Source organism: Balaenoptera physalus (genome assembly GCF_965194825.1).
Source record: "Balaenoptera physalus genome assembly, contig: SUPER_2_unloc_15, whole genome shotgun sequence".
Lineage (NCBI taxonomy): Eukaryota > Metazoa > Chordata > Mammalia > Artiodactyla > Balaenopteridae > Balaenoptera > Balaenoptera physalus.
In genome coordinates this window covers 264031-379204 of record NW_028126559.1, presented here as the reverse complement: position 1 = coordinate 379204, position 115174 = coordinate 264031, and the positions used below count along the sequence as shown (strand labels likewise).

Below are 115174 nucleotides of genomic sequence, written 5' to 3'. Positions count from 1 at the left end.
GTAATACTGTGCAGTGCAGTTTTGCCTGCCTGTGTCTTTCCAGTTCTGTCTTCAGAGGGTATAGGTCCAGGAAGGGGCCTGCTGGATCATATGGTAGCTCAATATTTCCCTTTTAAAGGCACCTCCATTCAGTTCTCATTAGTGGCTCTTTCCAAGTTACGTCCCTCTTAAAGTTGAGCGTATGCATTTCTCCACAACACCTTCAGCATTTATTGTTTATAGTTTTCTTGCTGATGGTTATTCTGACTGGTTTGAGATAATACCTCTTTGTGATTGAATTTGCATGTGTCTCATAATCCGTTGAAATTGAGCTTTAAGGCACGTGCTTTTATTTTTCAATCTGTGATTACAGCTTAGTTCTTCAAAGTGTTTTCTTAAAGTATGTGTCACATTTTGAAATGCTTTGGCCATTTACCTCCCTCTAAACATTTTGAGGGCAGGTTTCATTTACAGCCCTGCCGTACTTGTTCATATGAAGTGAGCATTAGCACAGGTTTCAAAGCTGCTTTTGCAGGTAACGGCCAGAGGACGGCAGCCTCTCTACGTCCCCCACTCTGGTAACTAGGGAAACAACCCTCCCGGCCAGTGGTGTTCCTCGGTTATAAATTAGAGTGGAATGTGCCCGGATAAACCCACAAAAGCGGATGTCTCCTTACTTTTGTTTGTTTTTTAAATTTAATTTATAGTTTTTATTGGAGTAATATTCCATTGTGTACATAGACCACTTCTTCTTGGTGCATTCCTGTATTGATGGATATTTTCGTTGCTTCCAAGTGTTGGCTATGGTAAATATTGCTGGAGTGCAGGATTGCCAGCCTGTGACTTTTTGATTCTCATTTCTCAGGGGTTACGCCCAGCACTGGGTGTGAATGATTGACCTGTAGCTCAATGTTCAAAGCACCTCCATTGTGTTTTCATTAGTGGCTCTTACCACGTCCCCCATAGAAGAGAGGGTAAGCATCTCTCCACAATCACTTCAGCATTTATTGTTTGCAGCATTTTTGCTAATGGCCATTCTGACTGCTGTGAGCTGATCGGTTTTTGTAATTTGGGTTTGCATGTCTTTAAAAATTCCTAAAATTCATCATTTTTCCTCGCCTTTTTGTTTTCTGTTAAAAAAAATGTGAGTACAATATACCTCTTGAAATTGTCATCTTGAAAGGTTGCCCTCTTTTGAAACATTGGTCGATTTTCGACCCCAGGAATTTTTAGAGGGCAGGAGTCATTTAAATAAATGCAAGTTTGGTGAATATTTAGTGACCTTTAGCAATGTGTTTAAGCTGCTGTTGTGGGAAATGGCCACAAGGAGGCCTCATTTCTCCGTTCCCAAATCTGGGTACTAAGGCAGCAGAGCCTTCCAGGAAGTCGTGTTCCTAGGTTTTAAATTAGAATGGAATGTGCCAGGAGAAACCCCCATAAGTTTATGTCTCCTTACTTCTTCTTGGTTTTTTTTTTTACTTTTTTTAATCGGGGTAAAGATTAGACTATTGTTTGTCCTAGGTGTACAGAATCTGGTTCATTTGTACATTGTATATGTCTATTCTTGTACAGATCCTCTTCCCATGTAAAATACTACAGAGTGTTCTGTAGACCTCCCTTGCTATATGGTCGGTCTTTTTGATAAATGTATATAATATGTATTTGTATACGTATAGTAACACTAATCTTAATTTATCCATTCCCCCCACCTTTCCTTTTACATGAGCATAGTTTGTTTTCTAATTCTGTGAGCGTCTTTCTCTGTGGAAATATGTTCATTTGTGTCAGTTTTTAGCTAACCCCTGTAAGTGATATCATAGGATATAGGTCTTTTGCTTTCCGACTTACATCATGTTTGGTGATTATCCCCAGGTTCACCTGTGGTGCCTCAAAGAGCAGTGTTTCATTGTTTTCCATGGCTAATATTCCATTGTGTACATGGACCACTTCTTCTTTATCCATTCACCTGTTGAAGAACATTTTGGTTGCTTCACTGTCCTGGCTATTGTGAATAAGGCTGCAGTGCAGCTTTTGCAGCCTATGCCTTCTCGATTCTGGTCTTCTCAGGTGAGAGGCCCAGTGGCGTGCCTGCTGGATTAAATGGTACCTCAATTTTTACTTTTTAATGCAGCTCCTTTCTGTTCTCATTGTTGGCTCTTACGACTTTACGTCTCACCAGCAGGTAGAGGGTACACAGTTCTCTAAAGCCCCTTTAGCATTTATTGTTTGTAGACTTTTTGCTGATGGTCAGTCGACTGGTGTGCGTTGAAACCTTTTTGTAGATTAGATTGCATGAGTCTAATATTTCCTGAGGTTGAGCTTTTATCCATTTTCCTGTTTTTTTTAAAGAGAGTGAGTAAAACTTCACTCTTCATACTATCTTCTTGAAAAATTGGCCTGTTTTGAATTGTTTTGTCCATTCCTTACCTCAGCACAATTTTTGAGGGCAGCTGTCCTTTATGGCCCCGAGTCCTTGTGAATGTTAATGACCATTAGCTGTGGGTGTAAAGTCGCTCTTGTGGGAAACGGCCACAAGGCGGCAGCATTTCTCCTTTTCAAATCTGGTTACTAATGCAACAGAGCCTTAATTGAAGTGGTGTTCTAGGTTGTAAACTAGAATGGAATGTGCCAGGAAAAAGCCCTTTAAGTTTATGTCTCATTACTTCTTTTTTTGGGGGGGAGGGAGGTTTAAAATTGTTTTATTTGGGAAAAGTGCGTCTTACAAAAGGGCTGCTGAAAAAGACAGAGACCCCTGCAAGAATTACTTGTTTTTGCTTAACGTGAAAGTATGAGTGGTATCCAAGGGATCAAAGCAGTAGATGGACAAATCAGGTTTATCTCCAAGTTACTTTCAGGAAATAGAGCAACAAAACGCAAATTTATATTTTCTGATCAAGGAATTCTTCTAACAATTTAACTTTAGCTTATCTCGTGGATTACCACCCCTCCGTCCCCTTTTAGTGGAAAAACATGACTTACTACTGCAAACCAATTACTCCACTACAGGAAACACCTTAGAACATAGTTTTGAATCACACCTGTCTAGCTGCAAAGCTCAGGGATGGCATGAGGCAAATACCCACACAAACGGACCCAACAACCCGACAACAAAACCCCTCAAATGAGGACAAAGGCTTGTCAAAAAGTGCCTGGACTAGAAAGTCTAGGAGATCATAAATCATTAAATACAACTGTGTAACTGAGACCCAATGTGTGTTAATACATGAGATAACCAGATAGTTGAACCTCTATGGCTAAGCCCATTTCCCTATTTATATAGACAGAGCTAGCCCTGCTCTATTAACAGCTACCAATATACTGCTTTGTTCTTTAAGATCTATTTGCCACACGAGGCTGAAACCAGTAAACTTGAGTTTTTCCACTAAGGCTACAGACACTGCATCTATGCAGGGATGAGAAGCTTGTTGCACACTCACACGTACCAAGTCTATCAGCCCTTGGGAGTCAACTTCCAACTCTGCATTTATTTTATTCCGCTATATCTTTATATGTGTTCTTTCACAATTTTCCTATCAGGCTAAACACAGTAAAAATCTCAACACAGTCGCACCTGGTTCTGGTTACCCAGCAGTAGTACTTGTGTGCAATTAAACAAGAGACGAAAACCACAGAACGAGTGCACAGGGTGGGGATTCCAGGGCAGGGAACAGATATAAAAACACAGATGTGCAGAATTCACCAGAAACCTCAAGCATCCGCCGAAGTCTATAGCAGAAGGCTACATGCCACAGTTCAGATCCTTCACCTATCACCCCAATTCTTGGACCCAAAAGCAGGGCCAATGCTGTTACTTTTGAACCTGGGGTCCTCAAAAATGAGTACTGGAAATCCGGAAATGCTACCCTTGAACTGTGTGAATCTGGCTGAAAACAGATGACGCAGCAAACCTACACTCTGTCTGACCGTTAAATTCATGTTACAAGAAAACTAAATTTAAGATTCATTGTGGAACTTTTTTAAACAGAGAAAACAACATACTCCTTGGGGAAAGGTGAGGGATTGAGAAGACAGGCCCTGGGTAAAAATTATTACGACAGCACCTGGACTTGAGAGGCCTGCCTAGAAGAGAACCACGGGCACTGCTGCCACCAGCGGGGAGGGCTGCCGTCTGAGGCTCAGCAGACCAGTTCACACGCCCAGCAAAGCTGCTATAGATCCAAGTCATAAAAATCTTCCAGCTCATCGTGAAACAAGTCCCACTCGTCTTCAGAGTCTGTCAGGTCGTCGTCCCCACCTGCAGCCAAAAGCACAAGCAACATCTCGCCCAGCTCAAAGGTGACAACCTCTTCTTCGTCGTTGTCAAAGGGGTTGCCGTTCTCTCTTTCCTCAATGAGCTCCCAGAAGTGGTTCCTTCGTTGGGCCCGCTATGTGCTTGATGTTCCCACTTTCTGCCTCTGTGGCTCCTCTCTACGGCATCAGGGTACGCATGCTTGTAAACGCAGTTCCCTCCAAATGGGCAGCTCCCACGTCCTTCTTCAAAATACCTGCACGCCTTGTTGCTCATTGCCTCCTTGTATTTCTGAATGAGTTTCTGCTTCTTTTCTTTCTCCTCCACCCAGTCCTCACTTGGAATGACAATGTTAGATGTGATCCAGCATTCTGGGCAGTACTTTATGATCTTGCTCTCAAATTGCTTAGCACTCCTCCACTTGCGAATACACTTGAGACAGTAGGTGTGGCTGCAGTTGGAGAGGATTCCGAAGCGGCGCTCGCGGGGGTTGGCTTTCTCATAGACCACCTCCATGCAGATCCCACACACCATGTCCTTGCTGTGCTGCACAGCAAACGAGAGCTCCATGTCCTTCTCATGGGCCTCGATGCAAGATTTTATATGTTGTGATCTTTGGGCAGCATCCACTGGATGGAAGACCTGCAGCCCACACATATCACACGCGTCTCCATGGAGATACACACAGTTCTCCCCATATCGGCACTCTCCCACTGCAGCATAGGGGCAGATCTGCTTCTTTGTTTCCACTGCAATTTGCTCCTTCTCTGATTCTTCCTTGGTCACTGAGCCCTGCAGGGGTGCTTCAGTGGAGGAAGGGGCAGTACGGCCACAGTAGGGCTGCCCAGGAACAAACTCAATGGCGTTCACCCAGTCTTCTGAACGCGCTCCTACAGTTGAAAAGTTTGAATTTCTTGACTCAGCTTCGCCCATATGCATTTCACCAATCTGTCCAACTACTGATGAGAGACTTGAGGAAGCAGCAAGGGGTGACTTTGCAGTTAGATCTGTAGCAGTTGCAATGGCTTGCTGTGTTCATATTTGCAGCGGTCTCCGTACCCTCGCTGAAAATACTTGTACACTACACCATATGGACTGTCAGAGAGGTCACGTGAGTATCGACAGTTATCTCCTTCCTTACAAACCCCATGCATGAAATACCTGCAGGTGACCTGTTTGGTCCCGCCGCCGCCACTGCCGTCGCTGTCAAATCCCGTGCCCCCAGGGACGGGGAGGTGACTGTGGGGATAGGGGTGGGGGAGGCCGCTGCCACCGCCGCCCCTGCCGCTCCTGCTCCTGATGTTGTGGCTGTTGTTCCCGGAGCTGCAGCCTCCGCCATTACTGTTTATCCCACACAGCACTGGCGCCGGAACTTCCGGGATCACATAATTCCGGTCCGGCTGAGGGGGGAGAAGGCGGCGAGGCGAGGGGTGGGAAGGGGAGGGACACTGAGGCGCCCGCTCACTCCCCTCTGGCCCGCGTCGCGTCTCTGAGCACTCTCGCCGCTCGAACTGCGGGCCGGAGCCCGAGCACCCCCTTCTCATTACTTCTTGTTCGTATTTTTAAGTAAATTTTTATTTTTTATCACAGCAAATTTGATTACAATATTTTGTTTGCTCTAGGTGTGCAAGATGTGGTTCTTTCACACATATACATATATCTATTCTTCTTCGTATCCTTTTCCCATGTAGGTTATGACACAATGTTGAGTAGTCTTCTCTTGGTATTCTGTAGGTCTTTGGTGATTCTGTATTTCACATGTGTTTGTATATCTCTGTTAACCCCAATACCGTAATGTATCCAATCCTCACACACCTTTCCATTTGGTGAACCATAAGTTTGTTTAATGAATCTGTGATTGCCTTTCTCTGTGGAAATATCTTCATTGGTATCAATTTTTTGGTAACACCTACAAGTGATAGGATAGGATATGTGTCTTTCGCTTTCTCACTTACTACAAGTTGCGTGATTACTTCTAGACTCATCTATGGTGCTGCAAATGGCCTTGTTTCATTTTTTCGCTAGCTAATATTCCATCTCTACATGTAGCAGTTCTTCTTTGTCCCCCCATCTGTTGGTGGACTTTTTGGTTACTTCCATATCTTGGCTATTGTAATACTGTGCAGTGCAGTTTTGCCTGCCTGTGTCTTTCCAGTTCTGTCTTCAGAGGGTATAGGTCCAGGAAGGGGCCTGCTGGATCATATGGTAGCTCAATATTTCCCTTTTAAAGGCACCTCCATTCAGTTCTCATTAGTGGCTCTTTCCAAGTTACGTCCCTCTTAAAGTTGAGCGTATGCATTTCTCCACAACACCTTCAGCATTTATTGTTTATAGTTTTCTTGCTGATGGTTATTCTGACTGGTTTGAGATAATACCTCTTTGTGGTTGAATTTGCATGTGTCTCATAATCCGTTGAAATTGAGCTTTAAGGCACGTGCTTTTATTTTTCAATCTGTGATTACAGCTTAGTTCTTCAAAGTGTTTTCTTAAAGTATGTGTCACATTTTGAAATGCTTTGGCCATTTACCTCCCTCTAAACATTTTGAGGGCAGGTTTCATTTACAGCCCTGCCGTACTTGTTCATATGAAGTGAGCATTAGCACAGGTTTCAAAGCTGCTTTTGCAGGTAACGGCCAGAGGACGGCAGCCTCTCTACGTCCCCCACTCTGGTAACTAGGGAAACAACCCTCCCGGCCAGTGGTGTTCCTCGGTTATAAATTAGAGTGGAATGTGCCCGGATAAACCCACAAAAGCGGATGTCTCCTTACTTTTGTTTGTTTTTTAAATTTAATTTATAGTTTTTATTGGAGTAATATTCCATTGTGTACATAGACCACTTCTTCTTGGTGCATTCCTGTATTGATGGATATTTTCGTTGCTTCCAAGTGTTGGCTATGGTAAATATTGCTGGAGTGCAGGATTGCCAGCCTGTGACTTTTTGATTCTCATTTCTCAGGGGTTACGCCCAGCACTGGGTGTGAATGATTGACCTGTAGCTCAATGTTCAAAGCACCTCCATTGTGTTTTCATTAGTGGCTCTTACCACGTCCCCCATAGAAGAGAGGGTAAGCATCTCTCCACAATCACTTCAGCATTTATTGTTTGCAGCATTTTTGCTAATGGCCATTCTGACTGCTGTGAGCTGATCGGTTTTTGTAATTTGGGTTTGCATGTCTTTAAAAATTCCTAAAATTCATCATTTTTCCTCGCCTTTTTGTTTTCTGTTAAAAAAAATGTGAGTACAATATACCTCTTGAAATTGTCATCTTGAAAGGTTGCCCTCTTTTGAAACATTGGTCGATTTTCGACCCCAGGAATTTTTAGAGGGCAGGAGTCATTTAAATAAATGCAAGTTTGGTGAATATTTAGTGACCTTTAGCAATGTGTTTAAGCTGCTGTTGTGGGAAATGGCCACAAGGAGGCCTCATTTCTCCGTTCCCAAATCTGGGTACTAAGGCAGCAGAGCCTTCCAGGAAGTCCTGTTCCTAGGTTTTAAATTAGAATGGAATGTGCCAGGAGAAACCCCCATAAGTTTATGTCTCCTTACTTCTTCTTGGTTTTTTTTTTTACTTTTTTTAATCGGGGTAAAGATTAGACTATTGTTTGTCCTAGGTGTACAGAATCTGGTTCATTTGTACATTGTATATGTCTATTCTTGTACAGATCCTCTTCCCATGTAAAATACTACAGAGTGTTCTGTAGACCTCCCTTGCTATATGGTCGGTCTTTTTGATAAATGTATATAATATGTATTTGTATACGTATAGTAACACTAATCTTAATTTATCCATTCCCCCCACCTTTCCTTTTACATGAGCATAGTTTGTTTTCTAATTCTGTGAGCGTCTTTCTCTGTGGAAATATGTTCATTTGTGTCAGTTTTTAGCTAACCCCTGTAAGTGATATCATAGGATATAGGTCTTTTGCTTTCCGACTTACATCATGTTTGGTGATTATCCCCAGGTTCACCTGTGGTGCCTCAAAGAGCAGTGTTTCATTGTTTTCCATGGCTAATATTCCATTGTGTACATGGACCACTTCTTCTTTATCCATTCACCTGTTGAAGAACATTTTGGTTGCTTCACTGTCTTGGCTATTGTGAATAAGGCTGCAGTGCAGCTTTTGCAGCCTATGTCTTCTCGATTCTGGTCTTCTCAGGTGAGAGGCCCAGTGGCGTGCCTGCTGGATTAAATGGTACCTCAATTTTTACTTTTTAATGCAGCTCCTTTCTGTTCTCATTGTTGGCTCTTACGACTTTACGTCTCACCAGCAGGTAGAGGGTACACAGTTCTCTAAAGCCCCTTTAGCATTTATTGTTTGTAGACTTTTTGCTGATGGTCAGTCGACTGGTGTGCGTTGAAACCTTTTTGTAGATTAGATTGCATGAGTCTAATACTTCCTGAGGTTGAGCTTTTATCCATTTTCCTGTTTTTTTTAAAGAGAGTGAGTAAAACTTCACTCTTCATGCTATCTTCTTGAAAAATTGGCCTGTTTTGAATTGTTTTGTCCATTCCTTACCTCAGCACAATTTTTGAGGGCAGCTGTCCTTTATGGCCCCGAGTCCTTCTGAATGTTAATGACCATTAGCTGTGGGTGTAAAGTCGCTCTTGTGGGAAACGGCCACAAGGCGGCAGCATTTCTCCTTTTCAAATCTGGTTACTAATGCAACAGAGCCTTAATTGAAGTGGTGTTCTAGGTTGTAAACTAGAATGGAATGTGCCAGGAAAAAGCCCTTTAAGTTTATGTCTCATTACTTCTTTTTTGGGGGGGGAGGGAGGTTTAAAATTGTTTTATTTGGGAAAAGTGCGTCTTACAAAAGGGCTGCTGAAAAAGACAGAGACCCCTGCAAGAATTACTTGTTTTTGCTTAACGTGAAAGTATGAGTGGTATCCAAGGGATCAAAGCAGTAGATGGACAAATCAGGTTTATCTCCAAGTTACTTTCAGGAAATAGAGCAACAAAACGCAAATTTATATTTTCTGATCAAGGAATTCTTCTAACAATTTAACTTTAGCTTATCTCGTGGATTACCACCCCTCCGTCCCCTTTTAGTGGAAAAACATGACTTACTACTGCAAACCAATTACTCCACTACAGGAAACACCTTAGAACATAGTTTTGAATCACACCTGTCTAGCTGCAAAGCTCAGGGATGGCATGAGGCAAATACCCACACAAACGGACCCAACAACCCGACAACAAAACCCCTCAAATGAGGACAAAGGCTTGTCAAAAAGTGCCTGGACTAGAAAGTCTAGGAGATCATAAATCATTAAATACAACTGTGTAACTGAGACCCAATGTGTGTTAATACATGAGATAACCAGATAGTTGAACCTCTATGGCTAAGCCCATTTCCCTATTTATATAGACAGAGCTAGCCCTGCTCTATTAACAGCTACCAATATACTGCTTTGTTCTTTAAGATCTATTTGCCACACGAGGCTGAAACCAGTAAACTTGAGTTTTTCCACTAAGGCTACAGACACTGCATCTATGCAGGGATGAGAAGCTTGTTGCACACTCACACGTACCAAGTCTATCAGCCCTTGGGAGTCAACTTCCAACTCTGCATTTATTTTATTCCGCTATATCTTTATATGTGTTCTTTCACAATTTTCCTATCAGGCTAAACACAGTAAAAATCTCAACACAGTCGCACCTGGTTCTGGTTACCCAGCAGTAGTACTTGTGTGCAATTAAACAAGAGACGAAAACCACAGAACGAGTGCACAGGGTGGGGATTCCAGGGCAGGGAACAGATATAAAAACACAGATGTGCAGAATTCACCAGAAACCTCAAGCATCCGCCGAAGTCTATAGCAGAAGGCTACATGCCACAGTTCAGATCCTTCACCTATCACCCCAATTCTTGGACCCAAAAGCAGGGCCAATGCTGTTACTTTTGAACCTGGGGTCCTCAAAAATGAGTACTGGAAATCCGGAAATGCTACCCTTGAACTGTGTGAATCTGGCTGAAAACAGATGACGCAGCAAACCTACACTCTGTCTGACCGTTAAATTCATGTTACAAGAAAACTAACTTTAAGATTCATTGTGGAACTTTTTTAAACAGAGAAAACAACATACTCCTTGGGGAAAGGTGAGGGATTGAGAAGACAGGCCCTGGGTAAAAATTATTACGACAGCACCTGGACTTGAGAGGCCTGCCTAGAAGAGAACCACGGGCACTGCTGCCACCAGCGGGGAGGGCTGCCGTCTGAGGCTCAGCAGACCAGTTCACACGCCCAGCAAAGCTGCTATAGATCCAAGTCATAAAAATCTTCCAGCTCATCGTGAAACAAGTCCCACTCGTCTTCAGAGTCTGTCAGGTCGTCGTCCCCACCTGCAGCCAAAAGCACAAGCAACATCTCGCCCAGCTCAAAGGTGACAACCTCTTCTTCGTCGTTGTCAAAGGGGTTGCCGTTCTCTCTTTCCTCAATGAGCTCCCAGAAGTGGTTCCTTCGTTGGGCCCGCTATGTGCTTGATGTTCCCACTTTCTGTCTCTGTGGCTCCTCTCTACGGCATCAGGGTACGCATGCTTGTAAACGCAGTTCCCTCCAAATGGGCAGCTCCCACGTCCTTCTTCAAAATACCTGCACGCCTTGTTGCTCATTGCCTCCTTGTATTTCTGAATGAGTTTCTGCTTCTTTTCTTTCTCCTCCACCCAGTCCTCACTTGGAATGACAATGTTAGATGTGATCCAGCATTCTGGGCAGTACTTTATGATCTTGCTCTCAAATTGCTTAGCACTCCTCCACTTGCGAATACACTTGAGACAGTAGGTGTGGCTGCAGTTGGAGAGGATTCCGAAGCGGCGCTCGCGGGGGTTGGCTTTCTCATAGACCACCTCCATGCAGATCCCACACACCATGTCCTTGCTGTGCTGCACAGCAAACGAGAGCTCCATGTCCTTCTCATGGGCCTCGATGCAAGATTTTATATGTTGTGATCTTTGGGCAGCATCCACTGGATGGAAGACCTGCAGCCCACACATATCACACGCGTCTCCATGGAGATACACACAGTTCTCCCCATATCGGCACTCTCCCACTGCAGCATAGGGGCAGATCTGCTTCTTTGTTTCCACTGCAATTTGCTCCTTCTCTGATTCTTCCTTGGTCACTGAGCCCTGCAGGGGTGCTTCAGTGGAGGAAGGGGCAGTACGGCCAGAGTAGGGCTGCCCAGGAACAAACTCAATGGCGTTCACCCAGTCTTCTGAACGCGCTCCTACAGTTGAAAAGTTTGAATTTCTTGACTCAGCTTCGCCCATATGCATTTCACCAATCTGTCCAACTACTGATGAGAGACTTGAGGAAGCAGCAAGGGGTGACTTTGCAGTTAGATCTGTAGCAGTTGCAATGGCTTGCTGTGTTCATATTTGCAGCGGTCTCCGTACCCTCGCTGAAAATACTTGTACACTACACCATATGGACTGTCAGAGAGGTCACGTGAGTATCGACAGTTATCTCCTTCCTTACAAACCCCATGCATGAAATACCTGCAGGTGACCTGTTTGGTCCCGCCGCCGCCGCTGCCGTCGCTGTCAAATCCCGTGCCCCCAGGGACGGGGAGGTGACTGTGGGGATAGGGGTGGGGGAGGCCGCTGCCACCGCCGCCCCTGCCGCTCCTGCTCCTGATGTTGTGGCTGTTGTTCCCGGAGCTGCAGCCTCCGCCATTACTGTTTATCCCACACAGCAGTGGCGCCGGAACTTCCGGGATCACATAATTCCGGTCCGGCTGAGGGGGGAGAAGGCGGCGAGGCGAGGGGTGGGAAGGGGAGGGACACTGAGGCGCCCGCTCACTCCCCTCTGGCCCGCGTCGCGTCTCTGAGCACTCTCGCCGCTCGAACTGCGGGCCGGAGCCCGAGCACCCCCTTCTCATTACTTCTTGTTCGTATTTTTAAGTAAATTTTTATTTTTTATCACAGCAAATTTGATTACAATATTTTGTTTGCTCTAGGTGTGCAAGATGTGGTTCTTTCACACATATACATATATCTATTCTTCTTCGTATCCTTTTCCCATGTAGGTTATGACACAATGTTGAGTAGTCTTCTCTTGGTATTCTGTAGGTCTTTGGTGATTCTGTATTTCACATGTGTTTGTATATCTCTGTTAACCCCAATACCGTAATGTATCCAATCCTCACACACCTTTCCATTTGGTGAACCATAAGTTTGTTTAATGAATCTGTGATTGCCTTTCTCTGTGGAAATATCTTCATTGGTATCAATTTTTTGGTAACACCTACAAGTGATAGGATAGGATATGTGTCTTTCGCTTTCTCACTTACTACAAGTTGCGTGATTACTTCTAGACTCATCTATGGTGCTGCAAATGGCCTTGTTTCATTTTTTCGCTAGCTAATATTCCATCTCTACATGTAGCAGTTCTTCTTTGTCCCCCCATCTGTTGGTGGACTTTTTGGTTACTTCCATATCTTGGCTATTGTAATACTGTGCAGTGCAGTTTTGCCTGCCTGTGTCTTTCCAGTTCTGTCTTCAGAGGGTATAGGTCCAGGAAGGGGCCTGCTGGATCATATGGTAGCTCAATATTTCCCTTTTAAAGGCACCTCCATTCAGTTCTCATTAGTGGCTCTTTCCAAGTTACGTCCCTCTTAAAGTTGAGCGTATGCATTTCTCCACAACACCTTCAGCATTTATTGTTTATAGTTTTCTTGCTGATGGTTATTCTGACTGGTTTGAGATAATACCTCTTTGTGGTTGAATTTGCATGTGTCTCATAATCCGTTGAAATTGAGCTTTAAGGCACGTGCTTTTATTTTTCAATCTGTGATTACAGCTTAGTTCTTCAAAGTGTTTTCTTAAAGTATGTGTCACATTTTGAAATGCTTTGGCCATTTACCTCCCTCTAAACATTTTGAGGGCAGGTTTCATTTACAGCCCTGCCGTACTTGTTCATATGAAGTGAGCATTAGCACAGGTTTCAAAGCTGCTTTTGCAGGTAACGGCCAGAGGACGGCAGCCTCTCTACGTCCCCCACTCTGGTAACTAGGGAAACAACCCTCCCGGCCAGTGGTGTTCCTCGGTTATAAATTAGAGTGGAATGTGCCCGGATAAACCCACAAAAGCGGATGTCTCCTTACTTTTGTTTGTTTTTTAAATTTAATTTATAGTTTTTATTGGAGTAATATTCCATTGTGTACATAGACCACTTCTTCTTGGTGCATTCCTGTATTGATGGATATTTTCGTTGCTTCCAAGTGTTGGCTATGGTAAATATTGCTGGAGTGCAGGATTGCCAGCCTGTGACTTTTTGATTCTCATTTCTCAGGGGTTACGCCCAGCACTGGGTGTGAATGATTGACCTGTAGCTCAATGTTCAAAGCACCTCCATTGTGTTTTCATTAGTGGCTCTTACCACGTCCCCCATAGAAGAGAGGGTAAGCATCTCTCCACAATCACTTCAGCATTTATTGTTTGCAGCATTTTTGCTAATGGCCATTGTGACTGCTGTGAGCTGATCGGTTTTTGTAATTTGGGTTTGCATGTCTTTAAAAATTCCTAAAATTCATCATTTTTCCTCGCCTTTTTGTTTTCTGTTAAAAAAAATGTGAGTACAATATACCTCTTGAAATTGTCATCTTGAAAGGTTGCCCTCTTTTGAAACATTGGTCGATTTTCGACCCCAGGAATTTTTAGAGGGCAGGAGTCATTTAAATAAATGCAAGTTTGGTGAATATTTAGTGACCTTTAGCAATGTGTTTAAGCTGCTGTTGTGGGAAATGGCCACAAGGAGGCCTCATTTCTCCGTTCCCAAATCTGGGTACTAAGGCAGCAGAGCCTTCCAGGAAGTCCTGTTCCTAGGTTTTAAATTAGAATGGAATGTGCCAGGAGAAACCCCCATAAGTTTATGTCTCCTTACTTCTTCTTGGTTTTTTTTTTTACTTTTTTTAATCGGGGTAAAGATTAGACTATTGTTTGTCCTAGGTGTACAGAATCTGGTTCATTTGTACATTGTATATGTCTATTCTTGTACAGATCCTCTTCCCATGTAAAATACTACAGAGTGTTCTGTAGACCTCCCTTGCTATATGGTCGGTCTTTTTGATAAATGTATATAATATGTATTTGTATACGTATAGTAACACTAATCTTAATTTATCCATTCCCCCCACCTTTCCTTTTACATGAGCATAGTTTGTTTTCTAATTCTGTGAGCGTCTTTCTCTGTGGAAATATGTTCATTTGTGTCAGTTTTTAGCTAACCCCTGTAAGTGATATCATAGGATATAGGTCTTTTGCTTTCCGACTTACATCATGTTTGGTGATTATCCCCAGGTTCACCTGTGGTGCCTCAAAGAGCAGTGTTTCATTGTTTTCCATGGCTAATATTCCATTGTGTACATGGACCACTTCTTCTTTATCCATTCACCTGTTGAAGAACATTTTGGTTGCTTCACTGTCTTGGCTATTGTGAATAAGGCTGCAGTGCAGCTTTTGCAGCCTATGTCTTCTCGATTCTGGTCTTCTCAGGTGAGAGGCCCAGTGGCGTGCCTGCTGGATTAAATGGTACCTCAATTTTTACTTTTTAATGCAGCTCCTTTCTGTTCTCATTGTTGGCTCTTACGACTTTACGTCTCACCAGCAGGTAGAGGGTACACAGTTCTCTAAAGCCCCTTTAGCATTTATTGTTTGTAGACTTTTTGCTGATGGTCAGTCGACTGGTGTGCGTTGAAACCTTTTTGTAGATTAGATTGCATGAGTCTAATACTTCCTGAGGTTGAGCTTTTATCCATTTTCCTGTTTTTTTTAAAGAGAGTGAGTAAAACTTCACTCTTCATGCTATCTTCTTGAAAAATTGGCCTGTTTTGAATTGTTTTGTCCATTCCTTACCTCAGCACAATTTTTGAGGGCAGCTGTCCTTTATGGCCCCGAGTCCTTCTGAATGTTAATGACCATTAGCTGTGGGTGTAAAGTCGCTCTTGTGGGAAACGGCCACAAGGCGGCAGCATTTCTCCTTTTCAAATCTGGTTACTAATGCAACAGAGCCTTAATTGAAGTGGTGTTCTAGGTTGTAAACTAGAATGGAATGTGCCAGGAAAAAGCCCTTTAAGTTTATGTCTCATTACTTCTTTTTTTGGGGGGGAGGGAGGTTTAAAATTGTTTTATTTGGGAAAAGTGCGTCTTACAAAAGGGCTGCTGAAAAAGACAGAGACCCCTGCAAGAATTACTTGTTTTTGCTTAACGTGAAAGTATGAGTGGTATCCAAGGGATCAAAGCAGTAGATGGACAAATCAGGTTTATCTCCAAGTTACTTTCAGGAAATAGAGCAACAAAACGCAAATTTATATTTTCTGATCAAGGAATTCTTCTAACAATTTAACTTTAGCTTATCTCGTGGATTACCACCCCTCCGTCCCCTTTTAGTGGAAAAACATGACTTACTACTGCAAACCAATTACTCCACTACAGGAAACACCTTAGAACATAGTTTTGAATCACACCTGTCTAGCTGCAAAGCTCAGGGATGGCATGAGGCAAATACCCACACAAACGGACCCAACAACCCGACAACAAAACCCCTCAAATGAGGACAAAGGCTTGTCAAAAAGTGCCTGGACTAGAAAGTCTAGGAGATCATAAATCATTAAATACAACTGTGTAACTGAGACCCAATGTGTGTTAATACATGAGATAACCAGATAGTTGAACCTCTATGGCTAAGCCCATTTCCCTATTTATATAGACAGAGCTAGCCCTGCTCTATTAACAGCTACCAATATACTGCTTTGTTCTTTAAGATCTATTTGCCACACGAGGCTGAAACCAGTAAACTTGAGTTTTTCCACTAAGGCTACAGACACTGCATCTATGCAGGGATGAGAAGCTTGTTGCACACTCACACGTACCAAGTCTATCAGCCCTTGGGAGTCAACTTCCAACTCTGCATTTATTTTATTCCGCTATATCTTTATATGTGTTCTTTCACAATTTTCCTATCAGGCTAAACACAGTAAAAATCTCAACACAGTCGCACCTGGTTCTGGTTACCCAGCAGTAGTACTTGTGTGCAATTAAACAAGAGACGAAAACCACAGAACGAGTGCACAGGGTGGGGATTCCAGGGCAGGGAACAGATATAAAAACACAGATGTGCAGAATTCACCAGAAACCTCAAGCATCCGCCGAAGTCTATAGCAGAAGGCTACATGCCACAGTTCAGATCCTTCACCTATCACCCCAATTCTTGGACCCAAAAGCAGGGCCAATGCTGTTACTTTTGAACCTGGGGTCCTCAAAAATGAGTACTGGAAATCCGGAAATGCTACCCTTGAACTGTGTGAATCTGGCTGAAAACAGATGACGCAGCAAACCTACACTCTGTCTGACCGTTAAATTCATGTTACAAGAAAACTAACTTTAAGATTCATTGTGGAACTTTTTTAAACAGAGAAAACAACATACTCCTTGGGGAAAGGTGAGGGATTGAGAAGACAGGCCCTGGGTAAAAATTATTACGACAGCACCTGGACTTGAGAGGCCTGCCTAGAAGAGAACCACGGGCACTGCTGCCACCAGCGGGGAGGGCTGCCGTCTGAGGCTCAGCAGACCAGTTCACACGCCCAGCAAAGCTGCTATAGATCCAAGTCATAAAAATCTTCCAGCTCATCGTGAAACAAGTCCCACTCGTCTTCAGAGTCTGTCAGGTCGTCGTCCCCACCTGCAGCCAAAAGCACAAGCAACATCTCGCCCAGCTCAAAGGTGACAACCTCTTCTTCGTCGTTGTCAAAGGGGTTGCCGTTCTCTCTTTCCTCAATGAGCTCCCAGGAGTGGTTCCTTCGTTGGGCCCGCTATGTGCTTGATGTTCCCACTTTCTGTCTCTGTGGCTCCTCTCTACGGCATCAGGGTACGCATGCTTGTAAACGCAGTTCCCTCCAAATGGGCAGCTCCCACGTCCTTCTTCAAAATACCTGCACGCCTTGTTGCTCATTGCCTCCTTGTATTTCTGAATGAGTTTCTGCTTCTTTTCTTTCTCCTCCACCCAGTCCTCACTTGGAATGACAATGTTAGATGTGATCCAGCATTCTGGGCAGTACTTTATGATCTTGCTCTCAAATTGCTTAGCACTCCTCCACTTGCGAATACACTTGAGACAGTAGGTGTGGCTGCAGTTGGAGAGGATTCCGAAGCGGCGCTCGCGGGGGTTGGCTTTCTCATAGACCACCTCCATGCAGATCCCACACACCATGTCCTTGCTGTGCTGCACAGCAAACGAGAGCTCCATGTCCTTCTCATGGGCCTCGATGCAAGATTTTATATGTTGTGATCTTTGGGCAGCATCCACTGGATGGAAGACCTGCAGCCCACACATATCACACGCGTCTCCATGGAGATACACACAGTTCTCCCCATATCGGCACTCTCCCACTGCAGCATAGGGGCAGATCTGCTTCTTTGTTTCCACTGCAATTTGCTCCTTCTCTGATTCTTCCTTGGTCACTGAGCCCTGCAGGGGTGCTTCAGTGGAGGAAGGGGCAGTACGGCCAGAGTAGGGCTGCCCAGGAACAAACTCAATGGCGTTCACCCAGTCTTCTGAACGCGCTCCTACAGTTGAAAAGTTTGAATTTCTTGACTCAGCTTCGCCCATATGCATTTCACCAATCTGTCCAACTACTGATGAGAGACTTGAGGAAGCAGCAATGGGTGACTTTGCAGTTAGATCTGTAGCAGTTGCAATGGCTTGCTGTGTTCATATTTGCAGCGGTCTCCGTACCCTCGCTGAAAATACTTGTACACTACACCATATGGACTGTCAGAGAGGTCACGTGAGTATCGACAGTTATCTCCTTCCTTACAAACCCCATGCATGAAATACCTGCAGGTGACCTGTTTGGTCCCGCCGCCGCCGCTGCCGTCGCTGTCAAATCCCGTGCCCCCAGGGACGGGGAGGTGACTGTGGGGATAGGGGTGGGGGAGGCCGCTGCCACCGCCGCCCCTGCCGCTCCTGCTCCTGATGTTGTGGCTGTTGTTCCCGGAGCTGCAGCCTCCGCCATTACTGTTTATCCCACACAGCAGTGGCGCCGGAACTTCCGGGATCACATAATTCCGGTCCGGCTGAGGGGGGAGAAGGCGGCGAGGCGAGGGGTGGGAAGGGGAGGGACACTGAGGCGCCCGCTCACTCCCCTCTGGCCCGCGTCGCGTCTCTGAGCACTCTCGCCGCTCGAACTGCGGGCCGGAGCCCGAGCACCCCCTTCTCATTACTTCTTGTTCGTATTTTTAAGTAAATTTTTATTTTTTATCACAGCAAATTTGATTACAATATTTTGTTTGCTCTAGGTGTGCAAGATGTGGTTCTTTCACACATATACATATATCTATTCTTCTTCGTATCCTTTTCCCATGTAGGTTATGACACAATGTTGAGTAGTCTTCTCTTGGTATTCTGTAGGTCTTTGGTGATTCTGTATTTCACATGTGTTTGTATATCTCTGTTAACCCCAATACCGTAATGTATCCAATCCTCACACACCTTTCCATTTGGTGAACCATAAGTTTGTTTAATGAATCTGTGATTGCCTTTCTCTGTGGAAATATCTTCATTGGTATCAATTTTTTGGTAACACCTACAAGTGATAGGATAGGATATGTGTCTTTCGCTTTCTCACTTACTACAAGTTGCGTGATTACTTCTAGACTCATCTATGGTGCTGCAAATGGCCTTGTTTCATTTTTTTGCTAGCTAATATTCCATCTCTACATGTAGCAGTTCTTCTTTGTCCCCCCATCTGTTGGTGGACTTTTTGGTTACTTCCATATCTTGGCTATTGTAATACTGTGCAGTGCAGTTTTGCCTGCCTGTGTCTTTCCAGTTCTGTCTTCAGAGGGTATAGGTCCAGGAAGGGGCCTGCTGGATCATATGGTAGCTCAATATTTCCCTTTTAAAGGCACCTCCATTCAGTTCTCATTAGTGGCTCTTTCCAAGTTACGTCCCTCTTAAAGTTGAGCGTATGCATTTCTCCACAACACCTTCAGCATTTATTGTTTATAGTTTTCTTGCTGATGGTTATTCTGACTGGTTTGAGATAATACCTCTTTGTGGTTGAATTTGCATGTGTCTCATAATCCGTTGAAATTGAGCTTTAAGGCACGTGCTTTTATTTTTCAATCTGTGATTACAGCTTAGTTCTTCAAAGTGTTTTCTTAAAGTATGTGTCACATTTTGAAATGCTTTGGCCATTTACCTCCCTCTAAACATTTTGAGGGCAGGTTTCATTTACAGCCCTGCCGTACTTGTTCATATGAAGTGAGCATTAGCACAGGTTTCAAAGCTGCTTTTGCAGGTAACGGCCAGAGGACGGCAGCCTCTCTACGTCCCCCACTCTGGTAACTAGGGAAACAACCCTCCCGGCCAGTGGTGTTCCTCGGTTATAAATTAGAGTGGAATGTGCCCGGATAAACCCACAAAAGCGGATGTCTCCTTACTTTTGTTTGTTTTTTAAATTTAATTTATAGTTTTTATTGGAGTAATATTCCATTGTGTACATAGACCACTTCTTCTTGGTGCATTCCTGTATTGATGGATATTTTCGTTGCTTCCAAGTGTTGGCTATGGTAAATATTGCTGGAGTGCAGGATTGCCAGCCTGTGACTTTTTGATTCTCATTTCTCAGGGGTTACGCCCAGCACTGGGTGTGAATGATTGACCTGTAGCTCAATGTTCAAAGCACCTCCATTGTGTTTTCATTAGTGGCTCTTACCACGTCCCCCATAGAAGAGAGGGTAAGCATCTCTCCACAATCACTTCAGCATTTATTGTTTGCAGCATTTTTGCTAATGGCCATTCTGACTGCTGTGAGCTGATCGGTTTTTGTAATTTGGGTTTGCATGTCTTTAAAAATTCCTAAAATTCATCATTTTTCCTCGCCTTTTTGTTTTCTGTTAAAAAAAATGTGAGTACAATATACCTCTTGAAATTGTCATCTTGAAAGGTTGCCCTCTTTTGAAACATTGGTCGATTTTCGACCCCAGGAATTTTTAGAGGGCAGGAGTCATTTAAATAAATGCAAGTTTGGTGAATATTTAGTGACCTTTAGCAATGTGTTTAAGCTGCTGTTGTGGGAAATGGCCACAAGGAGGCCTCATTTCTCCGTTCCCAAATCTGGGTACTAAGGCAGCAGAGCCTTCCAGGAAGTCCTGTTCCTAGGTTTTAAATTAGAATGGAATGTGCCAGGAGAAACCCCCATAAGTTTATGTCTCCTTACTTCTTCTTGGTTTTTTTTTTTACTTTTTTTAATCGGGGTAAAGATTAGACTATTGTTTGTCCTAGGTGTACAGAATCTGGTTCATTTGTACATTGTATATGTCTATTCTTGTACAGATCCTCTTCCCATGTAAAATACTACAGAGTGTTCTGTAGACCTCCCTTGCTATATGGTCGGTCTTTTTGATAAATGTATATAATATGTATTTGTATACGTATAGTAACACTAATCTTAATTTATCCATTCCCCCCACCTTTCCTTTTACATGAGCATAGTTTGTTTTCTAATTCTGTGAGCGTCTTTCTCTGTGGAAATATGTTCATTTGTGTCAGTTTTTAGCTAACCCCTGTAAGTGATATCATAGGATATAGGTCTTTTGCTTTCCGACTTACATCATGTTTGGTGATTATCCCCAGGTTCACCTGTGGTGCCTCAAAGAGCAGTGTTTCATTGTTTTCCATGGCTAATATTCCATTGTGTACATGGACCACTTCTTCTTTATCCATTCACCTGTTGAAGAACATTTTGGTTGCTTCACTGTCTTGGCTATTGTGAATAAGGCTGCAGTGCAGCTTTTGCAGCCTATGTCTTCTCGATTCTGGTCTTCTCAGGTGAGAGGCCCAGTGGCGTGCCTGCTGGATTAAATGGTACCTCAATTTTTACTTTTTAATGCAGCTCCTTTCTGTTCTCATTGTTGGCTCTTACGACTTTACGTCTCACCAGCAGGTAGAGGGTACACAGTTCTCTAAAGCCCCTTTAGCATTTATTGTTTGTAGACTTTTTGCTGATGGTCAGTCGACTGGTGTGCGTTGAAACCTTTTTGTAGATTAGATTGCATGAGTCTAATACTTCCTGAGGTTGAGCTTTTATCCATTTTCCTGTTTTTTTTAAAGAGAGTGAGTAAAACTTCACTCTTCATGCTATCTTCTTGAAAAATTGGCCTGTTTTGAATTGTTTTGTCCATTCCTTACCTCAGCACAATTTTTGAGGGCAGCTGTCCTTTATGGCCCCGAGTCCTTCTGAATGTTAATGACCATTAGCTGTGGGTGTAAAGTCGCTCTTGTGGGAAACGGCCACAAGGCGGCAGCATTTCTCCTTTTCAAATCTGGTTACTAATGCAACAGAGCCTTAATTGAAGTGGTGTTCTAGGTTGTAAACTAGAATGGAATGTGCCAGGAAAAAGCCCTTTAAGTTTATGTCTCATTACTTCTTTTTTTGGGGGGGAGGGAGGTTTAAAATTGTTTTATTTGGGAAAAGTGCGTCTTACAAAAGGGCTGCTGAAAAAGACAGAGACCCCTGCAAGAATTACTTGTTTTTGCTTAACGTGAAAGTATGAGTGGTATCCAAGGGATCAAAGCAGTAGATGGACAAATCAGGTTTATCTCCAAGTTACTTTCAGGAAATAGAGCAACAAAACGCAAATTTATATTTTCTGATCAAGGAATTCTTCTAACAATTTAACTTTAGCTTATCTCGTGGATTACCACCCCTCCGTCCCCTTTTAGTGGAAAAACATGACTTACTACTGCAAACCAATTACTCCACTACAGGAAACACCTTAGAACATAGTTTTGAATCACACCTGTCTAGCTGCAAAGCTCAGGGATGGCATGAGGCAAATACCCACACAAACGGACCCAACAACCCGACAACAAAACCCCTCAAATGAGGACAAAGGCTTGTCAAAAAGTGCCTGGACTAGAAAGTCTAGGAGATCATAAATCATTAAATACAACTGTGTAACTGAGACCCAATGTGTGTTAATACATGAGATAACCAGATAGTTGAACCTCTATGGCTAAGCCCATTTCCCTATTTATATAGACAGAGCTAGCCCTGCTCTATTAACAGCTACCAATATACTGCTTTGTTCTTTAAGATCTATTTGCCACACGAGGCTGAAACCAGTAAACTTGAGTTTTTCCACTAAGGCTACAGACACTGCATCTATGCAGGGATGAGAAGCTTGTTGCACACTCACACGTACCAAGTCTATCAGCCCTTGGGAGTCAACTTCCAACTCTGCATTTATTTTATTCCGCTATATCTTTATATGTGTTCTTTCACAATTTTCCTATCAGGCTAAACACAGTAAAAATCTCAACACAGTCGCACCTGGTTCTGGTTACCCAGCAGTAGTACTTGTGTGCAATTAAACAAGAGACGAAAACCACAGAACGAGTGCACAGGGTGGGGATTCCAGGGCAGGGAACAGATATAAAAACACAGATGTGCAGAATTCACCAGAAACCTCAAGCATCCGCCTAAGTCTATAGCAGAAGGCTACATGCCACAGTTCAGATCCTTCACCTATCACCCCAATTCTTGGACCCAAAAGCAGGGCCAATGCTGTTACTTTTGAACCTGGGGTCCTCAAAAATGAGTACTGGAAATCCGGAAATGCTACCCTTGAACTGTGTGAATCTGGCTGAAAACAGATGACGCAGCAAACCTACACTCTGTCTGACCGTTAAATTCATGTTACAAGAAAACTAACTTTAAGATTCATTGTGGAACTTTTTTAAACAGAGAAAACAACATACTCCTTGGGGAAAGGTGAGGGATTGAGAAGACAGGCCCTGGGTAAAAATTATTACGACAGCACCTGGACTTGAGAGGCCTGCCTAGAAGAGAACCACGGGCACTGCTGCCACCAGCGGGGAGGGCTGCCGTCTGAGGCTCAGCAGACCAGTTCACACGCCCAGCAAAGCTGCTATAGATCCAAGTCATAAAAATCTTCCAGCTCATCGTGAAACAAGTCCCACTCGTCTTCAGAGTCTGTCAGGTCGTCGTCCCCACCTGCAGCCAAAAGCACAAGCAACATCTCGCCCAGCTCAAAGGTGACAACCTCTTCTTCGTCGTTGTCAAAGGGGTTGCCGTTCTCTCTTTCCTCAATGAGCTCCCAGGAGTGGTTCCTTCGTTGGGCCCGCTATGTGCTTGATGTTCCCACTTTCTGTCTCTGTGGCTCCTCTCTACGGCATCAGGGTACGCATGCTTGTAAACGCAGTTCCCTCCAAATGGGCAGCTCCCACGTCCTTCTTCAAAATACCTGCACGCCTTGTTGCTCATTGCCTCCTTGTATTTCTGAATGAGTTTCTGCTTCTTTTCTTTCTCCTCCACCCAGTCCTCACTTGGAATGACAATGTTAGATGTGATCCAGCATTCTGGGCAGTACTTTATGATCTTGCTCTCAAATTGCTTAGCACTCCTCCACTTGCGAATACACTTGAGACAGTAGGTGTGGCTGCAGTTGGAGAGGATTCCGAAGCGGCGCTCGCGGGGGTTGGCTTTCTCATAGACCACCTCCATGCAGATCCCACACACCATGTCCTTGCTGTGCTGCACAGCAAACGAGAGCTCCATGTCCTTCTCATGGGCCTCGATGCAAGATTTTATATGTTGTGATCTTTGGGCAGCATCCACTGGATGGAAGACCTGCAGCCCACACATATCACACGCGTCTCCATGGAGATACACACAGTTCTCCCCATATCGGCACTCTCCCACTGCAGCATAGGGGCAGATCTGCTTCTTTGTTTCCACTGCAATTTGCTCCTTCTCTGATTCTTCCTTGGTCACTGAGCCCTGCAGGGGTGCTTCAGTGGAGGAAGGGGCAGTACGGCCAGAGTAGGGCTGCCCAGGAACAAACTCAATGGCGTTCACCCAGTCTTCTGAACGCGCTCCTACAGTTGAAAAGTTTGAATTTCTTGACTCAGCTTCGCCCATATGCATTTCACCAATCTGTCCAACTACTGATGAGAGACTTGAGGAAGCAGCAAGGGGTGACTTTGCAGTTAGATCTGTAGCAGTTGCAATGGCTTGCTGTGTTCATATTTGCAGCGGTCTCCGTACCCTCGCTGAAAATACTTGTACACTACACCATATGGACTGTCAGAGAGGTCACGTGAGTATCGACAGTTATCTCCTTCCTTACAAACCCCATGCATGAAATACCTGCAGGTGACCTGTTTGGTCCCGCCGCCGCCGCTGCCGTCGCTGTCAAATCCCGTGCCCCCAGGGACGGGGAGGTGACTGTGGGGATAGGGGTGGGGGAGGCCGCTGCCACCGCCGCCCCTGCCGCTCCTGCTCCTGATGTTGTGGCTGTTGTTCCCGGAGCTGCAGCCTCCGCCATTACTGTTTATCCCACACAGCAGTGGCGCCGGAACTTCCGGGATCACATAATTCCGGTCCGGCTGAGGGGGGAGAAGGCGGCGAGGCGAGGGGTGGGAAGGGGAGGGACACTGAGGCGCCCGCTCACTCCCCTCTGGCCCGCGTCGCGTCTCTGAGCACTCTCGCCGCTCGAACTGCGGGCCGGAGCCCGAGCACCCCCTTCTCATTACTTCTTGTTCGTATTTTTAAGTAAATTTTTATTTTTTATCACAGCAAATTTGATTACAATATTTTGTTTGCTCTAGGTGTGCAAGATGTGGTTCTTTCACACATATACATATATCTATTCTTCTTCGTATCCTTTTCCCATGTAGGTTATGACACAATGTTGAGTAGTCTTCTCTTGGTATTCTGTAGGTCTTTGGTGATTCTGTATTTCACATGTGTTTGTATATCTCTGTTAACCCCAATACCGTAATGTATCCAATCCTCACACACCTTTCCATTTGGTGAACCATAAGTTTGTTTAATGAATCTGTGATTGCCTTTCTCTGTGGAAATATCTTCATTGGTATCAATTTTTTGGTAACACCTACAAGTGATAGGATAGGATATGTGTCTTTCGCTTTCTCACTTACTACAAGTTGCGTGATTACTTCTAGACTCATCTATGGTGCTGCAAATGGCCTTGTTTCATTTTTTCGCTAGCTAATATTCCATCTCTACATGTAGCAGTTCTTCTTTGTCCCCCCATCTGTTGGTGGACTTTTTGGTTACTTCCATATCTTGGCTATTGTAATACTGTGCAGTGCAGTTTTGCCTGCCTGTGTCTTTCCAGTTCTGTCTTCAGAGGGTATAGGTCCAGGAAGGGGCCTGCTGGATCATATGGTAGCTCAATATTTCCCTTTTAAAGGCACCTCCATTCAGTTCTCATTAGTGGCTCTTTCCAAGTTACGTCCCTCTTAAAGTTGAGCGTATGCATTTCTCCACAACACCTTCAGCATTTATTGTTTATAGTTTTCTTGCTGATGGTTATTCTGACTGGTTTGAGATAATACCTCTTTGTGGTTGAATTTGCATGTGTCTCATAATCCGTTGAAATTGAGCTTTAAGGCACGTGCTTTTATTTTTCAATCTGTGATTACAGCTTAGTTCTTCAAAGTGTTTTCTTAAAGTATGTGTCACATTTTGAAATGCTTTGGCCATTTACCTCCCTCTAAACATTTTGAGGGCAGGTTTCATTTACAGCCCTGCCGTACTTGTTCATATGAAGTGAGCATTAGCACAGGTTTCAAAGCTGCTTTTGCAGGTAACGGCCAGAGGACGGCAGCCTCTCTACGTCCCCCACTCTGGTAACTAGGGAAACAACCCTCCCGGCCAGTGGTGTTCCTCGGTTATAAATTAGAGTGGAATGTGCCCGGATAAACCCACAAAAGCGGATGTCTCCTTACTTTTGTTTGTTTTTTAAATTTAATTTATAGTTTTTATTGGAGTAATATTCCATTGTGTACATAGACCACTTCTTCTTGGTGCATTCCTGTATTGATGGATATTTTCGTTGCTTCCAAGTGTTGGCTATGGTAAATATTGCTGGAGTGCAGGATTGCCAGCCTGTGACTTTTTGATTCTCATTTCTCAGGGGTTACGCCCAGCACTGGGTGTGAATGATTGACCTGTAGCTCAATGTTCAAAGCACCTCCATTGTGTTTTCATTAGTGGCTCTTACCACGTCCCCCATAGAAGAGAGGGTAAGCATCTCTCCACAATCACTTCAGCATTTATTGTTTGCAGCATTTTTGCTAATGGCCATTCTGACTGCTGTGAGCTGATCGGTTTTTGTAATTTGGGTTTGCATGTCTTTAAAAATTCCTAAAATTCATCATTTTTCCTCGCCTTTTTGTTTTCTGTTAAAAAAAATGTGAGTACAATATACCTCTTGAAATTGTCATCTTGAAAGGTTGCCCTCTTTTGAAACATTGGTCGATTTTCGACCCCAGGAATTTTTAGAGGGCAGGAGTCATTTAAATAAATGCAAGTTTGGTGAATATTTAGTGACCTTTAGCAATGTGTTTAAGCTGCTGTTGTGGGAAATGGCCACAAGGAGGCCTCATTTCTCCGTTCCCAAATCTGGGTACTAAGGCAGCAGAGCCTTCCAGGAAGTCCTGTTCCTAGGTTTTAAATTAGAATGGAATGTGCCAGGAGAAACCCCCATAAGTTTATGTCTCCTTACTTCTTCTTGGTTTTTTTTTTTACTTTTTTTAATCGGGGTAAAGATTAGACTATTGTTTGTCCTAGGTGTACAGAATCTGGTTCATTTGTACATTGTATATGTCTATTCTTGTACAGATCCTCTTCCCATGTAAAATACTACAGAGTGTTCTGTAGACCTCCCTTGCTATATGGTCGGTCTTTTTGATAAATGTATATAATATGTATTTGTATACGTATAGTAACACTAATCTTAATTTATCCATTCCCCCCACCTTTCCTTTTACATGAGCATAGTTTGTTTTCTAATTCTGTGAGCGTCTTTCTCTGTGGAAATATGTTCATTTGTGTCAGTTTTTAGCTAACCCCTGTAAGTGATATCATAGGATATAGGTCTTTTGCTTTCCGACTTACATCATGTTTGGTGATTATCCCCAGGTTCACCTGTGGTGCCTCAAAGAGCAGTGTTTCATTGTTTTCCATGGCTAATATTCCATTGTGTACATGGACCACTTCTTCTTTATCCATTCACCTGTTGAAGAACATTTTGGTTGCTTCACTGTCTTGGCTATTGTGAATAAGGCTGCAGTGCAGCTTTTGCAGCCTATGTCTTCTCGATTCTGGTCTTCTCAGGTGAGAGGCCCAGTGGCGTGCCTGCTGGATTAAATGGTACCTCAATTTTTACTTTTTAATGCAGCTCCTTTCTGTTCTCATTGTTGGCTCTTACGACTTTACGTCTCACCAGCAGGTAGAGGGTACACAGTTCTCTAAAGCCCCTTTAGCATTTATTGTTTGTAGACTTTTTGCTGATGGTCAGTCGACTGGTGTGCGTTGAAACCTTTTTGTAGATTAGATTGCATGAGTCTAATACTTCCTGAGGTTGAGCTTTTATCCATTTTCCTGTTTTTTTTAAAGAGAGTGAGTAAAACTTCACTCTTCATGCTATCTTCTTGAAAAATTGGCCTGTTTTGAATTGTTTTGTCCATTCCTTACCTCAGCACAATTTTTGAGGGCAGCTGTCCTTTATGGCCCCGAGTCCTTCTGAATGTTAATGACCATTAGCTGTGGGTGTAAAGTCGCTCTTGTGGGAAACGGCCACAAGGCGGCAGCATTTCTCCTTTTCAAATCTGGTTACTAATGCAACAGAGCCTTAATTGAAGTGGTGTTCTAGGTTGTAAACTAGAATGGAATGTGCCAGGAAAAAGCCCTTTAAGTTTATGTCTCATTACTTCTTTTTTTGGGGGGGAGGGAGGTTTAAAATTGTTTTATTTGGGAAAAGTGCGTCTTACAAAAGGGCTGCTGAAAAAGACAGAGACCCCTGCAAGAATTACTTGTTTTTGCTTAACGTGAAAGTATGAGTGGTATCCAAGGGATCAAAGCAGTAGATGGACAAATCAGGTTTATCTCCAAGTTACTTTCAGGAAATAGAGCAACAAAACGCAAATTTATATTTTCTGATCAAGGAATTCTTCTAACAATTTAACTTTAGCTTATCTCGTGGATTACCACCCCTCCGTCCCCTTTTAGTGGAAAAACATGACTTACTACTGCAAACCAATTACTCCACTACAGGAAACACCTTAGAACATAGTTTTGAATCACACCTGTCTAGCTGCAAAGCTCAGGGATGGCATGAGGCAAATACCCACACAAACGGACCCAACAACCCGACAACAAAACCCCTCAAATGAGGACAAAGGCTTGTCAAAAAGTGCCTGGACTAGAAAGTCTAGGAGATCATAAATCATTAAATACAACTGTGTAACTGAGACCCAATGTGTGTTAATACATGAGATAACCAGATAGTTGAACCTCTATGGCTAAGCCCATTTCCCTATTTATATAGACAGAGCTAGCCCTGCTCTATTAACAGCTACCAATATACTGCTTTGTTCTTTAAGATCTATTTGCCACACGAGGCTGAAACCAGTAAACTTGAGTTTTTCCACTAAGGCTACAGACACTGCATCTATGCAGGGATGAGAAGCTTGTTGCACACTCACACGTACCAAGTCTATCAGCCCTTGGGAGTCAACTTCCAACTCTGCATTTATTTTATTCCGCTATATCTTTATATGTGTTCTTTCACAATTTTCCTATCAGGCTAAACACAGTAAAAATCTCAACACAGTCGCACCTGGTTCTGGTTACCCAGCAGTAGTACTTGTGTGCAATTAAACAAGAGACGAAAACCACAGAACGAGTGCACAGGGTGGGGATTCCAGGGCAGGGAACAGATATAAAAACACAGATGTGCAGAATTCACCAGAAACCTCAAGCATCCGCCTAAGTCTATAGCAGAAGGCTACATGCCACAGTTCAGATCCTTCACCTATCACCCCAATTCTTGGACCCAAAAGCAGGGCCAATGCTGTTACTTTTGAACCTGGGGTCCTCAAAAATGAGTACTGGAAATCCGGAAATGCTACCCTTGAACTGTGTGAATCTGGCTGAAAACAGATGACGCAGCAAACCTACACTCTGTCTGACCGTTAAATTCATGTTACAAGAAAACTAACTTTAAGATTCATTGTGGAACTTTTTTAAACAGAGAAAACAACATACTCCTTGGGGAAAGGTGAGGGATTGAGAAGACAGGCCCTGGGTAAAAATTATTACGACAGCACCTGGACTTGAGAGGCCTGCCTAGAAGAGAACCACGGGCACTGCTGCCACCAGCGGGGAGGGCTGCCGTCTGAGGCTCAGCAGACCAGTTCACACGCCCAGCAAAGCTGCTATAGATCCAAGTCATAAAAATCTTCCAGCTCATCGTGAAACAAGTCCCACTCGTCTTCAGAGTCTGTCAGGTCGTCGTCCCCACCTGCAGCCAAAAGCACAAGCAACATCTCGCCCAGCTCAAAGGTGACAACCTCTTCTTCGTCGTTGTCAAAGGGGTTGCCGTTCTCTCTTTCCTCAATGAGCTCCCAGGAGTGGTTCCTTCGTTGGGCCCGCTATGTGCTTGATGTTCCCACTTTCTGTCTCTGTGGCTCCTCTCTACGGCATCAGGGTACGCATGCTTGTAAACGCAGTTCCCTCCAAATGGGCAGCTCCCACGTCCTTCTTCAAAATACCTGCACGCCTTGTTGCTCATTGCCTCCTTGTATTTCTGAATGAGTTTCTGCTTCTTTTCTTTCTCCTCCACCCAGTCCTCACTTGGAATGACAATGTTAGATGTGATCCAGCATTCTGGGCAGTACTTTATGATCTTGCTCTCAAATTGCTTAGCACTCCTCCACTTGCGAATACACTTGAGACAGTAGGTGTGGCTGCAGTTGGAGAGGATTCCGAAGCGGCGCTCGCGGGGGTTGGCTTTCTCATAGACCACCTCCATGCAGATCCCACACACCATGTCCTTGCTGTGCTGCACAGCAAACGAGAGCTCCATGTCCTTCTCATGGGCCTCGATGCAAGATTTTATATGTTGTGATCTTTGGGCAGCATCCACTGGATGGAAGACCTGCAGCCCACACATATCACACGCGTCTCCATGGAGATACACACAGTTCTCCCCATATCGGCACTCTCCCACTGCAGCATAGGGGCAGATCTGCTTCTTTGTTTCCACTGCAATTTGCTCCTTCTCTGATTCTTCCTTGGTCACTGAGCCCTGCAGGGGTGCTTCAGTGGAGGAAGGGGCAGTACGGCCAGAGTAGGGCTGCCCAGGAACAAACTCAATGGCGTTCACCCAGTCTTCTGAACGCGCTCCTACAGTTGAAAAGTTTGAATTTCTTGACTCAGCTTCGCCCATATGCATTTCACCAATCTGTCCAACTACTGATGAGAGACTTGAGGAAGCAGCAAGGGGTGACTTTGCAGTTAGATCTGTAGCAGTTGCAATGGCTTGCTGTGTTCATATTTGCAGCGGTCTCCGTACCCTCGCTGAAAATACTTGTACACTACACCATATGGACTGTCAGAGAGGTCACGTGAGTATCGACAGTTATCTGCTTCCTTACAAACCCCATGCATGAAATACCTGCAGGTGACCTGTTTGGTCCCGCCGCCGCCGCTGCCGTCGCTGTCAAATCCCGTGCCCCCAGGGACGGGGAGGTGACTGTGGGGATAGGGGTGGGGGAGGCCGCTGCCACCGCCGCCCCTGCCGCTCCTGCTCCTGATGTTGTGGCTGTTGTTCCCGGAGCTGCAGCCTCCGCCATTACTGTTTATCCCACACAGCAGTGGCGCCGGAACTTCCGGGATCACATAATTCCGGTCCGGCTGAGGGGGGAGAAGGCGGCGAGGCGAGGGGTGGGAAGGGGAGGGACACTGAGGCGCCCGCTCACTCCCCTCTGGCCCGCGTCGCGTCTCTGAGCACTCTCGCCGCTCGAACTGCGGGCCGGAGCCCGAGCACCCCCTTCTCATTACTTCTTGTTCGTATTTTTAAGTAAATTTTTATTTTTTATCACAGCAAATTTGATTACAATATTTTGTTTGCTCTAGGTGTGCAAGATGTGGTTCTTTCACACATATACATATATCTATTCTTCTTCGTATCCTTTTCCCATGTAGGTTATGACACAATGTTGAGTAGTCTTCTCTTGGTATTCTGTAGGTCTTTGGTGATTCTGTATTTCACATGTGTTTGTATATCTCTGTTAACCCCAATACCGTAATGTATCCAATCCTCACACACCTTTCCATTTGGTGAACCATAAGTTTGTTTAATGAATCTGTGATTGCCTTTCTCTGTGGAAATATCTTCATTGGTATCAATTTTTTGGTAACACCTACAAGTGATAGGATAGGATATGTGTCTTTCGCTTTCTCACTTACTACAAGTTGCGTGATTACTTCTAGACTCATCTATGGTGCTGCAAATGGCCTTGTTTCATTTTTTCGCTAGCTAATATTCCATCTCTACATGTAGCAGTTCTTCTTTGTCCCCCCATCTGTTGGTGGACTTTTTGGTTACTTCCATATCTTGGCTATTGTAATACTGTGCAGTGCAGTTTTGCCTGCCTGTGTCTTTCCAGTTCTGTCTTCAGAGGGTATAGGTCCAGGAAGGGGCCTGCTGGATCATATGGTAGCTCAATATTTCCCTTTTAAAGGCACCTCCATTCAGTTCTCATTAGTGGCTCTTTCCAAGTTACGTCCCTCTTAAAGTTGAGCGTATGCATTTCTCCACAACACCTTCAGCATTTATTGTTTATAGTTTTCTTGCTGATGGTTATTCTGACTGGTTTGAGATAATACCTCTTTGTGGTTGAATTTGCATGTGTCTCATAATCCGTTGAAATTGAGCTTTAAGGCACGTGCTTTTATTTTTCAATCTGTGATTACAGCTTAGTTCTTCAAAGTGTTTTCTTAAAGTATGTGTCACATTTTGAAATGCTTTGGCCATTTACCTCCCTCTAAACATTTTGAGGGCAGGTTTCATTTACAGCCCTGCCGTACTTGTTCATATGAAGTGAGCATTAGCACAGGTTTCAAAGCTGCTTTTGCAGGTAACGGCCAGAGGACGGCAGCCTCTCTACGTCCCCCACTCTGGTAACTAGGGAAACAACCCTCCCGGCCAGTGGTGTTCCTCGGTTATAAATTAGAGTGGAATGTGCCCGGATAAACCCACAAAAGCGGATGTCTCCTTACTTTTGTTTGTTTTTTAAATTTAATTTATAGTTTTTATTGGAGTAATATTCCATTGTGTACATAGACCACTTCTTCTTGGTGCATTCCTGTATTGATGGATATTTTCGTTGCTTCCAAGTGTTGGCTATGGTAAATATTGCTGGAGTGCAGGATTGCCAGCCTGTGACTTTTTGATTCTCATTTCTCAGGGGTTACGCCCAGCACTGGGTGTGAATGATTGACCTGTAGCTCAATGTTCAAAGCACCTCCATTGTGTTTTCATTAGTGGCTCTTACCACGTCCCCCATAGAAGAGAGGGTAAGCATCTCTCCACAATCACTTCAGCATTTATTGTTTGCAGCATTTTTGCTAATGGCCATTGTGACTGCTGTGAGCTGATCGGTTTTTGTAATTTGGGTTTGCATGTCTTTAAAAATTCCTAAAATTCATCATTTTTCCTCGCCTTTTTGTTTTCTGTTAAAAAAAATGTGAGTACAATATACCTCTTGAAATTGTCATCTTGAAAGGTTGCCCTCTTTTGAAACATTGGTCGATTTTCGACCCCAGGAATTTTTAGAGGGCAGGAGTCATTTAAATAAATGCAAGTTTGGTGAATATTTAGTGACCTTTAGCAATGTGTTTAAGCTGCTGTTGTGGGAAATGGCCACAAGGAGGCCTCATTTCTCCGTTCCCAAATCTGGGTACTAAGGCAGCAGAGCCTTCCAGGAAGTCCTGTTCCTAGGTTTTAAATTAGAATGGAATGTGCCAGGAGAAACCCCCATAAGTTTATGTCTCCTTACTTCTTCTTGGTTTTTTTTTTTACTTTTTTTAATCGGGGTAAAGATTAGACTATTGTTTGTCCTAGGTGTACAGAATCTGGTTCATTTGTACATTGTATATGTCTATTCTTGTACAGATCCTCTTCCCATGTAAAATACTACAGAGTGTTCTGTAGACCTCCCTTGCTATATGGTCGGTCTTTTTGATAAATGTATATAATATGTATTTGTATACGTATAGTAACACTAATCTTAATTTATCCATTCCCCCCACCTTTCCTTTTACATGAGCATAGTTTGTTTTCTAATTCTGTGAGCGTCTTTCTCTGTGGAAATATGTTCATTTGTGTCAGTTTTTAGCTAACCCCTGTAAGTGATATCATAGGATATAGGTCTTTTGCTTTCCGACTTACATCATGTTTGGTGATTATCCCCAGGTTCACCTGTGGTGCCTCAAAGAGCAGTGTTTCATTGTTTTCCATGGCTAATATTCCATTGTGTACATGGACCACTTCTTCTTTATCCATTCACCTGTTGAAGAACATTTTGGTTGCTTCACTGTCTTGGCTATTGTGAATAAGGCTGCAGTGCAGCTTTTGCAGCCTATGTCTTCTCGATTCTGGTCTTCTCAGGTGAGAGGCCCAGTGGCGTGCCTGCTGGATTAAATGGTACCTCAATTTTTACTTTTTAATGCAGCTCCTTTCTGTTCTCATTGTTGGCTCTTACGACTTTACGTCTCACCAGCAGGTAGAGGGTACACAGTTCTCTAAAGCCCCTTTAGCATTTATTGTTTGTAGACTTTTTGCTGATGGTCAGTCGACTGGTGTGCGTTGAAACCTTTTTGTAGATTAGATTGCATGAGTCTAATACTTCCTGAGGTTGAGCTTTTATCCATTTTCCTGTTTTTTTTAAAGAGAGTGAGTAAAACTTCACTCTTCATGCTATCTTCTTGAAAAATTGGCCTGTTTTGAATTGTTTTGTCCATTCCTTACCTCAGCACAATTTTTGAGGGCAGCTGTCCTTTATGGCCCCGAGTCCTTCTGAATGTTAATGACCATTAGCTGTGGGTGTAAAGTCGCTCTTGTGGGAAACGGCCACAAGGCGGCAGCATTTCTCCTTTTCAAATCTGGTTACTAATGCAACAGAGCCTTAATTGAAGTGGTGTTCTAGGTTGTAAACTAGAATGGAATGTGCCAGGAAAAAGCCCTTTAAGTTTATGTCTCATTACTTCTTTTTTTGGGGGGGAGGGAGGTTTAAAATTGTTTTATTTGGGAAAAGTGCGTCTTACAAAAGGGCTGCTGAAAAAGACAGAGACCCCTGCAAGAATTACTTGTTTTTGCTTAACGTGAAAGTATGAGTGGTATCCAAGGGATCAAAGCAGTAGATGGACAAATCAGGTTTATCTCCAAGTTACTTTCAGGAAATAGAGCAACAAAACGCAAATTTATATTTTCTGATCAAGGAATTCTTCTAACAATTTAACTTTAGCTTATCTCGTGGATTACCACCCCTCCGTCCCCTTTTAGTGGAAAAACATGACTTACTACTGCAAACCAATTACTCCACTACAGGAAACACCTTAGAACATAGTTTTGAATCACACCTGTCTAGCTGCAAAGCTCAGGGATGGCATGAGGCAAATACCCACACAAACGGACCCAACAACCCGACAACAAAACCCCTCAAATGAGGACAAAGGCTTGTCAAAAAGTGCCTGGACTAGAAAGTCTAGGAGATCATAAATCATTAAATACAACTGTGTAACTGAGACCCAATGTGTGTTAATACATGAGATAACCAGATAGTTGAACCTCTATGGCTAAGCCCATTTCCCTATTTATATAGACAGAGCTAGCCCTGCTCTATTAACAGCTACCAATATACTGCTTTGTTCTTTAAGATCTATTTGCCACACGAGGCTGAAACCAGTAAACTTGAGTTTTTCCACTAAGGCTACAGACACTGCATCTATGCAGGGATGAGAAGCTTGTTGCACACTCACACGTACCAAGTCTATCAGCCCTTGGGAGTCAACTTCCAACTCTGCATTTATTTTATTCCGCTATATCTTTATATGTGTTCTTTCACAATTTTCCTATCAGGCTAAACACAGTAAAAATCTCAACACAGTCGCACCTGGTTCTGGTTACCCAGCAGTAGTACTTGTGTGCAATTAAACAAGAGACGAAAACCACAGAACGAGTGCACAGGGTGGGGATTCCAGGGCAGGGAACAGATATAAAAACACAGATGTGCAGAATTCACCAGAAACCTGAAGCATCCGCCTAAGTCTATAGCAGAAGGCTACATGCCACAGTTCAGATCCTTCACCTATCACCCCAATTCTTGGACCCAAAAGCAGGGCCAATGCTGTTACTTTTGAACCTGGGGTCCTCAAAAATGAGTACTGGAAATCCGGAAATGCTACCCTTGAACTGTGTGAATCTGGCTGAAAACAGATGACGCAGCAAACCTACACTCTGTCTGACCGTTAAATTCATGTTACAAGAAAACTAACTTTAAGATTCATTGTGGAACTTTTTTAAACAGAGAAAACAACATACTCCTTGGGGAAAGGTGAGGGATTGAGAAGACAGGCCCTGGGTAAAAATTATTACGACAGCACCTGGACTTGAGAGGCCTGCCTAGAAGAGAACCACGGGCACTGCTGCCACCAGCGGGGAGGGCTGCCGTCTGAGGCTCAGCAGACCAGTTCACACGCCCAGCAAAGCTGCTATAGATCCAAGTCATAAAAATCTTCCAGCTCATCGTGAAACAAGTCCCACTCGTCTTCAGAGTCTGTCAGGTCGTCGTCCCCACCTGCAGCCAAAAGCACAAGCAACATCTCGCCCAGCTCAAAGGTGACAACCTCTTCTTCGTCGTTGTCAAAGGGGTTGCCGTTCTCTCTTTCCTCAATGAGCTCCCAGGAGTGGTTCCTTCGTTGGGCCCGCTATGTGCTTGATGTTCCCACTTTCTGTCTCTGTGGCTCCTCTCTACGGCATCAGGGTACGCATGCTTGTAAACGCAGTTCCCTCCAAATGGGCAGCTCCCACGTCCTTCTTCAAAATACCTGCACGCCTTGTTGCTCATTGCCTCCTTGTATTTCTGAATGAGTTTCTGCTTCTTTTCTTTCTCCTCCACCCAGTCCTCACTTGGAATGACAATGTTAGATGTGATCCAGCATTCTGGGCAGTACTTTATGATCTTGCTCTCAAATTGCTTAGCACTCCTCCACTTGCGAATACACTTGAGACAGTAGGTGTGGCTGCAGTTGGAGAGGATTCCGAAGCGGCGCTCGCGGGGGTTGGCTTTCTCATAGACCACCTCCATGCAGATCCCACACACCATGTCCTTGCTGTGCTGCACAGCAAACGAGAGCTCCATGTCCTTCTCATGGGCCTCGATGCAAGATTTTATATGTTGTGATCTTTGGGCAGCATCCACTGGATGGAAGACCTGCAGCCCACACATATCACACGCGTCTCCATGGAGATACACACAGTTCTCCCCATATCGGCACTCTCCCACTGCAGCATAGGGGCAGATCTGCTTCTTTGTTTCCACTGCAATTTGCTCCTTCTCTGATTCTTCCTTGGTCACTGAGCCCTGCAGGGGTGCTTCAGTGGAGGAAGGGGCAGTACGGCCAGAGTAGGGCTGCCCAGGAACAAACTCAATGGCGTTCACCCAGTCTTCTGAACGCGCTCCTACAGTTGAAAAGTTTGAATTTCTTGACTCAGCTTCGCCCATATGCATTTCACCAATCTGTCCAACTACTGATGAGAGACTTGAGGAAGCAGCAAGGGGTGACTTTGCAGTTAGATCTGTAGCAGTTGCAATGGCTTGCTGTGTTCATATTTGCAGCGGTCTCCGTACCCTCGCTGAAAATACTTGTACACTACACCATATGGACTGTCAGAGAGGTCACGTGAGTATCGACAGTTATCTCCTTCCTTACAAACCCCATGCATGAAATACCTGCAGGTGACCTGTTTGGTCCCGCCGCCGCCGCTGCCGTCGCTGTCAAATCCCGTGCCCCCAGGGACGGGGAGGTGACTGTGGGGATAGGGGTGGGGGAGGCCGCTGCCACCGCCGCCCCTGCCGCTCCTGCTCCTGATGTTGTGGCTGTTGTTCCCGGAGCTGCAGCCTCCGCCATTACTGTTTATCCCACACAGCAGTGGCGCCGGAACTTCCGGGATCACATAATTCCGGTCCGGCTGAGGGGGGAGAAGGCGGCGAGGCGAGGGGTGGGAAGGGGAGGGACACTGAGGCGCCCGCTCACTCCCCTCTGGCCCGCGTCGCGTCTCTGAGCACTCTCGCCGCTCGAACTGCGGGCCGGAGCCCGAGCACCCCCTTCTCATTACTTCTTGTTCGTATTTTTAAGTAAATTTTTATTTTTTATCACAGCAAATTTGATTACAATATTTTGTTTGCTCTAGGTGTGCAAGATGTGGTTCTTTCACACATATACATATATCTATTCTTCTTCGTATCCTTTTCCCATGTAGGTTATGACACAATGTTGAGTAGTCTTCTCTTGGTATTCTGTAGGTCTTTGGTGATTCTGTATTTCACATGTGTTTGTATATCTCTGTTAACCCCAATACCGTAATGTATCCAATCCTCACACACCTTTCCATTTGGTGAACCATAAGTTTGTTTAATGAATCTGTGATTGCCTTTCTCTGTGGAAATATCTTCATTGGTATCAATTTTTTGGTAACACCTACAAGTGATAGGATAGGATATGTGTCTTTCGCTTTCTCACTTACTACAAGTTGCGTGATTACTTCTAGACTCATCTATGGTGCTGCAAATGGCCTTGTTTCATTTTTTCGCTAGCTAATATTCCATCTCTACATGTAGCAGTTCTTCTTTGTCCCCCCATCTGTTGGTGGACTTTTTGGTTACTTCCATATCTTGGCTATTGTAATACTGTGCAGTGCAGTTTTGCCTGCCTGTGTCTTTCCAGTTCTGTCTTCAGAGGGTATAGGTCCAGGAAGGGGCCTGCTGGATCATATGGTAGCTCAATATTTCCCTTTTAAAGGCACCTCCATTCAGTTCTCATTAGTGGCTCTTTCCAAGTTACGTCCCTCTTAAAGTTGAGCGTATGCATTTCTCCACAACACCTTCAGCATTTATTGTTTATAGTTTTCTTGCTGATGGTTATTCTGACTGGTTTGAGATAATACCTCTTTGTGGTTGAATTTGCATGTGTCTCATAATCCGTTGAAATTGAGCTTTAAGGCACGTGCTTTTATTTTTCAATCTGTGATTACAGCTTAGTTCTTCAAAGTGTTTTCTTAAAGTATGTGTCACATTTTGAAATGCTTTGGCCATTTACCTCCCTCTAAACATTTTGAGGGCAGGTTTCATTTACAGCCCTGCCGTACTTGTTCATATGAAGTGAGCATTAGCACAGGTTTCAAAGCTGCTTTTGCAGGTAACGGCCAGAGGACGGCAGCCTCTCTACGTCCCCCACTCTGGTAACTAGGGAAACAACCCTCCCGGCCAGTGGTGTTCCTCGGTTATAAATTAGAGTGGAATGTGCCCGGATAAACCCACAAAAGCGGATGTCTCCTTACTTTTGTTTGTTTTTTAAATTTAATTTATAGTTTTTATTGGAGTAATATTCCATTGTGTACATAGACCACTTCTTCTTGGTGCATTCCTGTATTGATGGATATTTTCATTGCTTCCAAGTGTTGGCTATGGTAAATATTGCTGGAGTGCAGGATTGCCAGCCTGTGACTTTTTGATTCTCATTTCTCAGGGGTTACGCCCAGCACTGGGTGTGAATGATTGACCTGTAGCTCAATGTTCAAAGCACCTCCATTGTGTTTTCATTAGTGGCTCTTACCACGTCCCCCATAGAAGAGAGGGTAAGCATCTCTCCACAATCACTTCAGCATTTATTGTTTGCAGCATTTTTGCTAATGGCCATTCTGACTGCTGTGAGCTGATCGGTTTTTGTAATTTGGGTTTGCATGTCTTTAAAAATTCCTAAAATTCATCATTTTTCCTCGCCTTTTTGTTTTCTGTTAAAAAAAATGTGAGTACAATATACCTCTTGAAATTGTCATCTTGAAAGGTTGCCCTCTTTTGAAACATTGGTCGATTTTCGACCCCAGGAATTTTTAGAGGGCAGGAGTCATTTAAATAAATGCAAGTTTGGTGAATATTTAGTGACCTTTAGCAATGTGTTTAAGCTGCTGTTGTGGGAAATGGCCACAAGGAGGCCTCATTTCTCCGTTCCCAAATCTGGGTACTAAGGCAGCAGAGCCTTCCAGGAAGTCCTGTTCCTAGGTTTTAAATTAGAATGGAATGTGCCAGGAGAAACCCCCATAAGTTTATGTCTCCTTACTTCTTCTTGGTTTTTTTTTTTACTTTTTTTAATCGGGGTAAAGATTAGACTATTGTTTGTCCTAGGTGTACAGAATCTGGTTCATTTGTACATTGTATATGTCTATTCTTGTACAGATCCTCTTCCCATGTAAAATACTACAGAGTGTTCTGTAGACCTCCCTTGCTATATGGTCGGTCTTTTTGATAAATGTATATAATATGTATTTGTATACGTATAGTAACACTAATCTTAATTTATCCATTCCCCCCACCTTTCCTTTTACATGAGCATAGTTTGTTTTCTAATTCTGTGAGCGTCTTTCTCTGTGGAAATATGTTCATTTGTGTCAGTTTTTAGCTAACCCCTGTAAGTGATATCATAGGATATAGGTCTTTTGCTTTCCGACTTACATCATGTTTGGTGATTATCCCCAGGTTCACCTGTGGTGCCTCAAAGAGCAGTGTTTCATTGTTTTCCATGGCTAATATTCCATTGTGTACATGGACCACTTCTTCTTTATCCATTCACCTGTTGAAGAACATTTTGGTTGCTTCACTGTCTTGGCTATTGTGAATAAGGCTGCAGTGCAGCTTTTGCAGCCTATGTCTTCTCGATTCTGGTCTTCTCAGGTGAGAGGCCCAGTGGCGTGCCTGCTGGATTAAATGGTACCTCAATTTTTACTTTTTAATGCAGCTCCTTTCTGTTCTCATTGTTGGCTCTTACGACTTTACGTCTCACCAGCAGGTAGAGGGTACACAGTTCTCTAAAGCCCCTTTAGCATTTATTGTTTGTAGACTTTTTGCTGATGGTCAGTCGACTGGTGTGCGTTGAAACCTTTTTGTAGATTAGATTGCATGAGTCTAATACTTCCTGAGGTTGAGCTTTTATCCATTTTCCTGTTTTTTTTAAAGAGAGTGAGTAAAACTTCACTCTTCATGCTATCTTCTTGAAAAATTGGCCTGTTTTGAATTGTTTTGTCCATTCCTTACCTCAGCACAATTTTTGAGGGCAGCTGTCCTTTATGGCCCCGAGTCCTTCTGAATGTTAATGACCATTAGCTGTGGGTGTAAAGTCGCTCTTGTGGGAAACGGCCACAAGGCGGCAGCATTTCTCCTTTTCAAATCTGGTTACTAATGCAACAGAGCCTTAATTGAAGTGGTGTTCTAGGTTGTAAACTAGAATGGAATGTGCCAGGAAAAAGCCCTTTAAGTTTATGTCTCATTACTTCTTTTTTTGGGGGGGAGGGAGGTTTAAAATTGTTTTATTTGGGAAAAGTGCGTCTTACAAAAGGGCTGCTGAAAAAGACAGAGACCCCTGCAAGAATTACTTGTTTTTGCTTAACGTGAAAGTATGAGTGGTATCCAAGGGATCAAAGCAGTAGATGGACAAATCAGGTTTATCTCCAAGTTACTTTCAGGAAATAGAGCAACAAAACGCAAATTTATATTTTCTGATCAAGGAATTCTTCTAACAATTTAACTTTAGCTTATCTCGTGGATTACCACCCCTCCGTCCCCTTTTAGTGGAAAAACATGACTTACTACTGCAAACCAATTACTCCACTACAGGAAACACCTTAGAACATAGTTTTGAATCACACCTGTCTAGCTGCAAAGCTCAGGGATGGCATGAGGCAAATACCCACACAAACGGACCCAACAATCCGACAACAAAACCCCTCAAATGAGGACAAAGGCTTGTCAAAAAGTGCCTGGACTAGAAAGTCTAGGAGATCATAAATCATTAAATACAACTGTGTAACTGAGACCCAATGTGTGTTAATACATGAGATAACCAGATAGTTGAACCTCTATGGCTAAGCCCATTTCCCTATTTATATAGACAGAGCTAGCCCTGCTCTATTAACAGCTACCAATATACTGCTTTGTTCTTTAAGATCTATTTGCCACACGAGGCTGAAACCAGTAAACTTGAGTTTTTCCACTAAGGCTACAGACACTGCATCTATGCAGGGATGAGAAGCTTGTTGCACACTCACACGTACCAAGTCTATCAGCCCTTGGGAGTCAACTTCCAACTCTGCATTTATTTTATTCCGCTATATCTTTATATGTGTTCTTTCACAATTTTCCTATCAGGCTAAACACAGTAAAAATCTCAACACAGTCGCACCTGGTTCTGGTTACCCAGCAGTAGTACTTGTGTGCAATTAAACAAGAGACGAAAACCACAGAACGAGTGCACAGGGTGGGGATTCCAGGGCAGGGAACAGATATAAAAACACAGATGTGCAGAATTCACCAGAAACCTCAAGCATCCGCCGAAGTCTATAGCAGAAGGCTACATGCCACAGTTCAGATCCTTCACCTATCACCCCAATTCTTGGACCCAAAAGCAGGGCCAATGCTGTTACTTTTGAACCTGGGGTCCTCAAAAATGAGTACTGGAAATCCGGAAATGCTACCCTTGAACTGTGTGAATCTGGCTGAAAACAGATGACGCAGCAAACCTACACTCTGTCTGACCGTTAAATTCATGTTACAAGAAAACTAACTTTAAGATTCATTGTGGAACTTTTTTAAACAGAGAAAACAACATACTCCTTGGGGAAAGGTGAGGGATTGAGAAGACAGGCCCTGGGTAAAAATTATTACGACAGCACCTGGACTTGAGAGGCCTGCCTAGAAGAGAACCACGGGCACTGCTGCCACCAGCGGGGAGGGCTGCCGTCTGAGGCTCAGCAGACCAGTTCACACGCCCAGCAAAGCTGCTATAGATCCAAGTCATAAAAATCTTCCAGCTCATCGTGAAACAAGTCCCACTCGTCTTCAGAGTCTGTCAGGTCGTCGTCCCCACCTGCAGCCAAAAGCACAAGCAACATCTCGCCCAGCTCAAAGGTGACAACCTCTTCTTCGTCGTTGTCAAAGGGGTTGCCGTTCTCTCTTTCCTCAATGAGCTCCCAGGAGTGGTTCCTTCGTTGGGCCCGCTATGTGCTTGATGTTCCCACTTTCTGTCTCTGTGGCTCCTCTCTACGGCATCAGGGTACGCATGCTTGTAAACGCAGTTCCCTCCAAATGGGCAGCTCCCACGTCCTTCTTCAAAATACCTGCACGCCTTGTTGCTCATTGCCTCCTTGTATTTCTGAATGAGTTTCTGCTTCTTTTCTTTCTCCTCCACCCAGTCCTCACTTGGAATGACAATGTTAGATGTGATCCAGCATTCTGGGCAGTACTTTATGATCTTGCTCTCAAATTGCTTAGCACTCCTCCACTTGCGAATACACTTGAGACAGTAGGTGTGGCTGCAGTTGGAGAGGATTCCGAAGCGGCGCTCGCGGGGGTTGGCTTTCTCATAGACCACCTCCATGCAGATCCCACACACCATGTCCTTGCTGTGCTGCACAGCAAACGAGAGCTCCATGTCCTTCTCATGGGCCTCGATGCAAGATTTTATATGTTGTGATCTTTGGGCAGCATCCACTGGATGGAAGACCTGCAGCCCACACATATCACACGCGTCTCCATGGAGATACACACAGTTCTCCCCATATCGGCACTCTCCCACTGCAGCATAGGGGCAGATCTGCTTCTTTGTTTCCACTGCAATTTGCTCCTTCTCTGATTCTTCCTTGGTCACTGAGCCCTGCAGGGGTGCTTCAGTGGAGGAAGGGGCAGTACGGCCACAGTAGGGCTGCCCAGGAACAAACTCAATGGCGTTCACCCAGTCTTCTGAACGCGCTCCTACAGTTGAAAAGTTTGAATTTCTTGACTCAGCTTCGCCCATATGCATTTCACCAATCTGTCCAACTACTGATGAGAGACTTGAGGAAGCAGCAAGGGGTGACTTTGCAGTTAGATCTGTAGCAGTTGCAATGGCTTGCTGTGTTCATATTTGCAGCGGTCTCCGTACCCTCGCTGAAAATACTTGTACACTACACCATATGGACTGTCAGAGAGGTCACGTGAGTATCGACAGTTATCTCCTTCCTTACAAACCCCATGCATGAAATACCTGCAGGTGACCTGTTTGGTCCCGCCGCCGCCGCTGCCGTCGCTGTCAAATCCCGTGCCCCCAGGGACGGGGAGGTGACTGTGGGGATAGGGGTGGGGGAGGCCGCTGCCACCGCCGCCCCTGCCGCTCCTGCTCCTGATGTTGTGGCTGTTGTTCCCGGAGCTGCAGCCTCCGCCATTACTGTTTATCCCACACAGCAGTGGCGCCGGAACTTCCGGGATCACATAATTCCGGTCCGGCTGAGGGGGGAGAAGGCGGCGAGGCGAGGGGTGGGAAGGGGAGGGACACTGAGGCGCCCGCTCACTCCCCTCTGGCCCGCGTCGCGTCTCTGAGCACTCTCGCCGCTCGAACTGCGGGCCGGAGCCCGAGCACCCCCTTCTCATTACTTCTTGTTCGTATTTTTAAGTAAATTTTTATTTTTTATCACAGCAAATTTGATTACAATATTTTGTTTGCTCTAGGTGTGCAAGATGTGGTTCTTTCACACATATACATATATCTATTCTTCTTCGTATCCTTTTCCCATGTAGGTTATGACACAATGTTGAGTAGTCTTCTCTTGGTATTCTGTAGGTCTTTGGTGATTCTGTATTTCACATGTGTTTGTATATCTCTGTTAACCCCAATACCGTAATGTATCCAATCCTCACACACCTTTCCATTTGGTGAACCATAAGTTTGTTTAATGAATCTGTGATTGCCTTTCTCTGTGGAAATATCTTCATTGGTATCAATTTTTTGGTAACACCTACAAGTGATAGGATAGGATATGTGTCTTTCGCTTTCTCACTTACTACAAGTTGCGTGATTACTTCTAGACTCATCTATGGTGCTGCAAATGGCCTTGTTTCATTTTTTCGCTAGCTAATATTCCATCTCTACATGTAGCAGTTCTTCTTTGTCCCCCCATCTGTTGGTGGACTTTTTGGTTACTTCCATATCTTGGCTATTGTAATACTGTGCAGTGCAGTTTTGCCTGCCTGTGTCTTTCCAGTTCTGTCTTCAGAGGGTATAGGTCCAGGAAGGGGCCTGCTGGATCATATGGTAGCTCAATATTTCCCTTTTAAAGGCACCTCCATTCAGTTCTCATTAGTGGCTCTTTCCAAGTTACGTCCCTCTTAAAGTTGAGCGTATGCATTTCTCCACAACACCTTCAGCATTTATTGTTTATAGTTTTCTTGCTGATGGTTATTCTGACTGGTTTGAGATAATACCTCTTTGTGGTTGAATTTGCATGTGTTTCATAATCCGTTGAAATTGAGCTTTAAGGCACGTGCTTTTATTTTTCAATCTGTGATTACAGCTTAGTTCTTCAAAGTGTTTTCTTAAAGTATGTGTCACATTTTGAAATGCTTTGGCCATTTACCTCCCTCTAAACATTTTGAGGGCAGGTTTCATTTACAGCCCTGCCGTACTTGTTCATATGAAGTGAGCATTAGCACAGGTTTCAAAGCTGCTTTTGCAGGTAACGGCCAGAGGACGGCAGCCTCTCTACGTCCCCCACTCTGATAACTAGGGAAACAGCCCTCACGGCCAGTGGTGTTCCTCGGTTATAAATTAGAGTGGAATGTGCCCGGATAAACCCACAAAAGCGGATGTCTCCTTACTTTTGTTTGTTTTTTAAATTTAATTTATAGTTTTTATTGGAGTAATATTCCATTGTGTACATAGACCACTTCTTCTTGGTGCATTCCTGTATTGATGGATATTTTCGTTGCTTCCAAGTGTTGGCTATGGTAAATATTGCTGGAGTGCAGGATTGCCAGCCTGTGACTTTTTGATTCTCATTTCTCAGGGGTTACGCCCAGCACTGGGTGTGAATGATTCACCTGTAGCTCACTGTTCAAACACACGTCCATTGTGTTTTCATTAGTGGCTCTTACCACGTCCCCCATAGAAGAGAGGGTAAGCATCTCTCCACAATCACTTCAGCATTTATTGTTTGCAGCATTTTTGCTAATGGCCATTCTGACTGCTGTGAGCTGATCGGTTTTTGTAATTTGGGTTTGCATGTCTTTAAAAATTCCTAAAATTCATCATTTTTCCTCGCCTTTTTGTTTTCTGTTAAAAAAATGTGAGTACAATATACCTCTTGAAATTGTCATCTTGAAAGGTTGCCCTCTTTTGAAACATTGGTCGATTTTCGACCCCAGGAATTTTTGGAGGGCAGGAGTCATTTAAATAAATGCAAGTTTGGTGAATATTTAGTGACCTTTAGCAATGTGTTTAAGCTGCTGTTGTGGGAAATGGCCACAAGGAGGCCTCATTTCTCCGTTCCCAAATCTGGGTACTAAGGCAGCAGAGCCTTCCAGGAAGTCGTGTTCCTAGGTTTTAAATTAGAATGGAATGTGCCAGGAGAAACCCCCATAAGTTTAGGTCTCCTTATTTCTTCTTGGTTTTTTTTTTTTACTTTTTTTAATCGGGGTAAAGATTAGACTATTGTTTGTCCTAGGTGTACAGAATCTGGTTCATTTGTACATTGTATATGTCTATTCTTGTACAGATCCTCTTCCCATGTAAAATACTAAAGAGTGTTCTGTAGACCTCCCTTGCTATATGGTCGGTCTTTTTGATAAATGTATATAATATGTATTTGTATACGTATAGTAACACTAATCTTAATTTATCCATTCCCCCCACCTTTCCTTTTACATGAGCATAGTTTGTTTTCTAATTCTGTGAGCGTCTTTCTCTGTGGAAATATGTTCATTTGTGTCAGTTTTTAGCTAACCCCTGTAAGTGATATCATAGGATATAGGTCTTTTGCTTTCCGACTTACATCATGTTTGGTGATTATCCCCAGGTTCACCTGTGGTGCCTCAAAGAGCAGTGTTTCATTGTTTTCCATGGCTAATATTCCATTGTGTACATGGACCACTTCTTCTTTATCCATTCACCTGTTGAAGAACATTTTGGTTGCTTCACTGTCTTGGCTATTGTGAATAAGGCTGCAGTGCAGCTTTTGCAGCCTATGTCTTCTCGATTCTGGTCTTCTCAGGTGAGAGGCCCAGTGGCGTGCCTGCTGGATTAAATGGTACCTCAATTTTTACTTTTTAATGCAGCTCCTTTCTGTTCTCATTGTTGGCTCTTACGACTTTACGTCTCACCAGCACGTAGAGGGTACACAGTTCTCTAAAGCCCCTTTAGCATTTATTGTTTGTAGACTTTTTGCTGATGGTCAGTCGACTGGTGTGCGTTGAAACCTTTTTGTAGATTAGATTGCATGAGTCTAATACTTCCTGAGGTTGAGCTTTTATCCATTTTCCTGTTTTTTTTAAAGAGAGTGAGTAAAACTTCACTCTTCATACTATCTTCTTGAAAAATTGGCCTGTTTTGAATTGTTTTGTCCATTCCTTACCTCAGCACAATTTTTGAGGGCAGCTGTCCTTTATGGCCCCGAGTCCTTCTGAATGTTAATGACCATTAGCTGTGGGTGTAAAGTCGCTCTTGTGGGAAACGGCCACAAGGCGGCAGCATTTCTCCTTTTCAAATCTGGTTACTAATGCAACAGAGCCTTAATTGAAGTGGTGTTCTAGGTTGTAAACTAGAATGGAATGTGCCAGGAAAAAGCCCTTTAAGTTTATGTCTCATTACTTCTTTTTTTTGGGGGGAGGGAGGTTTAAAATTGTTTTATTTGGGAAAAGTGCGTCTTACAAAAGGGCTGCTGAAAAAGACAGAGACCCCTGCAAGAATTACTTGTTTTTGCTTAACGTGAAAGTATGAGTGGTATCCAAGGGATCAAAGCAGTAGATGGACAAATCAGGTTTATCTCCAAGTTACTTTCAGGAAATAGAGCAACAAAACGCAAATTTATATTTTCTGATCAAGGAATTCTTCTAACAATTTAACTTTAGCTTATCTCGTGGATTACCACCCCTCCGTCCCCTTTTAGTGGAAAAACATGACTTACTACTGCAAACCAATTACTCCACTACAGGAAACACCTTAGAACATAGTTTTGAATCACACCTGTCTAGCTGCAAAGCTCAGGGATGGCATGAGGCAAATACCCACACAAAGGGACCCAACAACCCGACAACAAAACCCCTCAAATGAGGACAAAGGCTTGTCAAAAAGTGCCTGGACTAGAAAGTCTAGGAGATCATAAAACATTAAATACAACTGTGTAACTGAGACCCAATGTGTGTTAATACATGAGATAACCAGATAGTTGAACCTCTATGGCTAAGCCCATTTCCCTATTTATATAGACAGAGCTAGCCCTGCTCTATTAACAGCTACCAATATACTGCTTTGTCCTTTAAGATCTATTTGCCACACGAGGCTGAAACCAGTAAACTTGAGTTTTTCCTCTAAGGCTACAGACACTGCATCTATGCAGGGATGAGATGCTTGTTGCACACTCACACGTACCAAGTCTATCAGCCCTTGGGAGTCAACTTCCAACTCTGCATTTATTTTATTCCGCTATATCTTTATATGTGTTCTTTCACAATTTTCCTATCAGGCTAAACACAGTAAAAATCTCAACACAGTCGCACCTGGTTCTGGTTACCCAGCAGTAGTATTGTGTGCAATTAAACAAGAGACGAAAACCACAGAACGAGTGCACAGGGTGGGGATTCCAGGGCAGGGAACAGATATAAAAACACAGATGTGCAGAATTCACCAGAAACCTCAAGCATCCGCCGAAGTCTATAGCAGAAGGCTACATGCCACAGTTCAGATCCTTCACCTATCACCCCAATTCTTGGACCCAAAAGCAGGGCCAATGCTGTTACTTTTGAACCTGGGGTCCTCAAAAATGAGTACTGGAAATCCGGAAATGCTACCCTTGAACTGTGTGAATCTGGCTGAAAACAGATGACGCAGCAAACCTACACTCTGTCTGACCGTTAAATTCATGTTACAAGAAAACTAACTTTAAGATTCATTGTGGAACTTTTTTAAACAGAGAAAACAACATACTCCTTGGGGAAAGGTGAGGGATTGAGAAGACAGGCCCTGGGTAAAAATTATTACGACAGCACCTGGACTTGAGAGGCCTGCCTAGAAGAGAACCACGGGCACTGCTGCCACCAGCGGGGAGGGCTGCCGTCTGAGGCTCAGCAGACCAGTTCACACGCCCAGCAAAGCTGCTATAGATCCAAGTCATAAAAATCTTCCAGCTCATCGTGAAACAAGTCCCACTCGTCTTCAGAGTCTGTCAGGTCGTCGTCCCCACCTGCAGCCAAAAGCACAAGCAACATCTCGCCCAGCTCAAAGGTGACAACCTCTTCTTCGTCGTTGTCAAAGGGGTTGCCGTTCTCTCTTTCCTCAATGAGCTCCCAGAAGTGGTTCCTTCGTTGGGCCCGCTATGTGCTTGATGTTCCCACTTTCTGTCTCTGTGGCTCCTCTCTACGGCATCAGGGTACGCATGCTTGTAAACGCAGTTCCCTCCAAATGGGCAGCTCCCACGTCCTTCTTCAAAATACCTGCACGCCTTGTTGCTCATTGCCTCCTTGTATTTCTGAATGAGTTTCTGCTTCTTTTCTTTCTCCTCCACCCAGTCCTCACTTGGAATGGCAATGTTAGATGTGATCCGGAATTCTGGGCAGTACTTTATGATCTTGCTCTCAAATTGCTTAGCACTCCTCCACTTGCGAATACACTTGAGACAGTAGGTGTGGTTGCAGTTGGAGAGGATTCCGAAGCGGCGCTCGCGGGGGTTGGCTTTCTCATAGACCACCTCCATGCAGATCCCACACACCATGTCCTTGCTGTGCTGCACAGCAAACGAGAGCTCCATGTCCTTCTCATGGGCCTCGATGCAAGATTTTATATGTTGTGATCTTTGGGCAGCATCCACTGGATGGAAGACCTGCAGCCCACACATATCACACGCGTCTCCATGGAGATACACACAGTTCTCCCCATATCGGCACTCTCCCACTGCAGCATAGGGGCAGATCTGCTTCTTTGTTTCCACTGCAATTTGCTCCTTCTCTGATTCTTCCTTGGTCACTGAGCCCTGCAGGGGTGCTTCAGTGGAGGAAGGGGCAGTACGGCCAGAGTAGGGCTGCCCAGGAACAAACTCAATGGCGTTCACCCAGTCTTCTGAACGCGCTCCTACAGTTGAAAAGTTTGAATTTCTTGACTCAGCTTCGCCCATATGCATTTCACCAATCTGTCCAACTACTGATGAGAGACTTGAGGAAGCAGCAAGGGGTGACTTTGCAGTTAGATCTGTAGCAGTTGCAATGGCTTGCTGTGTTCATATTTGCAGCGGTCTCCGTACCCTCGCTGAAAATACTTGTACACTACACCATATGGACTGTCAGAGAGGTCACGTGAGTATCGACAGTTATCTCCTTCCTTACAAACCCCATGCATGAAATACCTGCAGGTGACCTGTTTGGTCCCGCCGCCGCCGCTGCCGTCGCTGTCACATCCCGTGTCCCCAGGGACGGGGAGGTGACTGTGGGGATAGGGGTGGGGGAGGCCGCTGCCACCGCCGCCCCTGCCGCTCCTGCTCCTGATGTTGTGGCTGTTGTTCCCGGAGCTGCAGCCTCCGCCATTACTGTTTATCCCACACAGCAGTGGCGCCGGAACTTCCGGGATCACATAATTCCGGTCCGGCTGAGGGGGGAGAAGGCGGCGAGGCGAGGGGTGGGAAGGGGAGGGACACTGAGGCGCCCGCTCACTCCCCTCTGGCCCGCGTCGCGTCTCTGAGCACTCTCGCCGCTCGAACTGCGGGCCGGAGCCCGAGCACCCCCTTCTCATTACTTCTTGTTCGTATTTTTAAGTAAATTTTTATTTTTTATCACAGCAAATTTGATTACAATATTTTGTTTGCTCTAGGTGTGCAAGATGTGGTTCTTTCACACATATACATATATCTATTCTTCTTCGTATCCTTTTCCCATGTAGGCTATGATACAATGTTGAGTAGTCTTCTCTTGGTATTCTGTAGGTCTTTGGTGATTCTGTATTTCACATGTGTTTGTATATCTCTGTTAACCCCAATACCGTAATGTATCCAATCCTCACACACCTTTCCATTTGGTGAACCATAAGTTTGTTTAATGAATCTGTGATTGCCTTTCTCTGTGGAAATATCTTCATTGGTATCAATTTTTTGGTAACACCTACAAGTGATAGGATAGGATATGTGTCTTTCGCTTTCTCACTTACTACAAGTTGCGTGATTACTTCTAGACTCATCTATGGTGCTGCAAATGGCCTTGTTTCATTTTTTCGCTAGCTAATATTCCATCTCTACATGTAGCAGTTCTTCTTTGTCCCCCCATCTGTTGGTGGACTTTTTGGTTACTTCCATATCTTGGCTATTGTAATACTGTGCAGTGCAGTTTTGCCTGCCTGTGTCTTTCCAGTTCTGTCTTCAGAGGGTATAGGTCCAGGAAGGGGCCTGCTGGATCATATGGTAGCTCAATATTTCCCTTTTAAAGGCACCTCCATTCAGTTCTCATTAGTGGCTCTTTCCAAGTTACGTCCCTCTTAAAGTTGAGCGTATGCATTTCTCCACAACACCTTCAGCATTTATTGTTTATAGTTTTCTTGCTGATGGTTATTCTGACTGGTTTGAGATAATACCTCTTTGTGGTTGAATTTGCATGTGTCTCATAATCCGTTGAAATTGAGCTTTAAGGCACGTGCTTTTATTTTTCAATCTGTGATTACAGCTTAGTTCTTCAAAGTGTTTTCTTAAAGTATGTGTCACATTTTGAAATGCTTTGGCCATTTACCTCCCTCTAAACATTTTGAGGGCAGGTTTCATTTACAGCCCTGCCGTACTTGTTCATATGAAGTGAGCATTAGCACAGGTTTCAAAGCTGCTTTTGCAGGTAACGGCCAGAGGACGGCAGCCTCTCTACGTCCCCCACTCTGGTAACTAGGGAAACAGCCCTCCCGGCCAGTGGTGTTCCTCGGTTATAAATTAGAGTGGAATGTGCCCGGATAAACCCACAAAAGCGGATGTCTCCTTACTTTTGTTTGTTTTTTAAATTTAATTTATAGTTTTTATTGGAGTAATATTCCATTGTGTACATAGACCACTTCTTCTTGGTGCATTCCTGTATTGATGGATATTTTCGTTGCTTCCAAGTGTTGGCTATGGTAAATATTGCTGGAGTGCAGGATTGCCAGCCTGTGACTTTTTGATTCTCATTTCTCAGGGGTTACGCCCAGCACTGGGTGTGAATGATTCACCTGTAGCTCACTGTTCAAACACACGTCCATTGTGTTTTCATTAGTGGCTCTTACCACGTCCCCCATAGAAGAGAGGGTAAGCATCTCTCCACAATCACTTCAGCATTTATTGTTTGCAGCATTTTTGCTAATGGCCATTCTGACTGCTGTGAGCTGATCGGTTTTTGTAATTTGGGTTTGCATGTCTTTAAAAATTCCTAAAATTCATCATTTTTCCTCGCCTTTTTGTTTTCTGTTAAAAAAATGTGAGTACAATATACCTCTTGAAATTGTCATCTTGAAAGGTTGCCCTCTTTTGAAACATTGGTCGATTTTCGACCCCAGGAATTTTTGGAGGGCAGGAGTCATTTAAATAAATGCAAGTTTGGTGAATATTTAGTGACCTTTAGCAATGTGTTTAAGCTGCTGTTGTGGGAAATGGCCACAAGGAGGCCTCATTTCTCCGTTCCCAAATCTGGGTACTAAGGCAGCAGAGCCTTCCAGGAAGTCGTGTTCCTAGGTTTTAAATTAGAATGGAATGTGCCAGGAGAAACCCCCATAAGTTTAGGTCTTCTTATTTCTTCTTGGTTTTTTTTTTTTACTTTTTTTAATCGGGGTAAAGATTAGACTATTGTTTGTCCTAGGTGTACAGAATCTGGTTCATTTGTACATTGTATATGTCTATTCTTGTACAGATCCTCTTCCCATGTAAAATACTACAGAGTGTTCTGTAGACCTCCCTTGCTATATGGTCGGTCTTTTTGATAAATGTATATAATATGTATTTGTATACGTATAGTAACACTAATCTTAATTTATCCATTCCCCCCACCTTTCCTTTTACATGAGCATAGTTTGTTTTCTAATTCTGTGAGCGTCTTTCTCTGTGTAAATATGTTCATTTGTGTCAGTTTTTAGCTAACCCCTGTAAGTGATATCATAGGATATAGGTCTTTTGCTTTCCGACTTACATCATGTTTGGTGATTATCCCCAGGTTCACCTGTGGTGCCTCAAAGAGCAGTGTTTCATTGTTTTCCATGGCTAATATTCCATTGTGTACATGGACCACTTCTTCTTTACCCATTCACCTGTTGAAGAACATTTTGGTTGCTTCACTGTCTTGGCTATTGTGAATAAGGCTGCAGTGCAGCTTTTGCAGCCTATGTCTTCTCGATTCTGGTCTTCTCAGGTGAGAGGCCCAGTGGCGTGCCTGCTGGATTAAATGGTACCTCAATTTTTACTTTTTAATGCAGCTCCTTTCTGTTCTCATTGTTGGCTCTTACGACTTTACGTCTCACCAGCAGGTAGAGGGTACACAGTTCTCTAAAGCCCCTTTAGCATTTATTGTTTGTAGACTTTTTGCTGATGGTCAGTCGACTGGTGTGCGTTGAAACCTTTTTGTAGATTAGATTGCATGAGTCTAATACTTCCTGAGGTTGAGCTTTTATCCATTTTCCTGTTTTTTTTAAAGAGAGTGAGTAAAACTTCACTCTTCATACTATCTTCTTGAAAAATTGGCCTGTTTTGAATTGTTTTGTCCATTCCTTACCTCAGCACAATTTTTGAGGGCAGCTGTCCTTTATGGCCCCGAGTCCTTCTGAATGTTAATGACCATTAGCTGTGGGTGTAAAGCCGCTCTTGTGGGAAACGGCCACAAGGCGGCAGCATTTCTCCTTTTCAAATCTGGTTACTAATGCAACAGAGCCTTAATTGAAGTGGTGTTCTAGGTTGTAAACTAGAATGGAATGTGCCAGGAAAAAGCCCTTTAAGTTTATGTCTCATTACTTCTTTTTTTTGGGGGGAGGGAGGTTTAAAATTGTTTTATTTGGGAAAAGTGCGTCTTACAAAAGGGCTGCTGAAAAACACAGAGACCCCTGCAAGAATTACTTGTTTTTGCTTAACGTGAAAGTATGAGTGGTATCCAAGGGATCAAAGCAGTAGATGGACAAATCAGGTTTATCTCCAAGTTACTTTCAGGAAATAGAGCAACAAAACGCAAATTTATATTTTCTGATCAAGGAATTCTTCTAACAATTTAACTTTAGCTTATCTCGTGGATTACCACCCCTCCGTCCCCTTTTAGTGGAAAAACATGACTTACTACTGCAAACCAATTACTCCACTACAGGAAACACCTTAGAACATAGTTTTGAATCACACCTGTCTAGCTGCAAAGCTCAGGGATGGCATGAGGCAAATACCCACACAAAGGGACCCAACAACCCGACAACAAAACCCCTCAAATGAGGACAAAGACTTGTCAAAAAGTGCCTGGACTAGAAAGTCTAGGAGATCATAAAACATTAAATACAACTGTGTAACTGAGACCCAATGTGTGTTAATACATGAGATAACCAGATAGTTGAACCTCTATGGCTAAGCCCATTTCCCTATTTATATAGACAGAGCTAGCCCTGCTCTATTAACAGCTACCAATATACTGCTTTGTCCTTTAAGATCTATTTGCCACACGAGGCTGAAACCAGTAAACTTGAGTTTTTCCTCTAAGGCTACAGACACTGCATCTATGCAGGGATGAGATGCTTGTTGCACACTCACACGTACCAAGTCTATCAGCCCTTGGGAGTCAACTTCCAACTCTGCATTTATTTTATTCCGCTATATCTTTATATGTGTTCTTTCACAATTTTCCTATCAGGCTAAACACAGTAAAAATCTCAACACAGTCGCACCTGGTTCTGGTTACCCAGCAGTAGTATTGTGTGCAATTAAACAAGAGACGAAAACCACAGAACGAGTGCACAGGGTGGGGATTCCAGGGCAGGGAACAGATATAAAAACACAGATGTGCAGAATTCACCAGAAACCTCAAGCATCCGCCGAAGTCTATAGCAGAAGGCTACATGCCACAGTTCAGATCCTTCACCTATCACCCCAATTCTTGGACCCAAAAGCAGGGCCAATGCTGTTACTTTTGAACCTGGGGTCCTCAAAAATGAGTACTGGAAATCCGGAAATGCTACCCTTGAACTGTGTGAATCTGGCTGAAAACAGATGACGCAGCAAACCTACACTCTGTCTGACCGTTAAATTCATGTTACAAGAAAACTAACTTTAAGATTCATTGTGGAACTTTTTTAAACAGAGAAAACAACATACTCCTTGGGGAAAGGTGAGGGATTGAGAAGACAGGCCCTGGGTAAAAATTATTACGACAGCACCTGGACTTGAGAGGCCTGCCTAGAAGAGAACCACGGGCACTGCTGCCACCAGCGGGGAGGGCTGCCGTCTGAGGCTCAGCAGACCAGTTCACACGCCCAGCAAAGCTGCTATAGATCCAAGTCATAAAAATCTTCCAGCTCATCGTGAAACAAGTCCCACTCGTCTTCAGAGTCTGTCAGGTCGTCGTCCCCACCTGCAGCCAAAAGCACAAGCAACATCTCGCCCAGCTCAAAGGTGACAACCTCTTCTTCGTCGTTGTCAAAGGGGTTGCCGTTCTCTCTTTCCTCAATGAGCTCCCAGAAGTGGTTCCTTCGTTGGGCCCGCTATGTGCTTGATGTTCCCACTTTCTGTCTCTGTGGCTCCTCTCTACGGCATCAGGGTACGCATGCTTGTAAACGCAGTTCCCTCCAAATGGGCAGCTCCCACGTCCTTCTTCAAAATACCTGCACGCCTTGTTGCTCATTGCCTCCTTGTATTTCTGAATGAGTTTCTGCTTCTTTTCTTTCTCCTCCACCCAGTCCTCACTTGGAATGGCAATGTTAGATGTGATCCGGCATTCTGGGCAGTACTTTATGATCTTGCTCTCAAATTGCTTAGCACTCCTCCACTTGCGAATACACTTGAGACAGTAGGTGTGGTTGCAGTTGGAGAGGATTCCGAAGCGGCGCTCGCGGGGGTTGGCTTTCTCATAGACCACCTCCATGCAGATCCCACACACCATGTCCTTGCTGTGCTGCACAGCAAACGAGAGCTCCATGTCCTTCTCATGGGCCTCGATGCAAGATTTTATATGTTGTGATCTTTGGGCAGCATCCACTGGATGGAAGACCTGCAGCCCACACATATCACACGCGTCTCCATGGAGATACACACAGTTCTCCCCATATCGGCACTCTCCCACTGCAGCATAGGGGCAGATCTGCTTCTTTGTTTCCACTGCAATTTGCTCCTTCTCTGATTCTTCCTTGGTCACTGAGCCCTGCAGGGGTGCTTCAGTGGAGGAAGGGGCAGTACGGCCACAGTAGGGCTGCCCAGGAACAAACTCAATGGCGTTCACCCAGTCTTCTGAACGCGCTCCTACAGTTGAAAAGTTTGAATTTCTTGACTCAGCTTCGCCCATATGCATTTCACCAATCTGTCCAACTACTGATGAGAGACTTGAGGAAGCAGCAAGGGGTGACTTTGCAGTTAGATCTGTAGCAGTTGCAATGGCTTGCTGTGTTCATATTTGCAGCGGTCTCCGTACCCTCGCTGAAAATACTTGTACACTACACCATATGGACTGTCAGAGAGGTCACGTGAGTATCGACAGTTATCTCCTTCCTTACAAACCCCATGCATGAAATACCTGCAGGTGACCTGTTTGGTCCCGCCGCTGCCGCTGCCGTCGCTGTCACATCCCGTGCCCCCAGGGACGGGGAGGTGACTGTGGGGATAGGGGTGGGGGAGGCCGCTGCCACCGCCGCCCCTGCCGCTCCTGCTCCTGATGTTGTGGCTGTTGTTCCCGGAGCTGCAGCCTCCGCCATTACTGTTTATCCCACACAGCAGTGGCGCCGGAACTTCCGGGATCACATAATTCCGGTCCGGCTGAGGGGGGAGAAGGCGGCGAGGCGAGGGGTGGGAAGGGGAGGGACACTGAGGCGCCCGCTCACTCCCCTCTGTCCCGCGTCGCGTCTCTGAGCACTCTCGCCGCTCGAACTGCGGGCCGGAGCCCGAGCACCCCCTTCTCATTACTTCTTGTTCGTATTTTTAAGTAAATTTTTATTTTTTATCACAGCAAATTTGATTACAATATTTTGTTTGCTCTAGGTGTGCAAGATGTGGTTCTTTCACACATATACATATATCTATTCTTCTTCGTATCCTTTTCCCATGTAGGCTATGACACAATGTTGAGTAGTCTTCTCTTGGTATTCTGTAGGTCTTTGGTGATTCTGTATTTCACATGTGTTTGTATATCTCTGTTAACCCCAATACCGTAATGTATCCAATCCTCACACACCTTTCCATTTGGTGAACCATAAGTTTGTTTAATGAATCTGTGATTGCCTTTCTCTGTGGAAATATCTTCATTGGTATCAATTTTTTGGTAACACCTACAAGTGATAGGATAGGATATGTGTCTTTCGCTTTCTCACTTACTACAAGTTGCGTGATTACTTCTAGACTCATCTATGGTGCTGCAAATGGCCTTGTTTCATTTTTTCGCTAGCTAATATTCCATCTCTACATGTAGCAGTTCTTCTTTGTCCCCCCATCTGTTGGTGGACTTTTTGGTTACTTCCATATCTTGGCTATTGTAATACTGTGCAGTGCAGTTTTGCCTGCCTGTGTCTTTCCAGTTCTGTCTTCAGAGGGTATAGGTCCAGGAAGGGGCCTGCTGGATCATATGGTAGCTCAATATTTCCCTTTTAAAGGCACCTCCATTCAGTTCTCATTAGTGGCTCTTTCCAAGTTACGTCCCTCTTAAAGTTGAGCGTATGCATTTCTCCACAACACCTTCAGCATTTATTGTTTATAGTTTTCTTGCTGATGGTTATTCTGACTGGTTTGAGATAATACCTCTTTGTGGTTGAATTTGCATGTGTCTCATAATCCGTTGAAATTGAGCTTTAAGGCACGTGCTTTTATTTTTCAATCTGTGATTACAGCTTAGTTCTTCAAAGTGTTTTCTTAAAGTATGTGTCACATTTTGAAATGCTTTGGCCATTTACCTCCCTCTAAACATTTTGAGGGCAGGTTTCATTTACAGCCCTGCCGTACTTGTTCATATGAAGTGAGCATTAGCACAGGTTTCAAAGCTGCTTTTGCAGGTAACGGCCAGAGGACGGCAGCCTCTCTACGTCCCCCACTCTGGTAACTAGGGAAACAGCCCTCCCGGCCAGTGGTGTTCCTCGGTTATAAATTAGAGTGGAATGTGCCCGGATAAACCCACAAAAGCGGATGTCTCCTTACTTTTGTTTGTTTTTTAAATTTAATTTATAGTTTTTATTGGAGTAATATTCCATTGTGTACATAGACCACTTCTTCTTGGTGCATTCCTGTATTGATGGATATTTTCGTTGCTTCCAAGTGTTGGCTATGGTAAATATTGCTGGAGTGCAGGATTGCCAGCCTGTGACTTTTTGATTCTCATTTCTCAGGGGTTACGCCCAGCACTGGGTGTGAATGATTCACCTGTAGCTCACTGTTCAAACACACCTCCATTGTGTTTTCATTAGTGGCTCTTACCACGTCCCCCATAGAAGAGAGGGTAAGCATCTCTCCACAATCACTTCAGCATTTATTGTTTGCAGCATTTTTGCTAATGGCCATTCTGACTGCTGTGAGCTGATCGGTTTTTGTAATTTGGGTTTGCATGTCTTTAAAAATTCCTAAAATTCATCATTTTTCCTCGCCTTTTTGTTTTCTGTGAAAAAAATGTGAGTACAATATACCTCTTGAAATTGTCATCTTGAAAGGTTGCCCTCTTTTGAAACATTGGTCGATTTTCGACCCCAGGAATTTTTGGAGGGCAGGAGTCATTTAAATAAATGCAAGTTTGGTGAATATTTAGTGACCTTTAGCAATGTGTTTAAGCGGCTGTTGTGGGAAATGGCCACAAGGAGGCCTCATTTCTCCGTTCCCAAATCTGGGTACTAAGGCAGCAGAGCCTTTCAGGAAGTCGTGTTCCTAGGTTTTAAATTAGAATGGAATGTGCTAGGAGAACCCCCATAAGTTTAGGTCTCCTTATTTCTTCTTGGTTTTTTTTTTTTTACTTTTTTTAATCGGGGTAAAGATTAGACTATTGTTTGTCCTAGGTGTACAGAATCTGGTTCATTTGTACATTGTATATGTCTATTCTTGTACAGATCCTCTTCCCATGTAAAATACTACAGAGTGTTCTGTAGACCTCCCTTGCTATATGGTCGGTCTTTTTGATAAATGTATATAATATGTATTTGTATACGTATAGTAACACTAATCTTAATTTATCCATTCCCCCCACCTTTCCTTTTACATGAGCATAGTTTGTTTTCTAATTCTGTGAGCGTCTTTCTCTGTGGAAATATGTTCATTTGTGTCAGTTTTTAGCTAACCCCTGTAAGTGATATCATAGGATATAGGTCTTTTGCTTTCCGACTTACATCATGTTTGGTGATTATCCCCAGGTTCACCTGTGGTGCCTCAAAGAGCAGTGTTTCATTGTTTTCCATGGCTAATATTCCATTGTGTACATGGACCACTTCTTCTTTACCCATTCACCTGTTGAAGAACATTTTGGTTGCTTCACTGTCTTGGCTATTGTGAATAAGGCTGCAGTGCAGCTTTTGCAGCCTATGTCTTCTCGATTCTGGTCTTCTCAGGTGAGAGGCCCAGTGGCGTGCCTGCTGGATTAAATGGTACCTCAATTTTTACTTTTTAATGCAGCTCCTTTCTGTTCTCATTGTTGGCTCTTACGACTTTACGTCTCACCAGCAGGTAGAGGGTACACAGTTCTCTAAAGCCCCTTTAGCATTTATTGTTTGTAGACTTTTTGCTGATGGTCAGTCGACTGGTGTGCGTTGAAACCTTTTTGTAGATTAGATTGCATGAGTCTAATACTTCCTGAGGTTGAGCTTTTATCCATTTTCCTGTTTTTTTTAAAGAGAGTGAGTAAAACTTCACTCTTCATACTATCTTCTTGAAAAATTGGCCTGTTTTGAATTGTTTTGTCCATTCCTTACCTCAGCACAATTTTTGAGGGCAGCTGTCCTTTATGGCCCCGAGTCCTTCTGAATGTTAATGACCATTAGCTGTGGGTGTAAAGCCGCTCTTGTGGGAAACGGCCACAAGGCGGCAGCATTTCTCCTTTTCAAATCTGGTTACTAATGCAACAGAGCCTTAATTGAAGTGGTGTTCTAGGTTGTAAACTAGAATGGAATGTGCCAGGAAAAAGCCCTTTAAGTTTATGTCTCATTACTTCTTTTTTTTGGGGGGAGGGAGGTTTAAAATTGTTTTATTTGGGAAAAGTGCGTCTTACAAAAGGGCTGCTGAAAAAGACAGAGACCCCTGCAAGAATTACTTGTTTTTGCTTAACGTGAAAGTATGAGTGGTATCCAAGGGATCAAAGCAGTAGATGGACAAATCAGGTTTATCTCCAAGTTACTTTCAGGAAATAGAGCAACAAAACGCAAATTTATATTTTCTGATCAAGGAATTCTTCTAACAATTTAACTTTAGCTTATCTCGTGGATTACCACCCCTCCGTCCCCTTTTAGTGGAAAAACATGACTTACTACTGCAAACCAATTACTCCACTACAGGAAACACCTTAGAACATAGTTTTGAATCACACCTGTCTAGCTGCAAAGCTCAGGGATGGCATGAGGCAAATACCCACACAAAGGGACCCAACAACCCGACAACAAAACCCCTCAAATGAGGACAAAGGCTTGTCAAAAAGTGCCTGGACTAGAAAGTCTAGGAGATCATAAAACATTAAATACAACTGTGTAACTGAGACCCAATGTGTGTTAATACATGAGATAACCAGATAGTTGAACCTCTATGGCTAAGCCCATTTCCCTATTTATATAGACAGAGCTAGCCCTGCTCTATTAACAGCTACCAATATACTGCTTTGTCCTTTAAGATCTATTTGCCACACGAGGCTGAAACCAGTAAACTTGAGTTTTTCCTCTAAGGCTACAGACACTGCATCTATGCAGGGATGAGATGCTTGTTGCACACTCACACGTACCAAGTCTATCAGCCCTTGGGAGTCAACTTCCAACTCTGCATTTATTTTATTCCGCTATATCTTTATATGTGTTCTTTCACAATTTTCCTATCAGGCTAAACACAGTAAAAATCTCAACACAGTCGCACCTGGTTCTGGTTACCCAGCAGTAGTATTGTGTGCAATTAAACAAGAGACGAAAACCACAGAACGAGTGCACAGGGTGGGGATTCCAGGGCAGGGAACAGATATAAAAACACAGATGTGCAGAATTCACCAGAAACCTCAAGCATCCGCCGAAGTCTATAGCAGAAGGCTACATGCCACAGTTCAGATCCTTCACCTATCACCCCAATTCTTGGACCCAAAAGCAGGGCCAATGCTGTTACTTTTGAACCTGGGGTCCTCAAAAATGAGTACTGGAAATCCGGAAATGCTACCCTTGAACTGTGTGAATCTGGCTGAAAACAGATGACGCAGCAAACCTACACTCTGTCTGACCGTTAAATTCATGTTACAAGAAAACTAACTTTAAGATTCATTGTGGAACTTTTTTAAACAGAGAAAACAACATACTCCTTGGGGAAAGGTGAGGGATTGAGAAGACAGGCCCTGGGTAAAAATTATTACGACAGCACCTGGACTTGAGAGGCCTGCCTAGAAGAGAACCACGGGCACTGCTGCCACCAGCGGGGAGGGCTGCCGTCTGAGGCTCAGCAGACCAGTTCACACGCCCAGCAAAGCTGCTATAGATCCAAGTCATAAAAATCTTCCAGCTCATCGTGAAACAAGTCCCACTCGTCTTCAGAGTCTGTCAGGTCGTCGTCCCCACCTGCAGCCAAAAGCACAAGCAACATCTCGCCCAGCTCAAAGGTGACAACCTCTTCTTCGTCGTTGTCAAAGGGGTTGCCGTTCTCTCTTTCCTCAATGAGCTCCCAGAAGTGGTTCCTTCGTTGGGCCCGCTATGTGCTTGATGTTCCCACTTTCTGTCTCTGTGGCTCCTCTCTACGGCATCAGGGTACGCATGCTTGTAAACGCAGTTCCCTCCAAATGGGCAGCTCCCACGTCCTTCTTCAAAATACCTGCACGCCTTGTTGCTCATTGCCTCCTTGTATTTCTGAATGAGTTTCTGCTTCTTTTCTTTCTCCTCCACCCAGTCCTCACTTGGAATGGCAATGTTAGATGTGATCCGGCATTCTGGGCAGTACTTTATGATCTTGCTCTCAAATTGCTTAGCACTCCTCCACTTGCGAATACACTTGAGACAGTAGGTGTGGTTGCAGTTGGAGAGGATTCCGAAGCGGCGCTCGCGGGGGTTGGCTTTCTCATAGACCACCTCCATGCAGATCCCACACACCATGTCCTTGCTGTGCTGCACAGCAAACGAGAGCTCCATGTCCTTCTCATGGGCCTCGATGCAAGATTTTATATGTTGTGATCTTTGGGCAGCATCCACTGGATGGAAGACCTGCAGCCCACACATATCACACGCGTCTCCATGGAGATACACACAGTTCTCCCCATATCGGCACTCTCCCACTGCAGCATAGGGGCAGATCTGCTTCTTTGTTTCCACTGCAATTTGCTCCTTCTCTGATTCTTCCTTGGTCACTGAGCCCTGCAGGGGTGCTTCAGTGGAGGAAGGGGCAGTACGGCCACAGTAGGGCTGCCCAGGAACAAACTCAATGGCGTTCACCCAGTCTTCTGAACGCGCTCCTACAGTTGAAAAGTTTGAATTTCTTGACTCAGCTTCGCCCATATGCATTTCACCAATCTGTCCAACTACTGATGAGAGACTTGAGGAAGCAGCAAGGGGTGACTTTGCAGTTAGATCTGTAGCAGTTGCAATGGCTTGCTGTGTTCATATTTGCAGCAGTCTCCGTACCCTCGCTGAAAATACTTGTACACTACACCATATGGACTGTCAGAGAGGTCACGTGAGTATCGACAGTTATCTCCTTCCTTACAAACCCCATGCATGAAATACCTGCAGGTGACCTGTTTGGTCCCGCCGCCACCGCTGCCGTCGCTGTCACATCCCGTGCCCCCAGGGACGGGGAGGTGACTGTGGGGATAGGGGTGGGGGAGGCCGCTGCCACCGCCGCCCCTGCCGCTCCTGCTCCTGATGTTGTGGCTGTTGTTCCCGGAGCTGCAGCCTCCGCCATTACTGTTTATCCCACACAGCAGTGGCGCCGGAACTTCCGGGATCACATAATTCCGGTCCGGCTGAGGGGGGAGAAGGCGGCGAGGCGAGGGGTGGGAAGGGGAGGGACACTGAGGCGCCCGCTCACTCCCCTCTGGCCCGCATCGCATCTCTGAGCACTCTCGCCGCTCGAACTGCGGGCCGGAGCCCGAGCACCCCCTTCTCATTACTTCTTGTTCGTATTTTTAAGTAAATTTTTATTTTTTATCACAGCAAATTTGATTACAATATTTTGTTTGCTCTAGGTGTGCAAGATGTGGTTCTTTCACACATATACATATATCTATTCTTCTTCGTATCCTTTTCCCATGTAGGCTATGACACAATGTTGAGTAGTCTTCTCTTGGTATTCTGTAGGTCTTTGGTGATTCTGTATTTCACATGTGTTTGTATATCTCTGTTAACCCCAATACCGTAATGTATCCAATCCTCACACACCTTTCCATTTGGTGAACCATAAGTTTGTTTAATGAATCTGTGATTGCCTTTCTCTGTGGAAATATCTTCATTGGTATCAATTTTTTGGTAACACCTACAAGTGATAGGATAGGATATGTGTCTTTCGCTTTCTCACTTACTACAAGTTGCGTGATTACTTCTAGACTCATCTATGGTGCTGCAAATGGCCTTGTTTCATTTTTTCGCTAGCTAATATTCCATCTCTACATGTAGCAGTTCTTCTTTGTCCCCCCATCTGTTGGTGGACTTTTTGGTTACTTCCATATCTTGGCTATTGTAATACTGTGCAGTGCAGTTTTGCCTGCCTGTGTCTTTCCAGTTCTGTCTTCAGAGGGTATAGGTCCAGGAAGGGGCCTGCTGGATCATATGGTAGCTCAATATTTCCCTTTTAAAGGCACCTCCATTCAGTTCTCATTAGTGGCTCTTTCCAAGTTACGTCCCTCTTAAAGTTGAGCGTATGCATTTCTCCACAACACCTTCAGCATTTATTGTTTATAGTTTTCTTGCTGATGGTTATTCTGACTGGTTTGAGATAATACCTCTTTGTGGTTGAATTTGCATGTGTCTCATAATCCGTTGAAATTGAGCTTTAAGGCACGTGCTTTTATTTTTCAATCTGTGATTACAGCTTAGTTCTTCAAAGTGTTTTCTTAAAGTATGTGTCACATTTTGAAATGCTTTGGCCATTTACCTCCCTCTAAACATTTTGAGGGCAGGTTTCATTTACAGCCCTGCCGTACTTGTTCATATGAAGTGAGCATTAGCACAGGTTTCAAAGCTGCTTTTGCAGGTAACGGCCAGAGGACGGCAGCCTCTCTACGTCCCCCACTCTGGTAACTAGGGAAACAGCCCTCCCGGCCAGTGGTGTTCCTCGGTTATAAATTAGAGTGGAATGTGCCCGGATAAACCCACAAAAGCGGATGTCTCCTTACTTTTGTTTGTTTTTTAAATTTAATTTATAGTTTTTATTGGAGTAATATTCCATTGTGTACATAGACCACTTCTTCTTGGTGCATTCCTGTATTGATGGATATTTTCGTTGCTTCCAAGTGTTGGCTATGGTAAATATTGCTGGAGTGCAGGATTGCCAGCCTGTGACTTTTTGATTCTCATTTCTCAGGGGTTACGCCCAGCACTGGGTGTGAATGATTCACCTGTAGCTCACTGTTCAAACACACCTCCATTGTGTTTTCATTAGTGGCTCTTACCACGTCCCCCATAGAAGAGAGGGTAAGCATCTCTCCACAATCACTTCAGCATTTATTGTTTGCAGCATTTTTGCTAATGGCCATTCTGACTGCTGTGAGCTGATCGGTTTTTGTAATTTGGGTTTGCATGTCTTTAAAAATTCCTAAAATTCATCATTTTTCCTCGCCTTTTTGTTTTCTGTGAAAAAAATGTGAGTACAATATACCTCTTGAAATTGTCATCTTGAAAGGTTGCCCTCTTTTGAAACATTGGTCGATTTTCGACCCCAGGAATTTTTGGAGGGCAGGAGTCATTTAAATAAATGCAAGTTTGGTGAATATTTAGTGACCTTTAGCAATGTGTTTAAGCGGCTGTTGTGGGAAATGGCCACAAGGAGGCCTCATTTCTCCGTTCCCAAATCTGGGTACTAAGGCAGCAGAGCCTTTCAGGAAGTCGTGTTCCTAGGTTTTAAATTAGAATGGAATGTGCTAGGAGAACCCCCATAAGTTTAGGTCTCCTTATTTCTTCTTGGTTTTTTTTTTTTTACTTTTTTTAATCGGGGTAAAGATTAGACTATTGTTTGTCCTAGGTGTACAGAATCTGGTTCATTTGTACATTGTATATGTCTATTCTTGTACAGATCCTCTTCCCATGTAAAATACTACAGAGTGTTCTGTAGACCTCCCTTGCTATATGGTCGGTCTTTTTGATAAATGTATATAATATGTATTTGTATACGTATAGTAACACTAATCTTAATTTATCCATTCCCCCCACCTTTCCTTTTACATGAGCATAGTTTGTTTTCTAATTCTGTGAGCGTCTTTCTCTGTGGAAATATGTTCATTTGTGTCAGTTTTTAGCTAACCCCTGTAAGTGATATCATAGGATATAGGTCTTTTGCTTTCCGACTTACATCATGTTTGGTGATTATCCCCAGGTTCACCTGTGGTGCCTCAAAGAGCAGTGTTTCATTGTTTTCCATGGCTAATATTCCATTGTGTACATGGACCACTTCTTCTTTACCCATTCACCTGTTGAAGAACATTTTGGTTGCTTCACTGTCTTGGCTATTGTGAATAAGGCTGCAGTGCAGCTTTTGCAGCCTATGTCTTCTCGATTCTGGTCTTCTCAGGTGAGAGGCCCAGTGGCGTGCCTGCTGGATTAAATGGTACCTCAATTTTTACTTTTTAATGCAGCTCCTTTCTGTTCTCATTGTTGGCTCTTACGACTTTACGTCTCACCAGCAGGTAGAGGGTACACAGTTCTCTAAAGCCCCTTTAGCATTTATTGTTTGTAGACTTTTTGCTGATGGTCAGTCGACTGGTGTGCGTTGAAACCTTTTTGTAGATTAGATTGCATGAGTCTAATACTTCCTGAGGTTGAGCTTTTATCCATTTTCCTGTTTTTTTTAAAGAGAGTGAGTAAAACTTCACTCTTCATACTATCTTCTTGAAAAATTGGCCTGTTTTGAATTGTTTTGTCCATTCCTTACCTCAGCACAATTTTTGAGGGCAGCTGTCCTTTATGGCCCCGAGTCCTTCTGAATGTTAATGACCATTAGCTGTGGGTGTAAAGTCGCTCTTGTGGGAAACGGCCACAAGGCGGCAGCATTTCTCCTTTTCAAATCTGGTTACTAATGCAACAGAGCCTTAATTGAAGTGGTGTTCTAGGTTGTAAACTAGAATGGAATGTGCCAGGAAAAAGCCCTTTAAGTTTATGTCTCATTACTTCTTTTTTTTGGGGGGAGGGAGGTTTAAAATTGTTTTATTTGGGAAAAGTGCGTCTTACAAAAGGGCTGCTGAAAAAGACAGAGACCCCTGCAAGAATTACTTGTTTTTGCTTAACGTGAAAGTATGAGTGGTATCCAAGGGATCAAAGCAGTAGATGGACAAATCAGGTTTATCTCCAAGTTACTTTCAGGAAATAGAGCAACAAAACGCAAATTTATATTTTCTGATCAAGGAATTCTTCTAACAATTTAACTTTAGCTTATCTCGTGGATTACCACCCCTCCGTCCCCTTTTAGTGGAAAAACATGACTTACTACTGCAAACCAATTACTCCACTACAGGAAACACCTTAGAACATAGTTTTGAATCACACCTGTCTAGCTGCAAAGCTCAGGGATGGCATGAGGCAAATACCCACACAAAGGGACCCAACAACCCGACAACAAAACCCCTCAAATGAGGACAAAGGCTTGTCAAAAAGTGCCTGGACTAGAAAGTCTGGGAGATCATAAAACATTAAATACAACTGTGTAACTGAGACCCAATGTGTGTTAATACATGAGATAACCAGATAGTTGAACCTCTATGGCTAAGCCCATTTCCCTATTTATATAGACAGAGCTAGCCCTGCTCTATTAACAGCTACCAATATACTGCTTTGTCCTTTAAGATCTATTTGCCACACGAGGCTGAAACCAGTAAACTTGAGTTTTTCCTCTAAGGCTACAGACACTGCATCTATGCAGGGATGAGATGCTTGTTGCACACTCACACGTACCAAGTCTATCAGCCCTTGGGAGTCAACTTCCAACTCTGCATTTATTTTATTCCGCTATATCTTTATATGTGTTCTTTCACAATTTTCCTATCAGGCTAAACACAGTAAAAATCTCAACACAGTCGCACCTGGTTCTGGTTACCCAGCAGTAGTATTGTGTGCAATTAAACAAGAGACGAAAACCACAGAACGAGTGCACAGGGTGGGGATTCCAGGGCAGGGAACAGATATAAAAACACAGATGTGCAGAATTCACCAGAAACCTCAAGCATCCGCCGAAGTCTATAGCAGAAGGCTACATGCCACAGTTCAGATCCTTCACCTATCACCCCAATTCTTGGACCCAAAAGCAGGGCCAATGCTGTTACTTTTGAACCTGGGGTCCTCAAAAATGAGTACTGGAAATCCGGAAATGCTACCCTTGAACTGTGTGAATCTGGCTGAAAACAGATGACGCAGCAAACCTACACTCTGTCTGACCGTTAAATTCATGTTACAAGAAAACTAACTTTAAGATTCATTGTGGAACTTTTTTAAACAGAGAAAACAACATACTCCTTGGGGAAAGGTGAGGGATTGAGAAGACAGGCCCTGGGTAAAAATTATTACGACAGCACCTGGACTTGAGAGGCCTGCCTAGAAGAGAACCACGGGCACTGCTGCCACCAGCGGGGAGGGCTGCCGTCTGAGGCTCAGCAGACCAGTTCACACGCCCAGCAAAGCTGCTATAGATCCAAGTCATAAAAATCTTCCAGCTCATCGTGAAACAAGTCCCACTCGTCTTCAGAGTCTGTCAGGTCGTCGTCCCCACCTGCAGCCAAAAGCACAAGCAACATCTCGCCCAGCTCAAAGGTGACAACCTCTTCTTCGTCGTTGTCAAAGGGGTTGCCGTTCTCTCTTTCCTCAATGAGCTCCCAGAAGTGGTTCCTTCGTTGGGCCCGCTATGTGCTTGATGTTCCCACTTTCTGTCTCTGTGGCTCCTCTCTACGGCATCAGGGTACGCATGCTTGTAAACGCAGTTCCCTCCAAATGGGCAGCTCCCACGTCCTTCTTCAAAATACCTGCACGCCTTGTTGCTCATTGCCTCCTTGTATTTCTGAATGAGTTTCTGCTTCTTTTCTTTCTCCTCCACCCAGTCCTCACTTGGAATGGCAATGTTAGATGTGATCCGGCATTCTGGGCAGTACTTTATGATCTTGCTCTCAAATTGCTTAGCACTCCTCCACTTGCGAATACACTTGAGACAGTAGGTGTGGTTGCAGTTGGAGAGGATTCCGAAGCGGCGCTCGCGGGGGTTGGCTTTCTCATAGACCACCTCCATGCAGATCCCACACACCATGTCCTTGCTGTGCTGCACAGCAAACGAGAGCTCCATGTCCTTCTCATGGGCCTCGATGCAAGATTTTATATGTTGTGATCTTTGGGCAGCATCCACTGGATGGAAGACCTGCAGCCCACACATATCACACGCGTCTCCATGGAGATACACACAGTTCTCCCCATATCGGCACTCTCCCACTGCAGCATAGGGGCAGATCTGCTTCTTTGTTTCCACTGCAATTTGCTCCTTCTCTGATTCTTCCTTGGTCACTGAGCCCTGCAGGGGTGCTTCAGTGGAGGAAGGGGCAGTACGGCCACAGTAGGGCTGCCCAGGAACAAACTCAATGGCGTTCACCCAGTCTTCTGAACGCGCTCCTACAGTTGAAAAGTTTGAATTTCTTGACTCAGCTTCGCCCATATGCATTTCACCAATCTGTCCAACTACTGATGAGAGACTTGAGGAAGCAGCAAGGGGTGACTTTGCAGTTAGATCTGTAGCAGTTGCAATGGCTTGCTGTGTTCATATTTGCAGCAGTCTCCGTACCCTCGCTGAAAATACTTGTACACTACACCATATGGACTGTCAGAGAGGTCACGTGAGTATCGACAGTTATCTCCTTCCTTACAAACCCCATGCATGAAATACCTGCAGGTGACCTGTTTGGTCCCGCCGCCACCGCTGCCGTCGCTGTCACATCCCGTGCCCCCAGGGACGGGGAGGTGACTGTGGGGATAGGGGTGGGGGAGGCCGCTGCCACCGCCGCCCCTGCCGCTCCTGCTCCTGATGTTGTGGCTGTTGTTCCCGGAGCTGCAGCCTCCGCCATTACTGTTTATCCCACACAGCAGTGGCGCCGGAACTTCCGGGATCACATAATTCCGGTCCGGCTGAGGGGGGAGAAGGCGGCGAGGCGAGGGGTGGGAAGGGGAGGGACACTGAGGCGCCCGCTCACTCCCCTCTGGCCCGCATCGCGTCTCTGAGCACTCTCGCCGCTCGAACTGCGGGCCGGAGCCCGAGCACCCCCTTCTCATTACTTCTTGTTCGTATTTTTAAGTAAATTTTTATTTTTTATCACAGCAAATTTGATTACAATATTTTGTTTGCTCTAGGTGTGCAAGATGTGGTTCTTTCACACATATACATATATCTATTCTTCTTCGTATCCTTTTCCCATGTAGGCTATGACACAATGTTGAGTAGTCTTCTCTTGGTATTCTGTAGGTCTTTGGTGATTCTGTATTTCACATGTGTTTGTATATCTCTGTTAACCCCAATACCGTAATGTATCCAATCCTCACACACCTTTCCATTTGGTGAACCATAAGTTTGTTTAATGAATCTGTGATTGCCTTTCTCTGTGGAAATATCTTCATTGGTATCAATTTTTTGGTAACACCTACAAGTGATAGGATAGGATATGTGTCTTTCGCTTTCTCACTTACTACAAGTTGCGTGATTACTTCTAGACTCATCTATGGTGCTGCAAATGGCCTTGTTTCATTTTTTCGCTAGCTAATATTCCATCTCTACATGTAGCAGTTCTTCTTTGTCCCCCCATCTGTTGGTGGACTTTTTGGTTACTTCCATATCTTGGCTATTGTAATACTGTGCAGTGCAGTTTTGCCTGCCTGTGTCTTTCCAGTTCTGTCTTCAGAGGGTATAGGTCCAGGAAGGGGCCTGCTGGATCATATGGTAGCTCAATATTTCCCTTTTAAAGGCACCTCCATTCTGTTCTCATTACTGGCTCTTTCCAAGTTACGTCCCTCTTAAAGTTGAGCGTATGCATTTCTCCACAACACCTTCAGCATTTATTGTTTATAGTTTTCTTGCTGATGGTTATTCTGACTGGTTTGAGATAATACCTCTTTGTGGTTGAATTTGCATGTGTCTCATAATCCGTTGAAATTGAGCTTTAAGGCACGTGCTTTTATTTTTCAATCTGTGATTACAGCTTAGTTCTTCAAAGTGTTTTCTTAAAGTATGTGTCACATTTTGAAATGCTTTGGCCATTTACCTCCCTCTAAACATTTTGAGGGCATGTTTCATTTACAGCCCTGCCGTACTTGTTCATATGAAGTGAGCATTAGCACAGGTTTCAAAGCTGCTTTTGCAGGTAACGGCCAGAGGACGGCAGCCTCTCTACGTCCCCCACTCTGGTAACTAGGGAAACAGCCCTCCCGGCCAGTGGTGTTCCTCGGTTATAAATTAGAGTGGAATGTGCCCGGATAAACCCACAAAAGCGGATGTCTCCTTACTTTTGTTTGTTTTTTAAATTTAATTTATAGTTTTTATTGGAGTAATATTCCATTGTGTACATAGACCACTTCTTCTTGGTGCATTCCTGTATTGATGGATATTTTCGTTGCTTCCAAGTGTTGGCTATGGTAAATATTGCTGGAGTGCAGGATTGCCAGCCTGTGACTTTTTGATTCTCATTTCTCAGGGGTTACGCCCAGCACTGGGTGTGAATGATTCACCTGTAGCTCACTGTTCAAACACACGTCCATTGTGTTTTCATTAGTGGCTCTTACCACGTCCCCCATAGAAGAGAGGGTAAGCATCTCTCCACAATCACTTCAGCATTTATTGTTTGCAGCATTTTTGCTAATGGCCATTCTGACTGCTGTGAGCTGATCGGTTTTTGTAATTTGGGTTTGCATGTCTTTAAAAATTCCTAAAATTCATCATTTTTCCTCGCCTTTTTGTTTTCTGTGAAAAAAATGTGAGTACAATATACCTCTTGAAATTGTCATCTTGAAAGGTTGCCCTCTTTTGAAACATTGGTCGATTTTCGACCCCAGGAATTTTTGGAGGGCAGGAGTCATTTAAATAAATGCAAGTTTGGTGAATATTTAGTGACCTTTAGCAATGTGTTTAAGCGGCTGTTGTGGGAAATGGCCACAAGGAGGCCTCATTTCTCCGTTCCCAAATCTGGGTACTAAGGCAGCAGAGCCTTTCAGGAAGTCGTGTTCCTAGGTTTTAAATTAGAATGGAATGTGCTAGGAGAACCCCCATAAGTTTAGGTCTCCTTATTTCTTCTTGGTTTTTTTTTTTTTACTTTTTTTAATCGGGGTAAAGATTAGACTATTGTTTGTCCTAGGTGTACAGAATCTGGTTCATTTGTACATTGTATATGTCTATTCTTGTACAGATCCTCTTCCCATGTAAAATACTACAGAGTGTTCTGTAGACCTCCCTTGCTATATGGTCGGTCTTTTTGATAAATGTATATAATATGTATTTGTATACGTATAGTAACACTAATCTTAATTTATCCATTCCCCCCACCTTTCCTTTTACATGAGCATAGTTTGTTTTCTAATTCTGTGAGCGTCTTTCTCTGTGGAAATATGTTCATTTGTGTCAGTTTTTAGCTAACCCCTGTAAGTGATATCATAGGATATAGGTCTTTTGCTTTCCGACTTACATCATGTTTGGTGATTATCCCCAGGTTCACCTGTGGTGCCTCAAAGAGCAGTGTTTCATTGTTTTCCATGGCTAATATTCCATTGTGTACATGGACCACTTCTTCTTTACCCATTCACCTGTTGAAGAACATTTTGGTTGCTTCACTGTCTTGGCTATTGTGAATAAGGCTGCAGTGCAGCTTTTGCAGCCTATGTCTTCTCGATTCTGGTCTTCTCAGGTGAGAGGCCCAGTGGCGTGCCTGCTGGATTAAATGGTACCTCAATTTTTACTTTTTAATGCAGCTCCTTTCTGTTCTCATTGTTGGCTCTTACGACTTTACGTCTCACCAGCAGGTAGAGGGTACACAGTTCTCTAAAGCCCCTTTAGCATTTATTGTTTGTAGACTTTTTGCTGATGGTCAGTCGACTGGTGTGCGTTGAAACCTTTTTGTAGATTAGATTGCATGAGTCTAATACTTCCTGAGGTTGAGCTTTTATCCATTTTCCTGTTTTTTTTAAAGAGAGTGAGTAAAACTTCACTCTTCATACTATCTTCTTGAAAAATTGGCCTGTTTTGAATTGTTTTGTCCATTCCTTACCTCAGCACAATTTTTGAGGGCAGCTGTCCTTTATGGCCCCGAGTCCTTCTGAATGTTAATGACCATTAGCTGTGGGTGTAAAGTCGCTCTTGTGGGAAACGGCCACAAGGCGGCAGCATTTCTCCTTTTCAAATCTGGTTACTAATGCAACAGAGCCTTAATTGAAGTGGTGTTCTAGGTTGTAAACTAGAATGGAATGTGCCAGGAAAAAGCCCTTTAAGTTTATGTCTCATTACTTCTTTTTTTTGGGGGGAGGGAGGTTTAAAATTGTTTTATTTGGGAAAAGTGCGTCTTACAAAAGGGCTGCTGAAAAAGACAGAGACCCCTGCAAGAATTACTTGTTTTTGCTTAACGTGAAAGTATGAGTGGTATCCAAGGGATCAAAGCAGTAGATGGACAAATCAGGTTTATCTCCAAGTTACTTTCAGGAAATAGAGCAACAAAACGCAAATTTATATTTTCTGATCAAGGAATTCTTCTAACAATTTAACTTTAGCTTATCTCGTGGATTACCACCCCTCCGTCCCCTTTTAGTGGAAAAACATGACTTACTACTGCAAACCAATTACTCCACTACAGGAAACACCTTAGAACATAGTTTTGAATCACACCTGTCTAGCTGCAAAGCTCAGGGATGGCATGAGGCAAATACCCACACAAAGGGACCCAACAACCCGACAACAAAACCCCTCAAATGAGGACAAAGGCTTGTCAAAAAGTGCCTGGACTAGAAAGTCTAGGAGATCATAAAACATTAAATACAACTGTGTAACTGAGACCCAATGTGTGTTAATACATGAGATAACCAGATAGTTGAACCTCTATGGCTAAGCCCATTTCCCTATTTATATAGACAGAGCTAGCCCTGCTCTATTAACAGCTACCAATATACTGCTTTGTCCTTTAAGATCTATTTGCCACACGAGGCTGAAACCAGTAAACTTGAGTTTTTCCTCTAAGGCTACAGACACTGCATCTATGCAGGGATGAGATGCTTGTTGCACACTCACACGTACCAAGTCTATCAGCCCTTGGGAGTCAACTTCCAACTCTGCATTTATTTTATTCCGCTATATCTTTATATGTGTTCTTTCACAATTTTCCTATCAGGCTAAACACAGTAAAAATCTCAACACAGTCGCACCTGGTTCTGGTTACCCAGCAGTAGTATTGTGTGCAATTAAACAAGAGACGAAAACCACAGAACGAGTGCACAGGGTGGGGATTCCAGGGCAGGGAACAGATATAAAAACACAGATGTGCAGAATTCACCAGAAACCTCAAGCATCCGCCGAAGTCTATAGCAGAAGGCTACATGCCACAGTTCAGATCCTTCACCTATCACCCCAATTCTTGGACCCAAAAGCAGGGCCAATGCTGTTACTTTTGAACCTGGGGTCCTCAAAAATGAGTACTGGAAATCCGGAAATGCTACCCTTGAACTGTGTGAATCTGGCTGAAAACAGATGACGCAGCAAACCTACACTCTGTCTGACCGTTAAATTCATGTTACAAGAAAACTAACTTTAAGATTCATTGTGGAACTTTTTTAAACAGAGAAAACAACATACTCCTTGGGGAAAGGTGAGGGATTGAGAAGACAGGCCCTGGGTAAAAATTATTACGACAGCACCTGGACTTGAGAGGCCTGCCTAGAAGAGAACCACGGGCACTGCTGCCACCAGCGGGGAGGGCTGCCGTCTGAGGCTCAGCAGACCAGTTCACACGCCCAGCAAAGCTGCTATAGATCCAAGTCATAAAAATCTTCCAGCTCATCGTGAAACAAGTCCCACTCGTCTTCAGAGTCTGTCAGGTCGTCGTCCCCACCTGCAGCCAAAAGCACAAGCAACATCTCGCCCAGCTCAAAGGTGACAACCTCTTCTTCGTCGTTGTCAAAGGGGTTGCCGTTCTCTCTTTCCTCAATGAGCTCCCAGAAGTGGTTCCTTCGTTGGGCCCGCTATGTGCTTGATGTTCCCACTTTCTGTCTCTGTGGCTCCTCTCTACGGCATCAGGGTACGCATGCTTGTAAACGCAGTTCCCTCCAAATGGGCAGCTCCCACGTCCTTCTTCAAAATACCTGCACGCCTTGTTGCTCATTGCCTCCTTGTATTTCTGAATGAGTTTCTGCTTCTTTTCTTTCTCCTCCACCCAGTCCTCACTTGGAATGGCAATGTTAGATGTGATCCGGCATTCTGGGCAGTACTTTATGATCTTGCTCTCAAATTGCTTAGCACTCCTCCACTTGCGAATACACTTGAGACAGTAGGTGTGGTTGCAGTTGGAGAGGATTCCGAAGCGGCGCTCGCGGGGGTTGGCTTTCTCATAGACCACCTCCATGCAGATCCCACACACCATGTCCTTGCTGTGCTGCACAGCAAACGAGAGCTCCATGTCCTTCTCATGGGCCTCGATGCAAGATTTTATATGTTGTGATCTTTGGGCAGCATCCACTGGATGGAAGACCTGCAGCCCACACATATCACACGCGTCTCCATGGAGATACACACAGTTCTCCCCATATCGGCACTCTCCCACTGCAGCATAGGGGCAGATCTGCTTCTTTGTTTCCACTGCAATTTGCTCCTTCTCTGATTCTTCCTTGGTCACTGAGCCCTGCAGGGGTGCTTCAGTGGAGGAAGGGGCAGTACGGCCACAGTAGGGCTGCCCAGGAACAAACTCAATGGTGTTCACCCAGTCTTCTGAACGCGCTCCTACAGTTGAAAAGTTTGAATTTCTTGACTCAGCTTCGCCCATATGCATTTCACCAATCTGTCCAACTACTGATGAGAGACTTGAGGAAGCAGCAAGGGGTGACTTTGCAGTTAGATCTGTAGCAGTTGCAATGGCTTGCTGTGTTCATATTTGCAGCGGTCTCCGTACCCTCGCTGAAAATACTTGTACACTACACCATATGGACTGTCAGAGAGGTCACGTGAGTATCGACAGTTATCTCCTTCCTTACAAACCCCATGCATGAAATACCTGCAGGTGACCTGTTTGGTCCCGCCGCCGCCGCTGCCGTCGCTGTCACATCCCGTGTCCCCAGGGACGGGGAGGTGACTGTGGGGATAGGGGTGGGGGAGGCCGCTGCCACCGCCGCCCCTGCCGCTCCTGCTCCTGATGTTGTGGCTGTTGTTCCCGGAGCTGCAGCCTCCGCCATTACTGTTTATCCCACACAGCAGTGGCGCCGGAACTTCCGGGATCACATAATTCCGGTCCGGCTGAGGGGGGAGAAGGCGGCGAGGCGAGGGGTGGGAAGGGGAGGGACACTGAGGCGCCCGCTCACTCCCCTCTGGCCCGCGTCGCGTCTCTGAGCACTCTCGCCGCTCGAACTGCGGGCCGGAGCCCGAGCACCCCCTTCTCATTACTTCTTGTTCGTATTTTTAAGTAAATTTTTATTTTTTATCACAGCAAATTTGATTACAATATTTTGTTTGCTCTAGGTGTGCAAGATGTGGTTCTTTCACACATATACATATATCTATTCTTCTTCGTATCCTTTTCCCATGTAGGCTATGACACAATGTTGAGTAGTCTTCTCTTGGTATTCTGTAGGTCTTTGGTGATTCTGTATTTCACATGTGTTTGTATATCTCTGTTAACCCCAATACCGTAATGTATCCAATCCTCACACACCTTTCCATTTGGTGAACCATAAGTTTGTTTAATGAATCTGTGATTGCCTTTCTCTGTGGAAATATCTTCATTGGTATCAATTTTTTGGTAACACCTACAAGTGATAGGATAGGATATGTGTCTTTCGCTTTCTCACTTACTACAAGTTGCGTGATTACTTCTAGACTCATCTATGGTGCTGCAAATGGCCTTGTTTCATTTTTTCGCTAGCTAATATTCCATCTCTACATGTAGCAGTTCTTCTTTGTCCCCCCATCTGTTGGTGGACTTTTTGGTTACTTCCATATCTTGGCTATTGTAATACTGTGCAGTGCAGTTTTGCCTGCCTGTGTCTTTCCAGTTCTGTCTTCAGACGGTATAGGTCCAGGAAGGGGCCTGCTGGATCATATGGTAGCTCAATATTTCCCTTTTAAAGACACCTCCATTCAGTTCTCATTAGTGGCTCTTTCCAAGTTACGTCCCTCTTAAAGTTGAGCGTATGCATTTCTCCACAACACCTTCAGCATTTATTGTTTATAGTTTTCTTGCTGATGGTTATTCTGACTGGTTTGAGATAATACCTCTTTGTGGTTGAATTTGCATGTGTCTCATAATCCGTTGAAATTGAGCTTTAAGGCACGTGCTTTTATTTTTCAATCTGTGATTACAGCTTAGTTCTTCAAAGTGTTTTCTTAAAGTATGTGTCACATTTTGAAATGCTTTGGCCATTTACCTCCCTCTAAACATTTTGAGGGCATGTTTCATTTACAGCCCTGCCGTACTTGTTCATATGAAGTGAGCATTAGCACAGGTTTCAAAGCTGCTTTTGCAGGTAACAGCCAGAGGACGGCAGCCTCTCTACGTCCCCCACTCTGGTAACTAGGGAAACAGCCCTCCCGGCCAGTGGTGTTCCTCGGTTATAAATTAGAGTGGAATGTGCCCGGATAAACCCACAAAAGCGGATGTCTCCTTACTTTTGTTTGTTTTTTAAATTTAATTTATAGTTTTTATTGGAGTAATATTCCATTGTGTACATAGACCACTTCTTCTTGGTGCATTCCTGTATTGATGGATATTTTCGTTGCTTCCAAGTGTTGGCTATGGTAAATATTGCTGGAGTGCAGGATTGCCAGCCTGTGACTTTTTGATTCTCATTTCTCAGGGGTTACGCCCAGCACTGGGTGTGAATGATTCACCTGTAGCTCACTGTTCAAACACACCTCCATTGTGTTTTCATTAGTGGCTCTTACCACGTCCCCCATAGAAGAGAGGGTAAGCATCTCTCCACAATCACTTCAGCATTTATTGTTTGCAGCATTTTTGCTAATGGCCATTCTGACTGCTGTGAGCTGATCGGTTTTTGTAATTTGGGTTTGCATGTCTTTAAAAATTCCTAAAATTCATCATTTTTCCTCGCCTTTTTGTTTTCTGTGAAAAAAATGTGAGTACAATATACCTCTTGAAATTGTCATCTTGAAAGGTTGCCCTCTTTTGAAACATTGGTCGATTTTCGACCCCAGGAATTTTTGGAGGGCAGGAGTCATTTAAATAAATGCAAGTTTGGTGAATATTTAGTGACCTTTAGCAATGTGTTTAAGCGGCTGTTGTGGGAAATGGCCACAAGGAGGCCTCATTTCTCCGTTCCCAAATCTGGGTACTAAGGCAGCAGAGCCTTTCAGGAAGTCGTGTTCCTAGGTTTTAAATTAGAATGGAATGTGCTAGGAGAACCCCCATAAGTTTAGGTCTCCTTATTTCTTCTTGGTTTTTTTTTTTTTACTTTTTTTAATCGGGGTAAAGATTAGACTATTGTTTGTCCTAGGTGTACAGAATCTGGTTCATTTGTACATTGTATATGTCTATTCTTGTACAGATCCTCTTCCCATGTAAAATACTACAGAGTGTTCTGTAGACCTCCCTTGCTATATGGTCGGTCTTTTTGATAAATGTATATAATATGTATTTGTATACGTATAGTAACACTAATCTTAATTTATCCATTCCCCCCACCTTTCCTTTTACATGAGCATAGTTTGTTTTCTAATTCTGTGAGCGTCTTTCTCTGTGGAAATATGTTCATTTGTGTCAGTTTTTAGCTAACCCCTGTAAGTGATATCATAGGATATAGGTCTTTTGCTTTCCGACTTACATCATGTTTGGTGATTATCCCCAGGTTCACCTGTGGTGCCTCAAAGAGCAGTGTTTCATTGTTTTCCATGGCTAATATTCCATTGTGTACATGGACCACTTCTTCTTTATCCATTCACCTGTTGAAGAACATTTTGGTTGCTTCACTGTCTTGGCTATTGTGAATAAGGCTGCAGTGCAGCTTTTGCAGCCTATGTCTTCTCGATTCTGGTCTTCTCAGGTGAGAGGCCCAGTGGCGTGCCTGCTGGATTAAATGGTACCTCAATTTTTACTTTTTAATGCAGCTCCTTTCTGTTCTCATTGTTGGCTCTTACGACTTTACGTCTCACCAGCAGGTAGAGGGTACACAGTTCTCTAAAGCCCCTTTAGCATTTATTGTTTGTAGACTTTTTGCTGATGGTCAGTCGACTGGTGTGCGTTGAAACCTTTTTGTAGATTAGATTGCATGAGTCTAATACTTCCTGAGGTTGAGCTTTTATCCATTTTCCTGTTTTTTTTAAAGAGAGTGAGTAAAACTTCACTCTTCATACTATCTTCTTGAAAAATTGGCCTGTTTTGAATTGTTTTGTCCATTCCTTACCTCAGCACAATTTTTGAGGGCAGCTGTCCTTTATGGCCCCGAGTCCTTCTGAATGTTAATGACCATTAGCTGTGGGTGTAAAGTCGCTCTTGTGGGAAACGGCCACAAGGCGGCAGCATTTCTCCTTTTCAAATCTGGTTACTAATGCAACAGAGCCTTAATTGAAGTGGTGTTCTAGGTTGTAAACTAGAATGGAATGTGCCAGGAAAAAGCCCTTTAAGTTTATGTCTCATTACTTCTTTTTTTTGGGGGGAGGGAGGTTTAAAATTGTTTTATTTGGGAAAAGTGCGTCTTACAAAAGGGCTGCTGAAAAAGACAGAGACCCCTGCAAGAATTACTTGTTTTTGCTTAACGTGAAAGTATGAGTGGTATCCAAGGGATCAAAGCAGTAGATGGACAAATCAGGTTTATCTCCAAGTTACTTTCAGGAAATAGAGCAACAAAACGCAAATTTATATTTTCTGATCAAGGAATTCTTCTAACAATTTAACTTTAGCTTATCTCGTGGATTACCACCCCTCCGTCCCCTTTTAGTGGAAAAACATGACTTACTACTGCAAACCAATTACTCCACTACAGGAAACACCTTAGAACATAGTTTTGAATCACACCTGTCTAGCTGCAAAGCTCAGGGATGGCATGAGGCAAATACCCACACAAAGGGACCCAACAACCCGACAACAAAACCCCTCAAATGAGGACAAAGGCTTGTCAAAAAGTGCCTGGACTAGAAAGTCTAGGAGATCATAAAACATTAAATACAACTGTGTAACTGAGACCCAATGTGTGTTAATACATGAGATAACCAGATAGTTGAACCTCTATGGCTAAGCCCATTTCCCTATTTATATAGACAGAGCTAGCCCTGCTCTATTAACAGCTACCAATATACTGCTTTGTCCTTTAAGATCTATTTGCCACACGAGGCTGAAACCAGTAAACTTGAGTTTTTCCTCTAAGGCTACAGACACTGCATCTATGCAGGGATGAGATGCTTGTTGCACACTCACACGTACCAAGTCTATCAGCCCTTGGGAGTCAACTTCCAACTCTGCATTTATTTTATTCCGCTATATCTTTATATGTGTTCTTTCACAATTTTCCTATCAGGCTAAACACAGTAAAAATCTCAACACAGTCGCACCTGGTTCTGGTTACCCAGCAGTAGTATTGTGTGCAATTAAACAAGAGACGAAAACCACAGAACGAGTGCACAGGGTGGGGATTCCAGGGCAGGGAACAGATATAAAAACACAGATGTGCAGAATTCACCAGAAACCTCAAGCATCCGCCGAAGTCTATAGCAGAAGGCTACATGCCACAGTTCAGATCCTTCACCTATCACCCCAATTCTTGGACCCAAAAGCAGGGCCAATGCTGTTACTTTTGAACCTGGGGTCCTCAAAAATGAGTACTGGAAATCCGGAAATGCTACCCTTGAACTGTGTGAATCTGGCTGAAAACAGATGACGCAGCAAACCTACACTCTGTCTGACCGTTAAATTCATGTTACAAGAAAACTAACTTTAAGATTCATTGTGGAACTTTTTTAAACAGAGAAAACAACATACTCCTTGGGGAAAGGTGAGGGATTGAGAAGACAGGCCCTGGGTAAAAATTATTACGACAGCACCTGGACTTGAGAGGCCTGCCTAGAAGAGAACCACGGGCACTGCTGCCACCAGCGGGGAGGGCTGCCGTCTGAGGCTCAGCAGACCAGTTCACACGCCCAGCAAAGCTGCTATAGATCCAAGTCATAAAAATCTTCCAGCTCATCGTGAAACAAGTCCCACTCGTCTTCAGAGTCTGTCAGGTCGTCGTCCCCACCTGCAGCCAAAAGCACAAGCAACATCTCGCCCAGCTCAAAGGTGACAACCTCTTCTTCGTCGTTGTCAAAGGGGTTGCCGTTCTCTCTTTCCTCAATGAGCTCCCAGAAGTGGTTCCTTCGTTGGGCCCGCTATGTGCTTGATGTTCCCACTTTCTGTCTCTGTGGCTCCTCTCTACGGCATCAGGGTACGCATGCTTGTAAACGCAGTTCCCTCCAAATGGGCAGCTCCCACGTCCTTCTTCAAAATACCTGCACGCCTTGTTGCTCATTGCCTCCTTGTATTTCTGAATGAGTTTCTGCTTCTTTTCTTTCTCCTCCACCCAGTCCTCACTTGGAATGGCAATGTTAGATGTGATCCGGCATTCTGGGCAGTACTTTATGATCTTGCTCTCAAATTGCTTAGCACTCCTCCACTTGCGAATACACTTGAGACAGTAGGTGTGGTTGCAGTTGGAGAGGATTCCGAAGCGGCGCTCGCGGGGGTTGGCTTTCTCATAGACCACCTCCATGCAGATCCCACACACCATGTCCTTGCTGTGCTGCACAGCAAACGAGAGCTCCATGTCCTTCTCATGGGCCTCGATGCAAGATTTTATATGTTGTGATCTTTGGGCAGCATCCACTGGATGGAAGACCTGCAGCCCACACATATCACACGCGTCTCCATGGAGATACACACAGTTCTCCCCATATCGGCACTCTCCCACTGCAGCATAGGGGCAGATCTGCTTCTTTGTTTCCACTGCAATTTGCTCCTTCTCTGATTCTTCCTTGGTCACTGAGCCCTGCAGGGGTGCTTCAGTGGAGGAAGGGGCAGTACGGCCACAGTAGGGCTGCCCAGGAACAAACTCAATGGTGTTCACCCAGTCTTCTGAACGCGCTCCTACAGTTGAAAAGTTTGAATTTCTTGACTCAGCTTCGCCCATATGCATTTCACCAATCTGTCCAACTACTGATGAGAGACTTGAGGAAGCAGCAAGGGGTGACTTTGCAGTTAGATCTGTAGCAGTTGCAATGGCTTGCTGTGTTCATATTTGCAGCGGTCTCCGTACCCTCGCTGAAAATACTTGTACACTACACCATATGGACTGTCAGAGAGGTCACGTGAGTATCGACAGTTATCTCCTTCCTTACAAACCCCATGCATGAAATACCTGCAGGTGACCTGTTTGGTCCCGCCGCCGCCGCTGCCGTCGCTGTCACATCCCGTGTCCCCAGGGACGGGGAGGTGACTGTGGGGATAGGGGTGGGGGAGGCCGCTGCCACCGCCGCCCCTGCCGCTCCTGCTCCTGATGTTGTGGCTGTTGTTCCCGGAGCTGCAGCCTCCGCCATTACTGTTTATCCCACACAGCAGTGGCGCCGGAACTTCCGGGATCACATAATTCCGGTCCGGCTGAGGGGGGAGAAGGCGGCGAGGCGAGGGGTGGGAAGGGGAGGGACACTGAGGCGCCCGCTCACTCCCCTCTGGCCCGCGTCGCGTCTCTGAGCACTCTCGCCGCTCGAACTGCGGGCCGGAGCCCGAGCACCCCCTTCTCATTACTTCTTGTTCGTATTTTTAAGTAAATTTTTATTTTTTATCACAGCAAATTTGATTACAATATTTTGTTTGCTCTAGGTGTGCAAGATGTGGTTCTTTCACACATATACATATATCTATTCTTCTTCGTATCCTTTTCCCATGTAGGCTATGACACAATGTTGAGTAGTCTTCTCTTGGTATTCTGTAGGTCTTTGGTGATTCTGTATTTCACATGTGTTTGTATATCTCTGTTAACCCCAATACCGTAATGTATCCAATCCTCACACACCTTTCCATTTGGTGAACCATAAGTTTGTTTAATGAATCTGTGATTGCCTTTCTCTGTGGAAATATCTTCATTGGTATCAATTTTTTGGTAACACCTACAAGTGATAGGATAGGATATGTGTCTTTCGCTTTCTCACTTACTACAAGTTGCGTGATTACTTCTAGACTCATCTATGGTGCTGCAAATGGCCTTGTTTCATTTTTTCGCTAGCTAATATTCCATCTCTACATGTAGCAGTTCTTCTTTGTCCCCCCATCTGTTGGTGGACTTTTTGGTTACTTCCATATCTTGGCTATTGTAATACTGTGCAGTGCAGTTTTGCCTGCCTGTGTCTTTCCAGTTCTGTCTTCAGACGGTATAGGTCCAGGAAGGGGCCTGCTGGATCATATGGTAGCTCAATATTTCCCTTTTAAAGACACCTCCATTCAGTTCTCATTAGTGGCTCTTTCCAAGTTACGTCCCTCTTAAAGTTGAGCGTATGCATTTCTCCACAACACCTTCAGCATTTATTGTTTATAGTTTTCTTGCTGATGGTTATTCTGACTGGTTTGAGATAATACCTCTTTGTGGTTGAATTTGCATGTGTCTCATAATCCGTTGAAATTGAGCTTTAAGGCACGTGCTTTTATTTTTCAATCTGTGATTACAGCTTAGTTCTTCAAAGTGTTTTCTTAAAGTATGTGTCACATTTTGAAATGCTTTGGCCATTTACCTCCCTCTAAACATTTTGAGGGCAGGTATCATTTACAGCCCTGCCGTACTTGTTCATATGAAGTGAGCATTAGCACAGGTTTCAAAGCTGCTTTTGCAGGTAACGGCCAGAGGACGGCAGCCTCTCTACGTCCCCCACTCTGGTAACTAGGGAAACAGCCCTCCCGGCCAGTGGTGTTCCTCGGTTATAAATTAGAGTGGAATGTGCCCGGATAAACCCACAAAAGCGGATGTCTCCTTACTTTTGTTTGTTTTTTAAATTTAATTTATAGTTTTTATTGGAGTAATATTCCATTGTGTACATAGACCACTTCTTCTTGGTGCATTCCTGTATTGATGGATATTTTCGTTGCTTCCAAGTGTTGGCTATGGTAAATATTGCTGGAGTGCAGGATTGCCAGCCTGTGACTTTTTGATTCTCATTTCTCAGGGGTTATGCCCAGCACTGGGTGTGAATGATTGACCTGTAGCTCACTGTTCAAACACACCTCCATTGTGTTTTCATTAGTGGCTCTTACCACGTCCCCCATAGAAGAGAGGGTAAGCATCTCTCCACAATCACTTCAGCATTTATTGTTTGCAGCATTTTTGCTAATGGCCATTCTGACTGCTGTGAGCTGATCGGTTTTTGTAATTTGGGTTTGCATGTCTTTAAAAATTCCTAAAATTCATCATTTTTCCTCGCCTTTTTGTTTTCTGTTAAAAAAATGTGAGTACAATATACCTCTTGAAATTGTCATCTTGAAAGGTTGCCCTCTTTTGAAACATTGGTCGATTTTCGACCCCAGGAATTTTTGGAGGGCAGGAGTCATTTAAATAAATGCAAGTTTGGTGAATATTTAGTGACCTTTAGCAATGTGTTTAAGCGGCTGTTGTGGGAAATGGCCACAAGGAGGCCTCATTTCTCCGTTCCCAAATCTGGGTACTAAGGCAGCAGAGCCTTCCAGGAAGTCGTGTTCCTAGGTTTTAAATTAGAATGGAATGTGCCAGGAGAAACCCCCATAAGTTTAGGTCTCCTTATTTCTTCTTGGTTTTTTTTTTACTTTTATTAATCGGGGTAAAGATTAGACTATTGTTTTTCCTAGGTGTACAGAATCTGGTTCATTTGTACATTGTATATGTCTATTCTTGTACAGATCCTCTTCCAATGTAAAATACTACAGAGTGTTCTGTAGACCTCCCTTGCTATATGGTCGGTCTTTTTGATAAATGTATATAATATGTATTTGTATACGTATAGTAACACTAATCTTAATTTATCCATTCCCCCCACCTTTCCTTTTACATGAGCATAGTTTGTTTTCTAATTCTGTGAGCGTCTTTCTCTGTGGAAATATGTTCATTTGTGTCAGTTTTTAGCTAACCCCTGTAAGTGATATCATAGGATATAGGTCTTTTGCTTTCCGACTTACATCATGTTTGGTGATTATCCCCAAGTTCACCTGTGGTGCCTCAAAGAGCAGTGTTTCATTGTTTTCCATGGCTAATATTCCATTGTGTACATGGACCACTTCTTCTTTATCCATTCACCTGTTGAAGAACATTTTGGTTGCTTCACTGTCTTGGCTATTGTGAATAAGGCTGCAGTGCAGCTTTTGCAGCCTATGTCTTCTCGATTCTGGTCTTCTCAGGTGAGAGGCCCAGTGGCGTGCCTGCTGGATTAAATGGTACCTCAATTTTTACTTTTTAATGCAGCTCCTTTCTGTTCTCATTGTTGGCTCTTACGAATTTACGTCTCACCAGCAGGTAGAGGGTACACAGTTCTCTAAAGCCCCTTTAGCATTTATTGTTTGTAGACTTTTTGCTGATGGTCAGTCGACTGGTGTGCGTTGAAACCTTTTTGTAGATTAGATTGCATGAGTCTAATACTTCCTGAGGTTGAGCTTTTATCCATTTTCCTGTTTTTTTTAAAGAGAGTGAGTAAAACTTCACTCTTCATACTATCTTCTTGAAAAATTGGCCTGTTTTGAATTGTTTTGTCCATTCCTTACCTCAGCACAATTTTGAGGGCAGGTGTCCTTTATGGCCACGAGTCCTTCTGAATGTTAATGACCATTAGCTGTGGGTGTAAAGTCGCTCTTGTGGGAAACGGCCACAAGGCGGCAGCATTTCTCCTTTTCAAATCTGGTTACTAATGCAACAGAGCCTTAATTGAAGTGGTGTTCTAGGTTTTAAACTAGAATGGAATGTGCCAGGAAAAGCTCTTTAAGTTTATGTCTCATTACTTCTTTTTTGGGGGGGGAGGGAGGTTTAAAATTGTTTTATTTGGGAAAAGTGCATCTTACAAAAGGGCTGCTGAAAAAGACAGAGACCCCTGCAAGAATTACTTGTTTTTGCTTAACGTGAAAGTATGAGTGGTATCCAAGGGATCAAAGCAGTAGATGGACAAATCAGGTTTATCTCCAAGTTACTTTCAGGAAATAGAGCAACAAAACGCAAATTTATATTTTCTGATCAAGGAATTCTTCTAACAATTTAACTTTAGCTTATCTCGTGGATTACCACCCCTCCGTCCCCTTTTAGTGGAAAAACATGACTTACTACTGCAAACCAATTACTCCACTACAGGAAACACCTTAGAACATAGTTTTGAATCACACCTGTCTAGCTGCAAAGCTCAGGGATGGCATGAGGCAAATACCCACACAAACGGACCCAACAACCCGACAACAAAACCCCTCAAATGAGGACAAAGGCTTGTCAAAAAGTGCCTGGACTAGAAAGTCTAGGAGATCATAAAACATTAAATACAACTGTGTAACTGAGACCCAATGTGTGTTAATACATGAGATAACCAGATAGTTGAACCTCTATGGCTAAGCCCATTTCCCTATTTATATAGACAGAGCTAGCCCTGCTCTATTAACAGCTACCAATATACTGCTTTGTCCTTTAAGATCTATCTGCCACACGAGGCTAAAACCAGTAAACTTGAGTTTTTCCACTAAGGCTACAGACACTGCATCTATGCAGGGATGAGAAGCTTGTTGCACACTCACACGTACCAAGTCTATCAGCCCTTGGGAGTCAACTTCCAACTCTGCATTTATTTTATTCCGCTATATCTTTATATGTGTTCTTTCACAATTTTCCTATCAGGCTAAACACAGTAAAAATCTCAACACAGTCGCACCTGGTTCTGGTTACCCAGCAGTAGTACTTGTGTGCAATTAAACAAGAGACGAAAACCACAGAACGAGTGCACAGGGTGGGGATTCCAGGGCAGGGAACAGATATAAAAACACAGATGTGCAGAATTCACCAGAAACCTCAAGCATCCGCCTAAGTCTATAGCAGAAGGCTACATGCCACAGTTCAGATCCTTCACCTATCACCCCAATTCTTGGACCCAAAAGCAGGGCCAATGCTGTTACTTTTGAACCTGGGGTCCTCTAAAATGAGTACTGGAAATCCGGAAATGCTACCCTTGAACTGTGTGAATCTGGCTGAAAATAGATGACGCAGCAAACCTACACTCTGTCTGACCGTTAAATTCATGTTACAAGAAAACTAACTTTAAGATTCATTGTGGAACTTTTTTAAACAGAGAAAACAACATACTCCTTGGGGAAAGGTGAGGGATTGAGAAGACAGGCCCTGGGTAAAAATTATTACGACAGCACCTGGACTTGAGAGGCCTGCCTAGAAAAGATCCACGGGCACTGCTGCCACCAGCGGGGAGGGCTGCCGTCTGAGGCTCAGCAGACCAGTTCACACGCCCAGCAAAGCTGCTATAGATCCAAGTCATAAAAATCTTCCAGCTCATCGTGAAACAAGTCCCACTCGTCTTCAGAGTCTGTCAGGTCGTCGTCCCCACCTGCAGCCAAAAGCACAAGCAACATCTCGCCCAGCTCAAAGGTGACAACCTCTTCTTCGTCGTTGTCAAAGGGGTTGCCGTTCTCTCTTTCCTCAATGAGCTCCCAGAAGTGGTTCCTTCGTTGGGCCCACTATGTGCTTGATGTTCCCACTTTCTGTCTCTGTGGCTCCTCTCTACGGCATCAGGGTACGCATGCTTGTAAACGCAGTTCCCTCCAAATGGGCAGCTCCCACGTCCTTCTTCAAAATACCTGCACGCCTTGTTGCTCATTGCCTCCTTGTATTTCTGAATGAGTTTCTGCTTCTTTTCTTTCTCCTCCACCCAGTCCTCACTTGGAATGACAATGTTAGATGTGATCCGGCATTCTGGGCAGTACTTTATGATCTTGCTCTCAAATTGCTTAGCACTCCTCCACTTGCGAATACACTTGAGACAGTAGGTGTGGTTGCAGTTGGAGAGGATTCCGAAGCGGCGCTCGCGGGGGTTGGCTTTCTCATAGACCACCTCCATGCAGATCCCACACACCATGTCCTTGCTGTGCTGCACAGCAAACGAGAGCTCCATGTCCTTCTCATGGGCCTCGATGCAAGATTTTATATGTTGTAATCTTTGGGCAGCATCCACTGGATGGAAGACCTGCAGCCCACACATATCACACGCGTCTCCATGGAGATACACACAGTTCTCCCCATATCGGCACTCTCCCACTGCAGCATAGGGGCAGATCTGCTTCTTTGTTTCCACTGCAATTTGCTCCTTCTCTGATTCTTCCTTGGTCACTGAGCCCTGCAGGGGTGCTTCAGTGGAGGAAGGGGCAGTACGGCCACAGTAGGGCTGCCCAGGAACAAACTCAATGGCGTTCACCCAGTCTTCTGAACGCGCTCCTACAGTTGAAAAGTTTGAATTTCTTGACTCAGCTTCGCCCATATGCATTTCACCAATCTGTCCAACTACTGATGAGAGACTTGAGGAAGCAGCAAGGGGTGACTTTGCAGTTAGATCTGTAGCAGTTGCAATGGCTTGCTGTGTTCATATTTGCAGCGGTCTCCGTACCCTCGCTGAAAATACTTGTACACTACACCATATGGACTGTCAGAGAGGTCACGTGAGTATCGACAGTTATCTCCTTCCTTACAAACCCCATGCATGAAATACCTGCAGGTGACCTGTTTGGTCCCGCCGCCGCCGCTGCCGTCGCTGTCAAATCCCGTGCCCCCAGGGACGGGGAGGTGACTGTGGGGATAGGGGTGGGGGAGGCCGCTGCCACCGCCGCCCCTGCCGCTCCTGCTCCTGATGTTGTGGCTGTTGTTCCCGGAGCTGCAGCCTCCGCCATTACTGTTTATCCCACACAGCAGTGGCGCCGGAACTTCCGGGATCACATAATTCCGGTCCGGCTGAGGGGGGAGAAGGCGGCGAGGCGAGGGGTGGGAAGGGGAGGGACACTGAGGCGCCCACTCACTCCCCTCTGGCCCGCGTCGCGTCTCTGAGCACTCTCGCCGCTCGAACTGCGGGCCGGAGCCCAAGCACCCCCTTCTCATTACTTCTTGTTCGTATTTTTAAGTAAATTTTTATTTTTTATCACAGCAAATTTGATTACAATATTTTGTTTGCTCTAGGTGTGCAAGATGTGGTTCTTTCACACATATACATATATCTATTCTTCTTCGTATCCTTTTCCCATGTAGGCTATGACACAATGTTGAGTAGTCTTCTCTTGGTATTCTGTAGGTCTTTGGTGATTCTGTATTTCACATGTGTTTGTATATCTCTGTTAACCCCAATACCGTAATGTATCCAATCCTCACACACCTTTCCATTTGGTGAACCATAAGTTTGTTTAATGAATCTGTGATTGCCTTTCTCTGTGGAAATATCTTCATTGGTATCAATTTTTTGGTAACACCTACAAGTGATAGGATAGGATATGTGTCTTTCGCTTTCTCACTTACTACAAGTTGCGTGATTACTTCTAGACTCATCTATGGTGCTGCAAATGGCCTTGTTTCATTTTTTCGCTAGCTAATATTCCATCTCTACATGTAGCAGTTCTTCTTTGTCCCCCCATCTGTTGGTGGACTTTTTGGTTACTTCCATATCTTGGCTATTGTAATACTGTGCAGTGCAGTTTTGCCTGCCTGTGTCTTTCCAGTTCTGTCTTCAGAGGGTATAGGTCCAGGAAGGGGCCTGCTGGATCATATGGTAGCTCAATATTTCCCTTTTAAAGGCACCTCCATTCTGTTCTCATTACTGGCTCTTTCCAAGTTACGTCCCTCTTAAAGTTGAGCGTATGCATTTCTCCACAACACCTTCAGCATTTATTGTTTATAGTTTTCTTGCTGATGGTTATTCTGACTGGTTTGAGATAATACCTCTTTGTGGTTGAATTTGCATGTGTCTCATAATCCGTTGAAATTGAGCTTTAAGGCACGTGCTTTTATTTTTCAATCTGTGATTACAGCTTAGTTCTTCAAAGTGTTTTCTTAAAGTATGTGTCACATTTTGAAATGCTTTGGCCATTTACCTCCCTCTAAACATTTTGAGGGCATGTTTCATTTACAGCCCTGCCGTACTTGTTCATATGAAGTGAGCATTAGCACAGGTTTCAAAGCTGCTTTTGCAGGTAACGGCCAGAGGACGGCAGCCTCTCTACGTCCCCCACTCTGGTAACTAGGGAAACAGCCCTCCCGGCCAGTGGTGTTCCTCGGTTATAAATTAGAGTGGAATGTGCCCGGATAAACCCACAAAAGCGGATGTCTCCTTACTTTTGTTTGTTTTTTAAATTTAATTTATAGTTTTTATTGGAGTAATATTCCATTGTGTACATAGACCACTTCTTCTTGGTGCATTCCTGTATTGATGGATATTTTCGTTGCTTCCAAGTGTTGGCTATGGTAAATATTGCTGGAGTGCAGGATTGCCAGCCTGTGACTTTTTGATTCTCATTTCTCAGGGGTTACGCCCAGCACTGGGTGTGAATGATTCACCTGTAGCTCACTGTTCAAACACACCTCCATTGTGTTTTCATTAGTGGCTCTTACCACGTCCCCCATAGAAGAGAGGGTAAGCATCTCTCCACAATCACTTCAGCATTTATTGTTTGCAGCATTTTTGCTAATGGCCATTCTGACTGCTGTGAGCTGATCGGTTTTTGTAATTTGGGTTTGCATGTCTTTAAAAATTCCTAAAATTCATCATTTTTCCTCGCCTTTTTGTTTTCTGTGAAAAAAATGTGAGTACAATATACCTCTTGAAATTGTCATCTTGAAAGGTTGCCCTCTTTTGAAACATTGGTCGATTTTCGACCCCAGGAATTTTTGGAGGGCAGGAGTCATTTAAATAAATGCAAGTTTGGTGAATATTTAGTGACCTTTAGCAATGTGTTTAAGCGGCTGTTGTGGGAAATGGCCACAAGGAGGCCTCATTTCTCCGTTCCCAAATCTGGGTACTAAGGCAGCAGAGCCTTTCAGGAAGTCGTGTTCCTAGGTTTTAAATTAGAATGGAATGTGCTAGGAGAACCCCCATAAGTTTAGGTCTCCTTATTTCTTCTTGGTTTTTTTTTTTTTACTTTTTTTAATCGGGGTAAAGATTAGACTATTGTTTGTCCTAGGTGTACAGAATCTGGTTCATTTGTACATTGTATATGTCTATTCTTGTACAGATCCTCTTCCCATGTAAAATACTACAGAGTGTTCTGTAGACCTCCCTTGCTATATGGTCGGTCTTTTTGATAAATGTATATAATATGTATTTGTATACGTATAGTAACACTAATCTTAATTTATCCATTCCCCCCACCTTTCCTTTTACATGAGCATAGTTTGTTTTCTAATTCTGTGAGCGTCTTTCTCTGTGGAAATATGTTCATTTGTGTCAGTTTTTAGCTAACCCCTGTAAGTGATATCATAGGATATAGGTCTTTTGCTTTCCGACTTACATCATGTTTGGTGATTATCCCCAGGTTCACCTGTGGTGCCTCAAAGAGCAGTGTTTCATTGTTTTCCATGGCTAATATTCCATTGTGTACATGGACCACTTCTTCTTTACCCATTCACCTGTTGAAGAACATTTTGGTTGCTTCACTGTCTTGGCTATTGTGAATAAGGCTGCAGTGCAGCTTTTGCAGCCTATGTCTTCTCGATTCTGGTCTTCTCAGGTGAGAGGCCCAGTGGCGTGCCTGCTGGATTAAATGGTACCTCAATTTTTACTTTTTAATGCAGCTCCTTTCTGTTCTCATTGTTGGCTCTTACGACTTTACGTCTCACCAGCAGGTAGAGGGTACACAGTTCTCTAAAGCCCCTTTAGCATTTATTGTTTGTAGACTTTTTGCTGATGGTCAGTCGACTGGTGTGCGTTGAAACCTTTTTGTAGATTAGATTGCATGAGTCTAATATTTCCTGAGGTTGAGCTTTTATCCATTTTCCTGTTTTTTTTAAAGAGAGTGAGTAAAACTTCACTCTTCATACTATCTTCTTGAAAAATTGGCCTGTTTTGAATTGTTTTGTCCATTCCTTACCTCAGCACAATTTTTGAGGGCAGCTGTCCTTTATGGCCCCGAGTCCTTCTGAATGTTAATGACCATTAGCTGTGGGTGTAAAGCCGCTCTTGTGGGAAACGGCCACAAGGCGGCAGCATTTCTCCTTTTCAAATCTGGTTACTAATGCAACAGAGCCTTAATTGAAGTGGTGTTCTAGGTTGTAAACTAGAATGGAATGTGCCAGGAAAAAGCCCTTTAAGTTTATGTCTCATTACTTCTTTTTTTTGGGGGGAGGGAGGTTTAAAATTGTTTTATTTGGGAAAAGTGCGTCTTACAAAAGGGCTGCTGAAAAAGACAGAGACCCCTGCAAGAATTACTTGTTTTTGCTTAACGTGAAAGTATGAGTGGTATCCAAGGGATCAAAGCAGTAGATGGACAAATCAGGTTTATCTCCAAGTTACTTTCAGGAAATAGAGCAACAAAACGCAAATTTATATTTTCTGATCAAGGAATTCTTCTAACAATTTAACTTTAGCTTATCTCGTGGATTACCACCCCTCCGTCCCCTTTTAGTGGAAAAACATGACTTACTACTGCAAACCAATTACTCCACTACAGGAAACACCTTAGAACATAGTTTTGAATCACACCTGTCTAGCTGCAAAGCTCAGGGATGGCATGAGGCAAATACCCACACAAAGGGAGCCAACAACCCGACAACAAAACCCCTCAAATGAGGACAAAGGCTTGTCAAAAAGTGCCTGGACTAGAAAGTCTAGGAGATCATAAAACATTAAATACAACTGTGTAACTGAGACCCAATGTGTGTTAATACATGAGATAACCAGATAGTTGAACCTCTATGGCTAAGCCCATTTCCCTATTTATATAGACAGAGCTAGCCCTGCTCTATTAACAGCTACCAATATACTGCTTTGTCCTTTAAGATCTATTTGCCACACGAGGCTGAAACCAGTAAACTTGAGTTTTTCCTCTAAGGCTACAGACACTGCATCTATGCAGGGATGAGATGCTTGTTGCACACTCACACGTACCAAGTCTATCAGCCCTTGGGAGTCAACTTCCAACTCTGCATTTATTTTATTCCGCTATATCTTTATATGTGTTCTTTCACAATTTTCCTATCAGGCTAAACACAGTAAAAATCTCAACACAGTCGCACCTGGTTCTGGTTACCCAGCAGTAGTATTGTGTGCAATTAAACAAGAGACGAAAACCACAGAACGAGTGCACAGGGTGGGGATTCCAGGGCAGGGAACAGATATAAAAACACAGATGTGCAGAATTCACCAGAAACCTCAAGCATCCGCCGAAGTCTATAGCAGAAGGCTACATGCCACAGTTCAGATCCTTCACCTATCACCCCAATTCTTGGACCCAAAAGCAGGGCCAATGCTGTTACTTTTGAACCTGGGGTCCTCAAAAATGAGTACTGGAAATCCGGAAATGCTACCCTTGAACTGTGTGAATCTGGCTGAAAACAGATGACGCAGCAAACCTACACTCTGTCTGACCGTTAAATTCATGTTACAAGAAAACTAACTTTAAGATTCATTGTGGAACTTTTTTAAACAGAGAAAACAACATACTCCTTGGGGAAAGGTGAGGGATTGAGAAGACAGGCCCTGGGTAAAAATTATTACGACAGCACCTGGACTTGAGAGGCCTGCCTAGAAGAGAACCACGGGCACTGCTGCCACCAGCGGGGAGGGCTGCCGTCTGAGGCTCAGCAGACCAGTTCACACGCCCAGCAAAGCTGCTATAGATCCAAGTCATAAAAATCTTCCAGCTCATCGTGAAACAAGTCCCACTCGTCTTCAGAGTCTGTCAGGTCGTCGTCCCCACCTGCAGCCAAAAGCACAAGCAACATCTCGCCCAGCTCAAAGGTGACAACCTCTTCTTCGTCGTTGTCAAAGGGGTTGCCGTTCTCTCTTTCCTCAATGAGCTCCCAGAAGTGGTTCCTTCGTTGGGCCCGCTATGTGCTTGATGTTCCCACTTTCTGTCTCTGTGGCTCCTCTCTACGGCATCAGGGTACGCATGCTTGTAAACGCAGTTCCCTCCAAATGGGCAGCTCCCACGTCCTTCTTCAAAATACCTGCACGCCTTGTTGCTCATTGCCTCCTTGTATTTCTGAATGAGTTTCTGCTTCTTTTCTTTCTCCTCCACCCAGTCCTCACTTGGAATGGCAATGTTAGATGTGATCCGGCATTCTGGGCAGTACTTTATGATCTTGCTCTCAAATTGCTTAGCACTCCTCCACTTGCGAATACACTTGAGACAGTAGGTGTGGTTGCAGTTGGAGAGGATTCCGAAGCGGCGCTCGCGGGGGTTGGCTTTCTCATAGACCACCTCCATGCAGATCCCACACACCATGTCCTTGCTGTGCTGCACAGCAAACGAGAGCTCCATGTCCTTCTCATGGGCCTCGATGCAAGATTTTATATGTTGTGATCTTTGGGCAGCATCCACTGGATGGAAGACCTGCAGCCCACACATATCACACGCGTCTCCATGGAGATACACACAGTTCTCCCCATATCGGCACTCTCCCACTGCAGCATAGGGGCAGATCTGCTTCTTTGTTTCCACTGCAATTTGCTCCTTCTCTGATTCTTCCTTGGTCACTGAGCCCTGCAGGGGTGCTTCAGTGGAGGAAGGGGCAGTACGGCCACAGTAGGGCTGCCCAGGAACAACCTCAATGGTGTTCACCCAGTCTTCTGAACGCGCTCCTACAGTTGAAAAGTTTGAATTTCTTGACTCAGCTTCGCCCATATGCATTTCACCAATCTGTCCAACTACTGATGAGAGACTTGAGGAAGCAGCAAGGGGTGACTTTGCAGTTAGATCTGTAGCAGTTGCAATGGCTTGCTGTGTTCATATTTGCAGCGGTCTCCGTACCCTCGCTGAAAATACTTGTACACTACACCATATGGACTGTCAGAGAGGTCACGTGAGTATCGACAGTTATCTCCTTCCTTACAAACCCCATGCATGAAATACCTGCAGGTGACCTGTTTGGTCCCGCCGCCACCGCTGCCGTCGCTGTCACATCCCGTGTCCCCAGGGACGGGGAGGTGACTGTGGGGATAGGGGTGGGGGAGGCCGCTGCCACCGCCGCCCCTGCCGCTCCTGCTCCTGATGTTGTGGCTGTTGTTCCCGGAGCTGCAGCCTCCGCCATTACTGTTTATCCCACACAGCAGTGGCGCCGGAACTTCCGGGATCACATAATTCCGGTCCGGCTGAGGGGGGAGAAGGCGGCGAGGCGAGGGGTGGGAAGGGGAGGGACACTGAGGCGCCCGCTCACTCCCCTCTGGCCCGCGTCGCGTCTCTGAGCACTCTCGCCGCTCGAACTGCGGGCCGGAGCCCGAGCACCCCCTTCTCATTACTTCTTGTTCGTATTTTTAAGTAAATTTTTATTTTTTATCACAGCAAATTTGATTACAATATTTTGTTTGCTCTAGGTGTGCAAGATGTGGTTCTTTCACACATATACATATATCTATTCTTCTTCGTATCCTTTTCCCATGTAGGCTATGACACAATGTTGAGTAGTCTTCTCTTGGTATTCTGTAGGTCTTTGGTGATTCTGTATTTCACATGTGTTTGTATATCTCTGTTAACCCCAATACCGTAATGTATCCAATCCTCACACACCTTTCCATTTGGTGAACCATAAGTTTGTTTAATGAATCTGTGATTGCCTTTCTCTGTGGAAATATCTTCATTGGTATCAATTTTTTGGTAACACCTACAAGTGATAGGATAGGATATGTGTCTTTCGCTTTCTCACTTACTACAAGTTGCGTGATTACTTCTAGACTCATCTATGGTGCTGCAAATGGCCTTGTTTCATTTTTTCGCTAGCTAATATTCCATCTCTACATGTAGCAGTTCTTCTTTGTCCCCCCATCTGTTGGTGGACTTTTTGGTTACTTCCATATCTTGGCTATTGTAATACTGTGCAGTGCAGTTTTGCCTGCCTGTGTCTTTCCAGTTCTGTCTTCAGACGGTATAGGTCCAGGAAGGGGCCTGCTGGATCATATGGTAGCTCAATATTTCCCTTTTAAAGACACCTCCATTCAGTTCTCATTAGTGGCTCTTTCCAAGTTACGTCCCTCTTAAAGTTGAGCGTATGCATTTCTCCACAACACCTTCAGCATTTATTGTTTATAGTTTTCTTGCTGATGGTTATTCTGACTGGTTTGAGATAATACCTCTTTGTGGTTGAATTTGCATGTGTCTCATAATCCGTTGAAATTGAGCTTTAAGGCACGTGCTTTTATTTTTCAATCTGTGATTACAGCTTAGTTCTTCAAAGTGTTTTCTTAAAGTATGTGTCACATTTTGAAATGCTTTGGCCATTTACCTCCCTCTAAACATTTTGAGGGCAGGTATCATTTACAGCCCTGCCGTACTTGTTCATATGAAGTGAGCATTAGCACAGGTTTCAAAGCTGCTTTTGCAGGTAACGGCCAGAGGACGGCAGCCTCTCTACGTCCCCCACTCTGGTAACTAGGGAAACAGCCCTCCCGGCCAGTGGTGTTCCTCGGTTATAAATTAGAGTGGAATGTGCCCGGATAAACCCACAAAAGCGGATGTCTCCTTACTTTTGTTTGTTTTTTAAATTTAATTTATAGTTTTTATTGGAGTAATATTCCATTGTGTACATAGACCACTTCTTCTTGGTGCATTCCTGTATTGATGGATATTTACGTTGCTTCCAAGTGTTGGCTATGGTAAATATTGCTGGAGTACAGGATTGCCAGCCTGTGACTTTTTGATTCTCATTTCTCAGGGGTTATGCCCAGCACTGGGTGTGAATGATTGACCTGTAGCTCACTGTTCAAACACACCTCCATTGTGTTTTCATTAGTGGCTCTTACCACGTCCCCCATAGAAGAGAGGGTAAGCATCTCTCCACAATCACTTCAGCATTTATTGTTTGCAGCATTTTTGCTAATGGCCATTCTGACTGCTGTGAGCTGATCGGTTTTTGTAATTTGGGTTTGCATGTCTTTAAAAATTCCTAAAATTCATCATTTTTCCTCGCCTTTTTGTTTTCTGTTAAAAAAATGTGAGTACAATATACCTCTTGAAATTGTCATCTTGAAAGGTTGCCCTCTTTTGAAACATTGGTCGATTTTCGACCCCAGGAATTTTTGGAGGGCAGGAGTCATTTAAATAAATGCAAGTTTGGTGAATATTTAGTGACCTTTAGCAATGTGTTTAAGCGGCTGTTGTGGGAAATGGCCACAAGGAGGCCTCATTTCTCCGTTCCCAAATCTGGGTACTAAGGCAGCAGAGCCTTCCAGGAAGTCGTGTTCCTAGGTTTTAAATTAGAATGGAATGTGCCAGGAGAAACCCCCATAAGTTTAGGTCTCCTTATTTCTTCTTGGTTTTTTTTTTTACTTTTATTAATCGGGGTAAAGATTAGACTATTGTTTGTCCTAGGTGTACAGAATCTGGTTCATTTGTACATTGTATATGTCTATTCTTGTACAGATCCTCTTCCCATGTAAAATACTACAGAGTGTTCTGTAGACCTCCCTTGCTATATGGTCGGTCTTTTTGATAAATGTATATAATATGTATTTGTATACGTATAGTAACACTAATCTTAATTTATCCATTCCCCCCACCTTTCCTTTTACATGAGCATAGTTTGTTTTCTAATTCTGTGAGCGTCTTTCTCTGTGGAAATATGTTCATTTGTGTCAGTTTTTAGCTAACCCCTGTAAGTGATATCATAGGATATAGGTCTTTTGCTTTCCGACTTACATCATGTTTGGTGATTATCCCCAGGTTCACCTGTGGTGCCTCAAAGAGCAGTGTTTCATTGTTTTCCATGGCTAATATTCCATTGTGTACATGGACCACTTCTTCTTTATCCATTCACCTGTTGAAGAACATTTTGGTTGCTTCACTGTCTTGGCTATTGTGAATAAGGCTGCAGTGCAGCTTTTGCAGCCTATGTCTTCTCGATTCTGGTCTTCTCAGGTGAGAGGCCCAGTGGCGTGCCTGCTGGATTAAATGGTACCTCAATTTTTACTTTTTAATGCAGCTCCTTTCTGTTCTCATTGTTGGCTCTTACGAATTTACGTCTCACCAGCAGGTAGAGGGTACACAGTTCTCTAAAGCCCCTTTAGCATTTATTGTTTGTAGACTTTTTGCTGATGGTCAGTCGACTGGTGTGCGTTGAAACCTTTTTGTAGATTAGATTGCATGAGTCTAATACTTCCTGAGGTTGAGCTTTTATCCATTTTCCTGTTTTTTTTAAAGAGAGTGAGTAAAACTTCACTCTTCATACTATCTTCTTGAAAAATTGGCCTGTTTTGAATTGTTTTGTCCATTCCTTACCTCAGCACAATTTTGAGGGCAGGTGTCCTTTATGGCCACGAGTCCTTCTGAATGTTAATGACCATTAGCTGTGGGTGTAAAGTCGCTCTTGTGGGAAACGGCCACAAGGCGGCAGCATTTCTCCTTTTCAAATCTGGTTACTAATGCAACAGAGCCTTAATTGAAGTGGTGTTCTAGGTTTTAAACTAGAATGGAATGTGCCAGGAAAAGCTCTTTAAGTTTATGTCTCATTACTTCTTTTTTGGGGGGGGAGGGAGGTTTAAAATTGTTTTATTTGGGAAAAGTGCATCTTACAAAAGGGCTGCTGAAAAAGACAGAGACCCCTGCAAGAATTACTTGTTTTTGCTTAACGTGAAAGTATGAGTGGTATCCAAGGGATCAAAGCAGTAGATGGACAAATCAGGTTTATCTCCAAGTTACTTTCAGGAAATAGAGCAACAAAACGCAAATTTATATTTTCTGATCAAGGAATTCTTCTAACAATTTAACTTTAGCTTATCTCGTGGATTACCACCCCTCCGTCCCCTTTTAGTGGAAAAACATGACTTACTACTGCAAACCAATTACTCCACTACAGGAAACACCTTAGAACATAGTTTTGAATCACACCTGTCTAGCTGCAAAGCTCAGGGATGGCATGAGGCAAATACCCACACAAACGGACCCAACAACCCGACAACAAAACCCCTCAAATGAGGACAAAGGCTTGTCAAAAAGTGCCTGGACTAGAAAGTCTAGGAGATCATAAAACATTAAATACAACTGTGTAACTGAGACCCAATGTGTGTTAATACATGAGATAACCAGATAGTTGAACCTCTATGGCTAAGCCCATTTCCCTATTTATATAGACAGAGCTAGCCCTGCTCTATTAACAGCTACCAATATACTGCTTTGTCCTTTAAGATCTATCTGCCACACGAGGCTAAAACCAGTAAACTTGAGTTTTTCCACTAAGGCTACAGACACTGCATCTATGCAGGGATGAGAAGCTTGTTGCACACTCACACGTACCAAGTCTATCAGCCCTTGGGAGTCAACTTCCAACTCTGCATTTATTTTATTCCGCTATATCTTTATATGTGTTCTTTCACAATTTTCCTATCAGGCTAAACACAGTAAAAATCTCAACACAGTCGCACCTGGTTCTGGTTACCCAGCAGTAGTACTTGTGTGCAATTAAACAAGAGACGAAAACCACAGAACGAGTGCACAGGGTGGGGATTCCAGGGCAGGGAACAGATATAAAAACACAGATGTGCAGAATTCACCAGAAACCTCAAGCATCCGCCTAAGTCTATAGCAGAAGGCTACATGCCACAGTTCAGATCCTTCACCTATCACCCCAATTCTTGGACCCAAAAGCAGGGCCAATGCTGTTACTTTTGAACCTGGGGTCCTCTAAAATGAGTACTGGAAATCCGGAAATGCTACCCTTGAACTGTGTGAATCTGGCTGAAAATAGATGACGCAGCAAACCTACACTCTGTCTGACCGTTAAATTCATGTTACAAGAAAACTAACTTTAAGATTCATTGTGGAACTTTTTTAAACAGAGAAAACAACATACTCCTTGGGGAAAGGTGAGGGATTGAGAAGACAGGCCCTGGGTAAAAATTATTACGACAGCACCTGGACTTGAGAGGCCTGCCTAGAAAAGATCCACGGGCACTGCTGCCACCAGCGGGGAGGGCTGCCGTCTGAGGCTCAGCAGACCAGTTCACACGCCCAGCAAAGCTGCTATAGATCCAAGTCATAAAAATCTTCCAGCTCATCGTGAAACAAGTCCCACTCGTCTTCAGAGTCTGTCAGGTCGTCGTCCCCACCTGCAGCCAAAAGCACAAGCAACATCTCGCCCAGCTCAAAGGTGACAACCTCTTCTTCGTCGTTGTCAAAGGGGTTGCCGTTCTCTCTTTCCTCAATGAGCTCCCAGAAGTGGTTCCTTCGTTGGGCCCACTATGTGCTTGATGTTCCCACTTTCTGTCTCTGTGGCTCCTCTCTACGGCATCAGGGTACGCATGCTTGTAAACGCAGTTCCCTCCAAATGGGCAGCTCCCACGTCCTTCTTCAAAATACCTGCACGCCTTGTTGCTCATTGCCTCCTTGTATTTCTGAATGAGTTTCTGCTTCTTTTCTTTCTCCTCCACCCAGTCCTCACTTGGAATGACAATGTTAGATGTGATCCGGCATTCTGGGCAGTACTTTATGATCTTGCTCTCAAATTGCTTAGCACTCCTCCACTTGCGAATACACTTGAGACAGTAGGTGTGGTTGCAGTTGGAGAGGATTCCGAAGCGGCGCTCGCGGGGGTTGGCTTTCTCATAGACCACCTCCATGCAGATCCCACACACCATGTCCTTGCTGTGCTGCACAGCAAACGAGAGCTCCATGTCCTTCTCATGGGCCTCGATGCAAGATTTTATATGTTGTGATCTTTGGGCAACATCCACTGGATGGAAGACCTGCAGCCCACACATATCACACGCGTCTCCATGGAGATACACACAGTTCTCCCCATATCGGCACTCTCCCACTGCAGCATAGGGGCAGATCTGCTTCTTTGTTTCCACTGCAATTTGCTCCTTCTCTGATTCTTCCTTGGTCACTGAGCCCTGCAGGGGTGCTTCAGTGGAGGAAGGGGCAGTACGGCCACAGTAGGGCTGCCCAGGAACAAACTCAATGGCGTTCACCCAGTCTTCTGAACGCGCTCCTACAGTTGAAAAGTTTGAATTTCTTGACTCAGCTTCGCCCATATGCATTTCACCAATCTGTCCAACTACTGATGAGAGACTTGAGGAAGCAGCAAGGGGTGACTTTGCAGTTAGATCTGTAGCAGTTGCAATGGCTTGCTGTGTTCATATTTGCAGCGGTCTCCGTACCCTCGCTGAAAATACTTGTACACTACACCATATGGACTGTCAGAGAGGTCACGTGAGTATCGACAGTTATCTCCTTCCTTACAAACCCCATGCATGAAATACCTGCAGGTGACCTGTTTGGTCCCGCCGCCGCCGCTGCCGTCGCTGTCAAATCCCGTGCCCCCAGGGACGGGGAGGTGACTGTGGGGATAGGGGTGGGGGAGGCCGCTGCCACCGCCGCCCCTGCCGCTCCTGCTCCTGATGTTGTGGCTGTTGTTCCCGGAGCTGCAGCCTCCGCCATTACTGTTTATCCCACACAGCAGTGGCGCCGGAACTTCCGGGATCACATAATTCCGGTCCGGCTGAGGGGGGAGAAGGCGGCGAGGCGAGGGGTGGGAAGGGGAGGGACACTGAGGCGCCCACTCACTCCCCTCTGGCCCGCGTCGCGTCTCTGAGCACTCTCGCCGCTCGAACTGCGGGCCGGAGCCCAAGCACCCCCTTCTCATTACTTCTTGTTCGTATTTTTAAGTAAATTTTTATTTTTTATCACAGCAAATTTGATTACAATATTTTGTTTGCTCTAGGTGTGCAAGATGTGGTTCTTTCACACATATACATATATCTATTCTTCTTCGTATCCTTTTCCCATGTAGGCTATGACACAATGTTGAGTAGTCTTCTCTTGGTATTCTGTAGGTCTTTGGTGATTCTGTATTTCACATGTGTTTGTATATCTCTGTTAACCCCAATACCGTAATGTATCCAATCCTCACACACCTTTCCATTTGGTGAACCATAAGTTTGTTTAATGAATCTGTGATTGCCTTTCTCTGTGGAAATATCTTCATTGGTATCAATTTTTTGGTAACACCTACAAGTGATAGGATAGGATATGTGTCTTTCGCTTTCTCACTTACTACAAGTTGCGTGATTACTTCTAGACTCATCTATGGTGCTGCAAATGGCCTTGTTTCATTTTTTCACTAGCTAATATTCCATCTCTACATGTAGCAGTTCTTCTTTGTCCCCCCATCTGTTGGTGGACTTTTTGGTTACTTCCATATCTTGGCTATTGTAATACTGTGCAGTGCAGTTTTGCCTGCCTGTGTCTTTCCAGTTCTGTCTTCAGAGGGTATAGGTCCAGGAAGGGTCCTGCTGGATCATATGGTAGCTCAATATTTCCCTTTTAAAGGCACCTCCATTCAGTTCTCATTAGTGGCTCTTTCCAAGTTACGTCCCTCTTAAAGTTGAGCGTATGCATTTCTCCACAACACCTTCAGCATTTATTGTTTATAGTTTTCTTGCTGATGGTTATTCTGACTGGTTTGAGATAATACCTCTTTGTGGTTGAATTTGCATGTGTCTCATAATCCGTTGAAATTGAGCTTTAAGGCACGTGCTTTTATTTTTCAATCTGTGATTACAGCTTAGTTCTTCAAAGTGTTTTCTTAAAGTATGTGTCACATTTTGAAATGCTTTGGCCATTTACCTCCCTCTAAACATTTTGAGGGCATGTTTCATTTACAGCCCTGCCGTACTTGTTCATATGAAGTGAGCATTAGCACAGGTTTCAAAGCTGCTTTTGCAGGTAACGGCCAGAGGACGGCAGCCTCTCTACGTCCCCCACTCTGGTAACTAGGGAAACAGCCCTCCTGGCCAGTGGTGTTCCTCGGTTATAAATTAGAGTGGAATGTGCCCGGATAAACCCACAAAAGCGGATGTCTCCTTACTTTTGTTTGTTTTTTAAATTTAATTTATAGTTTTTATTAGAGTAATATTCCATTGTGTACATAGACCACTTCTTCTTGGTACATTCCTGTATTGATGGATATTTTCGTTGCTTCCAAGTGTTGGCTATGGTAAATATTGCTGGAGTGCAGGATTGCCAGCCTGTGACTTTTTGATTCTCATTTCTCAGGGGTTACGCCCAGCACTGGGTGTGAATGATTGACCTGTAGCTCACTGTTCAAAGCACCTCCATTGTGTTTTCATTAGTGGCTCTTACCACGTCCCCCATAGAAGAGAGGGTAAGCATCTCTCCACAATCACTTCAGCATTTATTGTTTGCAGCATTTTTGCTAATGGCCATTCTGACTGCTGTGAGCTGATCGGTTTTTGTAATTTGGGTTTGCATGTCTTTAAAAATTCCTAAAATTCATCATTTTTCCTCTCCTTTTTGTTTTCTGTTAAAAAATTGTGAGTACAATATACCTCTTGAAATTGTCATCTTGAAAGTTTGACCTCTGTTGAAACGTTGGTCAATTTTCGACCCCAGGAATTTTTGGAGGGCAGGAGTCATATAAATAAATGCAAGTTTGGTGAATATTTAGTGACCTTTAGCAATGTGTTTAAAGCTGCTGTTGTGGAAAATGGCCACAAGGAGTCCTCATTTCTCCGTTCCCAAATCTGGGTACTAAGGCAGCAGAGATTCCAGGAAGTTGTGTTCCTAGGTTTTAAATTAGAATGGAATGTGCCAGGAGAAACCCCCATAAGTTTATGTCTCCTTACTTCTTCTTGGTTTTTTTTTACTTTTTTTAATCGGGGTAAAGATTAGACTATTGTTTGTCCTAGGGGAACAGAATCTGCTTCATTTGTACATTATATATGTCTATTCTTGTACAGATCCTCTTCCCATGTAAAATACTACAGAGTGTTCTGTAGACCTCCCTTGCTATATGGTCGGTCTTTTTGATAAATGTATATAATATTTATTTGTATACGTATAGTAACACTAATCTTAATTTATCCATTCCCCCCACCTTTCCTTTTACATGAGCATAGTTTGTTTTCTAATTCTGTGAGCGTCTTTCTCTGTGGAAATATGTTCATTTGTGTCAGTTATTAGCTAACCCCTGTAAGTGATATCATAGGATATAGGTCGTTTGCTTTCCGACTTACATCATGTTTGGTGATTATCCCCAGGTTCACCTGTGGTGCCTCAAAGAGCAGTGTTTCATTGTTTTCCATGGCTAATATTCCATTGTGTACATGGACCACTTCTTCTTTATCCATTCACCTGTTGAAGAACATTTTGGTTGCTTCACTGTCTTGGCTATTGTTAATAAGGCTGCAGTGCAGCTTTTGCAGCCTATGTCTTCTCGATTCTGGTCTTCTCAGGTGAGAGGCCCAGTGGCGTGTCTGCTGGATTAAATGGTACCTCAATTTTTACTTTTTAATGCAGCTCCTTTCTGTTCTCATTGTTGGCTCTTACGACTTTACGTCTCACCAGCAGGTAGAGGGTAAACAGTTTTCTAAAGCCCCTTCAGCATTTATTGTTTGTAGACTTTTTGCTGATGGTCAGTCGACTGGTGTGCGTTGAAACCTTTTTGTAGATTAGATTGCATGAGTCTAATACTTCCTGAGGTTGAGTTTTTATCCATTTTCCTTTTTTTTTTAAAGAGAGTGAGTAAAACTTCACTCTTCATACTATCTTCTTGAAAAATTGGCCTGTTTTGATTTGTTTTGTCATTCCTTACCTCAGCACAATTTTTGAGGGCAGGTGTCCTTTACGGCCCCAAGTCCTTTTGAATGTTGATGACCATTAGCTGTGGGTGTAAAGCCGCTCTTGCGGGAAAAGGCCACTAGGCGGCAGCATTTCTCCTTTACCAAATCTGGTTACTAATACCACAGAGCCTTAATGGAAGTGGTGTTCTAGGTTGTAAACTAGAATGGAATGTGCCAGGAAAAAGCCCTTTAAGTTTATGTCTCATTACTTCCATTTTTGGGGGGGAAGGAGGTTTAAAATTGTTTAATTTGGGAAAACTGCATCTTACAAAAGGGCTGCTGAAAAAGACACAGACCCCTGCAAGAATTACTTGTTTTTGCTTAACGTGAAAATATGAGTGGTAACCAAGAAATCAAAGCAGTAGATGGACAAATCAGGGGAATCTCCAAGTTACTTTTAGGAAATAGAGCAACAAAACGCAAATTTATATTTTCTGATCAAGGAATTCTTCTAACAAATTAACTTTAGCTTATCTCGTGGATTACCACACCAACGTCCCCTTTTAGAGGAAAAACATGACTTACTACTGCATATCTCCTTGAAAAATTTGCCTGTTTTGAATATTTTAATCCATTCCCCACCTCAGCACAATTTTGAGGGCAGGTGTCTTTACAGCCCTGAGTCCTTGTGAATGGTAAGTGACCATTAGCTGTGGGTTCAAAGCCGCTCTTGTGGGAAACGGCCACAAGGCGGCAACATTTCTCCTTTACCAAATCTGGTCACTAGGGCAACAGAGCCTTAATGGAAGTCGTGTTCTAGGTTGTAAATTACAATGGAATGTGCCAGGAAAAAGCCTTTTAAAGTTATGTCTCATTACTTCTTGTTCGTATTTTTAATTTAATTTTTAGTTTCTAATCACAGCAAATTTGATTACAACATTTAGTTTGTTCTAGGTGTGCGAGATGTGGTTCTTTCATACATATACATATATCTATTCTTCTTCGGATCCTTTTCCCATGTAGGTTATGACACAATGTTGAGTAGCCTTCTCTTGGTATTGCGTAAGTCTCTGGTGATTATATATTTCACATGTGTTTTTATATGTCTGTTAACCCCAATATAGTAATGTGTCCAATCCTCACACCTTTCCATTTGGTGAACCATACGTTTATGTACTGAATCTGTGATTGCCTTTCTCCGTGGATATAGCTTCGTTGGTATCAATTCGTAGGTAACACCTGTAACTGATATGGTAAGATATGTGTCTTTTGCTTTGTCACTTACTAAAAGTTGCGTGATTACTTCTAGACTCATCTATGGTGCTGCAAATGGCATTGTTTCATTTTATCGCTAGCTCATAATCCATCTGTCTGTATATGTAGCAGTTCTTCTTTGTCCACCCATCTGTCGGTGGACTTTTTGGTGACTTCCATATCTTGGCTATTGTAATACTGTGCAATGCAGATTTGCCTGCCTCTTTCTTTCCAATTCTGTCTTCTTAGGTTATAGGTCCAGGAATAAGCCTCTGGATCATACGGTAGCTCAATGTTTACCTTTTAAAGGCACCTCCGCTCTGCTCTCATGAGTGGCTCTTTCCAGGTTACATCCCACTTAAAGTTGAGGGTTTGCATTTCTCCACAGCACCTTCAGCATTTATTCTTTGTAGTTTTTTACTGATGGTTATTCTGACTGGTGTGAGCTGATACGTCTTTGTGGTTGAATTGGCATGTGTCTCATGATCCATTAAAACTGAGCTTTAAGGCAGGTCCTTTTCATTTTTCAGGCTGTGAGTACAGCTTAGTTCTTCAAAGTGTTTTCTTAAAGTATGTGTCATATTTTTAAACTTTTTGGCCATTACCTCCCTCAAGACATTTTGCGGTGACCATTAGCACAGGCTTCAACCTGCGTTTGCAGGTAACGGCCAGAGGGTGGCAGTCTTTCTACGTTCCCCACGCTGGTACTAGGGAAACAGACCTCCCGGCCAGTGGTGTTCCTCGGTTATAAATTAGAGTGGAATGTGCCTGAATAAACCCACAAATGCTGATGTCTCCTTACTTATGTTTGTCTTTTAAATTTAACTTATATTTATTATTGGAGCAATATTACATTGTGTACCTGGAACAGTTTTTCTTGGTGCATTCCTCTGTTGATGGACATTTTCATTGCTTCCAAATGTTGGCTATGGTAAATATGGCTGGAGTGCAGGATTGCCAGCCTGTGACGTTTTGATTCTCATTTTCTCAGGAGATAGGCCCAGCAGTGGGTATGACTGATTGACGGGGAGCTCAATGTTTACCTTCTCAAGGCACTTCCATTGTGTTTTCATTAGTGGCTCTTACCACGTCCCCCTTAGAGTCGAGTGTACGCATTCCTCCACAGTCCCTTCAGCATTTATTTTTTGAAACATTTTTGCTGATGGCCATTCTGACTGCTGTGAGCTGATTGATAGGTTTTTGTAACTTGGGTTTGCATGTCTTTAAAAATTCCTAAAATACATCATTTTCCCACAACTTTTTCTTTTCTCTTTAAAGAAAAAGCTGTGAGTACAATATAGCTCTTGAAATTGTCTTCTCGGAAAGTTGCCCTCTTTTGAAATTTTTGCTCCATTGTTGATCCCAGGATTTATTTGGAGGGCAGGTGTCATTTACAGAATTGCAAGTTGGTGAATATTTAGTGACCTTTAGCAGTGGGTTTAAAGCTGCTGTTGTGGGAAATGGCCACAAGGAGGCAGCATTTCTCCATTCCCAAATCTGGGTACTAGGGCAGCAGAGCCTTTCTGGAAGTCGTGTTCCTAGGTTGTAAATTAGAATGGAATGTGCCAGGAGAAACCCCCATAAGTTTAGGTCTCATTACTTCTTGTTTTTGTAAATTTTTTTAATCAGGGTAAAGACTAGAATATTGTTTGTCCTAGGGGTACACAATCTGGTGCATTTGTACATTATATATGTCTACTCTACAGATCCTCTTCCCATGTAAAATATTACAGAGTGTTCTGTAGACCTCCCTTGCTATATGGTCGGTCTTTTTGAAATAGGTATATAATATGTATTTGGATATGTACAGTAACACTAATCTCATTTATCCATTTCCCCCACCTTTGCTTTTAGATGAGCATAGTTGGTTTTCTAAGTCTGTGAGTGTCTTTCTCTGTGGAAATATGTTCATTTGTGTCAGTTATTAGATAACGCCTCTAAGGGATATCATAGGATATAGGTCTTTTGCTTTCCGACTTACCTCATGTTTTGTGATTATCTCCAGGCTCATCTCTGGTGCCTCAAAGAGCAGTGTTTCATTGTTTTCCATGGCTAATATTCCATTGTGTACATGGACTCCTTCTTCTTTATCCATTCACCTGTTGATGGACATTTTGGTTGCTTTCCATCTTGGCTATTTTGAATAAGGCTGCAGTGCAGCATTTGCGGCCTGTGCCTTTTCGATTCTGGTCTTCTCAGGTGAGAGGCCCAGGGGTGTGCCTGCTGGATTGACTGGTACCTCAGTTTTTACTTTTAAACGCAGTTCCTTTCTGTACTCATTATTGGCTGTGAACCACTTTACATCTCACCAGCACCTAGAGGTTGCACAGTTCTCTACAACCCCATCAGCATTTATTGTTGGTAGACTTTTTGCTGACGGTCAGTCGACAGGTGTGAGTTGACACCTTTTGGTTGATTAGATTGCATGAGTCTAATAATTCCTGAGGTTGAGCTTTTATCCATTTTCCTGTTTTTTTTGTTTAAAGAGAGTGAGGAATACTTACCTCTTCATACTATCTTCTTGAAACATTTGCCTGTTTTGAATTTTTTTGTCCATTCCCTAACCTGAGCACAATGTTTGACGGCAGGTATCCTTTACATCCCTGCGTCCTTGTGAATTTTAAGTGACCATTAGCTGTGGGTTTAAAGCTGCTCTTGCAGGAAACGGCCACAAGGGGGCAGCATTTCTCCTTTACCAAATCTGGTCACTAGGGCAACAGAGCCTTAATGGAAGTCGTGTTCTAGGTTATCAATTACAATGGAATGTGCCAGGAAAAAGCCCTTTAAGTATATGTGTCATTACTTCTTGTTTGTATCTTTAACAAAATATGTATTCTTTATCACAGCAAATTCGATTACAATGGTTTGTTTGTTCTAGGTGTGCAAGATGTGGTTCCTTCACACATATACATATATCTATTCTTCTTTGGAATCTTTTCCCATGTAGGTTATGACACAATGTTGAGTAGTCTTCTCTTGGTATTTCTGTAGGTCTTTGATGATTATATATTTCACGTGTGTTTGTATATCTCTGTTCACCTCAATATGGTGATGTATCCAATCCTCACACCTTTCCATTTGGTGAACCATAAGTTTTTGTAGTGAATCTGTGATTGCCTTTCTCTGTGGAAATATCTTCGTTTGTATCAATTTTTAGGTAACACCTATATGTGATATGATAGGAGATGTGTCTTTCGCTTTCTCACTTACTCCAAGTTGCGTGATTACTTCTAGAGTCATCTATGGTGCTGCAAACGGCATTGTTTCATTCTTTCGCTAGCTCATATTCCATCTGTACATGGAGCAGTTCTTCTTTGTCCACCCATCTGTCGGTGGACTTTTTGGTTACTTCCGTATCTTGGCTATTGTAATACTATGCAATGCGGATTTGCCTGCCTGTGTCTTTCCAATTCTGTCTTCTTAGGTTATAGGGCCAGGTATAGGTCTACTGGATCATATGGTAGCTCAGCGTTAATCTTTTAAAGGCACCTCCATTCTGTTCTCTTTAGTGGCTCTTTCCAGGTTATGTCCCACTTAAAGTTGAGGGTAAGCATTTCGCCACAGCACCTTTAGCATTTATTCTTTGTAGTTTTTTGCTGATGGTTATTCTGACTGGTGTGAGCTGATACCTCTTTGTGGTTGAATTTGCATGTGTCTCATAATCCGTTGAAATTGAGCTTTAAGGCATGTCCTTTTTATTTTTCCAGCTGTGATTACGGCTTAGTTCTTCAAAGTGTTTTCTTAAAGTATGTGTCCCATTTTGAAATATTTTAACCATTGCCTTCCTCAAGACATTTTGAGGGCAGGTTTCATTTACAGCCCTGCAGTACTTGTTCATATGAAGTGACCATTAGCCCAGGCTTTAAAGCTGCTTTTGCAGGTAACGGCCAGAGGGTGGCAGCCTTTCTACGTTCCCCACGCTGGTACTTGGGAAACAGACCTACCCGCCAGTGGTGTTCTTCGGTTATAAATTAGAGTGGAATGTGCTCGGAGAAACCCACAAATGCTGATGTCTCCTTACATTTGTTTGTTTTTTAAATTTAATTGAAATTTTTTACTGGAGTAATATTCCATTGTATACAAGGACCACTTCTTCTTGGTGCATTCCTCTGCTGATGGACATTTTTGTTGCTTCCAAGTGTTGACTATGGTAAATATTGCTGGCGTACAGGTTTGCCAGCCTGTGACTTTTTGATTCTCATTTTCTCAGGTGATAGGCCCAGCAGATGGTATGCTTGATTCACTGGTAGCTCAATGTTTCCCTTTTCAAAGCACCTCCATTGTGCTTTCATTAGTGGCTCTTCCCACGTCCCCCTTACAGCTGAGGGTACACATTTCTCCACAATCCCTTCAGCATTTATTGTTTGCAGCATTTTTGCTGATGGACATTCTGCCTGGTGTGAGCTGATAGGTTTTTGTAAATTGGGTTTGCATGTCTTTAAACATTCCTAAAATTTATCATTTTTCCAGGCGTTTTTCTATTCTGGTATAAAAACAAAGTGTGAGTACAATATACCTCTTGAAATTATCTTGTTGAAAGATTGCCCTCTTTTTAATATTCTGGTGGATTTTGGTCCCCAGGGTACTTTTTTGAAGGCAGGTGTCATTTACAGGCCTGCAATGTGTGTCAATATTTAGTAACCATTAGCACTGGGTTTAAGCTGCCGTTGTACGAAACGGCCACAAGGCGGGAGCATTTCTCCATTACCAAATCTGGTTACTAGGGCAGCAGAGCCGTCCTGGAAGTGGTTTTCCTAGCTTGTAAATTTGAATGGAATGTGCCAGGAAAACCCCCCATAAGTTTATGTCTCATTACTTCTAGTTCATTGTTTTAATTTTTTAAATTGGGGTAATGTTTAGAATGTTGTTTGTCCAAGGTGTACACACTCTGGTTCATCTACACACTATATATATATCTGTATATGTCGAGATCCTCTTCGCATGTAAATTATTACAGAGTGTTCCGTAGACCTCCCTTGCTATATGGTGGGTCTTTTGGATATATGTATATAATATGTATTTGTATACATATGGTAACGCTAATCTTCATTTATCCAATCCCCCCACCTTTCCTTTTAGATAAGCATAGTTTTGTTTCTAAGTCTGTGAGTGCCTTTCTCTGTGGAAATATGTTCATTTCTGTCAGTTATTAGATAACGCCTATAAGTGATATCATAGACTATAGGTCTCTTGCTTTCCGACTTACCTTATGTTTTGTGATTATCTCCAGCCTCATTCGTGGTGCCTCAAAGAGCAGTGTTTCACTGTTTTCCACGGCTAATATTCCATTGTGTACATGGACCACTTCTTCTTTATCCATTCACCTGTGGATGGACATTTTGGTTGCTTCACTGTCTTGTCTATTGTGAATAAGGCTGCAGTGCAGCTTTTGCAGCCCGGGTCTTCTCGATTCTGGGCTTCTCAGGTGAGAGGCCCACTGGTGCACCTGCTGGATTGAATGGTACCTCAATTTTTACTTTCAAACGCAGCTCCTTTCTGTTCTCATTATTGGCTGTTAACCATTTTACATCTCACCAGCAGCTAGAGGGTACACAGTTCTCTAAAACCCCTTCAGCATTTATTGTTTGTAGACGTTTTGCTGATGGTCAGTCGAGTGGTGTGAGTTGAAACCTTTTGTAGATTAGATTGCATGAGTCTAATACTTCCTGAGGTGGAGCTTTTATCCATTTTCCTTTTTTCAAAAAGACGGTGAGTAAAATTTACCTCTTCATACTATCTCCTTGAAAAATTTGCCTGTTTTGAATTTTTTAATCCATTCCCCACCTCAGCACAATTTTGAGGGCAGGTGTCTTTACAGCCCTGAGTCCTTGTGAATGTTAAGTGACCATTAGCTGTGGGTTCAAAGCCGCTCTTGCGGGAAACGGCCACAAGGCGGCAGCATTTCTCCTTTACCAAATCTGGTCACTAGGGCAACAGAGCCTTAATGGAAGTCGTGCTCTAGGTTGTAAATTACAATGGAATGTGCCAGGAAAAAGCCTTTTAAAGTTATGTCTCATTACTTCTTGCTCGTAGTTTTAATTTAATTTTTAGTTTCTAATCACAGCAAATTTGATTACAACGTTTTGTTTGTCCTAGGTGTGCAAGATGTGGTTCTTTCATACATATACATATATCTATTCTTCTTCGGATCCTTTTCCCATGTAGGTTATGACACAATGTTGAGTAGCCTTCTCTTGGTATTGCGTACGTCTCTGGTGATTATATATTTCACATGTGTTTTTATATGTCTGTTAACCCCAATATAGTAATGTGTCCAATCCTCACACCTTTCCATTTGGTGAACCATACGTTTATGTACTGAATCTGTGATTGCCTTTCTCCGTGGATATAGCTTCGTTGGTATCAATTCGTAGGTAACACCTGTAACTGATATGGTAAGATATGTGTCTTTTGCTTTGTCACTTACTAAAAGTTGCGTGATTACTTCTAGACTCATCTATGGTGCTGCAAATGGCATTGTTTCATTTTATCGCTAGCTCATAATCCATCTGTCTGTATATGTAGCAGTTCTTCTTTGTCCACCCATCTGTCGGTGGACTTTTTGGTGACTTCCATATCTTGGCTATTGTAATACTGTGCAATGCAGATTTGCCTGCCTCTTTCTTTCCAATTCTGTCTTCTTAGGTTATAGGTCCAGGAATAAGCCTCTGGATCATACGGTAGCTCAATGTTTACCTTTTAAAGGCACCTCCGCTCTGCTCTCATGAGTGGCTCTTTCCAGGTTACATCCCACTTAAAGTTGAGGGTTTGCATTTCTCCACAGCACCTTCAGCATTTATTCTTTGTAGTTTTTTACTGATGGTTATTCTGACTGGTGTGAGCTGATACGTCTTTGTGGTTGAATTGGCATGTGTCTCATGATCCATTAAAACTGAGCTTTAAGGCAGGTCCTTTTCATTTTTCAGGCTGTGAGTACAGCTTAGTTCTTCAAAGTGTTTTCTTAAAGTATGTGTCATATTTTTAAACTTTTTGGCCATTACCTCCCTCAAGACATTTTGCGGTGACCATTAGCACAGGCTTCAACCTGCGTTTGCAGGTAACGGCCAGAGGGTGGCAGTCTTTCTACGTTCCCCACGCTGGTACTAGGGAAACAGACCTCCCGGCCAGTGGTGTTCCTCGGTTATAAATTAGAGTGGAATGTGCCTGAATAAACCCACAAATGCTGATGTCTCCTTACTTATGTTTGTCTTTTAAATTTAACTTATATTTATTATTGGAGCAATATTACATTGTGTACCTGGAACAGTTTTTCTTGGTGCATTCCTCTGTTGATGGACATTTTCATTGCTTCCAAATGTTGGCTATGGTAAATATGGCTGGAGTGCAGGATTGCCAGCCTGTGACGTTTTGATTCTCATTTTCTCAGGAGATAGGCCCAGCAGTGGGTATGACTGATTGACGGGGAGCTCAATGTTTACCTTCTCAAGGCACTTCCATTGTGTTTTCATTAGTGGCTCTTACCACGTCCCCCTTAGAGTCGAGTGTACGCATTCCTCCACAGTCCCTTCAGCATTTATTTTTTGAAACATTTTTGCTGATGGCCATTCTGACTGCTGTGAGCTGATTGATAGGTTTTTGTAACTTGGGTTTGCATGTCTTTAAAAATTCCTAAAATACATCATTTTCCCACAACTTTTTCTTTTCTCTTTAAAGAATAAGCTGTGAGTACAATATAGCTCTTGAAATTGTCTTCTCGGAAACTTGCCCTCTTTTGAAATTTTTGCTCCATTGTTGATCCCAGGATTTATTTGGAGGGCAGGTGTCATTTACAGAATTGCAAGTTGGTGAATATTTAGTGACCTTTAGCAGTGGGTTTAAAGCTGCTGTTGTGGGAAATGGCCACAAGGAGGCAGCATTTCTCCATTCCCAAATCTGGGTACTAGGGCAGCAGAGCCTTTCTGGAAGTCGTGTTCCTAGGTTGTAAATTAGAATGGAATGTGCCAGGAGAAACCCCCATAAGTTTAGGTCTCATTACTTCTTGTTTTTGTAAATTTTTTTAATCAGGGTAAAGACTAGAATATTGTTTGTCCTAGGGGTACACAATCTGGTGCATTTGTACATTATATATGTCTACTCTACAGATCCTCTTCCCATGTAAAATATTACAGAGTGTTCTGTAGACCTCCCTTGCTATATGGTCGGTCTTTTTGAAATAGGTATATAATATGTATTTGGATATGTACAGTAACACTAATCTCATTTATCCATTTCCCCCACCTTTGCTTTTAGATGAGCATAGTTGGTTTTCTAAGTCTGTGAGTGTCTTTCTCTGTGGAAATATGTTCATTTGTGTCAGTTATTAGATAACGCCTCTAAGGGATATCATAGGATATAGGTCTTTTGCTTTCCGACTTACCTCATGTTTTGTGATTATCTCCAGGCTCATCTCTGGTGCCTCAAAGAGCAGTGTTTCATTGTTTTCCATGGCTAATATTCCATTGTGTACATGGACTCCTTCTTCTTTATCCATTCACCTGTTGATGGACATTTTGGTTGCTTTCCATCTTGGCTATTTTGAATAAGGCTGCAGTGCAGCATTTGCGGCCTGTGCCTTTTCGATTCTGGTCTTCTCAGGTGAGAGGCCCAGGGGTGTGCCTGCTGGATTGACTGGTACCTCAGTTTTTACTTTTAAACGCAGTTCCTTTCTGTACTCATTATTGGCTGTGAACCACTTTACATCTCACCAGCACCTAGAGGTTGCACAGTTCTCTACAACCCCATCAGCATTTATTGTTGGTAGACTTTTTGCTGACGGTCAGTCGACAGGTGTGAGTTGACACCTTTTGGTTGATTAGATTGCATGAGTCTAATAATTCCTGAGGTTGAGCTTTTATCCATTTTCCTGTTTTTTTTGTTTAAAGAGAGTGAGGAATACTTACCTCTTCATACTATCTTCTTGAAACATTTGCCTGTTTTGAATTTTTTTGTCCATTCCCTAACCTGAGCACAATGTTTGACGGCAGGTATCCTTTACATCCCTGCGTCCTTGTGAATTTTAAGTGACCATTAGCTGTGGGTTTAAAGCTGCTCTTGCAGGAAACGGCCACAAGGGGGCAGCATTTCTCCTTTACCAAATCTGGTCACTAGGGCAACAGAGCCTTAATGGAAGTCGTGTTCTAGGTTATCAATTACAATGGAATGTGCCAGGAAAAAGCCCTTTAAGTTTATGTGTCATTACTTCTTGTTTGTATCTTTAACAAAATATGTATTCTTTATCACAGCAAATTCGATTACAATGGTTTGTTTGTTCTAGGTGTGCAAGATGTGGTTCCTTCACACATATACATATATCTATTCTTCTTTGGAATCTTTTCCCATGTAGGTTATGACACAATGTTGAGTAGTCTTCTCTTGGTATTTCTGTAGGTCTTTGATGATTATATATTTCACGTGTGTTTGTATATCTCTGTTCACCTCAATATGGTGATGTATCCAATCCTCACACCTTTCCATTTGGTGAACCATAAGTTTTTGTAGTGAATCTGTGATTGCCTTTCTCTGTGGAAATATCTTCGTTTGTATCAATTTTTAGGTAACACCTATATGTGATATGATAGGAGATGTGTCTTTCGCTTTCTCACTTACTCCAAGTTGCGTGATTACTTCTAGAGTCATCTATGGTGCTGCAAACGGCATTGTTTCATTCTTTCGCTAGCTCATATTCCATCTGTACATGGAGCAGTTCTTCTTTGTCCACCCATCTGTCGGTGGACTTTTTGGTTACTTCCGTATCTTGGCTATTGTAATACTATGCAATGCGGATTTGCCTGCCTGTGTCTTTCCAATTCTGTCTTCTTAGGTTATAGGGCCAGGTATAGGTCTACTGGATCATATGGTAGCTCAGCGTTAATCTTTTAAAGGCACCTCCATTCTGTTCTCTTTAGTGGCTCTTTCCAGGTTATGTCCCACTTAAAGTTGAGGGTAAGCATTTCGCCACAGCACCTTTAGCATTTATTCTTTGTAGATTTTTGCTGATGGTTATTCTGACTGGTGTGAGCTGATACCTCTTTGTGGTTGAATTTGCATGTGTCTCATAATCCGTTGAAATTGAGCTTTAAGGCATGTCATTTTTATTTTTCCAGCTGTGATTACGG

The 115174-nt window shown here is 43.6% G+C and overlaps 15 pseudogenes across 15 annotated transcripts; all 15 read right to left on the bottom strand.

Moving 5' to 3' along the window:
• Positions 1-4148: 4148 nt before the first annotated feature.
• Positions 4149-5567, bottom strand: LOC309656552 (E3 ubiquitin-protein ligase makorin-1 pseudogene; annotated as a pseudogene). Its single transcript has one exon. The product of its transcript is annotated as an E3 ubiquitin-protein ligase makorin-1 pseudogene (transcript).
• Positions 5568-10488: 4921 nt separating this feature from the next.
• Positions 10489-11907, bottom strand: LOC309656553 (E3 ubiquitin-protein ligase makorin-1 pseudogene; annotated as a pseudogene). Its single transcript has one exon. The product of its transcript is annotated as an E3 ubiquitin-protein ligase makorin-1 pseudogene (transcript).
• A 4921-nt stretch (positions 11908-16828) lies between these two features.
• Positions 16829-18247, bottom strand: LOC309656580 (E3 ubiquitin-protein ligase makorin-1 pseudogene; annotated as a pseudogene). The gene is made up of 2 exons: positions 17165-18247; positions 16829-17030 (listed from the first exon to the last, which is right to left on the bottom strand). The product of its transcript is annotated as an E3 ubiquitin-protein ligase makorin-1 pseudogene (transcript).
• Positions 18248-23168: 4921 nt separating this feature from the next.
• On the bottom strand, positions 23169-24587 carry LOC309656579 (E3 ubiquitin-protein ligase makorin-1 pseudogene; annotated as a pseudogene). Its single transcript has 2 exons — positions 23505-24587; positions 23169-23370 (listed from the first exon to the last, which is right to left on the bottom strand). The product of its transcript is annotated as an E3 ubiquitin-protein ligase makorin-1 pseudogene (transcript).
• An 11261-nt stretch (positions 24588-35848) lies between these two features.
• On the bottom strand, positions 35849-37267 carry LOC309656551 (E3 ubiquitin-protein ligase makorin-1 pseudogene; annotated as a pseudogene). The gene is made up of 2 exons: positions 36185-37267; positions 35849-36050 (listed from the first exon to the last, which is right to left on the bottom strand). The product of its transcript is annotated as an E3 ubiquitin-protein ligase makorin-1 pseudogene (transcript).
• Positions 37268-42188: 4921 nt separating this feature from the next.
• LOC309656567 (E3 ubiquitin-protein ligase makorin-1 pseudogene) lies at positions 42189-43607 on the bottom strand (annotated as a pseudogene). Its single transcript has one exon. The product of its transcript is annotated as an E3 ubiquitin-protein ligase makorin-1 pseudogene (transcript).
• Positions 43608-48528: 4921 nt separating this feature from the next.
• Positions 48529-49947, bottom strand: LOC309656568 (E3 ubiquitin-protein ligase makorin-1 pseudogene; annotated as a pseudogene). Its single transcript has one exon. The product of its transcript is annotated as an E3 ubiquitin-protein ligase makorin-1 pseudogene (transcript).
• A 4921-nt stretch (positions 49948-54868) lies between these two features.
• Positions 54869-56287, bottom strand: LOC309656575 (E3 ubiquitin-protein ligase makorin-1 pseudogene; annotated as a pseudogene). Its single transcript has one exon. The product of its transcript is annotated as an E3 ubiquitin-protein ligase makorin-1 pseudogene (transcript).
• Positions 56288-61208: 4921 nt separating this feature from the next.
• On the bottom strand, positions 61209-62627 carry LOC309656554 (E3 ubiquitin-protein ligase makorin-1 pseudogene; annotated as a pseudogene). Its single transcript has one exon. The product of its transcript is annotated as an E3 ubiquitin-protein ligase makorin-1 pseudogene (transcript).
• A 4921-nt stretch (positions 62628-67548) lies between these two features.
• On the bottom strand, positions 67549-68967 carry LOC309656577 (E3 ubiquitin-protein ligase makorin-1 pseudogene; annotated as a pseudogene). Its single transcript has one exon. The product of its transcript is annotated as an E3 ubiquitin-protein ligase makorin-1 pseudogene (transcript).
• A 4921-nt stretch (positions 68968-73888) lies between these two features.
• Positions 73889-75307, bottom strand: LOC309656599 (E3 ubiquitin-protein ligase makorin-1 pseudogene; annotated as a pseudogene). The gene has a single exon. The product of its transcript is annotated as an E3 ubiquitin-protein ligase makorin-1 pseudogene (transcript).
• Positions 75308-80228: 4921 nt separating this feature from the next.
• Positions 80229-81647, bottom strand: LOC309656587 (E3 ubiquitin-protein ligase makorin-1 pseudogene; annotated as a pseudogene). Its single transcript has one exon. The product of its transcript is annotated as an E3 ubiquitin-protein ligase makorin-1 pseudogene (transcript).
• A 4918-nt stretch (positions 81648-86565) lies between these two features.
• LOC309656569 (E3 ubiquitin-protein ligase makorin-1 pseudogene) lies at positions 86566-87984 on the bottom strand (annotated as a pseudogene). Its single transcript has one exon. The product of its transcript is annotated as an E3 ubiquitin-protein ligase makorin-1 pseudogene (transcript).
• Positions 87985-92905: 4921 nt separating this feature from the next.
• LOC309656570 (E3 ubiquitin-protein ligase makorin-1 pseudogene) lies at positions 92906-94324 on the bottom strand (annotated as a pseudogene). Its single transcript has one exon. The product of its transcript is annotated as an E3 ubiquitin-protein ligase makorin-1 pseudogene (transcript).
• Positions 94325-99243: 4919 nt separating this feature from the next.
• On the bottom strand, positions 99244-100662 carry LOC309656571 (E3 ubiquitin-protein ligase makorin-1 pseudogene; annotated as a pseudogene). Its single transcript has one exon. The product of its transcript is annotated as an E3 ubiquitin-protein ligase makorin-1 pseudogene (transcript).
• Between the last annotated feature and the right edge of the window lie 14512 nt (positions 100663-115174).